The sequence below is a fragment of the Trichosurus vulpecula genome, chromosome 1 (assembly GCF_011100635.1).
Source record: "Trichosurus vulpecula isolate mTriVul1 chromosome 1, mTriVul1.pri, whole genome shotgun sequence".
NCBI lineage: Eukaryota > Metazoa > Chordata > Mammalia > Diprotodontia > Phalangeridae > Trichosurus > Trichosurus vulpecula.
The window spans coordinates 410,310,305-410,454,483 of NC_050573.1; the positions used below are offsets into that span (position 1 = coordinate 410,310,305).

A 144,179-nucleotide genomic window follows, 5' to 3' on the forward strand; every position below is an offset into this window, starting at 1 on the left:
GGTAGGAAGGAGGAGCAATTCTTTTATCTTTATGAGGCCCCCTCAGTTACCAACATTCACACAGACATATGCTTGTGTTGAAGCACTGTCACATCCCAGGTCCACGTTTTCCACATGGGCAGAGTTCCCCAAACTTCCAGGAAGTTGTTAACCTGAAGGGCTCAGGATTGATTAGACACCCCTTATCTTCAGTAGCAGTCCAGCCACAATGGGGACCAAGGTACTGTCTAACATAGAGTCACCATTTTTAAATCAGGAGATTTTTTTTCTTACTTCTCAGGAAATAGTTCCTGTCTTTATCTCTGTTCACTTGGTGTGGGGGTGGGGGAGGGAGAAGGAAGAAGGATATTTGGATATTTTCTATTCTTGGCCTCTGCAAGCACTGATACATTTTGCTAGAAGCTATTTTAGTGTTTTGAATCCTATAATTATGAATGTTTATGTGTAGGCTCTTTGGTAATCTAAACGATTACGTGAAATGAGAACCCAGTTTATGTCCTAGATGCTGTTGGAGTGGTCATCCAATACTGTATTTGTCTAACCAAATAGTGCATTGTTGTTGTGGGTGGTCCATGTTGAGTTGCCATACCCAATTATTATTTTAAAATATGTAACCAAGAATATCTGACCCTGATAGAGGTGAATTACATTTTTGCTTTCAGTTCTGTTACCAAGTTAACTTTTAACATCAGGATTCTAACCATAGGTATTTAAGAATAAGTATTTTTAAAAATCCCATTTTTTAACAAGCAAGTTGAAACCTAATTACCATGAAATGCAACTTTATCTATAAGTCAAAATGCTGTGTGCCTCCAATGCATTTCTTTTTTGAAATAGACAACTTTAAAGGAGAAAAGTCTGACCACTCAGTACTGTACGGGAAAGCTTCTTTATACAGCTAATATTTAAGTAACAGATTAACATTGGAAGTGCTGGTTAAGCATTGACTCAAATAAGTTATAAGAAGATCACAAAACACCAGCCTTTCTAGAGGTTAAACTTTAGTAAAAAGCCACATTTACTGAGTCTCTCCTTTGTACCAAAATACAGTTTCCAAACAATAAAAATAAACAGACTTTTTCACAACAAGAAATATGGAGATAAAACTGCAGCATCAATATAATCTCAGTTATCACTTAAAAGTATTTAAAACAAATAATATTATACTACATTTTTTTCACTACAGACACTGCAAAGAAGGCTTATGTATTTATTTAGTGGAATACAATGTGAAGACTGGTACACTCTGATGTACTGTTCTCTATTTACCTGCTCTAACAAAATGAATTTCCATATGGTTATATTAAGGAGCTTTCCAGAGCTCTTTAAATTTACAGAAAAGAAGATTAAAAAAAAGACTAGATCATACAGCTTGAACAGATTTCAGTATATGATTACACATATACCAGGATAGATTTACTCAGTCTAATTCATGGGAAGAGTTGTACTTTATAACAAATGCCTCAAAAGCTCCCTTAGGGGAGATTGATGCTGATAGAGTCACAAATGGGTCTTATACATCCAGACAGGCTTTTCATTGTTTGTTGCTGTGATACGTGTCAATGAGTCACTAGTAAGTATGTGGGCCAAGCAATTTTATGTGTTTTTTTAAATAATTAGATCTAACTTCTTTCTTTGAATGGGAACCCCCAAGCTGATGCAACAGGAGTCAGAAATGCCTTACCAATAACAGAATTTGGCCATTTGTGCTCATTTTATCATGGATATGATATACCGGGGTCAATGTATTCAGGGACTGGCAGATACCTCACACTGACCACATACCCCAGCCCTTCTCAGATACATTGTTTGTTAGCGCTTATTAAATAAGTGCAATGTCAGCCAAAGGAAGGCAGATTTGAGACAATATCTGCTCCCCCAGCTTGGTCTGACAGCCACATTCACTTCCCATTTTCCAAATGTTTGCCAAGTATTAAAACTATTACTTCATGAACATGATTGTGATATGCTGAAAGAAAAAAGAGACCAGAAGGCAGCTGCTGAGGAAAATATTTCAAACCCCAAAAGATATTTAACATCCTATTAAATAAATAACTTAGAAAGAAATAGAAAAGATGAAGGCAGAATGCACAAGCATACCATACTATTCGTTTTGTTAGAACAGTTTTGCACTAATGTGTTTATATTTCTTAATCCTATCCATTCTTCCACGTTGCCACACCAAAAAACTCTTTTGGTTGTGCATTATGACCCAAGTGCTTCCAGTAAATGCTTGCGTGTCTAACTGCTCATTGGATCATCAGGCTTGAATGAGCATTGAAAGTCTTTGATATGAGTTAGTATTCCATAAATAACTTTCCCCAAAGATCATTCATCTGATTGTCTCATGTCCTCCAAGTTCTATCACAGAAATAAAAAACAAAACAAAACAAAAAAACAGCCATGTTGTTCACTCTGGGAAGAGCACCCATCCCATTTGATCCAGTCTACATCTTCATTTTAAGATATGACACAGAACTAATTTAAATGATTTCTTTTGCCAGCAGTGAGTACAAAACCTTCAAAGGCTCCCTCTCTCAAACAAGCGGAGGTCTGCAACGTCTTTGCTTTTCAAGCCTACTCTTCTCGAGGATTACCAGATATTTTCGACAAGAGAGCTTTTGATTCCACTTGCATCAAGAAATGCTTCATCTATGAATGTACTACCATGGGAAGAAAGTGAGCAGAGGTGTTTTTCCTTCTTGTTTTCTGTCCTCTCCTTGGAGCTCCTTTTCCATTCAGTGCCACATACATCTGTCTCCCATTGTGCTGCCAGTTAAAAGATGCATAGGTGTTGTATCCATTTTCCTCTATCCTTTCCTTCAGCTTGCAATCATTGTTGAATTCTCTCTGCAAAAGAAAACCAAAATGCAATCTTTAAACAGAATTGGAATTTTTCTTTCATCATAAAATCAATACTGTCAAGAAAATTCTGTTTTGGAGGGTATTTTTTGTTATTGTCATTTGTATACCAGTTGTGCATAAGAAATGTTAACCAAAAATGTACAGTAAACCTCATTAAAAAGCAACTCTGAAGCTTGAAAGTATAAGATTTATTTTCATATAGCTATATAACCATAAAATGGGGCTTCTTTTTTTGGGGGGGGGTCAAAAAATAAAGAATGTCATTTTCATCTTTCTCTCACAGTAGGAGTCATGTGCCCCAGGAGAAGAGGGAGCTGGCAATGGGGCAAAATGTGGATTTGGAAAATAGTAAAACCTTATTTGCAAGGTCATACTAAATTTTGAAAATATCGATGAATAAAGAATAAACAGACAATGAATTCTGACAAGAAAGGAGAGCTAAAGAGTGTTATGCTACTTTATGTATTTAATTTCATCATTTAAATATACATCTTTCTACTCCTTCTAATCATTTCTGTATACCTCTCACCATAAGGGCTATTCCAACCCTTCTATGTTCAATCCTTCTATGGTACCCAATCCCCCCCCCCCACAGATGAGGATGTCACCTCATGTTCCATCCCCCAATTCTCTCTTTTTTCTCATCTCATATTCTCCTAACCATCCCCCACTATGTTCTTCACCTCAGTTTCTGATGAAGAGGTTACCCTTCTCCTTGTTAAAGTTAACTCAAACACATACTCTTCCCATTCCCTCCTTTCTTCTTTGGCAGATTGCCTCCATAAACATCCTCTCATCCCCCACTGCTAATCTTTAGTTTCCTCCCTATCTACTGGGTCCTTCCCTGGTGCCTACAAACATGCCTAATCCTCAAAAAACCCTCATTAGATCCTACTATCCCCTTAGCTATCAGTCCTATCTCTCTCTTCCCTTTCTCAGATAAACATTTTAAAAAAATCTCTCTACATTCCACCCTTTCACATTCTTTCCTCTCACTTTCTTCTAACCCTTTTGCAATCTAGCTTCTGACCTCATCATCCAACTGAATCACTCTCTCCAAAGTACTAATGATCTCTTAATTTAATGTCACTTAATCACTTCTCATCCTTTCCCCCTCTCTGTAGCATTCCAAATTCTTTGACCACCTTTTCTTGGATATCATTCTCTCTTCTCTCTGGGTTTTCATGACATTTTTCTCCGTTGGTTCTCCTCATAACTTTCTAAATGATCCATCTCAGTCTCCTTTGTTGGATCTTTATCTATGTCACATCCTCTTACTGTGGATATCACCCCAGGTTCTGCCTTAGGTCTTCTTTTTTTTCTTTCTCATTTGGTGATCTCAACAGCTCCTATAGATTTGATCATTTGTATGCAGATGACTTGTAGATCTATAAGTCTAGCTTCAATCTGTCCTTCAACTTTGCATCAACAACTGCCTCTTGAATATTTTAAACTGAATAGTACATAACCATCTTGAACTCAACATGTCTGAAACCAGAAATCATCATCTTTTCTGCCAAACCTATGCTTGTTCTGAATTTACCTTTTACTGTGGCACCTTCCTTTCAGTCACCCAAGTACACAACTTCATTGTCATACTTGATTCCCATTCTTACTCCAATCTCTTATTTCATTCCCTACAACATCTCTTGTATGTATCCCTTCTCTCCCTCTGTTGCTGCTTCCACCCCAGGGCATTCAATCTCAAACTATTACAGTACAGTAAACTATTACAGCCTTTTAGTCAATCTCAGTGCCTTAAGTCTCTCTAGTCCATTCTTCACTCAGTTGGCAAAATGGTTTTCTGAAAGAGCAGACCTGAATATTTCACTCCATTACTTAATAAATTCCAGTGATGCCTTATTACTGCTTGAGTCTAAAAGCTTCTGTTTGACAATAAAGTGCTTCCCAAATGGCCGTTTCCTATCTTTCCAGTTTTCTTACACATTATTTGCCTCTACATCTCTCTGACTTCGCCATACTGGCTCACTTGTGAAAGACAATATTTCATTGCCTGTCTCCATGTCTTTGTTCCAACTGTCTCTCTTATGCCTGTAATAGTATTCCTCTCTATTTCTGGCTCTTAGAATTGCTAGTGATTGGATAAGAGTAATCATAAGAAAAAACACTTTACAGCACTTTGTTTTGCAATGTGCTTTACATATGTTATCTCATTTGATCCTCATAACAATCTTGGGAAGTATTTATTGTTTTCATTTTACAGATTAGGATATAGAAGGTGATAAAGTTTAAGTGATTTTGCCAGGGGCACACAGTAAGTAAGTGCATTTGAACTTCTTGACTCAAAGTCCAGCATACTATCTACTACACTACTCTTCCATCTAGTTGCCTATACATATGCAGTTTATTTGAATATGGTGAGAGACCAGGAACTAAAAGGTAATAGACACCCTTGACAATCCAAAGCTTTTAGAACCATTCACAGCGTAATGTTTTTAAATGTATAAAATAAAATATATAGGATTACAAAGCAAACCAATTGTTTTGAAATATTTAAAAAATAACGATTTTCTGGACCCCCTGAAATCTATCCATGGATGAGTGGACTCCAGTTAAGAAGCCCTGATTTCACCCACAGAGAATATAAAAAGCTAGCAGGCTACCTAGGCTAGGTGAGAAACTAGCAAAACTTCTTACTCCCTGCTTTCCTCCTTTTCCATCCCGTACTTGTACTCACCAATCTGCATTTATGGTCAATTTGGAATGCTGTGATGTTGACTATGTTCTCTATCTAGTTACCATAAGTGGCCCAATGCTGATACAATTCTGGTCCCACAATTCAGACCTCTCACCATTTAAATATCTGTTTCTGTATGTTAGAGCATTTTTTGAGAATCATCAAAACAGAATCACAAAAAAAGATTTTGGAACTGGTTGAATTATTAGATCAAAAGAATGGTTATTATTCATTCATGGTCACTTGGAAGGTGGTCTCTAATAAGTGTATTAAGGATCAATCTGTACTTCTCTGCATATCATTTAACGTTTTCATCAAAAATATTGAAATAAATGATATGCTTATCAAATTTGTAGATGATACAAGACAAGGAGGAATAGATGTAATGTTAGATAGAAGCCAGGGTCAAGATATAAAATATCTCAGAAAGCAAAAAAAGGTTGGATCAAATCTAATAAGATGAAATTAAAAGAGATTGCAGTACTTCTTAAAGTATAGTCTGGGTGCCCTGGGAGTCCCAGAGATTCTTTCAGGCAATCAGTGAGGTCAAAACTATTTTCGTAAGAATAATAAAATATTTTAATTTCTAATACAGTAACAAGTTATTGGTGGGGGTTCCTCAATAATTTTTAACCTCATAAAGGGTTCCTGAGGCCAAAAAAGCTGAGAACTGTTGATGTACAATCTTATATTTTGGTTATCAAAATCAACTTCAAATGTAAGGAGATAGAGGAGACATCACTAGATAGCTCCATGTCTAAAAAAACACCTGAGGGTGTTAGTGAAATATAAACATAATGTGAATTAATAAATTGCTGTGGCAGTTACTAATGCTAATTTAACCTTGTGCTGCATTAAGAAAAGCAGTGTTAGGACCAGGGAGGGGTTATTTCACCATACTACACCCTAGAATATTTGGACACTATATTTTAGTAAGGTCACTAATAAGCTATAAAGGATATAGAGCTAGGCGTGGTAGCACATTTATATAATCCCTGATACTGAGGAGGCCAAGCCTGTGAATTACTTGAACTTAGGAATTCTGAGTTTCAATAGGACTAAGCCAATTGGGTGTCCTCACTGTTTGGCATGAATAGATGCTAAGTTCCTGAGAGCAGTGTGCCACCAGGCTATCTTAAGAAGGTTCAGAAAATGAGCAAGTCAAAGCTTCTGTGCTAATCAGATAGTGTTCATGAGTGGCCACTGTACTTCCAGCCTAGGAAAGATAATGGGCGATCCAGCCTCAAAACAAAACAAAGAACACTGCCACACTGCCCCGCCTCCCCCGCAAACAACAATAAATATATGATAGGACAACTAGGATAATAAAAGGCTTCATGCTGCATTTTTGGTATGGAGAAATGGAGACTTACACAGTCAGTAATGGCTTTCAAAACATTTTAAGAGTAGTAATACGGAAGAAGGGCTAAATTTATTTTGCTTGATCCAGAAGGCAAAACTGGGAATAGAAATTTCACAGAGGCAATTCTTTGTTTAATATAAGGATAAAGACTTGGGTTCCCATAGAGGACAGCAGGTTCTTACAACTAGAAACATTCAAGCCAAGTCTGGATGACCATGTATGTCATGTATGATGTTGAAAAGATTCTATTTGGGTAGCAATTAGACTAACTGGCTTCAGAATTTCCCTTTAAATTCAAATTTTGTTAAAATATGGCAAAAATATATAAACATAGATATAGATATGGAATCCAAGATAATTTCCCCAAATTACTGAATATATAACATATGTGTATGTGGGTATATATATTAGGAAAATTGGCATTAAAGAAAACTGGCATAAATACCAAGGACATTATTATAACTTTTGTTAAATTAAAAAGATTGCTAAAAAGTAGTACAGCAACTTGTCAACTGAGTTTTGAAAGTATATGCATTGTTCCACATGCATAGTCCTTTAACTTTACCAAAAAAAAAGGATTGTGAGGTACATTTCCACAACTTTTCCCTGGAGTTAAGATTAATCATAAAATTACATAACATCTAAAGGTTTATTTGTTTGATTTTTTCATTTGTGTTGTTGTTGGTATTGTATATATTTTCATTTAATTTGCTTAAAGTCCACTCAAAACCAAAAGAAAACAAACATCTATCCTTTGCGTGAGAAGATGATACTTTCATCCAATCCACGGCAGTGGAGGTAGGTAATTTGAGTTGGGGGATGGGGGTATTTTCACCTGTTTGGGGGATGTAAGTCGGCCACATTGTCTCATCTGTTCTCCTTGGTATTTAATAGTATATATTAATATAATGGCTATCTAAAATTCATAGAATCATCAATGTAGAGTTGAAGGAGACATTAGGAGTCATTTGGTCTGATCTTTTCATTTTATACATGAGGAAACTGAAGATGAGGAAACTTAGCTTTCTCACAGACATCAAGGTAGGAAGTGGAAGAGCTGAGATTTTAACCCAGGACCTCCAATTTCAAATCCAGCACTCCTTCCTATTGCACCATGACTGCCTGGATAAGGATAATTTTTATTTGGGGGGGGGGCATGAGGACAGTGGCAAGGGGTAGTGACCAGGCTTACTAATCTAAATGGGAATAGGACCAAGTTGAATATGTATAGGTAACATGAAACAATTAATAGAGATGAGAGTAAGAAAAAGAGACTAAAGAATATTAGATACAGACCTAATACCAAGTAGGATAATAATGAGGAGTGAGATATATTTCTATGCTACAGTGCTTTTAAGAATTCTCAGCTTCTTATTTAAACAAAATTATTTCATTTATTCGTTGTTATTACCCAGTAAAGACTAATGCTTTCTTACTCAATAGTGTAAGCTAGTATAACAATTTAACTTGAAATCACAAGTCACTATTAATGGATTAGCTGATCTAAATTTATTTGCAGAAGTGGGAGAAAAGCTGGGAAGAGGAAGAAAGAATTGTTCCAGGCAGTAAAATATTTCTTCCACCCAAATAGTATTTTCATTGATCATTATCACAAATCTAGAGAATGCCTGACTTTACATTACTTACTCCTATTTCTTGGGTATGTGAATCTACTAGATAACAGAGTTCTCCTATATTGAACCGGCTACAGGAATTCAGCCTCACCCTGAACAACAAATTGAATTAAAATTCTTCAAAAAAAAGAATTTCTATTGTCTTCTGCAAGATATGAAATTACACTCAATCTAAATCTGATATATATATATATATATACACACACATATACACACACACATATACACATCACATACACATGTATACATATATACACATACATTACATGTTTATACATATACATGTATATATACATACATACATGCATGCATGCATACATACACACACCAAGAAAACCCCAAATGCAGCCATGAAGAAGTGGACACAACTGAACAACATCAACAATAACTATACGTGTGTGTGCGTATTAAATATATTTGTATATCTATGTAAAATGTGTATGTGCGTATGCATACATATACATTTATGTGTATATTTATATTTTTTAAACGTTCAAATTTTATTCCACAGAGTCCCTACTTTTATTTCAAGTCATAGGCATCATTCTATAGCCAGGATATACTCAAGTTAATATAAGTCCAATTTAGATATGCCTTGTACCTATTCCTTATGTTTAGAACCTAGAGTCGCAATTAGATTGCCCTTTTCAATGTCCACAAATCCAACTAGTATTCCCTGGTTTAGCTTTGGGGCCAGTAAAATGGAATATACCCCCACCCAGTTCCCCTCTAATCTGAAACTCTGATTATCCATTATTCTACTGGCAACTATTAGCGTTTGACTCGTAATTTAACTTGTTTCTTGTCTTCAAAAATAATTGAACACTTGATTTTCTTTTATTTGCAGAATAAAGAGCAAATTATTCTCTCTAGTTTATTGTAATTGATAATAATAGTAATAATAATGATAATGACCTGTATAATAAAGCCTTATGATCTGCAAAGAATTTAATATGTATAACCTCAGTTGATCATCACCACAACCATGGGAGATAAGATATTACAGTTATTATCTCTATTTTACAGATGAGGAAACTGAGACTCAACCAAGTGATTTATCAGGTCTACCTCTCATTGCTTCTCTATATGAGCCTCTCCCTAAAGATTCTCGCCTGTACACTGTGTTCATTCCTTTCCTGGATACTTATGTTTTTTCCTTCCATTCCATTCTCTTTTTCTTACATATCCCCTTTCTAAAATTTATCCATCTTCTATTGCCTAGATTTAGTTCCAAGACTTTCTTGAAACCTTCTTAATTGTTACAATTTATAGTGAACTACAATTGTACCTACAGTTACAATTGAAACTTAATTATTTCATGTATAACAGTTTTGTCTCCTGACTCAGAACCTGAACTTCCTGTACATTTTAGGGGAAAAATGGTATTGTGGAAAAAACATTGAGTTGAAAGATATAGCTCCAAATTCCACACCTAACACTTACTAACTCTGTGACCACAAGAAATTCATTTAACCTGAGCCATAGTTCCCCCTTTTGTAAAATGAAAATTGTAATAAACGGTCTACTTCTCAAAGTTGTTGTCAAGATCAAATGAAATAATGCATGTAGAGTGCTTTGTAAATCTTAAGATGCTATATAAAGTCTTTAAAAATTGATATTATTATTATTTATCCTCTAAACTAACTGGCATGTAGTAGGTGGTCAATACATACTTGTTGGTATACGTAATATTACACACACACATATTACATGTACCCTATATGTATGAAAGCTATCATTGAACAAATTCACGTATTCACTATATCTATGTGTATACACATGCACTCACATATTCCAAATATATTATTAGAGAATAATCAAAAACTGCACAGTTTTTAATGCTGGGTCACACTTCACTTGTGATGATCTTCATCCAGCAATTTAAATAAGACTAATTTAGAGCCACTACTGCAAGGTAGAAAATGTATATATACAAGTGAAAATCCAACACATGATCATTCACAGAGAGGCACTAGTGATTGTTTCTGAGGGCCTAAAATGACAAATGGTACAACTGATTAGAAAAAAAAATGGTCTCATTAAATAATGATTATGCTAATCCTTTTCCTCACTAAAAGTAAAGAAGGATTTATAGGGGTATTCAGAGGACACAAGAAACCCATAGGCTAGATTATACTGTTAGCCATGATACTCGCATGCAATCTGTGTTTAAAATCGACCAAAACAAACTGGCTTGCTTTGGTAATGATTCCCTTCCAACTTGAGTATTGCTCTCAAGACAACCTGATTGGAAGTTCCTCTTAGAGGTCTCACCAGTTACCATGCCAGAATATTTACTGATGATCAGTAGCAGGCAAACAGATAAACAACATGGGGTTTGTCTGGTCAGAACCACTGGTTGGCCAGCACTTGAAGTTTGGGAGAATTATTGGGAGAACTATTTTTAAGTAATCTAATAATAACAGAACTATTTACAGAGGATGGATGAGATTAAATCCTGAAATGATGGTAATGACTTACTAAAGTCAATTTTGAAAACAAAAAGCATACTTACTGAACCATAGAGTTTTCCTTTCTTATTCATGGCTAAATAATAGTTGCTGTTAATGGCTTTGACTGCTACAACTCCTATTTCCACTGATGTTATCTCCAGGATACCTAAAATTTCAGAAAAAAAAGAAATGGGAAAGGGTCAATTTTCGAGCACCCCATCAAAAGAGAAGAAATTCTTAAGGGACCCAGCACCATATATTTTTATTTGCCAACGAGAGAGCATGTGTGTTTTCTGTTGCTGAGAACAAAGAATATGAAGGCCTTCAAAATGCAGAAAAAAAATCAAGTAAAAATACAAATGACCAGCAAGTTCTAGTAGCATTCCTTTCCATTCTCCTGTGAGTACTGATGGAGAAACATTGTTTTAATTAAAATGCTTCCTTTGCTAACTCTGCATTTTCAACTCCATAAATATTAAAACAACTCTACTCATCTTAGCCTAGATTTCACTCAAATTTATCAGAACACACATCTGAACTACAGCATTAAATTAAATCTATAACATATGTCAATAATATGTCAGTCAGACTTACCTCAATCTGCAAAAACAGTGGTAAACTATTTCTTCCTTGTAGGACATTTTAGATAAACTAAATCTCTCGGCTATATTTAGCTGATAAATTCATTTTTGGCAAGGGTGTTGACATTCTGGGATATAGAAGACTATTCCCTACATCTACATTAGCTTTGTCTTTCCAATGTCAAGAAGGCTATACCGTGTGAGGGAGGGGGAGAGTCAACATTTTCCTCCAAGAAAAGAAACTTTTTGGGAATGGAAAACTCATGGTATTAGTAGAGAGTACAATTTGTTATCTATATTTTACAGGGACAGAACTGACATAATCAGAAAGTGGGAAGCACTATGAGCTAGTTTTATAGCTGATTATTTGAAATCTGTGAAACAAATTAGAAATTTTTGTGCAACTCTCTTTGGAAATGGGTCCTTATCACCTCCATCCACTTACATTCTTGGGCTGATACACATCAAGGACACCAGTACTTAGTGTTATAACCATCTAGGGAGATAGCTAAAGTCTATCCTTGTCACTTGGAAATTTAAATGTGCAGATCTGGAGGCAGCACTTTTTCAAATAAGCTTTGGGATTCTTTCTCAGAATTGTGACTGAGTATTTGGGGTAGCAATCTTCTGAGCAAATACAAAATGCAATATATTATTAAAGTCTTACAACTATAGCCTAAAGGTGATTATAAAAGAAAGTGCTCCTTTTTTCCCCTTAATCATGAGGTGGGACTATGGCTCTTAAATGAAATGTGATGCCATATGTCTGCACCGCAGATTTTGTCCTTCCCGCCTAGAAGCGTAATAATCATTTGCCCTTGTGACATCTGGTAAAGAAGTTTCCTCCCATTTTTCAGCTGCCAACCTGTGGTCGTGGAGTGTTTGGATACATTGCTTCTAGGTTGACATAATTAAGCCGTGGCTACAAAAGTGTACAGAGGCCAACAGCCACAGATTTACTATAGCAAGCAACCAGATGCACTTCTGGTCACCCATCATGATACAAGCCAGTTTAATCTATTTATTCTGTTGGGAAAACAGAAAAGCATGGACTTGATTGACTGGTCTTGGAACCTGCAGAATCAATCATATCACAGGTATAATAATAATAATGATGATGATGATGATGATGACAACAATAACTAGCATTTACACAGCACATTTTTAAGATTTATAAAATATTTTATATCCGTTATCTCATTTGATTCACACAACAACTCTAGGAACCAAGTGCTATTATTATCCCCATTTTTATGATGAGGAAACTGAGGTAGACAGTGGTTAAGAGACTTGCTCAGGATCATAAAGCTAATAAGTGTATGAGGTAGGATTTGAACTTGGGTATTTTTGATTCACAAGTCCAGCAATCTATCCACTGTAACACAAGCTGACCATTAAATGGGAATGTAAATGAACTGATTTCATTTAAATTTCAAACTCTCAATATTCCACTGTCTCTCACTATATACCTACTGTGATGCCTCACTGTACTGTAAAGGTGATGCTGGATTCTTGAAAGCTATGCAAATAGAACACAAACTATGGCAGATCTTACCAGGCTGAAAAAGCTTTGGGCATGGGCCTAGCCAAATTTGGAGACATATCACCGGTTCAGTCAAGGGACCATGTATATTGTAGACCCAGATGCTAACAAGACCATCTACTAACATGCAGATGGGTTATAATCTGCATCAGTGGATGGAAAACCCTTACTAATAAAATCAGATTTCCTTTAAGTACTGAAATTACAAATCAGACCTTGTAATTACAGAATCACACCCATGGAATCTCAGCATAATGGGGATCACAGAGCAGAGGCAGTTTAGTTCCATATTTATGTTGACTGTCATTCTTGCCAGCTCTATTGGTGAAAGAGGTATGTGGATTTGGACATTTTGAGGGTTTGGTAAATCAGAGTACAGCTATGGCAGTTCAACAAGCGTTCTGTCTCACAAGATGAAAACCAAAAGGTAATGAGAGCACCAATCTGGAAATACTTTCTCTACTCCCAGACCCTGCGACTATATCCCAGATGGGCCTTTCCCCTTCTCTTCTGTCCCCTCCTATGTGGAAGCCTCATCCTGCCTTGTACTTTCTCCCTCCTGTGCCCATACTACCATCTTTGCTCCCAAATCACAGGGCCCCGGGATTTCAAAGACCAATGGTGTCCTGGGGACAACTCTTTCCTAGTCACTTGACACCAGGTACAACAATTACTAGTTATAGCTTTCCTATTTTTTCCTTCATTCAGTCAGACCCCAAAGTACAAAATGCAAGTGATGCCTACAGACACTAACTATACTGAGAGTTTGGCCCTGAATAGAAGAAAAGTCTGAAATTATTCACCAAGTTAACTAAGTTCGTTTACTATCATAAAAGTATAACTCATGGCAAGGCCTCTCAGTCTCTCAGAGAGCTCTGAGGTAATCTCATCCAAGTAGAGCTCCATAAATCTACAAAATTCAAAAACATTCTCAGTAAATCAGAAATGCACAAGGAATAGGTATGTGTTCAAGTATACTGTACTTCAATAGATATATTCCAGAAAGCTGTGCCTCAGGGCAATTTTTATTTATAGGATCTCCTTAAAGAATCCTTTTAGAAGGCAAATTGTCACCCCCTGACATTCTGTTTTTCAAATTTGGATTTTTAAACATGTCATGTGTGTGTGTTTTTAATAGGACAAATTTACAGGGTGGTTATTTTATTAACTGATCCCCCTTCTCTTTCTATGTTCTCTCTTAGTGATCTCATCATTTCTTCAGTTCTTATGGGTTCAACTATTACCCATGCAAATAATTCCCATATATACATACATTTATACATATATATACATCCATACACACACTTTATATTCATATGTGTAATTATGTATACATAGACATACACTATATTATAGATATAAGTACATACACACGCCCCCAACTCCATAGACATATATATGTGTGTGTGTGTGTGTGTGTGTGTGTGTATGTATCCTAAACTTCAGTTTCATCTCATCTACTACCTATTTGACATTTCAAACAGTTCCTCCAATAGTATGTTAACTTAACATGTCTAAAACAGATCCAAATTCTCGTCTCCTTAAATTCCCCTAACAGAAATATGTTGAAGGTGGTATTATTCCTCTAGTCCTCTGGGTTCGCAAGCTCAGATTCATCCTTGACTCTTCTTTTTTTGACACATCACATATCCAAACCGTTGCCAAGTCTTATTTATTCTATCTCTGCACATCCTCACATCTGTCCTCTTCTCTCTACTTACCCTACAATTACCTAGGTGAAGCCTTCACCTGGTCTATGGCAACAACTTTCTCATTGGTCCTCTGCCTCAAATCCCCCTCAAATCCACATCTGCTAAACTGATATTTTGAAAGCAATGGTGTGACCACATTACTCCCTCTGCTCTCTGCTCAAGAAGTTCTAGCGACTCTTCTCTATTTCTAAGATAAAATACAAACTTCTCTGTCTGACTTTTAAAGCATTCACAATCTGGCTCCAGATTACCTTTCTAGATTTACTGCATGCAACTTCTTCTCATGGACTCAATGTTGTGGTCAAGCTGGCCTGCTTGCTATTGTCTATATACAACATACACAATGCATAGAGTGCTGGGCCTGGAGTCAGGAAGACTCATCTTTGTGAGTTCAAATCTGGCCTCAGACAGCTGCTAGCTGTGTGATACTAGGAAAGTCGCTTAACTCTGTTTTTCTCAGTTCCACACCTATAAAATGAGCTGGAGAAGGAGATGGCAAACCACTCCAGCATTTTTGCAAAGAAAATCCCAAATAGAGTCACAAAGAGTTGGACATACCTGAAAATCACTGAACAACAACATGCACAACATACACAGCATTAACTTTCCTGCTTTGTGTCTTTCCACATTCCTGAAATATTCTCTTTTTATCTCTGACTCACAAAATTCTTAATTTCCTTCAAACCGCAACTCAAATATTACTTCCCATAGGAAGTCTGTCCTGACTAAATTTTGCATTTACTTTAATGTGTTTACATTATGAATGTTAGTTCCTTGAGAGCAGGGGCTGTTTGATTTTATCTTTTTATCACCAACTCCTAGCTTAATGTTCTGTACATAGCTGTTGTCCATCACTGGTTTTCTTGAATAGGATCAATGACATCACAGGTTATGTCTTGACTTGTAGGGGAATTGGACTTAAGTGAGGCAGAGTTACACAAAATCATCAGGCTCACTCTCTCTTCCTGCGTCATCTAAGTCCAGTGGTAGGACAAAAGGCAAGATGACTGGCAATGGCATGGGATTCAGTGGATGATCTTGGTGTTGTTGATGCCTGACCAAGGTCTAAATGCTCCACAGTGCCTTCTTCAGGCACCTTCATGGCCACTGGGACAAATTGTTCTCATTTGCCCATTCTGCTAGGAAAATATTTTCCCATGCTTGGAGCAGACATCCCCTGAATCATTGACAAGCTTAAGGTCGGCTCCCCTTAACCTTATTTAGCCCATCTGCCAAGATAGTTTTCCCAGGATGTGGCTTCTGTACATGCTACAGCTTCTTGGGGGTCACAGGTAAGAGTTGGGTGGCAGGTGGAGGCCAAAGATGGATGAGCAGCTCTGAGAAGGGTTCAACAAGCCTTCACACCAGAGGTGCTTGTCTGCCCTGAACACTCCATTACACTCCCTGTTGCACTGAACTGAATTTGTTATTCTATTACAGAATTTGGGGCAAATGTCTATTTCCTTTTACCCTGAATGAAAATCAGCAAACTTAAGTTTAGCCAGATCTTTAAAGAAAGTGACATTATATAATGTTCACATTAGCTTTCTGTCAAGTATTTCAGATGATAATTCACAGATATGTTCTTGTTAATTAGATTATAAACTCATTACACAGAAACAAGATGAGAAAGGGGGCCTCTAAGCACTTATAAAATTCACTCTACCCACTGTACCAACTAACTGCCCATTGACTAGGGAATTCCACCTAAACAAAATTGTGACACAGGAATGTAATGGAATACTATTATGATGTAAACATGATGAATACAACAAATACAAATAACCACAGGAAAAATTATTTGAATTTATGCAGAATAAAATTTTAAAAACTGTTAAAAATAATCTATACATTGGCAATTATATATACATGTATCTATCTATATACATATACATGACAGAGAGAGAGAGAGAACAAAATCAACACAAAACAATTTTGTATCATCATATTGACCAAGGTTAGCCCTAAAAAAAAGTGTTGAAAAATGCACATTCCTATTTGCAGAGGTAGAGGACTCTAGATATAGAATATTGTGTGTATTATCAGACATGATTGGTTTTCCTCAACTTTTTTCATGATCTTTTTTGTTTAGTCTTTGTGAGAAGGGATGTGTCATTGAAGTGGCGGGAAGTGTGATATATTCAAAACTAAAAGTGACATAAAGCCAAAAGATATAAATGAAAATCAAATTTAAAAACACTGAGAAATTTAAAATGACACCCCCCCCCACAACAAAAAAGTAGGTCAGACCAATTGGCGCAAATACTCTTTTCCTTCAGTCCTACTGTTCTTATGATTAGAACAGAAATGGAATACACGAATAGAATCGATTTCCTCATTTGCCGAGTTCCTAAGGGATACTCCCATATGCCATGATGTAATGTATAGGATTATTACAAACAAAGCATAGCCTTAGAGTAATTATATCAGGTTTTATTTAGTTAATTTCTGCTCAGATGCCTTTTCAGTCACTGATCCCTTGGCACTAAATATAGGGATCACATCTTTCTAAATCTGGTATTTGTAACCCCTTCCATGAAGGTCATCAAATCTTTTTTTACCCTGAACCTAGAGTATTAACACAAGGCTGGTCAGAACTTCTTGAGTGGCCATTTTTTGTCTGATGACACTACTACCTCTTTTCTTCCATTTCAAGGTGTATCACATAAAGATGCTAAACACAGGCTAGCTAGAATCCCCATCCTGTAGGAGATACTAAATGTAGCTCGAACCACCTTCCTGTGGGGGAGGTTGACTCCAAGATGGAAAGTAAAAAGGATTTGTGGCTTTCATTATGGACGTGTGTAAAATATTCTTTGAAAGCCTAAGGCTGCTTCATGTAATTTTTCTTGTTTAGGGTAAGTTAGAACAGGGGAAGAGACCTAGTGAAGAGAAGAAAAAAGTAAGTTTTTGATAAATATGAATACACCTGGTGGAGGGTAGAGGTTATGGTAAGGAAAAGTGATTTGCAAAAATTGAATACTATAGTCTCTTAAAAGACTAGAATTTGTACATAAAAAGTTCCGTTAAATAAATTAAGTCATGGTGTGTGGTGTTCATCAAGGCTAAAACTCAGGAATAATTCATTCATTAGCTGGTATTTTCCAAAAATGTTCATGTGAAATATGAAAGCAGATGTTCATAATGACAAAAACTAGAGAATTTAGAATTAATCACTTGTGTCCTTCCCATTCAGTATTCTGATAAAACACATTTTGGTGTCATATATCTTGATAGTTTTAGGAGGCATGGCAAAATATTTCACAGTCTGAATAATGCAACTCACAAATCCTATGCTTTTTGTTTTGGTGTGTATGAAAGCTGCCAGAATCCCAAACCAATCTATTATATCTCAAGTTTGTAAAACCAAGAGAACTCCTTAGGGTTGTTATCACATTTTCACTGTATACCACAGGAATTATGTGTGACCATTCCAAATAAGAGTATGGGGCTAACTGGCTCCAAATGTGGTTTGGAATTATCATCACTCTCATCTCCATTTGAGTGGTCATGCATACCATAAAAATGACAGCTTTTGACTATGTTAGGTAAATATTGAAGAGATATGAATGTCTTACAAAAGGCTGATCCAATCACCAGCCAAATTAAATGGAAAAATGAAACTTTTCTTCTTTAGAAATGTGAGTCATTTAGATTAATTTGGTACATCAACACTCACAGGGATGGAGAGGAAAAGGAAGTAATCCAGAAGGTACAAAAGAATTTAAAAAAGCATTTCCCTTTTTATGAAGAGGAGGATGATGGATAAACTCCATGGAAGGTCATATATATTTTGTACATACTTAGATTAATATTTTTCAATACTTTGAGCCCTGACATGAATACATAGTTCCATAACTATACACAAAACCGCTTTTTCATTGTGAGCTTGTACATGGGAATAAGAGAGCATTGAACACAGAGTGTTGGGGAGCCATGCATGGGACTAGGATATTAAACATGGCAGGAACCTGAAATAGAAAATTCAGTTGAACTTAGACCAAATTTAAAGCAATTAACCACCACAGAATAGATGAGGTAATTAAGTAAGAATGTCAGTGATAATGACTAACTCATTCCTAATTTTATACATTTGTTAACTATCTTTGGATAAATACAAACAACTGTTAAATTATAAAATGATGCTGCAGAAATCTCATTTTTCTGGAATTGGGAATGAGGTCTTTCAAGAAAGATAATTTATCCAGATAACTAAAACTTCCCTCTTGAAAGACTAAAACATTTTTGGTAGAAATACTTTCAAAATGTATTACCCATTTTTTCTAGTCCTTTTATATAAAATACATGATACAGAATTTAATTTATTTTTAATACCTCAGGGTGATTATTATAAATATAATTATGATGTTGAGCCTAGAGAATGACTATGGCTATTTGCCCCTAAGTTAAGTGGGCTGGAAAATCAGATCACCAAGCTTATTAGAAATAATATGTAAAAGAAAAACAAGTCCTGAGTGGTTTCCTATAAGAGTAAAGGATATGGTTTGTTTTTTTTCATTGCATGGACTTCTATTTTCTATTTTTTCTTCCTAACTTGATGATAGTATCCTTTGATGAAGATGCTAGGTCACACTCCAAATTTCTGACATATGTCATTCTGATTATATTGATTTGAAAATGATTTAGATAAAACTACTCTGAATGAGATAACTAGGGATGTTAATTAATTTAATACATTCTTATATTTTGCTTATACTAGATAGTGTCCATTTGGTAATTTAATATTTGATGACTTAAACTTTAGTATAATATTATATATTATTGGCATGGAAAATTAACACAGCAATTACAATTTCATCTGGTAGTTCATTTGTGTCTTTATAATCTGAATGAATACACAATCCTTTTATGGTTTTCAGCAGATGTTCTAATACTCTTTTCTAGTTACAACTCTATGGACAGCAATAACTGAATTTTAATAATGGCTGCACCCATTATATCACATCTAGGGGAAATGAATGGTAGTTTCAATTATCTAAATCATTTTTGATTAATTATGATCAGAATTATTAATATTAAGCCTTTGGGATGTATCATATAGATCTTACATTGGCTTTCTGATGTGCACAGTTGGTACATTTTCTCAATAGAATTTCCTCCTAAGGAAGTTCCACTATGTAATGTCTATAGCCATTCATTAGTAAAAGATAAACTATATTACAGCAGTATGGCTTGCCATCAAATGTCATATAGAAGTATAGTAAGAAATTCCATAGTGATCCATTTATTTAAACTACAGATGAAATGTGTGGCTTCTTAAAACCCCTGTAAGTGATAAGTAAAAGTATTTACATAAAAAATTAATTCTCAGGGAAGTTAGATGGCACAGTGGATAGACTGCCAGGCCTAGAGTCAAGAAGACCTGAGTTCAAATCCAACCTCAGACACTTACTAGTTACACGACCCCACACAAGTCACTTAACCCTGGTTGCTTCAGTTTCCTCATCACGTGGCATTCTATGCATCAAAGTAGAGAACTAAATGCAAAGGCAGTGTAATCTAACAAAAAAGAAATCACTGGGTTTAGAGTCTGGGGACCTTGGTTTATCCTGGCTTTATGACTTACTACAAGTTACTCAACTTGCTGGGCCTGAGATGTTGGAGTAGATCAGTGATGTCAATCTTAAACAGAAACCGGAACCACACATAAAGATCCCTGAACACCACATACTGACTTAGTTTTAAAATGTAATGTGATCTATGCCTTGTTGTATTTTTATTTATTTTATTAAATATTTCCCAATTAAATTTTAATCTGGTTCTAGTGTTCTTGGGAGTGTGGTGGGCCATAGCCATGTGTTGCCACCTCTGCACTAGATGACCTCTAATGTTTTTTCCAGCTCTAAATCAATGATCCTCTAATCCTCCCGAGCTCTTTATCTATGACCTTATGATCCTATGAATTAAGAAGGCCAATATGGGGTTTGAGATGATAACTGGGTATGATGCCAGGCTCCCTACTCCAATGAAGAAGAAAAGCAGAAGAGTGTTTAACTACCTACCACTCACTTAATAATATCAAAGGGCAAGATGCATGACAGAGTCACTAACAAGCTCTTAAATCCCACCTAATTTACTAAACCAAAATCTATCAATCAGCAAGTATTTATCAAGGATCTAAAATGAGACAGGCACTGTGCTCAACTCATAGGATACAAGTGCTAAGAATGAAACAATCCCTACATAGTATGCACAATGTTATCAGGATAAATTCTAATGTAATACTTTTGCTGACTAACCTTTCTGGGATAAACAAACAACAGAACTCCTGTCAGCAGATGAGCTAACTCTGTCTGTTCAGATGAAGTGGCACAACCACAAATAGGACAAACAAAAGAAATACATTAGACCAAATTTGAAATGATATCCGGCATACTTACAGTCAAGAGAAAAACTAGGACAGCAAGACTTCCTGTTATTTGTGGTTTTTTTAAAAAAAGCCTTTTTTTAAAAAGTATTGGGCAGAACAAGTATCAGGGAGGAGGGTCATACAAAACAGTAGAGCACAAGTAAAGGAAGCTGTCTCATACCAAATTATAGCCTTCTACGCATACACATTATGAAAAGAAATTTTGGGCTTTTAAATCACAACCATAGCATCTTGGTTGTGGGTCATCTTCCAATCAGAGAGACAGTGATATCAATCAAAAAACACTTATTAAGTGCCTGTACCAGACACCATGCTGTGTGCTTTTAACACAAAGACAAAAATTCAATGGTCCCTTCCCTCAAGGAGCTTGCTACCATCTTGGGAAATAATATATGCTCATATAAATACATTGCGTATTTTGGGGAGGATAGAGATATTTGTAGAAGCTGGGGAGATCAGTAAAGTCACATAGGAGATAGAGTTTGAATTAAGTTTTGAAGGAGACGAAGTATTCTAAGAGGCCGAGATGAGGACGAAGTGCATTACAGGGATGGAGACAGTTTAGAATACCATTTATGAGGAATAGAAAGAAGGGCATTTGGCTAGACCAGAGTGCATAAGGGAGAGTAATGTGTAATAAACCCAAAAAGGTAGTTGAAAAAAGTTGTGAAAGACTTTAAATGTCAAACAAAATAATTTTGAGCTGGTCCTAGAGGTAACGGGACTATTGAAGCTTATTGAGCAAGAGAGCATCATGGTCTGACACATTCCGTTGTAATATCGCTTTAACTGCTGTATAGAGGAACATTTAAAAAGTGGAGATGAGGAAGGAACAAAAAATAAGAGGCTACTAAAATAGTCTTGGCAGTAGGTGAACACAGGATTATAGACATAGAATACAAGGGACCTCAGAGACCATTTTGTCTAAGCTCCTTATTTTACAGATAAGGAAACTGAGGCCCAGGGAGGTTACATGACTCATACTAAACCACACAGCCAGTGAGTATAAGAAGTACAATTTGAGAGCCTAAATTAGTGTAGAGGTTGTGTAAGTGCAGAAAAGGGCACAGATTCAAAATATGTGGTGAAGGTAGAACCAACAAGACTGGACAGTTGATTGGATATGTCAAATGATGGAGAATGAGTTGAGGATGACTTAATCAGATTGTGGAACTGGGTAGTGAAGGATACTAGTATCCTCATCAGAAAGTATGCCTCAATTTCCTCAACTGTAGAGTAGGGATAATAATAAAGCCTGTCTTCAAGGGTTGTTTTGAGGGAAAAAATGAGATAATATTTGTAATGTGCTTATAACAGTGCCTGGCACATAGTAGATGGCTATATAAATGCCAGCTATTATTATTATCATGATTGCATTAGCCAGAGCATGAAGGGTATAGTCACAACTGCAGCACCAGATATACCTGATAATCCAAGAAAGGGGAGTAGGAGTAGTCAGACAAAGCAGAAGGAGGACCAAGAGAATAAATGTCACAATATCCCCAAGAGGAAAGTATATCCAAGAGGAGAGAGTGGTCAACACTTGTTGGTAATTAATATGCATTTTATGTATATTTTTAAATTAGGTATTTGTAGGAATGGGAAAACTTCAGTGGGCTCACAAACATCTTCTATCATTCACTTAAGAATCCCAAAAACATTCCCAAAGAACAAATCACCATACTACTCCTTCCAGAAGAGAAACATATAACCCCCCTTACAAAGTCATACTATCACACAAAAATACACACACACACACACACACACACACACGCGCACACACACACACACACACACACACACACACACACACACACACACAGAAATATGGTAAAATAACTGCCACAAAGTAATGTGAACCCATCTGGTATTGTTTTTTTTCCTGAGATAGGATTCTAACAGCCTACATAATAAGAATGAAGAGTGATCTGATGCTATCATTATATGCTATTTCAGTTTGTTTTTTTAAAGTAAGAGCGCTGTTCAGGTCACTTTAATTTAGTGCCTCTATTATTTCTCTTTATCAGTGATAATTGACTTCTGACCATTTTGCATAGTGGAATATAAGTCATGTGAAATATAATATAGGAAAATAATCAAAAAATTTGAGACGATAGGATTAAGTATGTGTATACATACACACACATATAATGTATACACACATACATATGTATATATGGAGAGAGACAGAGAGAAACAGAAACAGAGAGAGAACCTTAGAAGTCATCTATTCCAAACCTCTTTTTTTACAGATAAGTGACCAAATACTTTTAGGCAAAGCAATAAGCATCAACAACCAATATCTCTATTAGTCACTTTTCTAGGATATGATATGCAAAGATTTTTAGGTGGAATTTTCAATCAGAAGGACTTTTATTTTAAAACAAATATCTGTTGGGTTTGATTCTTCCCCCCTACCCACCTCCTTAAGTAACAGCTAAACATATTCCCTCTTGGTAATAGACAGTATAGAGTGTTGTACCTGAACTTAAGCTTAACTATGGTCTCAGACACTTATCTGGGCAAATCACAACATCTGCCTGCCTCAGTTTCCTTAATTGTAAAATGAGGGCAATAAGAGCACCTATCTCCCAGGATTGTTATGAGGATCAGATGACATAATTTTTGTAATGGATTTTGCAAACCTTAAAGCACTGTATTAATACTACTATTACGATTATTATTGACAGAATTCCTTCTTCTTCCACAGTGGTTAATATTACTTCCAAATACAACTTTTAAACCATGGTACCCTTCTTATATTTTAGGTCAAGAAAATGGTCTGTGACTCGTACTTTCATGATATCATCCAAAAGTCTTTTGCTAGACTGAGTTAAAACCTAAAAGCATCATGGAAAGAAGTGTTCCCCAGTTCCTTACCAGGCATCCAAGTCATGTCCCTTTTCCTAGCCATATGCTTTGAGTCACATTCAGATTAGTTGTCCTGCATTCACTTATAGGAAGGGAAATGTTCCATGCCCAGATGTCTAAGGGCATTCCCCTAGTGGCTAAATGACTTTTCATTTCCCGCCAGGAGGAAGGGAGAGTCCAACTTATTATCTATGTACAATTTCCAAATACCAGCAGCACAAAGCTATGGGAACATCAATGCAAGCTATGTTATTGTTGGAAAAATCTACAGAGAAGGCAAAACAACATTAGGAATGAGTTATGAACTAGTAAAACCAAGCAACATCCCAAATGAAAGCTGCTACAACTGGGTTTTGGACAAGCATGCTTGGCACGGTTTCTTTTCTGGCTGAGTCACTGTATTCTGCATAGTGCAGTGTGGCACCGGAGAAAGTCACCATTCAATCAAATCCTCAGTTTAGCTCACTCACTGAAGTGTCAGATACCATTATCATTAGGGCTTCAAAAACTAGTAAAGTTATTGAATAGAAAAGAAGATCTAGTCCCTATTTTATACTGAATACTCAAGACATAATGGTCTTTTTTCATGACTTGTCTAAGTTGTAGGACTCGAGAAGTTTAGAGCTAATAGGAACCATAGAGATCATCTAGTTTAATCCCCTTAGTTTACTAATGAGGTCCCAGGAGTGAAATGATTTGCCCATTCTCACACACTGAAGTGAGATTTTAGGCATTAATTTTGACATCTTCTGACTGTCAGGATAGTGCTCTTTTCCAAGAGCGGTTCCATGTAGGTTGGAGGATTGTGCTGACATCAAGGCAGAGTTTATAATCCATGGAACATCTCTGAAATGTATTTAACTTGTATGCACAGAGCAAGAGCTTACTCTGCTTAAGCTAGTACATTCCATCTTACTGATAAGCAACAGGGTCATCCTGAAGAAGTAGAATTAATTCAAGGCACTGTTCAAATAAGCCATTGCAGATGTTTCCCCTAAAGATAGAGCAATGAAATATCTACCAAATATTACCAAATAGTTCCAAGAATTTCCTTTTTATACTCTGTCCAAATGGGAAATGTCATCCCAGTGTGGAAACTCTGTCTACCAGTATGCATTAGCAACTCATCTGTAAGTTATACATTGAAAGCATAAGTGACTTGCCAACAGTCACTCAGTCTGTGTAACAGGTAGTCTTTCTGATTCAAATTTTGGCTCTCTACCCACTAAGCCCCATGGCTTCTCTTTCCAGTATATGGTTAAAGAAAATAAAGATTATCTCCTTCAAATATTGTCTCTGCCTTTCTTCAAGTTGCAGAGGAGGTTGAATTTCACACCTCCTCTGCAGGACACAGTTCCCAGTCCCCAAAGTTGTTAGTGCTTTCTCTTCTGAGATCACCTCCATGCCTCCTATGTGCTTATCTCCCTCATTCGAATGTGAGCTCCTTGAGAGGAGGAACAGTGTTTACTTTTCTTTGAATTCTAGCACTCAGCACAGTGCCTGACACAGCAGAATAAATGATTTCTGATAGTCTATTTCAGGTATTTGGCATGTTTGCACAGAGAGAGAAGGAAGGAGGGAGAGAGGAAGAAAAGGGGGGGGGGAAGAGAAAGGGAGAGAGAGAGAGAGAGAAAGAGAGAGAGAGAGAGAGAGAGAGAGAGAGAGAGAGAGAGAGAGAGAGAGAGAGAGAGAGAGAGAATGAGAACATCTTTGAGAATCTATCTTAAATGTTTATAGAATGAAGCATTCACTTGATCTCTTGGAATTGGGATTATGATGGATCAATTCAGTGCAAGATACTGAAGATAATTTTAAGTGTTTGGTGACGAGTGAGCTGGAAGCAAACAAGGAAACAACTAATATTCTATTCTTGTACAAAGGGTATCAACATTGAGTCTATCAATTTCCTGGCACAAGGATGCCAACAGTTACATGAATGTTTACAGTCTTAAAACTGATTCTACACACTAATATCATATCACAAGAATGAAGAATGACAGACAGTCAGGTAATACCCTGGTATCGATGAAATCTTAGAAAGCCCAAAGAAAGGCTCCTTTTCCCACCACCACGCGAACCCCCAACATACTGGGTAGATCTGCTTTAGAGTTCTGGGGTAAGAAATGCACACAGAATGAGAACACACAGAGGAGGTAACCTCTACAACAGTGAAAGAAGTCTTCAGGTCAAAGAGATCACAGTTCCACTGAAGTAAAATCCTAAAAAGAAGGAAAGTACCTATAGGGTTGGCATTTGCATATCTATATGCAAATCTACTTAGCTTTATAATGAAAGTAGAAAGTTGTCCTTTCTTTCTCCTTTAAAGTCCCTTCCCATGGTAAGTGATACTACACTATATTGGGAACCAGGAGGACTAGGTTCTTGATATTAGGCACATCACCAATTTCTGTGATGGTTTTCTTACCTATCTCACTAAATCTCTTTCCAAACTAATATGGCCAATGTATACATGAAATAAATTGACAGAACCCGTAAACAGAGCTTAGTAGTCTGGGCCATGATCCATTTTGTCAGGAGTTAAGGAAGGGGGAGGAAGGAAAGGTTTGTGAATTGGTTAGGGTTAGAGTCACAACATGGACAGAAGATAGGGGAAGAACCCTACTAGTTGTAAGGCAGTGCTGAGGGCTGCAGTATATGGCTTTCCATTTCTGTCTTATACATATAATGTTCATGAAACTGCAACTTTAATTTGTCTGTGTCTTTGGATAAGCATATTATTTATTATACTCAATATGTTTTGTTTCCATGGAAAGGGACATTGTCCATCTAAGAAAAAAAAAAAGGTTTGCAGCTAAACCAAGTTTTTAGTTCAATTCAATTAAAAAAAATTAAGTATCTTCTATGTTCCAGGCACTGTTCTAGAGCCACAAAGAAAAAAAATGTTTAAACAGTTTCTTCTTCAAAAGCTAACAAGTTTATGAATTATATAGCTGATGGGGCCACTGTAGGCAGCCTGTCATATTAGACTGAAAACAGGGTTTGGTCAGGGGACCTAGGGATCAGATTCTGCATTAGAAATTTGCTACTGGTGGGATCACTGGCAAGTTAATTAACAGCTCATAGCCTCAGTTACTTCATCAGTAAAATGGGGATGATGATACCTGCGCTAGCTACTTCACCGGATTCTTGTGAGGGAAGTACTTTGGAAAGCACAAGTCACTATAGAAATGTGAGTTATTGCTATCGTTGAAGGAGGACAACAAAAAAGTACTTGTTAAGTAGCAAACAGGCATGAGGATATCTAAAAGGAGAAGACAGAGAGATAATAACAATCTCTACAAAATTAATGATTGTTTCATTCTGGTATATACAGAGATGCTCTATATGACCACGATTTCTCTCTGTCTGTTTTTGCTCATGTATGGAGTGATAAGAAAGCTCAGAACAGAGGAGACAGAAAAAAGAGAAAGGCCATCCCTTTATTTTCAACTATGAACTTTGAAGGGATGTAGTTCTTTTTGGCCAAAGTAGAGAAAAACTGTAATAGTCAAAAAATTGAAGACACATTGCTGGAGTGGCTCTTGATATTAATCTGACGTGATGTTCCAGAACTATCTAGGGAGGGGCCTGAGTCAGGTGTCGGGGACTTCAGAGGATCCTTTAAACTCTAACATTGTATGACTATTAGATATGTATATGTCAGGAAGAAATATTCTACTAAGCTATTTGGGTGAAAAGAGGGAAAAGGGAGAGAATAGGACCAGGGTGGAATGAAAAAGTCTTAAATAAAAAAATCAGTACAAAATATTTTTTGAGTTTTGATGATTTGCCCTATAGAATTACCTTTTTTGACTATTTATTCTTTAATGCTTTAACCACCAGCAGCAGTCAAGCAGGAAAGATTATTGAGTAAAAAAGCATGCTAATTTCTATTAACCACAACTATAAGAAGCTTGGTTCTTCAGTGCAGGGTCAGAACCCAGTCATTGTCATTCACTTGGTAGTAGCTAATCCTAAAGGTCATCAAAATATTTGGAGGAAACAAACCCTTGGGTATTGGCTCTGAAATCTACAAGATGCAGAAATAGCAAACCATCCATATGTGTAAATTAAGAGGATAAGTATTCTAACTGAAAGTGCCCTGTTCAGTAGTAGCAATTCTCCATACCTAAATATGCATTAATGAGATTTGATATTTCAATCCATATCATGAGGATGTGGTCTAAAGCTGGCTAAAACATTATTTCTGCAACTTATTCTCTCTGTGATGTTGCACAAGGTCTCAGTGCCTCAGTGGGCCTCACTCTTCTCCGTGCAATAAAGAGGTTGGATAAGATGCTTTCTAGGATTCCTTCCAGCACTAAATAGTATATAGAAAAGCTGTATGGACAATGATTAGAGCAAAATGGTAATGAAACGAAGGTCAGAAATTTAATCTTATTGTGGGCCAGTAAGTTTCATTTTGTGTTATGACTACAGATTGCATTCCAAAACTGTGTTGTAGTTGTTTATTTGATTAGTTGCATCTGACTCTTCACGACTCTATTTGGAGTTTCCTTGCCAAAGATATTGGAGCAGTTTGCCATTTTCTTCTCCAGCTCATTTTATGGATGAGGAAACTGAGGCAAACAGCGTTAAATGACTTGCCCAGTGTCACACAGTATGAGGTCACATTTGAACTCAGGTCCACCTAACTCTAGGGCTGGCACTCCTGGCACTCTATTAACTGTACCTCCTAGCTGCCCAAAACCCTAACAAGTTTTTTTTTAAATGTGTGCCACCATTGATCACAAAATAAATGGATAAGCAGCATGGTAGAGTGGGGAAAAGCCCTCAATTTGGAATCAGAGAAAGTAGTTTCAAATTCCATGTCTACTATACTACTTAATAACTGTTTGACTTTGGTAAGCTTGAATGAGGAGTTGTACTAGATAATTTCTAAAATCTACATAAGACATGACCCCATAAATCCAAACCTATTCCCACCACCAGGAAGAGTAGCACCCAGGGCATGCTGTACTCATGGGAGATCAGCCTCATATGCTACAGGATATACATTTATGAGTGTGAGTTTTAACACATACTATGTCATGGCATGTCTTGATTCACCATTCTGCCAGAAACAAAAGTTAGAGTTTTTAACCTCCTTCAGAGTTCTGTTTTGTTTGGTTATATTTTCAGGACATTTCAGGGATTGGGATTTGAGGTAATAGTCTATGGAAGGTATTAGAAAGCCCATATTTGAAAGTTAAAACTGAAGAAAGCAAAAGAAAATTAAATAATCTGAACTGGCTTGGTTTTCTGTCTCAAATCTGGGGGGAAACCCAATGTATCTGAAATGGGTCAACAAATATCTCACATTCAAACACATTTATACAAGTTAGCATAACTTTTTTTTGATCTGGAAATTATATAATAGTCTTACGGAAACAGTCTTTCTTAAAAGGTTAACAGCATTTCCTAGGTTCAGTTGGACTGGAAAACATTGTGTTATATTTGTACAAATGACTCTATTTTCATTTTTATTCTTTGCTGAAATCTGTGTCTATAACTTTTTTTTGAATGAGGTGCTTAGGAGCATGATGTAGTATGAATGAGTTAATTTTAAGTACCTCTGAACGGATTTGACTCTCCTTAATGTGCACTGTCAACATTCAAAAATCTTCATGATGCTTAGAATGAAACATTCAGTTTATGATACCTAATGGAGAGACAGGGATTGGACCTGTGGTTTCATTGGTATGAAAAGCTCCTATTGAGGAATCCCTTCTGCTAATGCATGCCAGAACTTCTCTGTAACTTATAAGTCTTAGAGAGTTGCTGCCTGCAGCTCTGAGAAATAAAGCAGATTATCCAAAGGGAAGGACTTGAACCCAGATCTTCCTAGCTGTGTACCCTATGCCATGCTGCCTCTGCCAACTGATGCCAGCATAAAATTATAACCCGTTAAAGCTAGGAAGGTTATAGTGATTCATCCTAAGGGAAAACTGAATCACCTAGAAAATACCTCGTCAAATTATTCCCAGAAACTGTTATGTTAGCATAGTGCATTCAGTCAATTTGGTTACTTTCATAGTGAGCTAGATTAAGTAATTATTTTCCAGAATTAACCTGCTCAGTCTGTGAGGAGTCCATTTGTAGCAGCACCCAGATTAGTGAGCTGTGCCATGTTAATCCCATCTTTGTGCTAATGTTTCCTATTACTGCCACTCCCAGAAGGTCAGGGAAAAGAGCTGGATTACTTGTGATACAGGAAGCACTAACAGGTGACAACAAAGTTATTCCAGCCTTAATTTCAGTCACAAGCAACTGTTATATCAACATGGCTCATCGTTGGATCCCATTCAAAGAAAGCTGGATATATTTATTTCCAAGTTAAAGATTTTAGTTCTTACAAAAAACTTCCAAATAAACAAATCATGTATTTATAATCATAACCTGGTAGCCTTCATGCCTCAGGAATGATTGTTATATTATTGTTATTCAGTAATCAAATTAGAAATCCAGAAGCCACAAGATAGCATCAGTCTGTACACGTCACTGAAATAAAAATGTTTTTTCACTGCTAACTTCTTGGATGATCTAGACATGTTGAAGGCTTGTTCCTTTTTTCATAATTGTCTTTCAATTAGACATTTGTTAAGTGCCTGATCCGAGCAATGAACTGTGAGGAAAAAAAGGACTAGCAATATTTACAATTACTCCTTTTCTTCGGGGGATAATTTCATTATGAGTATAACCAAATTGCAATGACTTTAGATCTGAAGGGATTGCATAGTAGATTATTATTAAAGTGTAGCCCCTTAATAATCCAGCAACCTCAATTGCCCTAGAACACCATCTAGAATCAGGAAGTAAGCAAAAGCAGACCTCTAAGTATTCAAGATAGATGACACAAAATCTATTCAATCAATAGATCCTTATTAAAACTCTCTAAAGTGTTTATGCAATAGCTTGTCCCTGTCCTTTTTCTTGACCATAAAATCCCTGAGGAATGGAGCTGTCTCTTGTAAACTCTGTATCTCTCCCTATGTCTAACAGAGTGTTCTGTACAAGGCAGACATTTAAAGTGTGTGTATGTTTTGGTTATTGTTGTTGTTTTAAATAATTTGATTTGATTTTACACAATGCATTTTTATTTGGTGTGATGGTCAGACATCCTGTTCCATATATCTACTTTAGTAAAAACACAGAAATTTTCATCAAACCAAATAATGATCAAAAAATCCTGTGAGAAACTATAGTGACTTTTCTCAACTGAGAACTGTATAAAAAGTTAGCCCAAAGGCAAGATAAAAGGAACCTGAGACCCAATTCCAGTTCAGGCAAGGAACCCCAGCCTCCCAGTTCAACAAACTTGAGACACATGTAGCCTGAAAGCTCTGAGTCAAGAGACTGAGAGCAAAAGTGAAGGGCCCTCTGAGAAAGGCCAGGGGAGGTCAGAAAGCCCCAGGTCGTTCAGAAAGGCCCACACTTAGGCCACACTACCCCAGGAGCCTGGGACTCCAAAGTCCCTAGTACTCTGTTCTGAGATGCCATAGGTAGGCTCTGAAGATCCAGGACTAATGTCAAAGATCCAAAGGCCCTAATCCTAGGTGGCTGAGGTTAGAAACCAAGGAAACTCAGAGTGAGACAGGGTGGATCACCGCACCCAAAAGCAAAGCAAGGTGTAGAGGATGGAAAGCAAGGTGTAGAGGATGGCCCTGGCAATTATATTCTAATCCAGGAATTAAAGCAGGAGAGATTAATAAATCAAAGAAAACACCAACTAGCATTAAAAAATTGTAAATCCAGAAATCCTTCAAGAGGAGCAAATAACTCCATAACTTCAAGCAATGACTCCAAAATTTAAAAAAAAAATGAATTTTTGCACAAGGCATATGTATACCTAGAAGAAATGAATCAAGAAATAAAAATGAAATAAAAGTTCTAGAAGAAAGAATTGGAAAGAGAATGAATAAATTAGAAGAGAAATTAATAAACCTTAGCCAAGTAACAGACTTACTGAACACTAGATTAGACCAAACAAAAAAAATCAATCACTAAGGAATCGGCAATAAATATTAGAACAAAAATAAAAATACTGAAAAAATAAAACATAACATATATTATATATATGTATGTATACATATACACCTATGTGTGTATACACACACATACATACATACATATATACATATACATACATACATTATATATATGTGTGTGTATGTGTGTGTGTGTGTGTGTGTGTATATATGACTAACCTGGAAAATATGAGGAGAGGTAATTTAAGAATCCATGGACTCTCTGAAAACCATAATTATGAAAAAAATCCTGGAATTGGAATCCCTACTTAACAAATTATATGTGAATACTACTCAGATATTAAATATCATATGCACACAAATACAGAACTTGGTGTAGAACACACCAAATTCCAAGGTAAACAATTATCCATATGCATAGAAAATGGAGGAAAATTCAAGAGAAATGATACATAGACATAATTCTCCTTAGGAAACCATAGTATTCTAAAATACAGAATTTATGAAACTGATGTATGATATGACATTCATATTATAAATTTTATCATTTCATAAAAAGAGTAACACAGGGCTCTTTAGAACAGAAATCTCTCCAATAAAAATGATTGAATTTGTAAAATTCACATTATGCAAAACTTGTCAGATGAGTTACATCTGTGCAGACTAGATTAACCCCGCCCCCCAAATTTTCTGCATTTCCAACAGATGCTGAAGGGTAGAGAGACTTAAGAGACTATATGCTTCACAAGATAGGTACAAAGCAGGTAAATGAAAGAAATTATGGTAATTGGGGAATATACCATCTTCATCTAAATCAGGTCTTGTCTCTCTAGAAATAGGAAACATGGTAAAACAGAAGCTCTCCTGAGTGTGGAAAGATACAGAGTAGTAGGCTCACCATTCTTTCTAAAATGACTTATCTGTACCATCAAAGTTCTGATGTGCAGGCTGTAAAAAAGGCAATCAACTACCAATCCTAATTAGGTTCACATTCCTTGAGATTAAGGGAAGAGAAACACTGTCAGTGCTCCATTTTCTAAGGAGGACAACAATGTCGTAGAATAATTCCTTTCTCCTTCCCTCATAACATGGCCTCTGGGCTGGCAACATTTTTCTAAAACTTTTCAAAGTAGGAGATCAAAAGATCTAGGGTTAAAGACACTTTAGTGATCAACTGGCCCAACCCCTTTGCTTTACAGATGAGGAAATTGAAGCCCAGAGAGCTACAGCTACTTGCCTAGTATTGTATAAGTATAAAGACAAAGGGCTGGGATTTGAACTCAGATCATGGAATCATAGCCTCATAGATTTAATCCATTTAAAGGGATGAGGAAACTGAAGCCCAGAGATAAGCAAGTTTTCCAAGGTCGTATAGCTATAAGTGATAGAGCAGAACTTGAACTGAGGTATTCTGACTCCAAATCCAGTGTCCTTTCTGTTACATAGTGCTAATGCATGTGGTACTTAGCAGGGTTCTGGCACATAGTAGGTGTTTAACAAATGCTTTTTCCTCTCCCCCTTTCTTTCCCCTTCTATTTAAAAATATCATTTGTGAAATCACTCAAAGATTTATTTAGTACATACTATGTGAAGCCACTGCATACCACACATGGTGGTTACAGAAAGATTAAAAACTAGTTTCCATTCACTTTAACCCAGAATCCTATAGTTTTAGCCTATTAGCACACTGCTTAGGACATAGTAGGTACTTAGTAAATATTTATTAATTGATGGATTGAACTTCACTCGGTTAAAAAAGAACAAAAGCCAAGGTGGCTTGTCACCTTTCTTATTATACCAAAAACTTGTTCTAGGACTGGAGGGTCATAAGACATTCCCTGACTCCCAGAGATATGGCAATCCCTTAACCATAATCTTGTATCTCACCTCACACATCAAACAAACTTCCTGACCACACTGTTCAAGGATGTTAAGCAAGTAATAGGGCAGTTCCAAGAGTTCAGATGTAAATGATAGCTTTCTTCCTGCAGCACATTTTCAGCATTTTCATCTTTAGTACTTTACTGCTTCCTAACATGGCCAGAGGTGCTATCTTCCACCCCGTAGCACTAATATTTCCCCTTCACTCCCCTTCCTTCCCACCCTTCCATACTTCAACCCTCCCCCTTGCTCTGCCCTGCAACCCTACCCAAATCTGATGAACAGCAACAAACACAACTACTTCAGTCATTCAATGCCTCCATCCTCCAACAGGATGACAGACTCTTCTTTCTCAAACTTTAAAGATTACAGAAGCATACAATCAGTTCACACCCTTCTACCCTCATTATTTTCAACTCTTTTTTTTATTGTTTTTCCCCAACCTGCCTCCTGACAAAGACAGCAGCTCATAATTATACTTTGTGCACTGGACTGCATGATCCAATTATGGAGTCCAGGCCACATGTCCAATTCAGTTACACAGACTTTATTTCCACAGGGTAGCTGTGAGAGATATTTTCCACACTGCCTCCTGTACTCAAAATTAAAAGGATGCCCCACCACACACACATATTCAGAGAGTTATTTTCCCTCACACCTTCATTCACACCACCAACATTCTAGGTTTCACATACAGGATGGGGCAGGCTGTTGGTTGGAATTGGATCATTTTCCAGCTGTCATTTTTTAATTCACTGCTGTAAGTTAATCTTGTGGAGGAGTCAGAGGTTGTCATTACTTTAAATGTGATACAAAATACTAAGAGGCTGAGTTTGCAATGGGATATCTGGGACAAAGGAAAGATTCTTGGAAATGAGGACAACAGTCAAAATTTTAAATGTTTTATGGAGAATACACTGTACATGCAACTATTCTCTTTGAGACAGACATTCCCCCAAGCACATGAGCTCTACAACAGTCCTTTTCCCTTATCTGTAACCTGAAATTTTATCCAGTTTTGCCTGAAGGTCCACTAAATAGCCCAAGAAAGGAAAGTGACAATGTTGTAAGAAAATATGGAAACAAAAAATACTTGGCTGTACTCCAACCCTCAACCAAGAGCCCCTGGACCAGGATATGCTTGGCTTTATACTGAAATTCCAATTGGAAGAAATGATGTCATTCACTGAAGAGAATTACTTTTCCTGCAAGCAAATTCTATGCCTCCATTATTGATTATTTTCAATCTTCATCATGACTCTTATACAAATGAGAATGTGAAGAAAGTCTCTGGCACTCTGGGAAGATCCCCTATGGCAAAGTTATGGTCAAGAATCACACAGGATGGGCAGACATGGATGGGTTAAAAATTGCATCATTTCAGGGGATAACTCACATTGATGAAAATACAGATCCATTGAAGTATTGGGTAGTACAGAGAAAGCATGTGAACTTCAGAGACAGAGAATCTTGATCCAAGATTTATAATCTGGGGGTAAACTTGGGCAAATTACTTGACCTTCCTGTGCCTTAGTTTCCTCATCTACAGAAAGAGAGGTCAGACTAGTTTGTGTTTAACATTCCTTCTTGCCCTAGATGTGGTATCTTGTGAATGAAGTTCTGATTTACACAGATTCCCTCCATCTCCCTTCAGCTGACCTCTTTCCATTGAACATCACTCTATATGATCGCATCATTACCACCACCAACAGAAAATGCTTATTAACCACCTGAAGTAGGCCTAATCATTTACAGAAGGAAACATCCAGACAGTGAGCACAGGCATTGCATCATAAACAGTGACGAACATTGGCTTTAACTTTTGGGCTCACGTCATCTTCCCAAACAGTCCTGGCATTCTGCCCCACACTCTCTGACACAAACCAGCTGTTTGAGGGGACACAATTATGTCATGCTAGAACACCCAGCCCTTAATATAGGTTGGACAATTGTCAGAAAATTGTTCCAGTTCATCCTTAAACCTTGATGTCTTTGAACAAATAGTCTATGTTTGCTCCAAATCCCTGACAATGGCAGCAGAACTTCCTTCCCATTGGGATTTAAAATCTTCAGAGTGTTGGTGTGCCCAATTGCTTGCCAAAACCTAGCTGGAGTTGGATAAGCTATCTTAATTCATGCTTTTTTAAGCTTCCTATTACATCTCATGAAATCAGGCTTGGATTTCTAACCACATTGATTTACATGATTTGCATATATATTAGCATATTTATCAGACTTCATTATTTTAGTATTTAACCCTTGTCCAAAGCCTATAAATCTTTGGTACTTTAGTTCGGAAGCTTTTTAGTGTTTCCATGACAACTATTTTTTTTTTGACAAGAAAGTGGTTAACAGGGACATCATAAACCATGTGCAAGGTGACAATGGCAGCTGATCCTTCTTCCTTTCCCAACATGTGGATTATGTTACAATCACAAAAGCCCTCAGTTTTTATCTCTAGGAGCTGTGAAGGTAAAAACTTATGGGTTCTCATTGTCTAATTAAACTTGACTTAAAATTCTCCTAAGCTAGTCTTACACAGATAGGAAGTTGGTTTCTGTTAGCTGTTCCACCTTTCACCTTACTACACATCTGGGAAATATTCAGTTCAAGATCAGACCCAAGTATTTTGGCATTAACTACCTTAACACATTAAGATATCACCAACGATTTGCCTCTGACCAGGAAAATTAAAAGCATATTTGAGATGTAAACACTATTGCACCACTAACATTACTGGGGATGATTAAAGGCTGTTAGGTTTATTGTAATCAAAACAACAACAACAAAAAAGAAAGCAAAAATTGTTAGCTAAAACAAGTTTATGTTAGTCTCATTGGGCATATCACTTTCCTAAAAAAAGAAATAACTCATATACATTTTATGTGCATGCTAATAATAGATGATTCACCATTTACTACTGAGATCTATAATATTACTAAGGGTAGAAGAAATATTTCCTACAAATATATGAACAATATTTCCTTTACCACTAAAAGAGTATATCAAATCAGAATTTAGGAACTTTTAGTAATACTAGTGCTCATGGGACTTTAGCTTGGATGAATTGAGTACCGCACCATAAAGACCAACCTTGCTAAGCCAACTATCTCAAAATAAACAACAATTCTGTTTTCTGCCACAGAGACAAACCATAATCTTGGCTAACTGCCTTGCATACTCTTGGCCATTAACAGCAAGGTTGTGTCAATGGTTCAGCACAAACAATCATAACTACTTGAGATACATGGAAGTTCAGCAATGTCATCTCCTTGTATAAAGTGTACTACATTTCCACTGGGGAGGGCCCAGTTGTGTGGTAAGGGAAAATGACACATTTAGGGTGCATATTTTATAGGTTTCCATGCAAAATTTTAAATGGGGATTCAGAATTTAAACTTCTGTTACCACTTATGACATCTCCAAATATCTCCAATATTTCAGACCAGAAATAATTGTAGAACAGTTTGTTTGCTTCTAAATTCTTTCAGTTTGTTCAGTCACATCTTCAGGCAATGTTTTATTAGCAATAAAACCAACAATCCATGTCACCTTGCCTTTCTCCTGAAACATTTCCTCTCTGCTTGATAGTCTCCTAAAAAATGGCCAACCATTGATGCAAATAATTGGCTGGATGATTTTGGCTCTGGTCAACTAATTGTATCTCTAAGTGGGGGCAGTTGAAAAGGAAAAGGAAACTACAAAAGTCTGACTTGTTGTGCCTTTTAATTGGAGGGTCAGAAAAGTTTCTCTCATGAGGTTTCCATGTGTGAATCAGTGTCTCCTAAAAAAAATGACATTTAAAGCATTTTTAAGAGGTCACTTTGCAGACATGTGAGCAAGTTGTACTGAGAGTGTTTGGGTGCAATTAGTGTTCTTTCCACAAAAAAGTCTTGCCAGTTTCTTAGAAGGATTATGATCCAATGGTTTAGTTTTCATCACCCTGCTTAATATATCCTAGAGTATATCTTCCAGGTTTTTTGATTCCATTGTTGCATACAAGAAACATGTGGGCATGGGATCAAAGATGGAAATCACTCACTAGGCAAATTTAAGCAAAGCACAAAAACAACTAAGAAACCAGCAATCATATTAGCAGTGAGCAAAAAGGAATGTGGAACAGTGCTGTGAACCTTGTAGTCCCCCAATAATTATTAATAAAATTGGATGATTCACATTTAGGTTGACTTTGTTCTTGATATGGAGATACTTTGGCCCTGTCTGATCTGAAATTTGTGCTGTTGATTGCAAACAACTCAATAGAAATAGGATAGAGCCCTCTCTGGGAGGGGACTGCTGATCACTCCAACATTTCTTTCCCATTTTCAATCTTTTAAAGTAATTCCATCTTCAGTTTAAAAAAAAACCCTCATAGGATTTAGGAAAATGAGCTCCATCTTACCGTTAGAGAAATACCCAGGATTTTAGGTGGCTCTTTCATATATGGCTAGTATCAGAGCCAGGAAGTAAAATCTGGAGTTTGCCATCTGTTCCTGTGCTAAGCACTTGCCTTTAAACTACCTATTTCATTAATCTTATATATCTCTTCTTTCCACTTTTGTCTTTGAATTCCCAGAATCCAGCACAAAACCTCTCACACATTAAGTTCTTTGAAAATGCTGAATTGATTAGAATATGCTAATGGGTTTCAAAAGCCTTTGCCCAAATTTAGAGAGTATAATATTGTACCTAGTGGCATATGTGTACTGCTGCCCTCTAGTGGGTGTAACTAAATCTTCCCTAACATGGCCCAGATCATTTAGATATAAAACCTTTAATTTTAAAGAGTTTCCTTTAGTTTAAGAGGTTGAAATCTATGTGTGTAGAAATAGATCATATTTTTTTTAAAATACATAGATGTATGCTGGTAACCTCTGCCTTATAGGCTTTAGGATGGAGGAGATGAATTTAAAGCATCATGACTGAAAGGGTTATGGGAGCATAAATCAAGAGCTGGAAGGGACCTCAGAGACCATCTAGTCCAAGGACTCATTTTAAAGATGAGGAAATTATAGCCTAGGGAGATAAAGTGGATTGCCCAGTAACACAGGTCAAATCTCTCAACCTCGGTGAGCTAGTATTGCCCCTAGGACTGTTATCTCTCCTCCCAAATATGAAAGTGTAGCAAAAATAAAAATGTAACAAGCCGCTTGGACCACCATAACATTCCAAACATTTCTCATTTTCAAGACCAAAGCAAATACTGTCCCATCAGGATGGAGTCAATTTCCAGACTCAGTCACCCAAGCTGCAACAGGAAAAAAAAACATGAAATTCCATTGGTTAATACAACTTCTACATCCCTAGAAAATGCAGGAGCAGGGGAGTATGATCACCACACCAATTAATTCACTAAAAGTTTTGTACCTTGAATATTCACAAGCTGCCATGAGGCAGGATAGTATGTACTGTTTACCATAAGCTGCACTAGGCAAGGACTTTCTTATGGAAAGATAATTCCAGGTTTCACATGGAAGAATACATATAACAAAGTATGATGAAGGAAAATTATAAAAAAAACTTTAAATAACTTATCTTTTCTTATCATATTTTAAATAGATTCAAAATAACAAATTGGTATGCCTAAAACATACATTTTATATGCATGTTAATAAGAAAGATGATTCATCATTTACTATTAAGTTCTACTGTTACTAACAGCAGATGCAACATTTTACACAAACACAGAAATAATGTTTCTCTCATAACTAAAAGAGAAAGTATCAAATGAGGGTTGGGAAACTGTTGGTACTAGTAATGCTTATGAGACTTTAGCTTGGATGATTTGGGTACCATAGAAGGCAAGCTGGCTAGGCTAACTCTCCCACTATTTCTCTACAGCTATCAAAAAATGGTCAAGCCTTCCTTCTACTCTCTTTCACAGATTCTAACCTTGCCATAGTTTTCTTCCTCAACATGTAATATGCCAAATTTTATGTGGGTTGAACTCAACCATGGAGAATCTGATATGTCCCATTATGTTCTATTCAAAATAATTTGTCCAAATAGTTTCTAGGCTTCTCACTTTAGGTAAGTCTTATCTGTGATAGAAACCCCAAATGACCACCCCTTTTCCTTTAAAAAAATTGTTGTGATGATATTTCACAAAGAATGTGTGATGGAAAAAATAAAAGATGGGTTGATGATATGACTTGAGCAAGAGACAGTCAGTGGATAACCCATGTTATCCACTGACTGGGTTAACTGGGATTCTCTCAATGTCTGGACCATTTGAGGCAGGCCCTCCATCCACTGGGTGAACTCTGAGGTAAATTAATGGGAGGACCCAGGCAAGAGCCACATAGCATAGGCAGCTATGGATGGGTTGAGATCTACACAGCTGTTGGGAATATCCAGATTAATAGGATCACATATCTGTGGGAGTACAGGAGTCTTGGAATATTTTTCATAGCATCAGGGCTTCTAGGTTCTCTCACATCCTTGTGATAACTTGGTTCCTCTCCAAACCTCCTATATTGTACAACCATGAGCCTGTGGCCCTCTACTCTCATCTTCAAATCTACCAAAAATAGATAGCATCATAACACCAGCACTTTAAGGATGGCATTTGATCCTCATAACAATCCTGGGAGGTAGGTACTATTATTATCCGTGTTTTATAGATGAGAACACAGAGACAGACAGAAATCAAGTGACTTGCCAAGGGTCACACAGCTAGTATCTGAAACCATATTGGAACTCAGCTCTTTCTGACATACGACTTCTAGATCATAACCCATATCTGTTAGGGTTCTGTTCTGGGCCTTCTTACTTCTCTTCTCCCTCTATATTATATCACCTTTTCATGGTGAGCTCATTAGTTCCCATGGATACAATTATTATTAAGCTGATGATTCTGAAATCTATCCTGCCTTAACCTCTCTGACGACATCTTATCTCCAACTGCCTTTCAGGCATCTCACACTGGATGTCCAATAGACATTTTGCTGAGTTTTTTATTTTTAATTTATGGAATAAAACAAGAATCTCCACATCATAGTACAATAAAAAAGATGATCATGCACAAAACTGCGAATCTACTATCACGACTTGCTATTCCTTTGAAACGTACAACAAAACTAGCATGTAAATTTCTTTTTTTCTTCCCTCCTCTCCCCCACCCTAGAGATGGCTACCATTAGATATAAGTAGGTAGTTACATACAGGTGTGTGTATGTATAATTATTCCATACATAACTCTATTTGTCAGTTCTTTCTCTGGATGCAGATAGCATCTTCCTTCATATGTCCTTTATAGTTAATTTGGGTTTTTACAATAGATAAATAACTTGTTCACTCAAAGGCATTCTTAAAACAATATTGTTGTTACAGTATACAATGTTCTTTTGGTTCTTCTCATTTTGCTCTTCATTATTTCATACAAGTCTTTCCATGTTTTTTCTAAAACTGTTGAACTCATCATTTACCATAGCAGACATTTTAATCTCAATATGTCCAAAACTGAAGTAATTATCTTTCCCCCTAAACCCTGACTCCCTTTTAGCTTCCCTATTACTATAGAGGGCAACACTGTCCCCAGGCTTGCAACCCAGAAGTTATCCTGAACTCCTCACTATCATCCAACCTCCCATATCCAATCTGTTGCCAAGGCCTGTCGATTTCACCTCTGCAATACTTCTCAAATATGTGCTCTTCTCTCCTCTGGTAATGCGTGCTAGTGTAGGCTTTCATCACTTCATGCCTAAACTATTACAATAGCCAACTGGTGGGTCTGCCTGCCTCAAATTCCTCCCTGCTCCAATTCAGTCTCTAATCAGCTTCCAAAGTGATGTTTTTCCCCAAAGCTCAGGTCTGCCTACATCCCTGCTGCCCTACTTAATGAACACCAGTGGCTCCTTATCATCTCCAGGATCAAATACAAAATCCTCTGTTTTCTGGTCAAAGACTTTCAAAACCTAACCCCCTCCTGCCTTTCCAGTCTTCTTATTAATCCCCATCATGTACTTTTCAATCCAGTGATATGGCCTCCTGACTATTCCAGTTCTCAGCTCCTGGTATTTTTCTCTGGCTATCCTTCATGCCTGGAATGCTCTCTCTCTTCCACTCTCTCTCTTGACTTCCCTGGCTTCCTTTCGGATCCAGCTAAAATGCCATATTTGGCAGGAAGTCTTTCCCAATCTCTTAATTATGGTTTCTTCCCTCTGTTAATTACTTCTATTGATCCTATATATAGCTTCCTTTGTATATATTTGCATGTTGTCTCCCTCAGAATATGGTAAGCTCCTTGAGGGAAGAGTCTGTTCTTTGCCTTTTTTGTATGCCCAGTGCTTAGGAGAGTGCCTAGCACACAGTAGGTACTTCAAAATGTTGATTGGTTGACTCCAGGTCCAGTGCTCTTATCCACTATGCCACCTTTCTGCAATTATAGTCATATCCTTTCTTCAACGATCTTCTGAAATCCTGTCAACAATGCAAGGCCTTCCCAGATTCAGGCAAAGCTCTGAAAAGTTCTTCAAATTCAGAGATGGTCACACTTATTTCATACCTCAAGATACCAACAACTAAGTATGGATTATGATTTTCTCTTCCTTGCGTGTAAACCTAGTGCCTGAATTTTATGTAATCTGCTTTAGCTCACATAAAATGTTTAGAGGGAGGAGGATGTGAGATTTAATGGACAAAATGAATTTCATTAGATGTTGACAACGATTATATATCATGGCTTTAATGCAATGTTCTTATTATGGTAAGTTATTTCACAATATTTTAAGACACCTCCTCAAAAAGAGAGTAGACATGATGTCATACAATTGTTATGCTATGTTGTCATCATTACTTAAGTGTTGAAATAATAATTTTATGAACTCATTCTTTTGACCTTCTTCTTTCCTGATTAAGCGGAAGAGTAAAGTGTTACATTTGATATGATTTCAAGCAATCACAAACAATTCAAATAATGTGGGGAAGAAAGAGGGGGAATTAAAAAATTTGACCTAATATTCACAATGAGCCATTAAAATAATTCATAAGGAGCCATTCAATCTTCATTAAAATGTAGGATTCTCAAGTAGAGGATTGGCATAATCTTTACACTGTCAAGTACACATTGCTGCATCTTACATGGTAGGATGAGACATATTTGCAATTTTATTTCTATCATAGAATGGTCCATCTAGAAGAGACCTTAAAGATTACCTAGTCTAATCCCTTTAATTTATAGATAAGAAAACTAAGGTCCAGAGACATAAAAGGAATAGTTCAGAGATACATAGCCAGTTAGTAACAGGACTAGAACTATAACCCAGATCTCCTAGCTCACAGACTATCTACTGTGACAAGTATAATGATGGAAAATAGTCATCACCTGAGATTGTGGTGAGCTGAAAAGACAATACTGCCCTTCCAATCCTGGTCAACTACTTGAAAATGCACGAGTCACAAGGAGAATTAGGGTGACTTAGTCCTAAGCCAACATTGATATTCTTGGAAGGACAGGAATGAAAAAAATGTCAAAGATATAAAGCAAAAATTTCTTGAAGTCTGAATTTCCTCAGACCACACAATCTAACATCAATTTATCCATTTTACAACTGTCTCCTTTTAGTGCTACACTTAATTTTGTTGTTTTGTTTATATCTGTTCATTTTTATTTCAATATTGTCATTGATAAGACCTGTGAAGTAGTCTGGATTCAGTCTTAGAATTTTTCCCCATGTTAAAGAGAGGTTATTGCATTATAATTAACACAGAGAAAAAGTAATATTCCTAACTGACATGTTTCATTTTCACAGTCAGTGCAATAAATAAGTACGTATTAAGCTCCTATTAGGTGCAGGGCACTGAGCTAGATGATGGGGATACAAAGAAAATGATAAGCTAGTGCCTGTCTTAAGAGAGATTGTGTTCTACTGGAGTATTCTACTATTCTCTGTCTCTCTCTCTCTGTCTCTCTCTCTCTCTCTTCCCATACACACATATATGTATATGTATTAATAAGATATCTAATAAGTTAAGATATGTCAAATATATCTACTTATATATAAAATCATATCTCTAAGCTGTATAATCTAATCTATATAAAGATATATCTAATAATGTCTAATGAGATAATGTCTGTAAAACATTCTATAGTCTTTAATATTTTATAAAGATGGCAGTTGCTCTTAGTATCTTGAATACTAGTTTAAAAAGTTTTAAAATAGTAACATGAACAGAAATGAGGAAATATTAATATAAAACCAACCACAATGTCTATAAAAATAAATCTTCTTAATATATAGCCATAACAACTCCTGCTTTTTGAAGATAGTTATATTTCTTTCATCTTTGTAGAGGCCTGAAAGATTGAGGATGACTACAAGGCAGAATGTTGTATATGCCACCAGATATAGCTGTTTTGTTGATCATTTTTGCTTAATTTTTCTTTGTTATGAGGGAGGGTACAAGGAGGGCTGGAGGTGGAGAGTGGCAAATGGCTAAAACATAAACAGCAAGAACCATCAATAAAACTTTTTTTAAGGGGGTTATCTCATTGTCTGATTAGGAAACACTGCTTAGGTATGACATCAGTCCAGATCTAAAAACAACCAAGGAGCAACCTAATAGTTCTGACCCCTTACCATATTTGACATCAATAGTTATTAACGTGAAAAATTAACAGCACGAGGAGTCACAAGGGAAGTAAAATGAACCCTTCTGTGATAATGTAAAGAGTAACAAACTTTTACAAACTTATAAAAACTGGAAGCTTTATCTGTGCATCATTAATGGAATCATGGATGCCTGCTTCCCATCACTGCTGATCACCAAGGCAGTTATGTGTAAACAAAAGTTCCCTCTTATTTATAACTTTTGGCCCCATTTGTAACCAGCAACAAACTCATTTCTGTGCAGATGAACTAAATGTTTTAAAAACTAGATTAAGTCATCCCTGTCGGGCTCAGACCAAGAGCACAGAGAAAGTGAACACCTTTCATAGAGACACATAGATCATTGGTAGGAGATAGAAAAGAAATGCCCTAACCTATACAACCTTAGAGAAAATGTTTGGTTCTAATGTGGGAGTAGAACTCTTCTCCTTAAGAAGTTAGCTATTCCTTTTCTAAGTTGCATCATTAATGATTTTTAATATTTCTAAATTATACTTAATACATTTAATAAGTCCAAAAGCATGTGGATTCTTTTAAATTAATTTTTAAAATTAAATTTACTTTTACTGAAAAAGAGAGGGCGAGAGAATAATGCCTAGGTGATTAAAAACTGCTCATAGGAAAACATTATCCCACTCCTTATATAACCTTATTTTACTTTTATCTTTGTGCCTTTCTTTCTTCTTCCTATTAGAGCATTAATGAAAGATAACTAGTCTCAACCACATAGACAATATCTCATGTTCTGAATCAGTGGTCCTTAAACTTTTAAAGCCTTTCCTTTCCTATTTTCACCATCAGTCTTCCTCCAAGAGGAGGGAAATATGACAGGACAGAATTCTCATCTTTATAAATGATCAAGTTTTGGGGCAGCGAGGTGGCACAGTGAGTAGAGCACCGGCCCTGGAGTTAGGAGGACCTGAGTTCAAATGTGGCCTGACACTTGACACATGTACTAGCTGTGTGACCTTGGGCAAGTCACTTAACCCTAATTGCCCTGTCAAAAAACAAAAACAAAAACAAAACAAAAACAGAAATGATCAAGTTTTAAACCAATCCATGGCTTACCTAGGCCAAGGACTCAATGTTAATGAAGAAGATGGTAAGAAGATGGTGGGGAAAAAAGATAATGATAGAGGAAAAGAATAATATTGGCTAAAACAAGATGACAGTACTAACTGATATTAGAGACCTTGCTGTAAGCACAAGACCGGATGAATGAATATACTTCAGCTCTTTCAGAACCTTTCTTCTTGATCACCACCCTGGGAGATCTACTCTTCCTTATTCCCTGTACCCCACACAGAGATAGGGCCCACAGTTGGCACAATAGTCATATCGCCCTCTTCTTCTTAAGAATGTTTCCTCCACTTTGATTTCAGGAGCCCAGGCCTTTTTTCCTGCAACCGAAACCTGTCCTTCTGAATAGGTCTGATATTAAATTCATACTGAAGAATAAAGGACTAATCATCGGTTACTACCCTAAAGGTCTTTGTGTTTTAGACTTTCTAGTTATGTAATAAAATAACTTAATCCATTCTTTAGAAAAATTAGAAACCTGTGTGCAGGGGGCAGGGTGGTATTTGGGAAAGCAAAGGCATAGAAATATGCTTCTGGAATCTCTTTTTAAGTATATCTCAATCTAGATATGGAGCTCACTACAAAAGAAAAAATTTATAAGAAATGACACATTATTGGAAGAACGAAAATGGGGGAAAAGAGAAAATTCCATCCAGTGAAAAACATCAGCAACTGGTCTCTAACTTAGAGGGATCCTTAACATTTTACTCTTTCTCACCATCTGACTTAACAAATTAGTTGCCAGGTCTTGTCAATTCACTCTTCTCGACGTTTGTCACATCTCTTTTCTTTCCTTCTTTTCTCAGGACCTTGCCATCTTTCCCCTGGACCACTGAAATTTGCTTCCCTTCATCCAGACTTTTTCTTCTCCAGTCCACCCCCATAAAGCTGTTAAAATGATATTCTTACAATTGCCACTCCTCTGATCAAGAAGGATCATTGACTCCCCATTGTCCTGAAGACAAAATGCAAACTCTTTTGGCTCCAGCCTACCTTTATAGTCTAATTATATTTTACTTTTTCTTACTCTATGCTACTGCAAAACTGGCCTAATTCTTTTTTTTTTGGAGGGGGAAAGGCAGGGCAGTTGAGGTTAAGTGACTTGCCCAAGGTCAGACAGCTAGTGTGCCAAGTGTCTGAGACCGGATTTGAACTCAGGTCTTCACTGCACCACCTAGTTGCCCCCAAACTGACCTAGTTCTTGTTTCCTTTACATAATATCCGCTCTCCTAATTCCGTGCCTTGGCGCAAGCTGTTGCCTATAGCTGGAATTCTTTTCTTTTTCACGTTGAACTTTTAGTATACTTAATTCTGTGATGTCCTCTACTGAAGTATCTCCTCCTTCAAGAAGCCCTTCCTGATTCTCCCAATGGTCAGGGCCTCAACCCCCCAAATGCTTTCTGTGTTTCTTGTATATATTCTCCACTTAACTGTGAGTGCATTGTTTTCCCTAGACAGGATATAACCTCCACGAGGGGAGAGATTGTTACCCTTTTGGATTTATATCAATACCTCCTGTATTTCCTGCCACAAAACAGACACTTGTCGATCAAATGAGGAAGAGAGAAGGGAGAAACCATATGACCAAAGAGTTTGTTTCTGTTGTTTTAAAGAAACTTAAAAGGATCAGATTCAGAGTGGAAGGATTTGGGTTTGGATCCTAATTCTAACACTTTCTATCTGTGTAAACTTGAGGAAGTTACTTAGTTTATCCTGTATCTCAGTTTCCTCATCTGTAAAATGAGGGAGGTGAATTGTATGACCTCTGAGATTACTTTCAGCTCTATATTTACGGTCCTACAATCATTTACCAAAGATGAGGCAATGGAAGGAAATTTCATAAAAATCTAGGAAGACTTGGTAGAATTCCTGTGGCACATGAACCTCTCCCCGCCTTTTAGCAAAACTTCTCTATCTTCTGCTAAAGATGGGGAAGCAGATACCATTCAGGTTGACAAAAGCATCTGTCCAGCATGTTTAGTTTCTTAAGGCTTTGATGTGCTTAAAAGATCAGCAAGGCTTTCCCCTCGCCTTTCCTCACAGCAACACAAGTTCAAAGAGACATTTATTATGAAGGAGCTAAATTGTAACAAAAGCCTCCTCCAAAGCTTTGAACTACACCGTTAAGCTTCACTATAACGTTGTTTAACAGAAATACTTAAACGGCTGAGTAAAAGTACCCTATTAATTGTAATTAGTGGTTTTGTAATTAGTAAGCTCTGTTTCATGTGCCATGGACAAAAGAAAGTGGATATTTTATTGTTATGGCTGAGAAGGAAAGGAGGGGAAAAGATAACACAGGTTTAAGGTATAAACCAGAGATATATGTAGGCTGAGACTATCTAGCCACCTAATTAAAAATAAAGTAAAAGGCATTAGGATGATTGGGGTGTAAGATGTAAATGGTAGCCCCTGGAAAAGGGAATTGATGAATTTAGCTTATAGATGATTTCCCCCTCTTACTTTTCCCCTTAATCTCACATCTGCAAGTTGTCAAAGCTTTTTTTTTCCTTTTTAGGTAAGAAAGGCCACTTTAAGAAAACTTCAAAAACACCTGAAAATTTCTACAACAAAAAAGTACATATTTCAGAATAAATGGACTATTTTATTAAATAAAATAAATATCATTATTTTTATTTGAAATTTCTGGAAAACTGTGCACCATGATTTGTAAATATTTGAAAGGAGAAAATAAAGCCTCTTTAAAAAGTCATCCTAAAACCTAGTAGGTATGGGCTTGCATATACATAGTGGGAAAAACAAAAACAAAATAAAACATTTGTTTGAAGCATAAAACCCTTAATTCTAAAGCTTAGGAAAGATGTTTTCATTTATTTTAAATGTTTCTACATTGTATATATAAAGGGAGTGCAGGTGTAATCAAAAATATTTTCTAGTTCATGGCATATTTCAAGCTATCCTTTAATGTTAAATAATTCTTACTGAATTTAGGAAAAACATGAATTTTCAGGCTGTCATTATCTAAATTATACTCGCTTAACTTCCTGCCAATACTCAGCATAAGAAAATATGGACCCAAAGAAATTTAGACTTGATGACTTGTTTCCTCCCCCCGCCCTTCCGAATTCATTACAAACAAATGCCTTATCACAAAGGTTTCCTTCGTGCATTTGGTCACTTTTTTTTTTTCTTAGCCTCCTGCCTTTAGGATGCTCCTCACTTTCTTCTTCAGGCTGCAAAGGACTTCTGACCCTCTAACTAGTTCCCTTATCACTTGAAATAAACTACTAGCACTTCAGAGATATCTTGATTCTTTTTATGTTCCTATCAACACCCCTCTCTTGTCTCTAAAGACTTAAGTCATGAACCTCACACATATCTTCTAAGGCACACTTAAGTCTTGTTAAGTTTCCTTATGTTTAATTTCTCCTTTTACCGTATAGTTAATAAAGTAGGAAAAAATAATATGAGACTTTAGGGCTTGAAGCTTAGAAAGTAGGAGGGACAAAAGTCAAAAGACTTAACAAATACTGTTCAGTAACATCCTTCTCTTTAGCCCCCAATCCTAGCCAAACTTTTTTTTTCCAGCACCCAAAAAGCCACTGACCTCTTGAGGTTGTGGAAGGAAGAGGTGAGAAATAAGGAAATAGATACAGGTATAAGAGGAATGTGAGAAGATGAAGGGGACCTGCATTTCCTCAGATTTGGAGAAGTTAAATAAAACTGTTTAAAGAATTAGAACTATACTCCTTCTGTGCTCCCTTCTTTCCCCCTTTCTTAAATGTCACTTGATAGGAAGATCTGGATTATGAGTCATAATTTCTTGATTCTTATGTCTATGTATGTCCCTAAACTATGACTTTCACTCTCTATATCTCAGATTCTTCATCTATGAAAGAAATGCATTACAGGAGTAACATCAAAAGAATGTATTATGATATAGTCATAAAAACAGCTCATCGAATGAAAACATAGGATTTTAAAAGTTGGAAAGGCTTTTAAAAGATCTAGTCCAACTTCTTTGTTTTAGAGATGAGGAAAGCGCTTCTCAAAAAGGTTAAGTGTATGGTCCAAGGTCATATAGTTTGTAAAGTGGTAAAACTGAAACTTGAACCTATATCTCCTGACTCCAAATCCAGTGCTGTCTTCACTGCATCATGGAGCATGTTAAGCAGTTAAGACAACAGATGCTCACACCTGGCACACAGTAGAAATGTCTCCTAATGTTCTGAAATTTTTTGTTGTATGCTTCCCAAAAGTTGCTCCTGACCATTCTGCTAGTGTGCATTCTCAATTCAATTCTTGCGAACTTGCAGTTTCTGCCTTAGTGTTAAAAACTCAGAAACCGTAAAGGAGTTGGAAAGGAAGACTAAATTGCATTCAAGTTGTTTAGATACCCTCTCTTTCTACCAACCCTAGTTTCTACAGGCACCAACAACACTACATTCCTAGAAACAGAAGGGAAAATATAACAAGGAATTTCCCTCTGAAGAAAGGAGAAATGGGCATCAAAATAGCCATCAATCTTAGAAAAAAGGGAGAAGGGGAGAAAAACAACTCTTTCAAGTCAGAGAACTACCCCCAAGTCTACCATAAAATCAAAAAGGGAAGAATATTGCCTATGGGGAGGGTGAAAAGATGATACATAGATATGCATATGTACACATGTATATGTACACACACACATATTTATATATATGAAGGTTATAATTTGTGCATTGTCTATTTCTTTTGGAAGCAGCCATTGTGGGTTCAAGTAATTAATGAGGGTCACAAACAAAATGCCCACTAATTCTACCTGGAAAAATAGTCACAATATAAGTATTCTGTCTGACAAGCAGAAGAACCACAAATGAGCTAACTTACTTTTCAGTTTCTAATCCTTAAAAGACCAGTGATGAGAGAATAGTTCGGTGCATGGAACACACTGCCAAAGAGTGAATAATAGCAGACTCCTAGGGGAGGAATATGCACAAGAAAGAAAGGAAACTTGGTTTCCAACCCCAGTGTTTGCTACTATGTGACCCTGGGCAAATTGCTTATGTTTTCTAGGCTTCAGTTTCCTCCTCTGGAAAATGAGGGTGATTGGATATGAAGACCTCTAAGGGCCTTCTAGGTCTAAATGTCTGGCCTTATGCTTCTACCATTAACCAATCTCTGAGATCCCTTCTAGCTCTAAAATTTCATTATTCTAATTCTTGTTTCACTATACAGAACAAATAATAACATTTCATTTCTGATAACTACCCATGTGACCTACCTAAATTTCCTCATTTCTAAAATGAGGTAGTTACATTTTCAATGTAATTGAATTGTTAACAAGGAAAATACTTTGTAAGACTTCAAACACTTTGTAAATATAAATTGTCATCATATAATTTTAACAAATCAGTATGGTGCAGTGGTTAGAGTGCCCTGGGATAAGATTCAGGTTCTTCCTTTGACATATACCAGATATCTCAGACTAAGTTAAAGAAGCAATGGTAATTGACTTTGGTGCAAGGAGTTTCCACACTTATGAGGAAGGAGAGAGTCACACTAATGAAGGCAGAGATCCCAAACAAAAAGGGGGAGGGCAATGTCGCTTTAAAATGATGAATCTACAGTATTACACAGAACATTGCCACCAACTAACTGATCAGAAGCCTGCTTGAAAAATGAGTTTTAACAATAAGAGAAAAAATAAGAATTCTCAATCACTCACTCATTTGACAAACATCCTCTGAGCACTAATTGCACAAAACAGTGACTAGTATACAATCAAGTATAAATTACATATGATCCCTCTTTTCAAGAAGCACACTGTTCACGAGGGAAGAAGAACTAAAGCAAAAGAATAAACATTACTACTAATAATGATTCATGCAAGACTATAAGGTTTACATAGCACTGGGCACATTTCATTTGATCCTTATAAAAACTGTGAGGTGGGTGCTATTATCATATTCATTTTACAGATGAGAAAACTTCTAAGGCTGAGATAAGTGAAGGGACTTGCTCAGTGTTTAACCCAAGGTAGGATCTGAACCCAGGTTATCCTGATTGCAAGAACAGTAATCTGTCCACTGCAAATGGCAACAATGGGAGGCAATATGCAACTACTAGCAAAATTCTAGAGCAAGAGTTTTTAACCCTTTTGTGACAGTCTAGTGAAGCATATGGACCCCTTCTCAGAATATTGTTCTTACATGCATAAATTCAAAAGTATAGGGCTACAAAGGAAACTAACAATATTGAAATACAGTTATCAAAATATTAAAAATATAAGCTCCTAGACCCCGGGTTAAGAACCTTTGTTTTAGAGTTTACTTTTATATCTAACAATAGGATCACAATATTCCAAGTAATTCTCCTCTCACATTTTTCTTTCTGGTATGTCTTTGTATTTATTTCCAAATACCAGAATAAATGTTGTTTCAAAAAACAAGTGAATAAACAAAAAAACTTCCAAACCATAGATATGATTATGGGATAGAAGAATCTAAAAATTGAAAAATGCTTTAGAGATCATCTAAATGATGATGCCTAAATCTCCAATTGAAACTGACTCTTATTTCAAGCCTTTATAAATTTAAAATAAGAGACAAAATATGATTTAAAAAAACCAGATAGCTTCCTTTTAGAAGCCTAGGTCAACATAAATGCTCTATATGAGGATAAGCAGTGGGCCAAACATTGAGGCAGATGCATATCAACACTGGAAATAAAAAAGCAAGATAATGTGGATGATAAAATCTCGGAAAGCAGCTATGACCTCCATAGGAAATGAAGATATTGGTTAGGTAAAGCTCAAGATAACACACCCAAGGTACCAGCACCAAGGAGACCTTGATGTCAATTCAAAATCCTACTCTGGCTAGAAGCTTTTAATTTGCTAAGCCAGATTGGGATCAAAAGAAGGAGGCAATATATATGGCCACACCTGGACAGAGAAAACATGTAGGTAAAAAATAAGATCAAAATTTTGTTTCTAAAGAAATCTAGGAAAATGACATTTGTAATGCTTATGCTCCTGTGTATGGTATGATAGAACCATATCTGAATGTAGAAAACAAGAGAAAAATAAATTAACTCAATTTCTTAATTGTCAACTTATAAAAGAACTGAGAGGCAGATTGAGTTATAAGTTTGGGACAATGCCCAAGCTTTATGGGTTACAAAATCTAAAGAATTCATCATTAAATGGTGAGACTACTATACATAAACTTCTCCATATTTACCTAAGTTAATCCTGGGAAACACACACACATATGTGTGCATGGACACATTTATCACTTTTATGTATATATATTTTCATACACACATATATGTATATATATACATGTATATGTACACACAATTGATAGGTAAAGATATACAGAAAGATAAATATAGTATATATTATAAATATAGTATATATATAGTAAATATAGTATATATTATAAATATAGTATATATATGTTAGGAACTGTACTAAGTGCTAGAAATACAAATATAAGCAAAAAAGATAGTTCCTACATTCCATTCCTTCTAATGAGGGAAGACATATATAAAGGGAAGCTAGAAAAAGAGTAAATGATTGATGGCAAGAAAGAGAATGTGGAATGGAGTCAGAAGTGAAGTAAATACAGCCTGGGTGCCTCATGAAATGATGACTTGGGATAGAGACTCACCAATTAGGTAAGAAGACTGCAGGAGGGTGACATCTCCAGCATGAGAAGGCTGCTGCTGCCAAGGAAATTAAGAAATCCATAGTAAGGAAGGAACCAGGAGGGGAGTGAACATAGCCTGGGTACTTCATTAAACAGTGGCCCATGCCAGAGATTCACCCATCAGTAAAGACAGGATAAGGGGGTGGAGGAATCTCAAGAGTAAAGGAAAACAGACATACTCCGGTGCCACGACCATAGTCAAAGGCTTTCCACAATGGCAGAAGCTTCCATGGCTTACACTCCACAAAGCCTATGACTACAGCTTTTGAAAACCCAGGGTCAACTTCACACCACAAAGAAGCAGCAGAGTAGCACATAAAGAAAAGGAGAGATACATGGCTGGTGTGATCAAACTGCAACACATGACAAATGAAGGGAAATAGCACAAAAGACATTGGAGAAATTATAAGTGGGAAAAGAAAAGCAGCCCATGTAGCAAGAGTGAGATATAACTGATGGATAGCCTGCATGCTCCACTGGCATTTATATAATGTCAAGAGACCCCAAGAAAGGCTCCCAACCCATTGGTGGACAGTCTATGGTGAATTAAAAGGCGGATATGGGTGAGGGTCACACAAAATGGACAGGGATGGATTTAGCATGATCTACATCACTTCAGGGCTACCCACATTGATGAGATCAAAAATTCATCAAAGTAACACCCAATTCCTTTTTGTTGTTGTTGTTTTAATTTGAGCAAACACATTTCTTCATCTCTAATTTTAATGCTCTTTTTCTCCTGATATCATCCTCTGGCGACTAGTAGCCCTTACTTCTAGTGGTCACTAATGGCACATAACATGTTCTCTTTTAAAATGAATCCCTTGGAAGGAAGGAAAGACATATAAACTGGTATAGAATAAAGGAAACAGAAACAGGAAAACAACATATACAATGAGTACAATATAAATGGAAATAACAGCCAGAACTGAATGCTATATTATTGTAATGTCCATTCTAAGTCTTAGAGAAGCTGAGGAAGTGCACTTCCCTCCCTTCTTTGTAGAGGTGGGGGACTATGGGTGTAGAACATTGTACATACTGTAAGGATAAGTTGATATGTTGGCTAGTTTTGTTCAACTGCTTTCCTACCACCTACCTTTTTAAAAAAATCAATTATAAGGGATAGCATGCTAGGTCAGGAAAGGGAGATGAATATATTCAGAGGTAAAAGTTACATTAAAAGAAAAATTACACAAAAAATGGGAAAAAGCATCAATCATTTCTTTTTAAAGATGATCCTCTTGGTGATGTCTGATAATCATCAAATTCCATTTTTCCTTCAATTATAATAGAATGGTTTGTGCTTTGGTTAAAATATTTTCAAGGTTATTAAAGGAAATGAAGATTGTTTAGTCTTAAATGCTTTGTATGAAAAAATAAAGTTGGATGAAAGGCTTAGTAATATCCTTGATATAGATTTCATATTTACATTGAAAATACACTTCTTTCTGATTCATCAAAATTAATTTTCTTTTACTTGGGAAATTTTTATATTTATGGAATAAAACAACCAATGCTACAAAAGGAAATTGACAGCATCAGTCCAGTACACTATATTAAAAGGGACATTCTATTCTTATTCTAAAAAAAGGAGTTAAGCAAAACTTTTTAACACGAAAGTTCTCAAATGGATTTTCAATGTGGTCAGTGTGGACATTCCCTTTAACAATAAAGATCAAACCCCATCCATGCCTGCCCATCGTGGGTGACTTTTGGCTCAGTTCTCCCACAGGTATACCACAGGGGGTCCAATCTGTATGATGCAGCCCTTCTTCAATTTCTCCTAGTATTAAAAACATAGCAGTGGATCTCATGGACAATCTGTAGTTTATTCCTCACTTTTGCGTTATTGTCCTGTCCACCATCTTTTCCAATTATACAATTCTTTAATGACATATTTTACTCAAATTTTCCTTTATAATTCCTATTTTAGCTTTTAAAATAAAAATGTATTTTTATTTCTAAAATTTTCCCTCACTCCACCCCTCCTCCACCCATTGAGAAGGCAAGAAAATGATACCCATATCATTCCTTGTTCCTAACGCATTAGTCTGCTCACATTCATCATGTGCCTCTCTACTGTCTTCCAATATCACTTTAAAGGCTATCCTCCAGCAAGTATCTTCTACTTCTGTGTCAAAATTATATATAAGATTCAATCAGAGATAATTTTGTTTGATAACTTCTTGACCAATAATATCAGTTGAGGCATAAAATAAAGGTGCATGCTTGCTAAAGATATCTGTGACTATGATGAAAGAAATCTGATACAGAGCTCAAGTCAAAGAAAAATTCCCTGTAGATGGAGACCTCTTCCAGTTCTCCTTGGTTGTCAATCACATTAAGCTAGTTGCATTAAACATGAGAACCTTACAGTCTACTGAATGAAATATGGAACCACTCTCAAGAGTTTTACAAGAACATCCTACACATCCTGAAATGTACTGGTTATCTCACTGATTCATAAACTCTCTGAAATAATGCAGACTGCAATCCATCCATGCCTACTGTCCATATTCTTTCATAAGTTCGTAGAAGTTGTCCATCCAATTTGCAAAGTTTCTTCTTATGTCAAGAGTACTAGAGACCAGGAGCCAGATGGAACAGGCCAAAGGGCCCTGAATCATTGAGCTGTGGCAGTTACCAGACTTCTCAACCCACAAATGCCAAAGACAACAGAGAAGGTTAGTGGGAAAAGCTGCTGGGACAGAGTGAAAGAAGTTCTCAGTCAGCTACCACCCTGGGGTGGAGGTGGTGCAGCTCTGAGGCTGCTTCAAAGCTACAGCTGCAGTTGCTTCTGGCCCCAGGCCCAGGGAGGAATTAAGCAGCTGATTAGGGTGGGAGTGTAAAGCCTGCTTTTCCCTGCCTAGATCTGGGCCGCAATCCTGGTTGGTAGTTCTTGGGGGAGAAGGAGCGCTGGTGAGGCAGATCTTGCTGTGTAGATGTACCTCTGAAAACAGCAGTGCAGCCCCTCAAACTTGGGACAAAGTACTCTCTACTCCACAAGCAGTCATACCCTGACAAACAGCTCAAGGGTCAAGTAGTTGTCTGGGAACATGAACAGGCAGCAGAAATGGTCTCAGATTCATACTCAGACTTTGGAATCTTTTGGAATCAATATGAATTGGTCTCAGGCCATGGAAGAGCTCAAAAAGGATTTGGAAAAGCAAGTAACAGAAGTAAAGGAAAAATTGGGAAGAGAAATGAGAGTGATGCGAGAAAACCATGAAAAACAAGTCAATGACTTACTAAAGGAGACCCTGTTTCAACAATCCAGCTAGCAGCTGCTGTGGGGTGTGTAAAACCAACAACAACCAGCTCACAGAATGCTGCAAACCCAGCTTCTTTGGATCTGCTTTAGTAAGGAAAGCAAGGATAAGAGGTTAACAAGCTTACTTTAATCCAGCATACAAATATCATTCACTTAGTTCAGGGGAAAAAGCCAGCACCCTGAACTTCAGAGCAAATACAAACAAATTACAAACATCAACAGACAGACCTTGTCTGATTCAAATCCCAATTCATAGTTACCAGAGTTTAACCAAGTCTGAACATCTGGGCAAGCTGGAGGGCTCTTAACTACAGCTGCCCTGAGTCTCCACATCAGCATGCCACCAAGAGTGAGAGCCCTAAGCAAATAGCTCGGTCTTTTCTTTTTATACAGTTTCAGATGTCATCAAATGTCATGTGAGCCACCAGAACTTAGGCTCCTTCCATTGGCTCTGGTGTTAGCACCTCCCTTCATTGGCCCCACCTGGAGCCCCACCTTAGGTACCAATTCACACCCACACAGGCTTAGCATCTAATAGGTAAGGGTTTGGGCCTGGGGCTTAGCACCTAGTAAGACTCAATCAAAGACACTGAATTAGTCAAAGGAAACAAAGGCCAAACTCTTCCAAGGATCCCCAATACAGACCCCCCAAAATACTGAAGAAAATAACACCTTAAAAAATAGACTAACTTAAATGGCAAAAGAGCTCCAAAAAGCCAATGAGGAGAAGAATGCCTTGAAAGGCAGAATTAGCCAAATGGAAAAAGAGATCCAAAAGATCACTGAAGAAAATACTACCTTAAAATTAGATTGGAGCAAGTAGAAGCTAGTGACTTTATGAGAAATCAACATATTATAAGGCAGAATCAAAGGAATGAAAAAATGAAAGACAATGTGAAATATCTCCTTGGAAAAATCACTTACCTGGAAAATAGATCCAGGAGAGACAATTTAAAAATTATTGGACTACCTGAAAGCCATGATCAAAAAAAGAGCCTAGATATCATCTTTCAAGAAATATCAACGAGAACTGCCCTGATATTCTAGAGCCAGAGGGTAAAATAGAAATTGAAAGAATCCACTGATCGCCTCCTAAAAAAGATCCCAAAAAGAAAATTCCTAGGAATATTGTCACCAAATTCCAGAGCTCCCAGATCAAGGAGAAAATACCACAAGGAGCAAGAAAGAAACAATTTGAGTATTGTGGAAACACAATCAGGATAATACAAGATCTAGCAGCTTCTACATTAAGGGATCAAAGGGCTTGGAATATGATATTCCGGAGGTCAATGGAGCTAGCATTAAAACCAAGAATCACCTACCCAGTAAAACTGAGTATAATGCTCCAAGGCAAAATATGGATTTTCAATAAAATAGAGGCCTTTCAAGTTTTCTCAGTGAAAAGAACAGAGTTGAAGAGAAAATTTGACTTCCAAACACAAGAATGAAGAGAAGTATGAAAAGGTAAACAAGAAGAGAAATCATAAGGGACTTACTAAAGTTGAACTGTTTTGTTTACATTCCTACATGGAAAGATGATGTGTGTAATTCATGAGACCTCACTATTAGAGTAACTGAAGGGAATATACATACATACATACATATATATGTACATATATACATATATGTACATATATATACATATATAGACAGAGGGCACAGGGTAAGTTGAATATAAAGGGAAGATACCTAAAAAAATAAAATCAACTTAAGGGATGAGAGAGGAATATATTGAGAGAGGGAAAAAGGGAGAGATAGAATGGGGTAAATCATTTCACATAAAAGTGGCAAGAAAAAGCAGTTCATTGGAAGCGAAGAGGGGGCACATGAGGGAGAATGAGTGATTTGAGCTGAGGAGGAAATAACTCAATCAGGTATCTTACCCCACATAAAAGTAGGGGGCAGGGGATAAGAAAGAGGGGACAACAGAAGGGAGGGCAGATACAGGGAAGAAGTAATCAAAAGCAAACACTTTTGAAAAGGGACGGGGTCAAGGGAGAAAACTGAATAAAGGGGGACAGGATGGGATGGAGGGAAATATAGTTAGTCTTTTGCAACATGACTATTTATGGGAGTGTTTTGCATAATGACACATGTGTGGCCTATGTTGAATTCCTAGCCTTCTTAGGGAGAGCAAGTGGGGAGGGAAGAGGGGAGAGATTTGGAATTCAAAATTTTAAAAGAAGATGTTCAAAATAAGGTTGTTTTTGCATGCGACTGGGAAATAAGATATACAAGCAATGGGGCATAGAAATCAATCTTGCCCTAAAAGAAAGTAAGGGAAAAGGAGATGGGGGGGGGAGTGGGGTGACAGAAGGGAGGGCTGACTGGGGAATGGGGCAATCAGAATATATGTCATCTTGGAGTGGGGGGAGGGTAGAAATGGGGAGAAAATTTGTAATTCAAAATCTTGTGGAAATCAATGCTGAAAACTAAAAATATTAAATAAATAATAAAATATTAAAAAAATAAGAGTACTAGTAAAGCATCTAGCTGTCCACCTGTCATCTCTCACCATATCACCAGCCTCTCTTCCCTTCCTATTATATAATCATGGATAGTGTCTTTTACTCTTATAATAAAACTCTGTTTGACTTCTAAAACCCTTTATGATCTGCCCCCTTCCTACCTCTCCAGTCTTCTTAGCATAGTGCCTAGCACACAGTAGACACTTATTAAGCACCGAGGTACTTAATAATTACTTCCTGACCTTCTTCTATTCCTTTTTCTGGGTCCTCCTTGGTTATCATATGTTGCAGACTGCTCATATCCACCATGTGTCTCTGTTATCTTTTGGGTGATGTTAATAGTTTTAATATTTCAGGGATAGTTACATTCTATATCTTGCTTTTATTTTCCAATACTAGTGTAATTTTGGTATTTAAAAATGAGAATCTTGGGGTCAGTAAAGCAGCTTTCCAATTTCCCAGATCATTCTCCTCTTTCTGTTTAACTTTGGGCCTAATTCATCATCTATACGTACCCTGTCCCAGAGAGACGTACTGTTTTTTTAAAGCTTTATGGAGCTTTACAAAAGCGTGTTGCAATTAGGGCAATAGGGATTTTTCATCCACTTGTTTTTTCCTTGTGCATGGTCAGGTCAAACTCCTCTGCACTATTACATAACTCTTCCAGGAGATTCTGCAATATTTTGGGATTTGATGTAGTTAGCACATCACCTGCAAACAAGAGAATCTGGAGGATCTCACCATCCATGAGGAACCCCTCTTTAACCTGGACTCTGAGCTGGAGTTCCTCCATAACTGTGGCAAAAACATTTGTTTAGCATAACTCTCTCTGGTTTATGCTTCAGCTGTTAATTAGCAAAGGGTCATGAGCAGAATTATTTCTATTGTTATATATTCCAAGGAATCTTGAATGACTTTGATGTATGGATCAGAGATGCCTTGCTGTAAGACAGCTGGCATAATACGTAGTATTTTATTGTACCAAAATAAACACTTTTTTGGTAATAAACACAGAAGAAGCACAATGGGGTTTTGTATATTCTCTGTATCTTTTAGTTAATTATGAAATGCCATAGATACAGTCTAGTGTTGAATATAGGTTGCAAAAATCTACTTGTTCCCTTTTAAAACCCTCACAAGGATACCCTTGATGCATAGTGATGACTCTCACATTTTAATATAAATTGGGAGAGTACTTAGCTCAGTAGTTACTGATATTCTCTCAGTTACCAGCATATACATTCCATACAGCTTCTGATTTTTCTCTCCCAGCTTATAATCTGTGGTAAGGGAAACAAGCACCCTGCTACTAGTTAGAATCCCTGAATTCAAATATTTTAATTCATTTAGGAGATAAGCATTTGAACCTTCCACATAGTCATTTAAGCAATATATTATTTACCTTAAGACTATCTAAAATAAATATATCTATTGGAATATAGTCTAACACAGTTAAAGATGATAAACTTCTCCAGAGATTCCACTTGCCATGTAGGTGCATTATGACCTCGTGATAGTGGATGTGTCTTAGATATAAGGCTTCTGGGTAAGACAAAAGCAGCTTGTTGCTGACTCTGCTTAGAGAAATTTTAAACTTGCAGGAACTGTTATGATTTAAGAAGTGGATAAGTAGTGAGATATTAGAATTATCCTTAACGTAATGGCTCAGGGAATTTTGTTCCATATTCTTAGCAGAGTTAACACTAATAAAGTATGATAATGGGAAATCATGAGGTTTGATATTATTTGAAATGATAACAAAATCAGTACTGGTAGAAAACATAATTTACTGGGGTTCAAGAGATCTTGAATCTGGTCTTGACTCTGATACAAGTTCAGTGAACCCAGACTAGCTATTCATTTAAAATTTCTGGGCCTCATTTTCTTGTTGGGGGAGACCAAGATAAAATTAAGAAGTTGAATTAAACGATCTCTAAGGTCTCCTTGTACCACCAATGTTCTACCAGTCTTTGAGCTATGTTCTGACATATTAGGCTAGGTTCCTATCAATTCAACAAACATTTATTAGCTGCTTACTACATACAACTAACCAATAAGCATTTATAAAAAAACCAGCCAGGGTGCTAGGTATTGGGACATAAGACATAATAGTCCTGCTTTCAAGGAGATAAAATTTGATTGGAGGCATACAACAGCAGTACAGAAAAATAAATATGAGCTTATTTCAGGAGGAAGTGAGCAGTAAACTGAGTCAACACAGAGCACCTTGCAGATGAAGAAGCCCAAGATTAAGATTGAGAGGGGAAGGTGAGATAGCAGTATATTCCAGGAACAGCCTATGTGAAGGCACAGAAGTGAAAAATCCCGAGTTTGGGCAACATTTAATTGTGTGATTTGGCTAGAAATGATGGCCTAGTTTAGGCAATAGTTCAATGGTCCAGTTTTGTTTTTGTTCAGTAATCTTAGAAAACATATAAAAAAAGACTTAGGTTGGATTAATATTTTTTAAGTGATTAAATGAGTTCAACATTTGACTGAAGTCCATTCTAGTTTTTTTATTCTTGATTCAGTTCAACACCCCTAAACTTTGGGGGTGTGAAGAGCAATATCCTAACCCTTTACCCCATGCCAGGTTAGGCTAGTCTTTCCTTAAAAGATCAAGGCCATCAAGACTTTGTGCACTCAGTGGATCACAGACTCAGACTACAAAATATCACTTCCTGGTTGCCTGTACAAAGCAAGCATGAGGAGCTCCAGGTACCTAGCCAAGCATTCAAACTTTGCTTTAGAGAGCTCAGCTCTGATGGGCTGGCCACGTTTTTTGAATGCAAAATGTACACTTGCCAAAAAGACTATTTTATGGAGAACTCACACAGGGCAAGTGTTCACATGGTGGTGAGAAGAAGCGATACAAGGACACTCTTAAAGTCTCTCTCAAGAACTTTGGAACTGATTGCGTGACATGGGAGACAGTGGCATAGGATCACTCAGCATGGAGTGCCCACATCAGAGAAGGTGGTGTGCTCTATGAGCAAAGCAGAATTCAAACAACTCAAAGGAAATGCAGGATGTGAAAGTTTGGAGTATCCACCCCAAATGTTGACACAACTATCTGTGCCTGACCTGTGGTAGAGCATTCTGAGCTTGCATTGGTCTGATCAGCCACAGTCTGACACACCGAACCTTGACTCAAGTATTGTGATGTCATTTTGGTCCTCTCTGAGGACGAATGACAACAACCAACCAGCTGATATTTAGCTCACAGAAAAAGATTGGGCAGCTCAGGCAAGAGACTTGACCTCAACTACATCAACAGGAGGTATCATCAAAGCCTGCCCTGGTTGAATATGCTTTTCCTATGATGGCTAAGTAAATTTCTCTTGTTTAACTTATGAAGGATTTATAAATGCTTCATTGTGTACCAATACAAAACGTAAACTAGCAAAAGACTTGTCCAAGTAAAGCCCAGCTTAGAACAAGCAGGTTATAAATGCTTACCAGTTGGTTCTGGGAACATGAATGGACAAAAAAAGTCCATGGGAAGAATTTGGGTTTTAAAACCCCTGTACAAGAATGAACGATAGGGGTGTTGTGCTCCTGATCCCCGGATGGGGCCATGAGAAGTTCACTACACCCCTTAAATTAGTCTAACTAAAAAGCTAGGTCCAAATTTTGTAATTTAATCAAGTCTATACAGGTGACTCACGAATCTATTTATCTATCCCTAGTCTCTCTCCTGAACTTCAGTTCAATGGCACTAACTGCCTACTGGACATCTAGAACTGGCTGTTCCGGAGGTATTTTAAATTCAACATAACCAAAATAGAATTCATTATCCTTCCCTCCCCACCCCACTGCCTCAAAAAACAAACGAAAAACCAAAAAACTCTTCACTTCTTCCTAGTTTTCCTATTAGGAGGAGAAAGTGAGGCTGGTGACCTTGCACAGCCCTCCCTCACTCAAATCAAAGTCAATTGCAAGTCATGTCATCATTTCCCTGATGTCATGGTCCTCTTCCAGAACAAAGGACAAACACAACCTGTGATTAGCCTCTCTTTTCCTCTCCTCTCCTCTCCTTTCCTCCCCTCTTCTCCACTCCCCTCCCCTCCCTTCTCCTCTCCTTTCCTCTCCTCTCTTCACCTCATCTGAGGGTGCTCTGCCCAAAGGAAGGTACATTTCAATGGCTGAAGGCTGCCTCCTTAATTTTGTGTTTACTGGCTAGATTACTTTCTTAAAAACCAAATGTTAAACCCAACTCACTCTAGAGCTCATAGATTGGACAATAGATCTCTGCCCTCCTAGCACAGGGTGAATGTAAATACTAAATAGTAACTGTTTTTCTTTTGGGCAGGAATCCTGAGGGTCTTACCCTCCCAGTTCGATTTTTTTTGAGTTTTTAATTAAAGGGGCCGTTTCTTGATTAAGCTGTTAAAGAGGCCTATTCACTGAATGGCCATTACCTCACTCAAAATGAGAACCTGAAAAGACCTTAGCATGGAAGGGCCAGGGTCTCCCAAAGCATCCTGAGCCATCTCTGGCTGTCCTGGTGAGTATCAGGCCACTGGTCTCAGATAGCTCTAGAGAAGAAAGTGAGGCTGGTGACCTTGCACAGTACCCCCTCACTCAAATCAGTCAACTGCAAGTCATCATTTCCTCGATGTCATGGTCCTCCTCAAGAATGAGGGACAAATACAAGTTTTCCTATTATCCTCAAAGACAAAACTGTCCTTCCAGTTACTCAGGCTCACAACCTAGATGTCACCCTTGGCTCTTGCCTTGCACTCATCCCACATATTCACCCCTTTACCAAATCTTGTTCTTCTTTATCTTTACAACATCTTTCACATAAATCCCTCTCCACTCACATAGCCACTACCCTAGTTGAAGTCCTTATCACTTGCCACTTAGACTATTGTAATAGCTTCCTAATTCCACCTCAAATGTTCACATAGACTATTTGTGCCCTACCTGTGGCAGAGCCTTCGAGCTCATGTTGGTCTGATCAGCCACAGTCAGACACACTGTAACTTGACTCTAACATAGTGATATCATTTGGGGTTTCTTTGAGAACTAAGGACAGCAATGAACCACTTCCTAGTTGGTCTTCCTGTCTCAAGTCTCTTCCTACAGCAATACACTCATTCTCCACTCAGCTTCCCAAGTGATCTTATCTCACAGGTCTGACCATGACCACTCAATAAATCCCAGTGGATCATTAACACTTTCATGATCCAATATAAATCCTCCTTAATATAAATGAAATACAAAATCCTTTTTAAAGCCCTTCATAAGCTAACACCTTCCTTCCTTTCTTCTTATATGTTACTCTCGTCTATACACTATATATCGTTCTCCCTCATTAGAATGTAAACTAATGGACAGTGTTTTTGCCTTTCCTTGTATCCCCAGTGACTAGAGCAGTGTAAACACAGATGTTTAGTAAATACTTAATAAGTGTGTTTTGACAGACTGATGCCTATATGACCTTAGGTTATTTAACCTCACTAGGCCACATTTTCCTCATTGCAAGAAAGGGGATTGGAATAGTAGATCTTTAACATCCCCCCCGCCCACTTCTAAAGTCTATGATGCTATAACTTTGATTAATTTCCCAAGCAGCAAATCTTATTTGTCTACCTCTATAGATCATTTAGCACAATATTCAGGTTATAATATTTATATGTGACTTTCATAAGATTGGGGACAAGGGAGTTCTCATGGTAGGCAGATAAATACCAATTTTCTCAAACTTCTCTAGCTTGATAACTTAATATATCATTGTAACATTCTGGAATGAATTCAAAATAGGGGAAGTAGCAGAACTTTGCCTTCCTCCACATCCCCAAACAAATAAGCTAATCAAGAGCAGCTTTCCTAAGAGCAAAGATCCATATGGACCATGAACGTCTTTGTACTTTAGAAAGCAGACACTTGTGCGGTAATGCAATGCAATCTATAACATAAACTGCTTCTCTTCTCTTAAAATACTCTAATTAGAAATGGCAAAATATGCCTTGAGGACATGATGTTTTCTGTCAATTTCTCCTATAAGGTATTAACTTGATCTCCTAGCCAATAAAGAAGAAAAAAGTCAGAAATTTGCTCTCCTTTTCTTCTGGTCGATAAAGACCTAGGCTAAGATGTCACCCTCTTGATAAAATGCAGGTCACTTTCTCTGTCTTATGCTTTTTGATTCCACTTCACTTATTTTTATATGCAAGTAATTTTTTAAAGATTAAAAAGATCTTAGAGGATTCAAGAACTACTCAAAGTAAAATTCAGGTCAGCTGAAGACAAATGTTCTCCTTTTTGAAATAAACTGAGAAATGCTTCAACATTACCCTCTCCAGGGGACTGAAGGCAAGAAAGCTCTCAGTCTCTGGACTTCTTTTCTTTCTCTAGAAAGAGAGAATTCCTTTTCAGATCATGGTATAAAGCCAATCTGTGTAAACTGGTCTTTATAGACACATTTTTTTCTTTTGTGGCTGTCGCTGTTGCCTGTTTTATTTATATTAAATGTTTTGATCTACTTTACCTGGGTCCTAATATATGCATACCTTTTTGTTATTATTGTTTTTAAGAAGTTTTAAAGGCAGTCTAGTTTAGCAGGCAGAGGCTAGACTTGTAATCATAAAGACTTGGGTTTAAATCCCACCTCTAACAATTACTGTCTGACCTTAGGCAAATCCCTTAACTTCTCTATGTCTCAGGCAACTCTCTGGCTGATCTATTAAATCACAGATGCTTTGTGAGTTTATTATTTGCATAAATGGAAGGAGTCAGGGAATGCTGGCTTTGGAGTTATTACCTGAAGAATCTGGAATAAGTTATTTAACTTCTCTGGGAATTAGTTTGTACATAGGACATCCCTTTCAGTTCTAAGCCTATAGATGACCCCTATGTTCCCTTCAAGCACTAAAATCTATGCACCTATGAATTCCCATACTGGTAATTCCCAACCCTAATGAAATCATAGATTCTTCAGCTAGCTGTGATTTTTTAAAAATCTTTAGAGACTATCTCTTGAAAGAAAAAGAATATAATTCTATGTTCAGGTAACAGTTGAAATTTCAGATCGAATGATAATTCAGCATATTTATTTCAGGGTTCATCAGAATGTAATTCACAATGTTTTGTAGATAGGGTGAATTAATTCCTGCCTTATCGAATAGTAATAATAAACCCAAACCTTATGTACAGTTGGACTATACTTTGCTGATTAGATCTAATGTCATGGCTGGTGCTCACTGATAGAAAGCAGTAAAAGATGTGAACACATCCACAAACATTTTAAATATGTTAACAAACATGATGCTAATAACCCATGTGGCATTTTCAGTTGTTCGCTCCCCAAACATCTTCTGGGTACCTTAAGAGAAAGACTTTTGAATATGTTATCCTCTTGTATTATGGAAGTTAGGTTCTTGTTGATCTTCTAACTCAGAACTCCTTTTGAGAGAACAGATAGAATACCAGACTGAGAAAGAATGGCCTGTTTAAGTCTTGTCACAATAATTCACAAGGAACTGAAACCATCTGAGCTTCACTTTCTCCCTCTATGAGTCAGTCAACCAATAAACACTTATCAAGTGCTTACTCTCTGCCAGGTACTGTGCTAAGTTCTTGGGTACACGTATAAAAAAAGAAAGACAGTCCCTGCCTTCAAGGAACTTAAGGTCTAGTGGAAGAAACTGTTGTTCAGTGGTGTCCAACTCTTCATGACCCCATTTGGGGTTTTCTTGGCAGAGATACTGGAGTGCTTTGCCATTTCCTTCTCCAGCTCATTTTACACATGAGGAGACTGAGATACAGCCTGTAAGTATCTGAAGCCACATTTGAACTCAGGAAGATGAATCTTCCTTACTTCAGTTCTGGCACTCTATCCACTGTACCTTCTAGCCCAATGGTGGAAAACAACACACAAAAGAAAGATGAAAAGTTGGAGCTGGGGAGGGAAGTAAAGGTACTGAACAAAGCCAGAGAAGTCCCAGACAGGTGCAAACAGGTAAGAATTAGGAGCGGTTCTGAGTTGAGCTCCCTCCTTAAAAGGAGGTTTTGGAGTTCATGGCTCCACCCTTCAATCAGAGGGGCAGAGAATAGGAAAGAGACAGAGGTTGCTAGGATCTTGTAGGATTGAAGAGGTTTTCCCAACAATGAGCTTCCTAGGGCATAGTGGAGAATTCTGAGAAGTCCCACAGTAATACAAAAGGTATATAAAACAGGGACAATAACACTATACTACCTACCTCATAGTATTAGTTTTGAGGAAAGTTCCCTATAGCTACAGTGGCTCCCTATTACCTCTAGGATAAAATACAAACTTATGTAGTTGACATGTAAAGGCCTTCACAATTTGGCTCCATCCTACCTTTTCAGACTATGTTAGTTACTCACCTTCATGTGCTCTATGATCCAAACAAGTTGGCTTTCTTGCTGTTCCTTTTATAAGACAATCCATCTCCCACCTCTCTTACCTTTCCACAGATTGTCTGCCATGAATGGAATGCACTACTTCCATACCTCTTCTTTGAATCCCTACCAGGAGAGCTAATGAACTCTCAGCCTAAGTGCCACCTGCTTCCGTCCCCCTCCTCTGGCCCTTCCCCCATTACTTTGTACTTATTTTGCATATTTTTATCTACTTATATGTATACCTATCGTTCCTTCCTTTCCCATAAAATGTAAGCTCTTGGAGGGCAGAAACTATGTCATTTTTTGTCACTGCACCCCCAATATCTAGCACATGTTTAGCAAATGCTTGCTGATTTCTTGACTGGAAAACCACAAGGTATTAATAAATGTGAGCTATTATTATTTTAGTGAAAATGTAGGAAGTATTTAGAAAGGGGGTAGAGTACAAGGCATTTTAAAAATTTTATCATTAACATGTGTCAGTGGAACTGTCTTGTATCACCATTAAAGACCTGATTTTTTATGAACTTTCTGCTGAGGTCAACAAGGAAGAATACCATTGTTTATGCTTTTTCATACATAGATATCATGTTAAGAAAACATTTGAACACTGAAGAACAAAAGCTAAAGGCATTTAAGACCATTTTAGGCAATTTTATGCATGCATACATCTTCACTTGTTATGCTATGACCTGAGCCTTTATGACCTGAGACTTCACTGGCATTAGTAACTCCCAGTACGGAAATTCCTCTTCTGAAACAAAAGGGCAACGACTCTTCTGTAATATACTGTTTTAGAGAGTTTCTTTGCAGTCTTGAGAAATGACTTACCCAGGGTAACATGTCATAAGATCATAGCCTAGCACTTGGAAGGAATCTCAGAGCCCATCTGTTTCAACCCCTTCATTTTACAGATAAAGAAACTGAGGCCTAGGGAAATTAAGTGACTTGCCCGAGTTTATACAGATAGAATTAGCGGCATAATTTGAATCGAAGTCCTCTGAATCCAGAACCAGTGTTCTTTTCATTGTACCATATGGTCTCCCATAGACACACAGAATTCCTAGAACTTTTTACATGAATACATTTACAACGCTATGACTTCATGATTCAGAACTTATTTTGAGAATTGTCACAGTAGAGCCAAGAGAATACTGACCATGAACTTAGAAAACTTGGGTTTTGGGCTGGGCTTTGACACTAACCATGTAAACCAAAACTCTCTGAGCCTCAGTATCTCCCCCCTATAAATGAAGCAATTTTGAGTCAAGACTTATTACCTTGTCCTTGCCATTACGTCCCATTTTTTGTAATGTCTTTTTCATTTCATTGGAACATCTACATTTACTATAAAATTAATAGTTTGATGAAATTCACATCCCCCTCTCCTGTATTTATTTTTCAGACCATCAACCACAAGATTAAAAAAAGCAAAAAAAAATTATGAAGAGCAAAGATGGAGCTGTGTGGTATCTTCATTTAAGGAGATTGGCAAAGAGTACCCACCCTCTTGTCTTAAGCATCCAATTTTTTCCATTTATGTACAATACAAATTTATACAAGATTGTGAGGTTTATAGCTTGATGAACATTTGAAATAAATGCTTATTTAGCAATTGAAACAAAGAAGTCATAGCTGGACTTCATGTTAATCCTGCAGAGCTGTTTTCTGCACTTGTCTGAATATTGCTCAGTATCACTGTGTTGACATGGTCATGTGATTTAATACACTACCTGAATACTGAATAAGTTATTTTTCATCACAAGCTTTTCTTCTTCAACTACTACATGTTTTTGCTTTTGCTTTTTTTACTCCTGTCTAAAATCCCCAAAGATCCTACTGTGTAGAACCAAACCACCGAAAATTGATCATCTATCATGGGCCAGCCCACTTTCAGGAAGACAGTTCTTGTTTTAAGGTAAGCTAATAACTTTTTTTCAATCTAATCACATCTAATGAACTTTAATACTCTTAAATTCTGTACTCTTCACAACCACAACACTAAAGAATTAAGGGGAATCTATCTAAGCTTTCCATCCTGCTCATTAGGGATCCAAATGGTCCTAGGCCTTATATATAAATAGGAAGACATCTGTAAGTGGTGTCGCATTTGGTTGAAGTAATAAGCTTTGCAAGGGATTTTTTTTTGCATTAGAAACATTATAAAGCAGCTGGGGTTTTAATACCAAATCTGTGATGGATAAAACCCAGGGCTACTGGCTCAGCTACTGCCTGCCCTTAGTCACACCATCCCCTCTCCACAACACATGTAACATATTAACAATCCAATAATTAGTACACATTCCTGTCTACTACTTAAAAACTTCACTCCCAGATGCTGCTTTGGTCTGATCTTGCTTTTATTACCTTTGATGATTCACTGAACTTGGTAATACTGGTCTCCATTGCTATTCATTAGATGCAACACTGGCCACACCAGCACTTGAATGAAGCCAGTCTTCAGCAGGCAATCCTCTGCCCTTATTTCATGTGACCAGCCTCTCTGTAAATTATCAGAAACCTCTGTGGCAATATATGTGGCCATGGTAAAAACATCAGCTCTAGTAAAATGGAACTTACAAGGAGCTAGTTTGTTTCGTTCAAATCTAGGTAAGGAAAAATGATGAGAAGCAAATTCAAAGAGATTTAAAAAATAAGTCAGTAAATTTAGGGGCACTCAGGATACTTTATTCTGACTCATCTATTCTACAAATCTGGAATCAATCATTCTCAAAGATAACTCTGTGAGGTCATATGAGTGGTAGAGCTAGAATTGAAATCCTTGTTATTTGACTACTAAACTCTTTTTCTGTATAAAATGGCTCCTGGGAAATGCCATGGTTGCTGTTTTTTTTTCTCTACTGAATCAAATACTTTTATATAGTCAACAATAAATACAGTGGGATCTTGTTAAAATTAAATTCTGTATTCAACTTATTTGCCTAAATGGAGAAAAGTCATAAGCCATCCTTTCTGAGCATTTATTAAATAATAAATAATTTATTTATATAGGACCTTAAGATTTGTGAAGGGCTTTAACTATAATGTCATTTCATCCTCCCTTGTGAGGTAGCTGCTATTATCATCTTTGTTTTACAGATGTGAAATTGAAACTCAGAAGGGTTAAGCAACTTGCCTGAAGTCATACAGCTCAAAGTATCTGAGGTAGGATTTCAGGAATGTCCAGAAAGAATCTGGCTTGAGGCAACTAGAGATGGAAAATAAGTAGAGAGCTGAAGCCTTTAAAAATGGTTATGTTTTATTTTGCTTCTTCAATCCACAGGAAATAGCTTCATTCACTAAGAAAGCAGAGAGAAGAGCAAGCTCTGTCAAATGAGCAAGCTCAAACAATGGTATTCATGTCCAGGAAAGTGTCATAGAACAAGAAGTAAAACCTCTTACCTAGTTTTTTTAACAGTTTCATTGTTATTTAGTCATTTTGGTTGTGTACGACTCTTTATGACCCCATTTTTGGAGTTTTCTTGGCAAAGATACTGGAATGGTTTGCCATTTCCTTCTCTATCTCATTTTACAGATGATGAAACTGAGGCAAACAGAGCTAAGTGACTTGCCCAGGGTCACACAGCTAGTAAGTGTCTGAGGCCAGATTTGAACTCAGATCTTCCTGACCTGAGGCCCAACATTCTATCCACTGAACTGTCTACCTGCCCTTCTTCAAGAATACCTACTTTTTGAACACTCATGTGATAACCAAATATCATAAAAGAGGAGATTTCACAGATTTTACTCCACAAAAAATATCTTGCAAAGAAGGCTACATAAATTCCAGACATGAAGGTAATATAAGGTAGCTACCTCATTCTTCATGCTAGAATGACTGGGCCTATCACCCTAATTAAAAATACACTAATGACCCTAAGGCATTCTAATCCACCTATATTCTAAACTGGAAAATTAACTCTATGCCTTTTGTTGTTAGGGGATCTTTCACGAGAACTGCCCATTTAGTAGTATGTACCTATAGGCAGTATTGTGTAGTAAGTAACTCCTTGTAACCTTGCACAAATTACTTTAGTTCTCAGGGACTCAATTTCCTCATCTTTAACATGAAGGGAGTTGGAATAGATACTACAAGACACTTCCAGTTCTAACAGTCTATGATTCCAAACCTTGTGCCAATGAACTATTGAATAAAATCTAAAACTATATTGCCTCCCCCAACTTTTATCAGCTCCCACCATTTGCAGCCAATAAGTCATCCAGTAAGGACAAAAGGCATATTTGCTGCCAATTGTATTTTTATGAATGAACCACCTAAATCACTTAAGAATATAGGAGATGTAACAGTTCAATTCTAAATTGGTTAATTTTTATTAAAGGGGTAGAGGTCCCATGAGGAAATATTCAAAATAGGGATAAGGTTTCCTGATATTAACAAAGCCTGGATCAGTTTCAGTTCATCAAAAAAAACCTCATTTTTTTAGGGAATAGAATTAAACATGCATTTGACTTCCACCTAAGTCCAAAATAAGTAATTTCATTAACTGAACTACCTAACACATGGTTACACAACACACTAAATGTTATAAACATGATTTCTGGCAAATCCTGACTTTAATTCAGGAACTGAGTTGGACAACACTGGGCAACATTTGGATAATGACAATCTCATCTTGTCTCTTTTGGACAGTAATAACTTGTAAATAAAACGAGCCATTTACTGGCACTGACAAGCTATGCAACTGGTGGCTTCTCTTTTCTTAACATCCCACTCATATGTTTATAAAGGATATTTTTATAGGTAGAAGAAATGCCCGATCTCTTACTTTAGCATAAAGATGATCTCATAAACTGTACTTTAAATTTACTTTTTAGTCAGTCTATTTCACTCTCAAATAAAATATTTCTCCCAGAAAATTTTCAATTCCTTTATCAGATAAATTGTGTGTGTGTGTATATACACCCAAACAGATATATGTATGTGCGTGCATATATATACACACACATACATATACATATATATATATATATAAACCCACAGACATATACACATACATACACACATATATACACACACATATACCCATACATAAATATACACACACATTCACACATATACATATATTTAATTTTGTAAAGGAAATTGAAATGTCTGTGACACTTTTCATTTTGATCTTGTGTAAGAAGGGGTGAGTAAGAAGGGAGTCACCATGAAAAGGTGTCTAAGATGGTTTTAATGTTTACAAAGGGCATGTGAACCTTCTCAAACAGATTTTGAATTACTGTGCTCATACTCTGAAGAAGCAAGAATGAGGTGAGAAGGAAGAGAATTGCCACACTTAAAGACTAACTGAGTGACCTTACAACCCCTTGCCTCCAGCTCACTCTGCTCTTAAAATAGAAGACTTCACTTCTTCCTTCCATCCCCCCAAACCATGGAAAACTGTGATATGAACAGGAGAGAAATACATTTGTTTGGATAGACATTATAAAGAATATATCAAAGTTTTATTTTCATGTTACTGCCACTATTAATGATAACAGCTGATATTTATATAGTACTTGAATGTTTTTCATATATTAATTTATTCAAACCACCAATAAAATAAATGCTAACTATGTTTTGAGAATTGTGCTGAGGGATGTAAAGATAAAAATGAAAAAGTGCCTGCCCTAAGGGAGCTTACATTCTATGAGGAAACAATGCGTGTATAAAATAAATATATACAAAATGTAACACAAATAAATACAAAGTAAATTTAGGGTAGGGATGGTATTAACAACTGGGGAGATCAAGAAAGGATTGTATAAGCTTCTCAATGGACTTATGAGAGAAGTACCATAGATATTATTGCCTTCATTTGAATGAGATGAGAAAGATGACAAAATAAAGCCAAGAGAAAATTTTTCAATTTTGAAGATTATCCTTTAACTACAAAATTTTAGAATAATTTCTTTACCACATTGCAAGCATTATATATGCACATGTGTTAATTCTTCATATGGTTTCCTATTCCTCTTACCTCATCCTCCAATCACAAATCCATGTTTAGAAAGCTGGGTTTGTCTACCATAGTGAATTACATTAGAGTAGGGGCTCTTAACTTGGGTTCTTGAATTTGAAAGGGAAAAAAAATACATCTATTTTCACTAACCCTTGGTTTTCCTTATGATCCTATGCATTTTATTTTATGTACCTAAAAATATTCAGAGAGGGGTCCATAGGTTTCACCAGAGCTCCCAAAGGATTCATGACATGTAGAAAAGGTTAAGAATTCCTCCTTAGAGAAAGGACCAAATTATTGGTGACTTACTGGATGAATGGGGCATTTCAAGATGGGATTGAATTTTTAAGGCTAAAACATTTTTTCTATCCTTATTGTTTATATTCCAAAAGTGTCAGTGATAATGTAAGGTGAGGCCAGCTGAGAACCTCCTTGGGGACTTCAGTCCAATAAACTTCCTTCAGGATGGCAGGAGCCATGTTCCTGTGAAAGCAGAATTTTGAAACCTGTACTCTTATTATAATATAATTATAAATTATAATATAATATGATTTATAAATTTGTTGTTCTATAGACATAACATATGCAGGTTACATTTGGATCTCTAGGGTACTAATGATCATTTAAAAATTCTTACTGTGTTATAAACTATGCCTTCCATAGAGCTCACTGGATTTTCAGGAACTTTGAGACTTAAATATAGACTAAAATTTAAAAAAAAAAAAAACCAACTCTAACCATTGGAAAGGATTTGATGGGTGTCTACTGTGTGATCAGCACTTTGCTAGGTGCTGGACAGAAAAAGACAATGAAACATTATCTTCAAGAAGCCATTATACAGAGAAGTAGCTTGGGATAGTATAAAACATAGTGGAATTAGAGAGAGAAAACCTGCTACCAGTGTGACCCTGAGGAAACAGCCCCGAGGGCCCTTGTTTTCTCCTCTGTACAATAAGGGGCTTGCATTAGAAAATTTCTCAGGCCCCTTCCATCTTTAAGTCCTATGATTTCTTCTCCTCTAAACTGAATCTGGGGATTGAAATATTTTGAACCATTTTGCTTATGAACATATTAGCACACATTTGATTCATAAGAGACTAAATACAATAGAAGGCAGGATGGTACACAAAACAGTGGAAGGGCTTTGGAATGAAAGAGATCTGGGTTCAAGTATTTCCTTTGTCATACACACTCAGACTGTGTAATCATAAGCAAATCACTTAACTTCTTGGTGCCTTTAAAGAACTATCTAAGACTAGTTGTCTATCTTCACTAATACAAGTTTCTAAAGCAAGAATCAGGTCTGGATGAAATAATAAGAAATAAAAAACACAATAGAGTCATGAGAAAGGAGCTTTGACTTCCAGGCCCTAGATAGCTAGTGGCTTTCTTGCTCTCTTAATTAGGGCTTCCCTTCAGACTGTTTATATTGTATTCAGAAAGTGTCAACCGACAGCGGATTGTGCTGGAAACTTTCAGGCATAATTAACCTCAGTAGCCTCTTAGTGCAATTTCACCTATAATCCACAGTCCATACCACAGAACAATCTAACAGCACTCTCAGAAAGGGATTGCAACATCTCATGAAGAAGTTAGTGATTAAAGCCAGACATATAGACAGTAAGAGACCATGTGGTGTGCATTATCTGCACACATCCATTTAATGGCAAATGCTCTGCCCTCTGACAACTTGAAAAGCCAATACAATGCAAAATATCTCAAATTGTTATCTCTCTCTTCAAAGCCAAGAATAAAACAAGTTATGTAATTAATAATACTGGGCTCCAAAAAGAGAACATTAGAACACATTATTGCTATAGCAAAGAATCCACATTTTTGGCATCTTCACACCTTTTTTTTTTTTTTACAGTTCAATGCATGGTGTATATAGATGTGGATACTCAAGATTATATGACATTAGCATTGCCTATTCACAGAACATTGCCTTCTTCCTGATGATTTACCATGTGTTAAATTTAGTTTTCCAACAAGACTATAAACCCATCGAGGGCAGAGTCTTTGTGCTATTCTTGTTGAAAGCTCCACAAGGCCTACATTAGTGATGAGCATTTGGTAGATACTCACTAAAATTGTGTTGATAGATTTTTTAATAAAAACAATTTTTATTTAGAGTACGGGCTATTTGAGAAAAGTTAACGTTTCTGTTCCCACATGTGTATGCTTCTTGCTTTTATCTGTATCTTTGTGTAAGGTAGATTTGAAGCAAAAATGCTTAACACTCAAGAAAACAAAAGGTCTGGGCATGGACATACGGGAGATGTAAAATGCAACTTAGAAACTGCTATTACATGCAGAAAAAGATATTTGCTCTGTGATACAGAACTTATAATATTCTAAGACTGGAAGGAAACCAAGACCCTCTGCCTTTTGGGAGGATGATCTTTGTATTTTAAATACAATGTTGCATTCTGCAAAGAATGATGACATCATGTCAAGTCAACAAGCATTTACTAAATACCTGTTATGTGTCAGGCACAGTAATGAGTGCTAGGGTTATCACTCTAAAACATCAGTTAAAACAGGTTCTATTCAATTGTTTTAAATGACTCAAATATAAGTTGAAGTATAACATCTCCCACAACCTATAAACTGAAACTTGTCATCCAAGATCCTACATGGCTACTTTCTACTTCCCCCTAAGGGGGAAAAAAGTTAAAAAAACCCCAAAATAGTTATTCTATGCAGGCCAACCTACTCATTGAATACTTACTGAATTTAATTGATCCCTAAACATCACTTCTGCCTCTTCTTTTGCTCACACAATGTTCCTTACTTCATTTAAGTCCTTCAAGTAAGAAGTTTGGCATCATGGTATAGTGGTAATAGCCTTGCATTTTAAGTCAGGTCATCTGGGCCCAAACCTGGCCCTGCCACTTGCTGCCCATTTGCTTTTGGGCAAATCAATTTAGCTTTTTGGGCTTCAGTTTCCCCATCTGTAAAATGAGAAGGTTTGAATAGATAGCCTCTGAGGTCCCTTACACTTTGAAATCTATCATCCTCTAATGCCCCATATCTCTAGCCCCTTACTGAGACCCACTGGTCTGAGTTTCTATATCATTTGCTCTCTTCATCAAAAGGCATTGGAGTCAACTTGCATATTCATCATAGATTTATATCACTAATCTGATTCATCACCTCTTTGTTAGACACTTGGTAATTACAGCACATATTGGTCTGAACAAGGCAGTACAGGGCTGCAACTAAAACTAAGGGCTAGAGTTTGAGATCTCTGGCCTACACCCCATAATCTATACGTAGCACTTTATCACTGCTATTGTTATTTATGTTCTGTCTGGACAAGGTTGCAAACTCTTTAGACAGAGAGCATGACTTATACCTTTTTGTGTCCTCAGTGCAAAGCGCCACATCCTGTGGAAAGTAGGCACTCTTATCAACAAATATCTTATCTTCTTCTTCCTTATGGATGGTAGTAAGCATTTTCTATCATCTCAGTGTGGAGAACATGATAGCCATCAAATTGAATAAGATTCCAAAAATAAGCAAGAGAAATTGGTAAAGGAACTTCTGTAATGAATTAACAAACTTAAAGGGTAACAGTTTGTTTGGAATCACGGATGCAACTCATATAGAGAAAAAAGACATGTCCTTGTCAACAGGACAAAGATAATTTCTAATTGGTTTCCAATCACTGGAGCTGACTCCAAGATGATCTAGTTGGCTCGGACTCAGGAGGATGGATTTTCATTGGAGGAGCCACCCCTTCGTAATGGCCTGTAAAAGTAAACTGACAGACCTACTCTGTCATCTTCACCTTTTCCCTTACAACTTCTTAAATATAGCAAAAAAGATGGGGAAGGAGAAAGGGATACTTCCCCTCACCAACTAAAATTAAGGTAACTTAAGGCAATAGTAGGATAGTATGCTCTATGTGTTTGCTCATGTCTTGAGCAGGTTTGGGTCCTGTAAACTAATCAAACTGATCAGGGACCTCTCCTAAATACTGTTTTTTTTAAAAAAACATAGTTAATGACATAAATATCTAACAAATGACTTGGTTTAATAGCCTAAAACTAAGAATTACGTTTCCTACCTAGTTCATCTTCCTACTCCTATTGTCCAAAGTTCTGTCCTCAGCTCTAGTCCTTCCTCTTTCTATATAGTCTTCTTTATCAATCTTATCTGCTCCCATATTTTCAACTGCCTCTACCTATATGACTTCAACTATGATATAACCAGACCCAATCTCTCCCCCAAGATCTAGTCTTACATTTCTGGACACATTCATCTGCATGTCCCAAAAACATCTTATGGCCAAAATTAAACTCACCCTACTGGCTAAACCTGTTCCTCCTCCTCCTCCCAACTTTCTATTTCAGTTGAAGGTATCAACTGCTATTCACACTTAAAATTCTGGAGCGATATTTGACTATTTCTTTTTCCTTCCAAATCCATTTCAATGCCATATCCTTTGGATTTCATCTCTTCCTCTCCACCCATACAACCATCATCCTAATTACCTCTCTCCAAACTCAAAACTGGTTTCTGTTGGTCCAGATCTCCAGTTAATATTTCATATAACTACCAAAATAACCTTCCTAATGCAAAGATCTGACAATGTCACTCCCCTACTTCTTGTGGCTCCCTATTGCTTATATTATATAAAGATTTGTGAGACTCCATGGTTTGGCTCTAACCTATCGACTTCAGCACTATTTCATACTATCCCCATTTATACCTGCTACATCTCCAGTAAACAGGATTTATAGCAGTTTCTCTATCTTGTATTACTACGTAATTATTCTCAAAGAATGCCAGGAACACACTTCCTTCTCATCTCCACCTGTTTGGATCCTCAGGGACTACTTCTTTTCCCTGATCTCCTCAGCTAAAAGGGTTCTCCCCCTCCACAAATTTTCTTTTATTTTGTAAGGACCCCTTTCTATGTTCTCCTTCTATCATTCTTATTTGTGTAATCATCACCAGGCTGTATCCTCCTCTACCAGTACCCCCAGGAGTCTATTAGCTTCTTGAGGATAGATCTTATGTCATTTTAAAAATCTTTGTATAACCAGTACCTAGGTGCCTAATAAATATTTGTTGATATAAGTTCAAATAGTTATATTGCCTACTGCATAACTTTGGACAAATTCCCTGAAACCCCTAAGCCCAGCAAGCACATCCATACAACTTACCACACTAACACAGAGAATTTTAATAAGGTATATCAACGTTAAGAGTAATGTTAACAATAATCAGAATTTTCAAATTTCACTCTTTTACTACTACTTTTTAGATGTGACTCAGTAACATGATTAATGTCCTAGTGTTGAAATTATGTTCCTTGGAGGGATAACAATCAGGAAGTTTGTTAGTTCAGCTTAAAGCAGTTCTGCTGACCCACAGAAGCAATCCTGGGTCCTTGTAGTTTGTAATTTATTGCTTTCAGAGTTCAAAATTTTTAAAAGAGCTGGAATATGAACAGCTAATGGCTTTCATTCACTCACAAGAAACATCCTATCACAAGAGACATATAACATTCAGGCAGTTGAAGGCCACACAAGGGCCCAACCGCTCACTCCTCTCCTTACCAAGGGCAATGCCATAGATTTCAGAGTCTGACACCCTCTCATAGCTACTTGGTACTTAGGATGGACCAACTGTAGTCATTAGGAGAGTAATATTCAAGGCATTCCCATGACCAACCAATGAGAAATAAGGGTTCTTCTCCACATGACTGATCATCAAAAAGTGATTTGGAACAGATCATTTCGTCTTGAAATATGTCCCCAGCTAACAGTTTTGTTTGGAAGTTTAGCCAGGGATGAAAGAGAAGATGTCTTTTATGGCACAGCAAGGCATTGAGACTTTGGGCTTCTATCGATCCTTCTGTGCTTTACAAGCTTTTTTTTGCATTGTATTGAATAAATCTAAATCTTAGCTTTTTAAAAAAAAACCTAATTAGGTATTTTCATTGTGACATATTTGGGAGGAAGTTCCTCTTAATGTCATGAAGTCATTGCTTACTTACTTCTACTAGCTGATTCATTCAACTCAACAAATATTTATTAGGTGGATACTTATTAGCTGTGTGACCCTGGGCAAGTCACTTAACCCTGTTTGCTTCGGTTTCCTCATCTGCAAAATGAACTGGAGAAGTAAGGGGCAAACTGCTTCAGTACCTTTGCCAAGAAAACCCTAAATGGGGTCACAAAGAATGAACACAACTGAAACAACTGAACAACAACTATGAGCAATGGGTTGTACTAGGTACTGGGGATCCACAGAGGGAGTCAAATACAGACCCTGCTCCCAGCATACTCTGAGTGTTAGCCTTAGAGTCAGGAAACCTGTTCAAAATTCTGCTTTGGACACTTAGTAGCTTCAGCTTCAGTATCCTCATTTGTAAAGTGGGGACAATTAATACTTACCATACTTTCCTCGTAGGGAGCTTGTGAGGAAAGTGCTTTGCAAACCAAAAAAATCCATACAACTTTAAACATAATTATTATTATCTATAGTCAAACAATAAATTGAATAATAAAAGTTAGTCATATAATAATAAAAATTAGAATATTAACATAGGTCAGGCAAAAGACTGCACACCTGTTGTCTCAGCGTTAGCTAAGCTAAGCTTGCAGGAGGCTCATGATAAAAAGTCTGGCCACAAGGTGGTGATTTTCTTCAGGTACAAGTGAATTATTAGCAAATTGTAATCATTATACTTAACATTTACAAAGCATTTTAAGAGTAGCAAAGTACTTTATTTGTATTATTTCTTTTGTTAGTCAGTGAGAAAGTAAATAAGCCTTTATTAAGCCCCTATCAAGTGCCAGGAACAGTGCTAATTGCTGGGGGTAAAAAGAAAGATTAAAAACAGTTCCTGCCTTCCAGGAGCTTCCATTCTAATGGGGACAATATACAAACAACTAAGTATGTGCAAGTGTGATCTGCCTTTCAAAGCACAGGAATTTGGAAAACACAGCAACTGATGTTAATTAAAAATCAACAACAAAAACTCCACAGACTGTGTAAGACTGGACGTGATTAGGTTTTGTTCAGATTGAATTAGAGGGGATGGTTTGGAAGTAAAAGAGAGAGTTAACTACTATAGAGGAAGGGAAATGGTCTCCATACAGAAGTTCCCAAAATGGGCAACAGCACCAGAATGATGGGGGGTTGGGGGTGGTAGTAGCCTCGGGTGCAATTGGGGGGCATTGAATAAAAATAAGGGGGTGGTGGAAGCATAAGGAAATTAGACAAGAAAATTTTGAAAAACTGTTCTTACATGTTTCATCTGTTGTGTAACAGAGTTAAAGTCATAATGTTTATATTATTTTCCAGATAAACACACAAAACGCAAGTTATAACCAATCAGTGGTCAAGTCCACTGACAGTTCTTAACAAGCAAGTGTTGGCAAGCAAGCCTGTCATTCATTGTCGGGAAGTCCAGCATGCATTGTCAGGAATATGTGTGTGTAATGACTTGTTTACAATATGATACCATATGGTTACATGATGCAAATATTGCATCATCAACATTTCAATGCATGAAACTCCCCCCACAAATTTACAATAAATTATTAAATAAGATGTGTCTTTAAAATATATATATGTATATACGTATATATATACATATACACACACACATATATGTTAAAATGACACAAATTTAAAAAAAACATTAAAGGGTTAAAGAGAGTCAATTTCCAGGGAGGGTGTTGAGTAACTTTTTTTAAAAATGGGGTAGTAGGTCAAGTAAGTTTGAGAACCTCTGATCTAGAGGAAAATGAACATGTAGGGCAACTTGTAGCCTCCTGAGCACTTGCATCAAGAGGGAATGGGAGAACTGGTGACCAGACCAGTGCTGCTGACAGTTTAAAAACAGTATCATACATTGTATCCAGTTGGGAGAAAATCCCACACAAAATCTAATCCTTTCCTCCCAACTAGATTGGTCCTATTAATGAATGGTTCCTCTTCAGTATCTCAAATAGGAAGCTCTTCCTGTTGCCTGTACTCCAATGTATCTCTGGCTGCCTCACTTTCACTTTACTAATAAGCTTCTACTCCCTTCTCCCCAACCTTATACATTCCAATACATCCTCTTTGGTGCATAAAATTATTTTTGGCCACTAGCCTGAGCTATGTGATCATTTAGGGAGCACTAGAAGTGTGTGTATGTGTGTATGGCAGGGTGAGTGGGTGGAGATAGAGTTAGTCTAGAATGAAAATTATAGATTCATCCAATGCTGGGTCCAGCGGATGATTCCTGAGGCTACTGTGACAGTACTACATTTTAAGCCAGAACAAAGTAATAAGCTGGAGAGGGAAATAAAAACCAGAATGTATTACACTTGTACCTGCATTAACCATTAACAGAGGAACCCAGTTTTTTTTCACTCGGTACTAAGAACAGAGAGGCTTGTAGAGGGATTCAGTGGCCTAGCCTTTCCTTGGGTTCCTATACCCTTTTCACCAGACCTTTTCTTGATTTATACTATTTCATTCAGCGATCTCGCCAGCTCTGATGAATTCAATTGTTGCCTCTACACTGAGGATTCTCTAATCTACTTATCCAAAATTAATCTCTCTGCTGTTCTCCAGTATCACATCTATAATTTTCTAGTGGACATGTCAAACTGGACGTTCCTTAGACATTTTAAACACATGTCCAAACCAAATTCATTATCTTCTCCCCGTTCCAAATTCTCCCCTCTTCCTAGCTTCCCTATTGCTGTTGAGGGTACCACCAACTTTCTAGTCATTCAGGATTGCAACCTAGGGATCATCCTCTTGATTTTACCTACTCTTGTAGGTAACATCTCTTACCCATTCCTCCTTCTTTTCTCTGACACTCTACCCCTTTGGAGTAGGACTTCCTCACTTCACCCTTGGCACCCCTGGACTACTGCAGTAGCCTACTCATTGGTCTCCTTGCTACAAGTCTCCTCCTATTCCAGTCTATTCTCCATTCATCTGTGAAAGTGGTGTTCTAAGATACTGGTCTGACCATATCATCTCCTACTCACTAAACTCCAGTGGCTCTCTATCTCACCTAATTCTAGTGCCTTCCTTCTGTTCATCATTTCAAATTTATCTTGTATATAGTTTGTGCATAATTGCTTGTATTTTGTCCTACCCATTAGACTGTAAGGTCCTTTAGAGCAAGGACTGTCTTTTGCATTTCTTTATATCCCCAGTACTTAGCAAAGTGCTTGGCACGTAGTAGGTTCTTAAATAAACATTTATTGACTAACTAATGACTAAGCCACTTAAGTCTCATGCACAGGAAGTACACCTTATTTCCATATACCTAACACATACGCATGTATGTGTTCATACATTTTAGATCAGCCCTACATTTTAGAAAAGTCACTTTGACAGCTGAGTAGAGGGTGGATAGGGGTCGAACTAGAGGCTAGCAGACCAATTAAAGGGTAAATGAAATAGTCCAGAAGAGAGGGGATGAGGGCTTGTATTGGGAGAGGTGTTTGTGTGAGTAGATAAAAGGGAATGTATACAAGAAATGTGAAGGTAGAAATGACAAGATTTGACAATAGATTGAATATATAAGATAAGTGCCAGTGAGGAGTCAAACGTTGGTTGTAAAACTCAGTGCCTGGAATAATGGTGTGCCTTCAACAGAAATAAAGGAGTTGAGGAAGAGCAGACAGTTTGGGAGTAAAGATGATGAATTCTGTTTTACATATGTTAATTTTGGGGTGCCTCTGGGACATTTAGCTCAAAATATTCAACAGGCAGTCGGTGATACGGGGTTAAATTCCAGGAAAGAGACTACAGCTGGATGCCATACATACATCTGAGCATCATATGCAGAGAGCTGATAATTCATAAGAGTTGAGATCAGTAAGTGAGCGAGTTAGTATACAGGGAGAAGAAAAGTGGGCCTAGGATAGACACATGGGGGGACACCCATGGATTGTTGATATAAGCTGGATAAAAATTGAGCAAAGTAGACTGAGGAAGAGCAAACAGGGAGAAGGTGAATCAAGAAAAAATGTCACCCCATAAAACCACCCCATTATAATAGAAAGAGTATGCAGGAGGAGAGAGTGATCAACAACATTAGAAGCTGAGAGACTAAGAAGGATGAGAATTGAGAAAGATCTTTAGATTTAGCAATGAAGAGATCACTGATTACTCTGGAGACTATTGATTGATGAGATTGGAAGCCCTATTAGGAAGGGTTCAGAGTCTAGTGAGAGGAGAGAAAGTCGATACCTAATGGAAGTGCCTTTCTCAAGGAGGTTAACTGAGATTAAAAGGAGAGATAGAGGTCTCTTAAGTAATAGGGATGACTAGATCGAGCAAGATTTTTGTTGTTATTTGTTGTCTTTGCTGTTGTTGTTTGGAAGGTCAACTTCTTAAATATGGACAAGTTGCAGCTTTCCTTAGTGAAAGAAGTACCTATAGTGATGCTTTGATCTGTGAAGTATTACATTTGAAGTAGGTAAGTATGATATCTTAATGTAATAGAATATTATTGAGTCTTAAGAAATAACAAAAGGTACAATTTCAGAGAAACCTGGGAAGATGTGTATGAACTGATGCAACAACAGTATAAAGACAAATGAGGCAGGGCAGGGTTAAGATGGCAGAATGAGAAAACATTTCTGCCTAGCTCACCCAACATACTTCCTTCATAGCAACCTAGAAAACATACCAGACTGAATTCTGACTAGAAGAACCAGGAAAAGGTCATAGTGAATGATTTTCTCCATACTAGGGCAGCTTAGGAAAACAGAGAGGACTACAGACACTGGAGTAGAGGCCAGCCAGGAGTATAAGATGGCAGCAGCTGCTGCTGGAGATCAAGAATGGAACAGCAGCTGAGACAGAGCAACAAGGCAGGAAGCACAGGGCAGAAAGAGATCCCAGGGAATCTCTAAACTAGCACAGTGAGCAGGAACATGTCTCATCTGGCATCTCTATTGCCCATTACCCAGCTCCAGGTCACAGATCAAGGATGGAGAAGTGTTCACTAGCAAGAGAGGAATGGCTAAGTACTAAGCAAAGAGCAAGTTCTAGAAATCTATTTGTCTCTGAGCCCAAGAACAGAGTAGTGAATCAGTTCTAGCCTTTAGCCCAGCCCATAAGTGTACAATAGAATAACCAGGGCAAGAGACTAACACCCAAAGGGAGCCATCGATTCAATTGCTCTGACCTGGCAAACATAAGCCAACAAATTGAAAACTGGGTCAGGAACTTGTAGCACTCAGGCCAGCCAGAAGGGCAGTGAAAAGACTTCTCTCCCGATCATCACTTTTGGAACACTATAAAAATGTAGACCCCCAGACCAAACTGTGAAAATAGCAGAAAGGCATAAAAGGTCAGAAACTCAGGCCAGATATCCCCTCCCCAAAAGTTGTCAGAGCCCAACACAAACATAGAGTCCAAAGTCAAGAAATAGGCTGTAAGAATGAGCAAAGAAGAAAAGAGTGACCATAAAGAGCTACTATGGTCACAGGGAAGCTCAAGACACAAACATATAAGAAGGCAATGACTTGAGAATATCTACAAGACAAACAACTTTGATGTGAAAGCTCTGCTCAGTGCAATGATAAAGCAGGATTCCAGGGGACTGATGATACTACCCATCTCCTGAAAGAGCAGATGGACTCAAAGTCCAGAATGAGTCACACATTTTTGGACATGGTCAATATGGGAATTTATTTTGCTTGACTATATTACAAGAGTTTTGTTTTTCCTTTTTTTTTTCTTTAACTGGTGGAAGAGGGGAGAGAGATAGGAAACAAATTCTTGTTCAATTTAATAAAAATAAAATACAAGTTACGTTTTAAAAATGAAGTACATAGAAGAGGTTAGAACAAGGTAAGATAATAGATGACAACATAGTGCTTATTAGAATGCTCAAGGAAGGCATATTTTAGTAATAAAAAATAGTCTCAAAGGTTGCATTCCAGGTGAATATCTAGGAGCAGTGACAATGTTCAGCAAAACAGTTTCAAAAAGGTTGTGGCGGGAATTTTCTCAAGATTGACTTATTTTTCTCCTTAAAAGGACTTATCTTCACCCAACTTACATCAAGCTTCATTTTTAAATTATAGATTCAGAGCTGTAAGAGACCTTCTAGGTCAGCCCCAACCATTTTACTTAATAGATTAGGAAACTCAAATTCCAATCTTCTTTCTGGGTGGGCATTTGGTTCTAACTCATGATGGTGTATGAGTTAATCTGATGTTATTTAAGTTAAATTTCTCATACAGATTGCACATGTTTAGCTAATTTACCATTATCAGTTATCAATGCTTTACATATTTTATATTTTGAGTGAAATTTTAGCTTGAAAACAATGTATATTTTAATGGTGTATGTTTGGTAGACTTCTTTTAGTTGATTTCATTGGTGTAGAAACTGCATTTATCAATGCAGATCAGAGACTGACCTGCAACCTACAGTTTTAGAGTTCTCTGGGACATGGAGAAGTTAAATAATTTGCCCAGAGTCACATAGGTAGTATATGTGAAAAGTTGGACTTGGATGCAAGTATTTTTCCCTTAAGCTGAGTCTATTCTCTGCTCCATGCTGATCTCTTAGTCAGTTTATATTCTGGTCTTCAGGGAGTATGAATCTCTGGCTACACTTTCATTTCTTGGTACCTTCATATAGACTACTCCCAATTCCTAAAACATTTTTTCTCCTCATTTCTGCCTCTTAAAACCCTACCTTCCTACAAAGCTCAAATCTTAGTAGGAGGACAGGTTCTGCTTTCCTCAGTGCCTTGCAAGTCTTTGGAGCTCAGTAGTACTTAATAAATGCTTGGTGGTTGGTCTACTAAGAGACAATATCATGCTGTACCACACTGTGTACTGACTCTCCAAACAGCTATGTTAGTCAACTCTAATATCGCATTCTTACAACGCCTCTCCAAGATTTTATGCCAACTTTTTAAAAATTGAATTTCATTTCAATTCTATTAGCATAGAAAATCCTAAACCTTCTAAAAGTTTTTTCTTGAGCATAACTATTTTCCAAATTCTTGTAGTCCAATACAGAATGATCATCTGTTTTCTCTGTCCTTTTCAAAAGCAGGGGTAAACACATTTGAGCTTACATTTATAATAGAAAACAAATAAATGCCATTTTTTCCATGTATAAATCCAAAATGACCAATCAGCTAAAAAGAATACATAGTTTATATCAGGTTGGAAATATCATCAGGGAAATTCACTCTATTTCCTGTGGTCAGGTCAAGTAATTAGCAACCCAGGAGATGAGATCTGACCTTTCCTAATAAAGTTAAACCACACTTACAATGAACCCGTGAGGCATCCACATCTTACCAGACAAACAAAATAATGAGCAAATGTAACAAATGGATTTGTAGGTTTGAAAACAGTTTCAACAAAGCCTGGATGCTTTGAATATTCTGTGAGAACTTGGGGGCAAAGAGGTTTCACAGAGTTTGGGGTTTCACAATAAATACTTTACACACACACACACACACACACACACACACACACACACACACGCCTGGTAGTATAGAAAAGATGTTTGGTGAAAACTGAAAATGCAGCATGAAGGATTTGGCCACTTTAAACTTGGCTAGTCCACTGAAAATTAAAAAGGGACATGAGAAATGAACAGCCCGGTGAACCTGATATTAGTCTGGTCACTAATATCAGGTTCACCAGCATAATAGAGCTCTCTTTCCAATATAAAGAAAATGTATATTCTAAACTGCCCAGTCATTTGACCTAAGCTACTAAGAAATTCATCTCTAAGTGATTCAATACATACTGTTTTTATATCCACAACTCTGAGGAGGCAAACACAAGCCCTAAATCCCCATTTCCATTGCATTTTGGCTATTTTCAGATGGAAAGAATACAATAAAAAGGCATATATGATTTCATATTGTGACTCTATAAGTCTTTCGAATAAGGCATACCTATTGGGTTTTTACCCCTGAAAGAAAAGTGTTTCAAAGTATTTGAAGTTTAACAAGAAATCAAGGGGCTTTATAAATTTGTAGATAAATAGTAGGGCTTCAAGAAGAAAGAAAAGAAAGGGAAAGGAAATGAAAGAAAAAAAGAAAAAAGAGACAAGGAAAGGGAAGAGAAAAAAAGGAAAGGAAGACCTTTATTTATTATTTGTATTTATTTATTAAATAGAAACTTATGGTTCTTGAGCATGTAAGTTCAGTATTAATTCAGCCCTAAGTATAGAAATAAAAAGGAATTTAAGCTACAGGAGTGATTGAAGGTAGATATAAGAATGGGGATCCTGATAGGCTAGCTAAACTCCCAAAGAGGTTATTATAGAAGTATATGATATCAGTATTTTTTTCTTCTAGAAATTACACAACATCTTAAGATTTACAAAATGTTTTTATAAAAATCTCATTTTTATTCTGGGAGATAGGCATTATCTTTTTTCCCCACTTTTTACAGATAAGGAAAATGAGATAGGTAGAGGTTAAGTGACTTGCTGAAGTTCATACAGTGAATAAGTATCTGAGGGTGGATTTGAACTCATGTCTTCCTGGCTTCAAGGCTAACATTCCACCTACTTTGCCAACAGAACGGATATTTCTTTATTGAAGACATCTAAAATGGTTTAATCATAATCTTGGTTGATAATAAATGAAATTACTTCTCAAGGTCCTTTTTAGAAACCTCCCTCTGATTCTACAAATTTAGGTAGCAGGTTTTTGGTAGGTTGTCCCAAATGGCTCTATTTGGGGTTGTATTTGGGACACCCCCTTTACTAAATCAAGTCTCATTTTGGCCTCTTTATGATCTAGTCCTAAAGGTCATCTCCTAAATGTAGTTGTCAAGATGTTTTTTCCCACTTTTTTTGTCACCTTTTTTCCTCTTGTCCTAAATCCTGATTTTCTTCACTATTCCAGAAATATTGAAATACAAACACAAAAGGAGCCTCAAAACTTTTCTTCTTGTATCCTCAGTCCTCTTGCTCTATCAAATTGCTTCTCTCCTCTGAATCATGATGAACATGTAAGTTTGTAGAGAAGACTGCTTTCCCTTTCTCTGTCCTAACTCCAGTGTTTACCCTCCTGATTCTGAGTTATAATTAATACATATGTTTAAAATAAAATCCTACTTGTTCTATGGCAGATTTTCACCTCATTCCCAGTTTTACTCCAGTTTTATTCATAAGATGGATGTTGCCAAGGCCCACATTATAAACTGCTTTGTAATCTTGAAGCCATATGTAAAGGTGAACTGTCATTAGAATAACATAGATTCCGAAAGCTTCAGAGCACAATACCAGTCAAGATCATGTGGGTCTAATAATAGGCACAGAATTAAAACCACCAGAAAAAGTCAGCAGGAGAGACAATCAAGCTCCAACTGAGCCAGCTTCATTCATTAGAGGAGCTGATTAAAATGTGAATGTTCAGTATTAATATTACACAGTTTACGTAGTGAAGGATTTCATGAACATACATTTGGATACATAGGGTAGGACAAAGAGATTTTCTCTTTTCAATATTGGGTCATATTCTTGATCTGGAATAGCCAGATACATAAACAGGAGCGCCTCAAGGTGAAATGGTCAAGGTCAAAATGAGATAATAATTGTAAACTGCTTAGCACAATGCCTGAAATATAATAAGTGGTATGTAAATGTTAGCTATTCTTGATGTTGCTAAAAGAAGAGAAAAAGTGGAACTAGCACTTGATCCAGTTGAGAAGATTATTCACGAGCTGTTTTGAGGACAGTCTGGTACTTTGGTAGAACTGGGTAATCCAGTTGAAAAATTCATTATTTTACTTTAATATCAGTTATTTTTGTTTAGTACTGAACTTACCTTAGCTGGGAAATGGGAAGATCTGGATTTAAGTCCCACTGTCTCTGACTCATACTAGCTATGTGACCCTAGGTAAATCACTTGACCTTTTAGGGCTCTAGGAAACTCTTTAAGACTATAATTTGAAGAGAAGACCTCAAATTGGTAGAGGGAGTTTTCCCACCTGGGAGTTTCCTATAGGAATGAAATCATAGGTTAAGAACTATCTCTTTTCTTACTATTTTTAACTCACTACCCCCAACACCAATCCCTTAATGGAAACCAATTAGAATAATGAGGGCAAAGGGTTATACATACATCTTGTCTACCCAAGTAATAACCGGGTTTATTTTTTATACTTTGTTGGGAATGCTTGGGGGAGGAGGACAGGGTTGTTTTGTATATTTTTCCAATGCAAAAACTCTTTAGTCTACATTTTTCACATATGTGACATCTGAAAAAGCTCAGATGTGGAAGTATTAAGGAAATCATTGCTTCTTAGTTTCATGTTTAATTGTCAGAGCCAGAAAAGAAGGAAGTGAAGAAGGCAGGACTTGCATGAGCTGACACTCTTTGAGGGACAAGGCAGTGGCAGGCATGGCTTTCATTATATTTAAGTGAATTAGCCTGTTTCCTTTAAACAGGAGAGATTAACAAGCCACCAAGGACCTGCTGTGGGATTCTGACACTTTTAGTGTCTTGTGACGCATGATTTGTGAAAATCAAGTCTCCTTCAAAAGCAGCAAACACACCTACTATTAGAATGAGGGATGCCAAAATCTGATATACGATGAGAAGGGTTAAAATTTATTGGCAAAGGCAATTACTAAAAATGCAAAATGGGTCATTTTCTAAAATAGTTCTTACATGGTCATCCTACAATCTTTGATGGCTTTGGTGAGTGGGAAGTATAATCAATCTATACCTAGAGTAACTAGTCTTTAATAATTTGATTTCTGATATGATAGATACACTACTGGACTTAGAGGCAGAAAAAATTAGGTTTAAATCCTACCTCTGAAAGTTGTTAGCTGTGGGACCCTGGACAAGTGACTTAACCTCAATTTCCTCTTTCTTAAAGGGGGATAATAACAGCTACTTCCACAAAGTTATTGTAAAGATCAAATGAGACAGTATTGGTAAAGTGCTTTGCAATCTTTAAAGGGAGAATATAAATGAGCTAAATTAAACCTTAAAGAACTCAAAAGATTAAATCCTTGAATCAAATCATAGGAAAAATCAACACATCTACAAAATGAACTGTTTAAAAGTGATCTTTAAGGGAAAGGCTGTGATGTCTCTGAATAACTTAGCATTAGGTAAACATTTCTAAAATTGTGTGCTCTTTTTATATACCGTGGTAGTAAAAAACAAAACAAAACCTGGAAACAAACTGGTTAACTATTGGCTGAACAACTTGGTGTTATCTGAATATAATGGAATATTATTATGCCTTAAGAAACAGTGAGGGATTCAGAGAAATACGAGAAAACTTTAAAGAACTGATGTAGAGTGAAGTAAGTAGAACTAGAAAATAAACAATGATTCCAATAACGTAAATGGGAAGAACACTAAGTCAAAGCTTTTAGTGACTAATAGTGGCCCTGGGAGAGGGATGATGAAGTATCTCTCCTTTTCAGTAAAGACAGGTGTGCGTATGGGAGGATGTGCTGAGGGAACAGAATGGGGTCTATACTGAACCCAGACATTTAACTGTTTTTCTTTGTTACAATGGATGGATCAATTAATGGTGGAGGGAAAGTGGTAGGGGTGTCATAGCTGGAAGTGATGGCATGAAAACAAAAAGTAGCCATAAAACTTGATTTTTGTGCTTGGACCACTCTCCTTCCATACCTACCCTGCTTTCCAGTTCAAATCCCACTTTCTGCAGCAAACCCTTCCCAGGCACTTGGGGCTCTTAGTTCCTTCCCTTCTGAGATTATCTCCCCTCTAATCTGCATATATGACAGGTATCTAGTTTTTATTTTGTTTTATTTTTCCTGTTGTCTCTCTTATTAGAATGTGAACTCCTCAAAGGAACTATGTAGTTTTATCTTTCATTGTATCCCCAATGTTTAACAGAGTACTTGACATATAGTAAACACTTAATAAATGATTTTTCATTAATTGATTGATTTTTTTGCTGATAAAGTTTCCTGTGGAAGAAATAAAGAAATATATTACACCCTAGCTAGCAGAAACACCCAAACACGAGAAAGAAGAGACTGAAGCTTGGAAGTTACACATGTACAAAGATCCCCTGAGGTGGAAAAAATTCCTGTGGCCAGTCATAGTTGGGCAACTACAAAGCCCAAGTTTTAAAAAAAAGAAGAAAAAAGTACTTAGAAAAGAACATCACAGGCATAAGGACTACTACTCCCAGAAGGAAAAATCCATTAAAATAGTACAATGCCCATTATGATGTAAGGGTAGTAACTATTATTAATTCCTTCCTTACCAAGCTTTTAAATTTGTCTCTGGAAGTTTTTCCATAGAAACTCATGCACTAACTTAAATGGAAAAATAAGATTCTTTTGACAGAAAATCATTTTATAAACTAATTTGCTGACATGTATTTATTCCATAAAGTGAGAAATGCCCATATGCTGTGCTAGTAGGAATGTAAACAACTTACATCTGTGTCTTTTAGATATGCAGAGACTCATAAAATTTTAGAAAATATGTTGCCCAATTCCCTCACTTTACAAATGAGAAAACTAAAACACAGAGAAGTTAAATGATTTACTCATGGTCACAAAGTGAATAGCAGAGTCAAGATTTGGCTCTAGAACACCTGACTGCTCCACCCTGCCTCTTATGAAAAAAAGGTGTTTGAACAGAAGCACAACTGCAATCAAAGATCAATGTTTGGAATATTAGTGTGCTATAAGAAATGATGAGCTGGTTGATTTTAGGAAAAAATATTGAAAGACTTGAACAAAATAATGAACAGTGAAATGAGCAGAAGCAAGAGAACGTTTGAATGCAATAATAGCAATATTGTTTTAAGAACGATTTTGAACGTCTAAGCCATTTTGAGTATTACAAATACTCAAATCAACTGCAAAGGACCTATAAAAGAAGTTGTTATCCACATCCAGAGAAAGAACTGATAAATAGAACTATGTATAGTATGGTTTATACGTACACACACACACATATATGTATGTACACATATATTCATACACACACACACATATGTACAATGGTAGCCTTCTCTAGGGCAGGGTGGGGAGGGAGGGAGAGAAAAATAAAAAGTACACAGCAGAGAACAACAGAAAACTTGGAAGGAAGCACAGAAAAGCAGAGTAGCTTTGAAAATAATATGTAGTATTTATTGCATATTTTTTCAAAAAAAAACAAACTATGAAATGTAAATTCACAGTTTTATATTGAATCTTTTTATGCTGTGTACATGGGAAAATATTTTGGTATTTAAGTTCAAACTGAATAAAAATTTTTAAAAATCAGTTCTGATATCCTTTGAGAAAGATGGATTGACCTCTTCTAGTGCCAAAAACAGAACACACAGAACTCTCTGACTTGGAAAATTAGAATCAATTGCCCCCCATCTTTTTTTTGCCATTTCCTATGATGTCTGCCCCCTGCCTAACAAGATATATTTTAGTATTTGAAGGACAGTTGTGGAAGAGGGATTCAACTTATTTTGTTTGTAGCAATGGATGGACATTTTTCAAGGGGCAGATTTTGGCTTGTAATAAGGAAAAATTTTCTGAAAATAAAAAATAGAGTGAATTGCTAAGGTAGTTAGTGGGTTTCCATTCATGAAAGACCTTCAAGTGGTCTCTGGATGACTGTGTTGGGGATTCTTATTCAGCTATGGGCTGACATAAATGGTCTCTGATTTCTCTTCTGGCCTAGCTCTAGTCTACAAGGCTGCAAAGAAGAACATTTAGATTCATGTAAAGAAAATCTAACCTTCTGCACTGACTCAAAGCAGAACAGGCTGTCTAAAGGGGCTACAACCTCTTCCTCAATAGATACCTTCATGCAAAAACCGGACTACCATTTGGTAGAGAGTGGATTCTTGAGAGGAAATGTCACATAGTGTATAAGAACAAGGGATAAGAATTCAGGAGACCTAGATTAGAATTCTACCCTTGAAACATTACATAAATGTGAGTTATCAATATTAGAGGAGTGGGTTACACTAGATCTAAGATACTAAAGTCTTTTCTAACTCTCAGCCAGATGTCTTAACATGCTCAGCAATTTCCTCCAGGGCCCAAATGGATAAAGCCAAATACTTACATATACTTAAGGTTTTATTACATAACTATTCAGATTTGGGACAGGATTTCCTAACCTTGTTTTAGTTATCAAAACTATATTTCAATATAATTACTTTCCTTTGTAATTTTATGCATTTAAAACATCATTCTGATAAGGCGTCAATAGGTGTACCCAGATGGCTAAAAGGGTTCATAACACAGAAAAAAGATATAAAACCCTTAGCCTAAAGATATCTAGAAATACTTATATAAGTCTTAGGAACACACAGGATGATATTGATGCATGTTTCATTCACTTTTAATAAAGATGGCGTGCAAAATTGATCAACAGTTCATTTACTCCCAGCACTAATTTTTCATCCTGATCTCAGGTTGAGGTAATTCCTCTATCATGAGGCCACCCTTTGAAATCTTCTTAATAGTCAATTGGAGTGAAAGATACTAAATAATAAAAACCTTTAAAATAAGTAGGGCACTACATTCTATAATGGGCTGAGATATAATTAGGATGGCATACCTTTACTTTATGACAATCCCAACAAAGGAAACCATCCACAATGAATTTCGCTAGTAAATAATTTAAAGATGGGAAAATTTTTCTAGCACTTTAACAGTTAAAATCAGGGAATGCTCAGTATAAAATGGAAGGGTAAAAAGGCATTTTGCCAACTGCCTCAGGAGATATAACCCAGCCGGATATAACAAATTATTTCAAACCCCATAAAGTCATTTCAGATTTTGAAAAACCCAACCCTATTGCTTTATGTTGATCAGCACAACGGCAGTCACAGACTAATAAGCTGCAGATTGTGGTTAATGTCAATTGTTATATTCTGCCAAATTCAGCTGTGCATATTCTCTTAATCTTGTTAAATGACTATGAGGTCTTAAGTACAAAGAAAAATATCATAAAAGTAAAAAATGTGTAGGGCCTCACAGAAGTTGCTAGAGGATGCGCTACATGTTGCTAATTCTCCATTAACAATACCAGACCCTTATTTTGCAGAAGATTTCTCAGAGCTTTAGGGGATGCAGGGTTTAGCCTATTCCATCATATGGCTGTGGAAAAAGGCAACAGTATCACCAGAAGAGACACCCTCATTTGCATACACATGAACACCCAAGATGGATCCCAGCTCCTTCTGTCATACTGATGGCAGCCCCAACCTGAAGGGAAGGGAAAAGCTTATCTCAGTATTACACACACACACACACACACACACACACACACACGCACGCACAGAAAAAAAATCACTTTCCACAAAGTATCAATGAGTGTCTATCTATTGTGGACAAATATGTCTAAGAAGTTACTTTCAAAGGAAGGGCATAGGACCTTGCCAATACTTCTCCTTGTTCCCAGCCTGAAGCCTTACTATGAACTCAAGTGACCACTTGGAGGGATGAGTTCTTGCCAATGCTCACGGGAGGCAGGGAGCTGATGTACAAATTCCTGTGGTTTAAAGAGAAAAAGAGAAAAAAAAGAAAGGAAGGAGGAGCCCTGACTCACTAAAAGTTTGTTTATGCAGTGGTAACTGGGTGAAGAATCCAGTGCTTTTCCTGGTAAACATGGGGGTGAAAGATAAAGATAATATAGGGGAGAAGGAAAGCTCAAGCAGGTATCAGTTATTTTTGTAAAACTCATCCACTATCTAGTTAAAAATTGAATTGATTTCAGATTCATCTGTAAACCTCTCCCACCAACCAGGGGGTAAACATTAGCATATGTTTTAACTTACTCTTAGAATACGCTTCCTCTCAGTAAAAAGTGTGGATACTTTTAGGGTTTGCCCAAGTGCAGTACTACAGCCTTCTAAATCATTCAGACTGAGTCAGTCTCCAATCACCTTCTACTTTTGCCTCTTAGCTTTCTGAATCACTTCCTTCAGAGGTTTGCTCAGGTTCACCTCCTCTCAGGCTCAGGAATCTCTACTCTCTCCATTTGCTTTATTCCATCTTGTTTTCCATGGGGATTCTGCTTTATCAGTAGGGCCTTCTTCTCATTTTCAGATACAGCAAGGGAATGATATTCATCCAAAGTAGAGCTAATATTATCTCTACCTAGATTCATCAATAATGCAGTCCATTCTCAAAACAATAACCCTGGCTAGGACGACTCTAGCTTGCTCCATTTCAGCAAGCATAAACAGGAATCTCTAAATCCATTCCAGGGCTGGCGGGACACAACGTCCATTTTGACAGAGGGAATCCTCAGCAGATGGTGCCCATACTAATACTGTGCCATCTACCCTTCTGATTCCCTACTCCCCTCCGCATTTCCAGTTCACTGACTGCATCTCCCAATATGAGCCCTACATGCCTTTAGATCAAGGGCTCCTACCTTGGAAGCCTTGATCCTTTTTTAATTTTCAGTCTATTCCAATGTAGTTGATTTCCTTTGCAATCCAAAGTGTTTTATTTTAACACTTTTTCTGACAAAAGTTTCACCAGCCTGCCAAAGGAGACCATGACAAAAAAGGGGAAAAAAGTTAAAACCACTGCTATCATCCTCCTTGCCCTTTTACCATCAAGTTGGCAAGAGCAGTGTGAAGGAGGTGATGTTCTCTAGAATACTTTTAGTAATGACCTACTGCTTTCATTGTCAGGCTGGTCTATGGTCCCAGGTAGTTCAACATCAGTCTGATATGGGAATCAAACAAGGGCAAAAGGCCATTTCCTCTGCTTTCTGTACCACATGGACACTATCCAGTTTATTAAACATCTCTGATACCACAGACTAATCTAATAGTTACTTTTGAAATCAGCTAATAGTTTAGATACTAGTATTTAAAATTGCCTGCATTCCCAGAAAACAGGTGAGAAAATGTGCCGTCTCCCTGTTTTTTTTCCCAAGATTGTATGGGTATAGAAAAACCATAGTCTGACTCCACTGATGTGCTGATTAGCTTTGCTGAAGTTTTCTTTTCTTTTTCTTTCTTTTTCTTTCTAAAATACTTTGTTGCGAGGGATGATTTGTGGGGTAAAATGAGGTGCGTACGCACGGAAATTAAGGTTATACAAAAGCAAAATATGTTAAAAATTTAAAATTGCAAGTGATATACAAAGGAGGCATAAACACGTTTCTGTTGACTAGTTTGTTAAAACTCACTATGAACCTGACTGACATATATGTGCAGTAATAGCTTCATGAATTACAAGATCATGTAGGTTTTGGTTATTCATGAACAAATAATAAAAACTCAATAAACCAAAGCATTTTAAAAACAAAAGCAATAATAGTACCTGGATTTATTTTATTTCATTCATTTTTTGAGGCATTATGAAAAATAAAATCCACCATGACAATATAAAGTCGTCTTATTGGTTACTCTTGTACAGATAGAGCAAGTTGGGCTAGATTTTGCTATTATGGGCTAGTGGAGTAAGCTATCTGGATTCAAAATAAGGCATTAATAATTCAAATTCACTTATTTGGAATTTGTTACATGTGACCCGATCAAACCCTCTCTTAGCTACCTCTCTGTAAACAAACTCTTTCTTGATACAAATCAATATTTCATCAAGATCAAATGTCAAGAACTCAACAAGCATTTATGAAGTGCTTACTTTGTGCCAGTCATGGTGCCAAGTGATGGGAATACAAACACAAAGAGAAAGCAGCAGTTCCTGACTTAAAGCATTGTACATTCTAGTAGGTGGAGACAACACATAAAGGGAAGCTGAAAAGAGGGGGTGCACGGATGGGAGAGAGAGATGAGGACAGAATGGGGGAATGTTAAAAATGTTCCAAACCAAATGTTTTTGACCACTTTTAAAGCTTCTAGAGAAATATTCATTTACATAAAAGCAATCAATATAGAGTAGAATGTAAGCTCCTTGAGGGCTGGGATTTTTTTTTTCTTCTTAGCATCAGCAACAAGCATAAGCACTTAAATGTTTTGTGGACTTAATTCCTAGATTCATATGATTTAGGGCTAGGTTGAGAAGACCATATGAATTTGGTCCACTCCTTATTTTTTAGACAAGAAAATTGAGGGGGTTGAGTAACTTGCTATCACCAAGGTTGTGGCAGAACTAGGATTCAAAAAGCTAAAAAAAGTAGGATTCAAATTCTTCTCCTTAGGATCACAGAGGGAAAGTTCTGTAAAATACTTAGTTCAAATCTGTCATTTTACAGATGTGGAAGCTGAGGTCCAGAGAGGTTCAGGGATCCACTAGAGGTCACACAGGAAGTGGCAGAGTCAGGGTTAAAATCCAAGTCCTTTCATCCTAATCTGAGGGTTCTTTTTGCCATACCATGCTGCTTTGCTTAGACTGGTTTTCATTACTGGGTATATTTTAAATGAATAAAATTGTATGTCTCTAAAATTAGACTAAATTCAAGCTTTTAACTAATTCAAACTATCTTCCTCCCAATTAGTCCTATTTAGAATGTTTGACACCATATTTGTAGGGCTTCCATGGGCTATTCTTTTTAAATAAATATCCTCCTAGAAAGTTTAAAATTTTAGAGTTGGGCAGGATCTTAGAAGTCACCCAAACCCTTCACTTTACAGAGGAGAAAACTGAGGGGTAAGATCACTTTGCTAGTTAGCTATATAAATAGGCCAAAGGCCTGGATCTCTCATTTGATCCAGGTTCTCCAATACAACATTGATGGATTCTCAGGGATTGTTGTTGTTGTTGTTTGGTTATGTCCAACTCTTTGTGACCCCATTTGGGGTTTCTTGGCAAAGATACTTGCCATTTCCTTCTCTAACTCATTTTACAGATGAAGAAACTGAGGCAAACAGGATTACGTGACTTCCTCAGGGTCACACAGTATGCAAGTGTCTGAAGCCAGATTTGCATGAAGGAAGATGAGTCTTCCTGATTCCAAGTTCAGTGCTTTTTCCCACTGCACCGCCTAGCTGTCCTATTCTCAGGGGTAATCACTGCTAAATATATTTAGAAACAAAAATATAGTTCTTTGACAAGTCATATTTACCTAAAAATCCAGCAGGAATTTGAAAAAGGAATTAATCATTCTTGACCTCCATTTTAAGTATTTAAATCAAAGGTTCTTAACCTTTTTTGGGGGTGGGTGTCATGAATCACTTTAGCTATCAGATGAATCCTTCACAGAATATTTTAAATACATAAGATGACAAAGGACACCAATTAGAGAGAAATATTATAAAAGTATTTGTTTTAAAAATTCACAGGCCTTTGGTTAAGAACCCCTGATTTAAAAAAATAGAAGTAATCTAATCTAGAATGATGAATTGGAGAAAAATAGAAAGCAGTGAATTTCAGAGGGCAGAAGGCAACAAAGGCTATGAAAATATCATTCAGAAGTGAGTATGCATACTAATAACCTATGGACAGTAGTAACGCAAACCTATAAATACAGGGTGTCCCAAAACTCTTTGTGCAAATTTAAGCTTCAGTAATAACTCCCTTATACATATTTATTCCTATTGAGTTAAAATGAAGCTCTTCAGGCCTCTGTCTCTTCAACTTTAAAATAGGGGGATTGACCTAAATGATTTCTGAAAGTTCTAACACCTCTAAATCTATGATCCCATGATACTTTGATCATAAAATGAGTGTCTAAGGTAGGATTTGTACTTATGCCTCCTAACTCCAAATTTAGCACTCTACAATCAAGGTTATTGCCTACATCTATATAGTACTTAACATTTACAAAGCACTACATATATGTGTGTATGTGTATACATACAGACATATACATGCATATGTATATATATACATATATATGTATATGTGTATGTGTGCACATTAGGTCATTTAAGCCTCACAACATTCCTGTGAGGGAGATACAAGTATTATCATTACCAGATGAGGACACTGAAGTGCAGAGAAGTTCAGAGATTTGCCCAGCATCACAAACTGAGCCATTATTAGAGGAAGGTTTTAAATATAGTTTTTCCAGGCACCAAATCCAGCACTTTGTCTACCATGTCATAATACCCAAGATGGTGAAATGACTCTCTATGTATTTTATTATATTTACTTTACAGATAATTTCTTCTTCCCCCTCACCACCATCACCACCACTACCAAAGACTACAAATCTGATTTTAGGCGATAATATTTTTTTTTGGTTAAAGCAACTCATGGAAACTAAATCAGGGAGGGATTATAAACTGTTAGGGTAGGGAACACCCACACTGAAGGAATCATATGTCCTTAAAAGTATTGAAGAAGGTGTTCTTAAAAGTTTAAATAATTAACAATACTTTATCAGAAACCTTTTTTTAAGAATAAATTTATTTCAATTGTCCTCCAATATGACTGATGTGATTATATATCTAGATCTAGATATATCAATATATAGGTATACATGATATATACAGTTCCATATATATATATATATATATATACACACACACACAAAATCATCTATACTAGATAGAAGGAATTTTTTTCCTATAGTAAATATGACATAATAATGTCAACACAATAATTCTTCTTTGGAGAAGTAGTTAAATTTTCTCAGAAATGAAAATTCCTGTCCCCGGCATGGAGAAACAGAAAAAAATGGACAGAAAGGTTCCCAAGACTGTAGCTGGCATTGCCCAGATCAGCTTTCTAAAGTTAAGGTTCTATTCTGTTTCCTTAGTACAGAGAGATAGCAAATCCCATTAAAGTGAATGCCAAGGAATAGCCCAAAGCCTAGGTTTACTGGAACTATTGTATTAATTATTGTATTAGCTAAGTGAACAGCTGGCTAAGGCTAAGAAATCCTTGTTCAAAACTTTAATCCAAATGAAACTTTACAGTTGTTGGGGGGACAGAGCCAAGATGGCGGCTGGAAACCACTGAAGAAACTTTACAGTTGTCATAAAGGGGTGTTGACAGACCATTAAGATTTACTTATTCCTTGAGGTTCCAGCTTCTTATGTTCACTCCTTTTCAGCTATTTCTTTTTATATTGATTCTACAATGCAGTTATCATCCTCGATCCAAGTGAGCCCTCACCACAACCAGGACAGTAGTTGACTACCGGCCAAAGATCCACGTATTGTCCTCTGCCATTGAGCAGGAAGGGAGAAGAAATTGGGGATTCACTCACTGTGCCCTAGCTTCTCTTTTCAATTCAGTTTCACTTAACAAACTAACATTTGTATGAGGCACTAAGATTCCATGTTCTCCAATCAACAAACTGACATACTTTAAAGGAAGAACACAAACCTAACCAAAAGTTCTCAGCTCAATCAATGGCTTCTTTAGGCTCCACACCCTCTCCAGAGGTAGTATTTCCTCACTGGAGATTTTCAAGTGGAGGCTTAGTCCACTTTTCAGCAAAGGAGAAATTCTCAGATGGACATCAGTGGACTGTATGTTCTCCAAGGTACCTTCCAAATTTGAAATGCTGTGATTCTGAAAGTCATCAGAAAGTAGCTTCATTGGATGACAAACATTGTGCCCTACAACATTTCTAGAGGAAGACTTAATCCTTCCACCATCCTTTCTTCAGTTTGATTTCTTTTTCCAGATATGACAGGTGAGGTAACCTTTAATATAAATTTCTTTTTTTCTTTCCTTTAGAGGTAAAAGAATGAAGAAAAATGAAGAAAAATAAGTTTTAAAAAGTCTCTGAATAATATCCAGTTTTTCATAGGTAGATCTGGATATTACATTTCAAACCTCCTCCTACTAAGATTTCTTTTAAATTATCTCAATCATTTCTCTTCAGCATCAAACTTTATATGAAATGCTCTTTCTCCAGAGAAAAGGTTTTTTTTTTCCTTTTTGATGAAACGAGTCTTCATCTCAATGTGGGGGATTAATGGCTGCTACCTGACACTAAAATGGACCCCTCACCTCCCCTAAAGTAGGAGACATACAATATGAGAGCTGCCCCAGCAACAGGGTTTGACCTGAGAGAGATGCTCTGACAAAAACTATCCTCAGAATAAAGTACTTGATATTTCAGCTGTAATAGGATCCCCATCATTCTACTTTCACAGGCAATGAGAGGATGGTTTCCCTATTTCTCTCCAGCCATGAAATCCTGTCCTTACTGTTCAGACTTTTTTATGCATAGATTCCTAAGGGAATTTATTTATTTGTTTGCTTGTTTATTCATTCATTTATTTATTTACTTATTTTGCAGGGGGGAAGGCAGGGCAATTGGGGTTAAGTGACTTGCCCAAGGTCACATAGGTAGTAAGTGTGTCAAGTGCCTGAGGTCAGATTTGAACTCAGGTCCTCCTGACTCCAGGGTTGGTGCTCTACTCACTGTGCCACCTAGCTGCCCCCCTAAGGGAATTTCTTAGCTGTGATTGATTTTATTTGGAGGTCCATTTACTTAGCAAGTAAAGATCAGTGCAAATTCCTATACAAAATAAAATTGACCATAAAAGTATAAGATCATGGAGGCATGCCTAAACAATTCCAAAATGGTGATAATATCTGCCTTACAGAGTTTTTGAAGGAAAGCACTTAAAAAACTTTAAATTTCTTTATAAGTGTAATTTTCTATTACCAAGGTGAAAATTATCTAGAGATTTCAGTGCACTTCAGGTTCAATATGAATCATCAGTGCAACATGGTAGCAACAGTGCTCAGATGACTTTAGGCTACACTGGGAAGCATATACAAGATTTTCCAAAAGTCTCAGGGAAGTTTTATGCTTAGAGTTAGAGTTTAAAGTTACTAAGCTTTATTAAGCTGTTAAGAGTTTAAACTATTGGAGCTTAAAGCTGCCATGAGACTTTTGGGACACTTTGTACAATGTTCAAGTAATAGTTCTATGGCACATTTTCCAGATCATACTTGGAATTTCATATTCAGCACTTGATGGTATATTTTAGGATTGGCAAAGATGGATCAGAGTAGGCCCTGACCAGGACACTGAAAGGAAAGAAGGAAGCAATCATTTCTATAATGTGCCATGCATTGTGCTGATTTAAAGATATCATCTCATCTAAATTTCACAACAACCCTAGAAGATAAATGCTATTATAGTTCCCATTTTACAGTTGAAGAAACTGAGTCAGATCCTGTGCCCAGGGTCATACAGAGAAAATAACTGAGGCAGGATCTGAACTCCAGTCTTCCTGACTCCAGGCCCAGTGCTCTGTCCACTATACCATCTAGCTATTTCTAGAGAGGTCTGACATCCATCTCATATGAGGATGCTTGGAAGAACTGGCTATGTCTGGTCTGGAAAAGTGAGAATCTATTAGGTGTACCACTGCTGTCTTCAAAGGGATTAAAGAAGAATTCAAATAATCCTATTAGTTGGTAGAAGTAAAAAGGTGGCATATTTAGGCTTAAAGAAAAATTTCCTATCAAGTAGAGCTATCTCTGAGTGTAATAATTAAGAGCTGGGGGGGGGGGTCCCCCTCAGCAAAGGCTCGGTTACCTTCCGATGAGGAGTATGACAGAAGAGACTCCACCACTGGCTGTACTAGATGGTATCACAGATCCCTTCCAATATTGAGCTTCTATAATTCTATCCTTACTTTCATAACTTGATTAATAACATTCATTACCTTCATGAATTTGAATATTGATGTATACCCCCCACTTCAATCCAACAAATGCAATGGCTTTCAGTAAGGGAGAAGCTTTCAGTAATGGGTCATGAGACTGGAATAAAGAGAGGCAGGTTTCTGTTAATCAACCTTCTTGGTTCCAAACTAGCAACCCCCAATGACACTCCAATCTGACATATAGGGTTTATGTTAACCAATCTTCTCAGTTTTGCACTGACTAGTTCCTTAAAGAGAAACAGCCCCAGGGGCATTCATATCTGACATATAAGGTTTGAAATATAAAAGATAGGGTTTTGACCACCAACCCCCAAGGGAGCCTAGAAAAATCCTGACAAGAAGGAAGGTTATTATACATAACCTAACTAGGCAAGGAGGACAGGGAAGGCCCTAAGGATGTATAGGACTGTCACGCAAGAAGTCCTTCAGCTATTCATTTCATTTGATGAGCTGAAACAAATTTACTATCTCCTTAAGCTCTCTGCTTTGTTTTTTTACTAACAAGAAGAAAAACAGGCAGATAAACAGGCAGAATCACCTCTTAGCTCTGAGAGAATATGGATCTTCTCCATTTCTCAGGCAGGTAAAACAGTACTGAAACTTAGTGTGCTCTCTCTCTCTCTCTCTCTCTCTCTCTCTCATAAGTTGGGTAGGTGGGTTGTTGAGTAAGTGAGTAGTTGGGTAGGTCTACCTTACAAGGTAGACTGGGAAGTGTATCTACTTATTTCTCTCTTTATTTCTCTGTTTTTGTCTTTGCAGGAATAGCAATATGTCTACATCTGCTGCTAAGAAATCTGATGGAGAAAAGGTTTGTTTTTTCTTTTAAATTACATTTTTTTAAATTATCAAACATTTATTTTTCTTCTTCCAACAAACTCTTCCCACAAATAAAATAATGAAAAAGAGAAAAACAAAGAAAACCCTCATAATAAATACGCATAGTCTTGCAAAACAAATTCTCAAATTTTCCATGTCCAGGAATTCATGGCTCATTCTGTGGTATACTATGTCATCCAACATTCCACCAGCTTTAATGTTTATCAGTTCCATTGATGACATATCTTTTGAGAACCACTTCAGGATAGGATACTAACTAAGTTGGATTTCTGGGGATATCTTGATTGAAAAATATTCCAATTTCCCAACTGGCAAATGGTCAAAGGACATGAACAGGCAGTTTTCAGATAAAGAAATCAAAGCCACCTATCGGCATATGAAGAAGTGCTCCAACTTTCTTTTTATTAGAGAAATGCAAATTAAAACAACTTTGAGGTACCACCTCATACATATCAGATTATATAATATGACAAAAAAGGAAAATGATAAATGTTGGAGAAGATGTGAGAAAATTGGGACACTGATGCACTGTTGGTGGAGTTGTGAACTGATTCAACCATTCTGGAGAGAATTTGGAACTATGCCCGAAGGGCAACCAAACTGTCATACCCTTTGATCCAGCAATACTACTGCTAGGTCTTGTGACCAGAATGGCCTTTGTTTTCTTTGGGTGGCTCAGTTTATCTCATTGGGCCTTGCTGGGTGCTGGGCTTGTGGCTTCTCTTCTGGGGCAGGAAGCCCAGAGACTATGCCTGGGAGCAGAGAACTTCCTGTGTGATGAGTCATGGGGCTGGCTGAGGGGAGGTGTTGACTCCAGAGCCACACCCTATTGGGTGTTAACCTAGAGGAAGGGGCCAACTCAAGAACCAAGAGGGGAGAAGACGGCTTGAAGATCTCTTTTTTTTTTCCTTTCCGTTGGAGCCAGAGATGCCTACAGCCGAAGCTGACACAGGAGCTGCCAGTAGCAGAGATGACCCACGTGTGGAGCGAGGTGTGCTGAGCAAGGACTTGAGGCCAGTGGGTAATCTTCTTACTGTAGAGGGGAAGCATGTATACGATTTTGCTTTATACCATCATGCTTCTCTGTGGCCTCCTGGTTACTCTTGTGAGGCGGACTTATTGGGCCTGGAAGCTTTTGATCAAAATATCAAAATGGGGACGCTGATTTGTGGATCTGTTACTGTGGAGTTTAAATACATGCTTTTAGTTCTTCTGCCTTCTACCTAGAGAATTCCTTATATCCTGTGGTTCCGAACCTTTCAGGCATATATATGATTCTCTTTGAAATCACAAATTCTGCCTTCGTAATACAAAAAAAGGGAAAAGTACCTACATGGGCAAAAATATTTGTGGCAGCCATTTTTGTGGTAGCAAAAAATTGGAGATTGAGGAGATGCCCATCAATTGAAGAATGACTGAACAAACTTTTATATGAATATAATGGAGTACTATTGTGCCATAAGAAACCATGAACAGGCAGATTTCAGAAAAACCTAAAAGACTTATACAAATTGATACAAAGTGAAATGAGCAGAAGCAGCAAGACACTATATACAGTATCAGCAACATTGTGTAATGATTAACTATGAATGACTCAGCTCTTCTTACCAACACAATGATCCAAGATATGTACAAAGGACTCAGGAAGGAAAACAATATCCACATCTAGATAAAGAACTGATGGACTCTGAATGCAAATCAAAGCATACTTTTTTCACTTGCTTTATTCTTTTTTATGTTTTTTTTCTTGATCTGTTTCTTCTTTAACAATTGCGACTAATTTACAAATATGTTTTACATGATAGCACATGTATAATCTATATCAAATTACCTACCATTTTAGGAAGATAAGAGGGGAGGAAAGGAAGGAGAAAAATTTGTAACTCAAAATCTTGTAAAAATGCATGCTAAAAAATTGTCTTGATATGTAATTGAGGATAATTACTATAAAAAGCTTGGGGGGGAGGGAAGAAAAAAAATCTATTTTTCTGATGAAGTGTTCCTTTCCACACTTCCCCACTGCTTCCCCTAATCCATGCTGCTCTAGTCTGAGCCAGGAAAGCAAGGAGTACATTCATGAATAAAGCAGCCTCTGGGTTCTGCTTAGGAAAGGAATGTAATATGCTACTTGAAGTGCCCTGGGCTGAGGTAGTCTGTTTTTCTTCTTCTGTCCTCTCCCCACTTTGCAGTTTTAATTTATGAACCACGTCTGCCATTCGATGATACTTTGTTTCTCCTATGGTAAAGCCCTTGTGGAGAGTTTGTCAACATCTTTCAACCTTGCCTCTTGTTTAAAATGCTGAATACTCTCTGGTGTCTGTATAATAATTAGAGAATTCATGATGACATTGCTTTATGAAATACTTTCCTTACAATAACCCTAGGCAAATATTATTATCCCATTTTATAGATGAGGAAACCAAAAGCCAGGGAGATCAAGGGATTGACCCAAAGTCACACAGTTAGTAAGCACCAGAGCCAGGACTGAAGCTTTTTTCTAACATCAAGATAACCAGATGTGTCTATTGTTGAGCACAGCCTTGGACTTCACTACAGGGACCTTTGTTCATACCAGCCCTAGCAGTTGAGGGGTTTACAATAAGAAAATAAATACTTGTTTCTTTTTCCTTCACCAAAGAAAGCTGCTGGCCTTGGGATAAGGAGCCATTGCTACAAAACATCACAGATATACTTGATGAAGGAGTCATTTGTAGGTGATCCTGTAAACAAGGATTCTTAACTTGGAATCAGTAAAGAAATTATGAAAATCATTGCATACGTATACGCATTTGTATTTTAATAAATTTTGTGTCCTATATATTTTATTTTGTGTACTTAAAACCATTCTGAAAAGGATTGATAGGCCTCACTAGACTGCCAAAGAAGTCCATGACAAAAATGAAACTAAGGAGCTCTGATCTGGGGTATCATTGTCAATAAATGCCACATTCCATGTGGCAGAGACAAGAAGCCCAAATAGTCCATTCTCAATAGCCAACACATCTGACCCTATTCGTGCCATGAAAGTCTATGATCACAGCTCTGACACTGACTATATATATGACTGTGACCAAATTCTTTCATCGCAGCATTTCAATTTCCTCATCTGTATAATGGGGATGGTTGTATGAATTTTAAAGTGCTGGATAAATGAAGAGTTTTTATTATCCAGGTATTCCTCTATGCAGAATCCCAGAGTTGTTAGCATGACAGTACTAAATTAATATTCCTGGAAGTGATGATGATACACAAGAACAGTCTGAAGCCAATGCCCAATAAGCAGAGTTGCTCATCACTTGAGAAAACAGATCCCTCAAACATATTCTGACTTTCTCTGTCTCCAACTTGACTGATACTAGCAAGGTTTCTAGACTTCTCAGCTCCCTGAACACTGAGGCATAGGGCCAAAGGAGACCATAGCATAGATAACACATCAGACAGAACTGGATATTATTGAGAAGAGGACAGAAGATGATCACAACACATTTTAGAAGGCCTTAGAAACATAAAACCTAGAAGGGACCTCAGGAAATCATCTTGCCTTTAAACACCTACGATATGAAACCCATCTCTACAAATATGAGGGCCATTTTTACAAATTAGGCATCTGAGTCAAGCTAAGATTAGCTAAGTTGTTTACGGTCACATAGGTATAAAATGGTAGAAATTGGACTAAACATCAAATGGGGATCTCTCGATTCTTACTTCAATACTATTTCTATTGTGCTGCCCTACCTTCCCAGGATGTAGGCAAATACTAAATCTTTTCCTTCAATGGCATAATGATAATGTGGAAAGAACACCAAGCTGAGAGTCAGAAATTCTTTTCCCAATTCCCAACCCCATTACTTCTGGGCTGCCAGTGAATCCCAGCATGTTACTTACCCTTTCTAGGCTTCATAAGCTTCATTACAAACTGGGAATAACTCCTACCCTGTCAACCTCACAGTGTTGTTGTAACAATCAAAAGAGATTATATGTGAAAGTACTTCGTAAACCCACCAAGTAAAATGCAAACATAGGGCAATTTCTTTTTTCTTTTCTGGCCTTTTTCAAATTTTTTTGTCTGGACTTGTGTTTTCAGTATGACAAAAGTTTGGTGGAAGGTTCCTCTAGTGATACTGACAAACAATTTGCCTGTAACTTAGAGTCTTAGAGGGTTATACCACGGTATAGCTAAGGTATGAGATGGTTCAGTGGATAGAATGCAGGGCCTGGAGTCAGGAAGACCTGAGTTAAAATCTGGACTCAGACACTCATTAGCCGTGTGATCCTGGACAAGTCATTAACCTTGTCTGCTTCAATTCACTGAAAAAGGAAGGGCAAATCATTCCAGTATCTTTGCCAAGAAAACCCCATGGACAGTATTGTTGCGCTATGGTCCAAGCGTCCGTGAAGAATCAGACATAACTGAATGATTAAAGAACAACAGCAGTAACTAAGGTACTTGCCCAGGGTCACACAGATAGTTAGGTGTCAGACTTTATGGCCAGTCCTGTAACCACTGCTTCTATCCTGCCTCCCAGCACAGAGAAGGAAATGTAGTAATCACTAGTAGATCCTAAGGGACTTAAAAGGATTTCCTTCATGATCAAGGTAATTATTATAAGGAATAGCTCCAGTTGTATAAATATTCCCTCTTTATCACAACAACAGGCTATTTCAGAAAACATTTCAGACTTTCACCTTTACATGAAAAACATCTGTAGGCTACTACCTTAGGATAATCCTTTTAGATTACCAAAACTAAGTAAAGCAAAGACTGGTCTACAGAGAAAGCTGAGCTGCTAAACTGAAGGCAGTTGGATTGATGATACAGTAGGTGGTATGGTTCCTCTTGATTCAATGACGAACTGACACCCAAGAGCTCTTGGACATAATGTCTTTGGAATGAAGATTGTAGCCAATTTTCCAATTGCTTCTTTTCATGAATGTTTTCTCTTCCCCTTCTGCACTCCCCTCCCCTCCCCAAGTACAAGTACTTGAATTGACCAAATCTGAACTCTTACAAAGTTCATATACTTTGGATATTTCAATCCCTCCAAAGCTAACAGCTTTATTTCCAAAAATGCTGCCAGTCTCTTTTTCTTTCTTCCTCCCCCCCCACCAGAAATAAAGGAGACTTGGATGCAGACACTGCTTTGATGCCACACTCCAACTGAGATCTTAAAGTCTGAAATATCAGGAAATTCCAAAATTAAAGCTGTCACCATCATAATAATTCAACTGTGTTTGACATGTAGTTTGTAGTACATTTTTTTCTGCTTTCTTTGTAAGGTAGCACACCTTGCTACATGTTACACATTAGTACGGAAAACTTGTAATCAGGCCAACAGTGTATTCATACTACCTCACCATCAAGTACATGATTACTTATATACCTTGTACAAATTAGTCCAACCACCTGGCATACCCCAGACCTCCATTCATCTATTGCATCCTCACCCTTAGATGCAAAATCATATCACATATATTTGGTGGAACTGTCTCCCTCATTCCAGAAAATCCTAGCTCTTAGTGATCAAACCTCCCTCTGAATTCCTGGTATATTTCTCAAACTTTATTAGTACTACTACTATTTCTTCTACCACTACCACTACTACCACCACCGCCACTAGTACTACTACTACCACTACTACTACTACTATTACTATTACTATTATTACTACTGCTGCTACTACTGCTAAACATTTGGCACTTTAATCTTCATAAAACACTCCATAGGTTATCTCAGTTAATTTTCACAACAACCCTGGGAAGTAAGTATTTTTATCCCCATTTTTAGATGAGGAAACTAAAGTTAAAGAAGGTTAAGTGACTTACCCATGGACATACAGCTAGTAACTGTCTGAGACAAGATTCAAGATTCAAACAAGATTCAAACTTCTTTAACTACACGTCTAGCATGCTAGCTGTAGTTATTAAAATATTAAAAATTCTGAGTCCCCTCAACCTGGATTCTATTCATAAAGTCCAGGTTAAGAACTCCTGAATTAAACTAAACCTTTTGGGTACTTAATTTCTTCATATTTAATTTAAAGGCATTGGACTAAGTGGTTTGCGAGGTTTCTTCTACATACCATAGATTTCTACGATCCTCTGAACATTTGATCACATAGCAGGTAAGTCTGAGGTGGATTCATACTTAGATCATACTCCACGTTTAGCTCTCTATAATAATAATAATTGACATATTACTTAGTGTTGCAAAATTTGCCAAACTTCATTTAAGCTTCCTAATAATCCCAACAGGTAGGTACTATAAGTATTAACCCAATGTTATTAAAGAGGAAACCGAGGCTTGGAATGTTTACATAGCTGACTAGTAAAGTATCAGAGATAGCATTTATATCCAGGAGTCTCTCTTGACTCTAAACCCAGCACTATTCTACTATGGATTAGTTCACAGTGGGAAAATAGATTTCACTTCCCATCTCTCCCACCAAACATACACATGCACAGGACTCAAACAAATTGATGACATCCAGAGAAAGTTGATATAAAATACCAAACAAAAGCAAATCTGTAATTTATAATTTATAAGAGCTAAAAATCAGTTTTGAGGATACCATTTACTGTCTGAGATATGCTACTTGCCTATATTTAAAATGGTAAAAAGAATTTATTTGAACCCTTAAATTCTATTTACATTCTGTTACCAGAAATGCCATCGGCAAAATGGCAGTATCAGAGTATGATAGGAAATGTAGTGGGTAACAAAAATTCTTAAAAGATTGAAAATGGAGCTGTGGAGGGAATTTACAAGGAGCAAGGCCCAGCACAAGGCTTTGCACATAGCCATCACTTAAATAGTTGTTAGATAGAAAAGAACTGAATCTATCTTAGAAAAGAGGATTCTAACATTGACAGGGATTATATATGGAAGATACTTTCCTGTACTTTGTTCTCTTCCCTTTCTGAACCTGCTATTCCCCCTCATCTATAAAATCAAGGCAATAAAAGTTATACCACAATCCAATAGGGTCATTTTGGAGAATGTAAAGCACCAGCAAAACATGAGCTACAGAAGGACTGTAATGGATAAAGAGCTGGCCTCAAAGCCAGGAAGACCTAGATTCAAGTCTCGACATCCACACTTATTGCTTGTGTGACCCTGGCCAATTTACTTAACTGCCTAGTGCCTCGGGAAACTCTCTAAGACTATAAATAACTAAGAACTCACCTGCTTGTAATGGTAGAGTTTCCTCATATGAGAGTTTACTAGACCAGAGAATTCACAAGTCTAATTTCTATCTCTAGAAAAATTGGGCTAAAATTCTGTGTAAAATGAGATAAACAGAAGCAGGCCACTGATGGAAGCTACTGAATTTCTAGTTAGAGATTTTTAATTAGAATAGAAAGTCACTCAATTCACTTAAACAAGTAATTCAAGCACCAGTTACAAAATTCCTGTTACACATAGTTAGAATCAGTGTGGCAAATTCAACAGAGTGCTGGGCTTATAATCAGGGAGATGAGTTTAAATACTGTTTCTGAAATTTATGTTTTGGGTGACCCCAGGGAAAGTCACTTAACCTCTGTCAGATAACTATCTAGGATATATCTACTAAGTCCTAGAAAGTTTGTTATCTGATTTGCTGCAGGGAGTTATACTAGAAGTGAAAAATTACAGCTCAGTCTCATATTTAGGTATGTACTAGGTCCTAGGGAAACAAAGATGAAATAAGACAGCTCCTGCCTTCAAGGAACTTACTGTCAAGTCCTAGGTCAGGAATGGGGAACCTGTGGCCTCAAGGCCACATGTGGCCCTCTAGGTCCTCAAGTGCAAGCCTTCGACTGAATCCAAACTTCACAAAACAAATCCCCTTAACAAAAGGAATTGTTCTTTCAAACTTGGACTCAGTCAAAAAGTCACACCCAAGGACCTGCTCAAGGCTGCAGGATCCCCACTCCAGTTCTACGTAATCCAAATTAAGGGTCTAAAATATGAGTTTTTGTTGTTTAGTCGTTTTCAGTTTTGACCAATTCTTATTGATGCCATTTGGGGTTTTCTTGATAGAGATACTGGAGTGGTTTGTCACTTCCTTCTGTAGTTCATTTTACAGATGAGGAAACTGAGGCAAACAGAGGTAATTGAATTGTCCGGGATCACAAAGCTAGTAAGTATCTGAGGTCAGATTTGAATTCAGAAAGATATCTTCCTGACTTCAGGCCTGTAGCTCTATCCACTGTCCCACCTAATTGTCTATACTATCTGATTAAATTTCTACAATCTGCTAAGAACTCAGAGCAAGCATAAGGGTTAATTGAGACCAATAGTTCAATTCACAGGTTCAGAATATGAAGAGGAGAGAAGGGAAAAATTTGAAGGCTAGGAAAACAGGACAGAAGAGAGATATAATTTCACGTTTCCTCATCCATAAAATGAGGGGGTTGGCCTAGATGACCTCTAAGGTCATTTCCAGCTCCAAATCAATGTTCTCACGGTGGGAGGGAGATAGGAGAGGTGGAGGGAGAGTTATTACAATTAACATTTGCCTCCGTTACTCAGAGATACTAGTGCCATGGGTGCTGATTCTTGATTTTAATGTTAAGGCCCTTGAAGATAGAACTATTAGAAAGTGAGTTAATGAGTCTTTAATTTTAAAGCCTCTATAAAAGTGTCAAGTCTCCTTAGATCATAGAGCCAACCTCTTTTAGAGCTGGAAGGGGAACCTTGGAGATCATCCACTCTGACCTTCCACCCAACGGGAACACATCAGAGTGAGTTTTAAGGATAAACTAATATGATTTCTGTGTTAAATTAATCAAGCATGTAACCTTAGGTCCTTGGAGGAAAGTAATATTAGCAAAAGTAACTACATGGCATTTTGAAGTCTTGCAGTAAAGTTCCAATCATCAGAATTTGGTTATATGTGGGGACATTGATGGCAACTATTTGAAGCTCAGATTTGGGAGCCGTTTTCCTTCTTGCATTATAGACAGTTAGAAGATTAGCCCACATCATCATTCATTTGGGGGAAGCATGTCAGATGTTTGAAAATTCCTCATTAATGATCACATACACACACATACATACACACTGACAGATTAGCTATAGGTAAACGTGGACAGATTTTGGCTAAAAAATTATTAGGTGAACTATAAAATAAGGCAATGCTTTACAGCCAGTGCTATGAATCTATCAAACAGTAATTGGATGCACGTGTTAGCAGCAGTATAAAAGCACTGTCCAGTTGTCCACCTTACATGGGAATCTACTTGGCGTGTCTTCTTTGATTTATTGTTCCAATTAGAACACAGTGTTCAAAGAAAGAACACAAGGGACCTGATTTAAAAGCAAGGGAGACTTTAGAGCCATTATTTAGTATGTGACCTGGGTCCTATTGAGATGTCTTGAAATTTTCTATTTGTGTAAAATCTGTACAAATTAAAGACTATTTTGAACTATTTTTTCTTCCCTAAGGCACCAGCATTTTTTCTTCACAATTAAATCAATGGTCTATTGTCAATGATGGCTTCCCATGATCCAGACTGATTTCTTTTCAATCATTTTTCTATCTTATTTTGTTCTTAATGTTGTTGTCATATATTATAAGGCACCTCCATACATTGTGCTGGCTAGCAATAATAGGACAGGTAGGCAGCCCTGGTAAAAGGAAATAGTCCTAAGAAATAAGAATGTCCAAATGGAAAATGTAAAGCATTTATAAAATAAGGCAATGTAAATAGTCTCATAGGTTCCATCTATCTCTAAATCTGATATGATTTCTGAGCCTGAACATAAATAGTGTAATACATAAGATTAATGTCAATTGGGATAGAGCATGGATTTGCCACAAAAATAAACACAAATCCATTTACTACTTGCTATACTATAATAAGTAAATATTGAATGGTTGCTCAAATATGAAAATATAGAGCACACAAGAATCCCCTTGGAAAATTCACCGCCCGAAGTGAAAGTGTTACCTTTTCCTTATCTGGAATGAAGGATATCAGTTGTTTTTTTTTCCCCATGCAAGCCTATTGTGCTCATGTTAGCTAATAACATCGAAAAAAATGTCATTTTAGGATTATGGATTTAGAGCTAAAAGGAAACTTAGAGGTCAAGTCCAACCACTTCATTTTACAAGTGAAGAAACTGAGGCCCAGGGAGGACGTGTCATATAGCTATTGATTATTCTCCACACACTTCCTCCTCTTCAAAAAAGCTCATAGGATTGATTTTACATGAGCTCAAATCACTTTAAACTAATATAAATTTATACGTCTTCTAGTAAAAAAAAAATAAGAGGCTATCATTGGCATGATTTTTGCATGAGTGTGTTGATATTTAAGGCTCATAGGAGTTGGATTGTATTCGACAGAAGTTTATAGATTTGAGGAACATTAGATTTATTTAAAATAAACTAGCATATCTTTTCCAACAGTTTTAAAATTCATAAATAGGCATTTCTAACTTTTCCTCTGAACTAAAATAACCTTAATATAATTCGCAGGAAGTTTAACAGTATTTCATAGGAAATGTGGCTTGGCTTTTTTTTTTAATCTAAACTTGGTGACAGTTCAGCTTTCAAAGAGAAATACACCTGACGTCTAATATACTTTATCAATTTCATTGTTCTGTGACACATCCCTTTAAAAACACCTGCTTTCAAACTACAGACACTTTCCCTAGGAAAGCATCTGAGAGCCTTTTTAGTCCTGAAATACCTGGTATCTCAAAATGGGGGTTTCAAAATTCTCTCAAGCTCTTTTTGTACTCTTTTTATATCAGCACTGTGATCCCTACCAAATGTCTTCTCAGGCTTCTTTTAGCAGGTGGTGATAAATCATGTTTATGAATAGGAGACTCTTTCCAATTGTACATTTTTAATAGATTTATGATAATGCTATCAATGTGGAGGGTCTATATGGTGGGAATGCAGTAAAGGTAACAGGACAGTGTCATGGAAACATTAAATAATACAGTGCCTTCCACATTCATAAATCCTCCATGCTCATGATTGAACGCTGCTGGTTATAAATTATGTAACTGAACTCTAGAAACCACTAGGACTTAAATGAGACACCAAATGAAGGCATAAAGATGTGTAAAGTTTTCTTTTTTTCCAGACTTTTACCCAAAAGTCCTTATTAGGAAGCATTAATAGTTTCCTATTTTCTTTAGGAATGATTGCCATCCCACCTCTCTCTTTCTCTCTTTTAAATAAATTTCTGAAAGCAAGTGCCCGTCCTAATTTAAAAACCATGGGAGCATGGAAAACGTTCATCTTGGAAAACTGTCTTTGCTTTATAGCTGAGAAAATAGATGTTCTTGTGGCAAAATAATTTTGAAGGAATTAAAATCCACCTATTAATCTCAGCTCAGCTGTCTTTGCGGCAGGGAACAACATACAGCAAGGGACAGCAGACATTTTTATAACAGCCTGATTTCCCAATGGCATTCAGAATTGAATTATTTTATTACACCTGGGAACAATTAAACATTTGGCTGTCAGCTGTAAACAATTACTATAGACAATGAAATTAGTGGTTTTTCCTTAAGTATCCATGTATTCCTAATGACCTCAGTTAACATAAGTGAGATTGATCTGTCTATATATTGTTTGTGTATCCAGGACCAATTATATCCCCCAACTATTCTATCATAGAAATGAAAAAATATTACCAGAAGATAAGAGTAGCACTGCCCAACTCTAGATTGCTATGCCTTGAATATTATGCTTTGAGCGGGTAAGGAGAAAGCATGTATAGAGCAATAAGACACCATTTCTGCTACAGTGACATTCTGAGACAGACATTGAAAGAGAGAGACAGAGAGACGGAACAGAGAGAGACAGACAGAGACAGAGAGAAATTGAGAGATGGGGGGGGACAGGCAAAGCTAAGACTGTTCTGTCATTCATGTTGAGAATTTCTCCACTAATACAGATCAGCAACTCCTCCGCAATCTTTTTAGAGAATACCCTGGCCAAAAGGCACTGCGAAGTTAGATGATTAGCCCATATTAACACAGCTAGTATGTGTCTCAGTCAGTCTCTCTGTACATGCTACCAGGTTGCTTCTCATTTGTATTCAAAGTACAAAGATATTCTATTCTTGAATTGAGTCAGTTCTTTTGAGAAAGGGGAGGGAAACCAACAATACTTTTAAGCTGACTATGGACAATCAATGACTTTCAGTTGTTAAGATACGTTGATAGAAAGTTCCAAGAGGCCAGGAGGTTTATCAAGACTCATTTGAGAACTCCATTCACTTTTCCCCAGGACTCTCCCCTTTCTCTAACTGATTGTCTCAGGAGAAGCCCTCAGCTGTTTTACTCCCTCCTGGAAATAAGCCTCTCAGACCAGCACTGGGGCAAGAGGGGTGAGCAGCTGTATCCAGGCTCTGAGGTAAGAGCTAGTGCTGAGTGGTTGTGTTTCAAGGGCAAAGCTCTAGATGTAAAGAATGATAAACCAAACCCCTAAACTAGCCTGCACATATCTAATGACAGACACAGTACAGCTACTCTAAATTATTCAAGCTTTCCCAGACTTCTGACAGAAGAGACATAATTCATCTCCATTCTTGTTATTCTATAAGCATTAAGAGACACAAGTTACAAAAGCTAAACATCTCCAATCACCAAGATGCTACATGTTAGCCTGAGAAAGCCTTTATTTAGCCCATGTAGTATTTTTAGCATGATTCAGGCCCCGGGAACCATCTTTTAAGGTAGAAACTTAAATATGCTTTTACAATACTTGAGGTTCATTTCCTATTTGTCTTTTGTTTGCTACTATTTTGCTGGCAAAGAGCCATTCAAACAGTTGTTTAATTACCCAGGATATCACAGGCATGTAACCTCTAAGATAAGCTGTGACTGTATTTTAGCAGTCATATCACTAGGGTCAAAAGTAACAAAGAAAATTAAGCTTCAAATAAACAAATCTTAAAAGATCAGCTTTGTGTATGGAGAGTAATTAATAACTTGTTTAGGAAAATGTTACTGAAATGTGGTTTTGGACAAGGAACTGACACACTACTTCAGAGGTTAGATACCCTAATATTTAACAGGCTACCATTTGGTGGGCTGACTGACTTGCCTGTAGGCATGGCACAAGTTAGTTCTTCACATGTAATTACACAACATTTAGACAATATCTTAATGACACCATGCACTTCAGCTGAATCAGGCCAGCTGGAAATTGTGGCAACATTCTGATTACCCAGGCACATGTGAAATTGAGACTTGTACAACCTCTGCTTTTCACTTGTAATGTTTTGATACAGATGTTCTTGGAAAGACTAAACTGTATGTACTTTGGCATAATTTAACAAAATAATCTCCTTCCAACTTTTTTCTCTCCCTTCATTTGTAACCACCAAGAATAAAACAGTATTATCAAAAATACTTAAGTTGATGACATACATCCTGTACTTGTTAAGTTTTATCAATCACAGGTAGAATACATGGCTATACTTTGGCTTGTTTCGATGACTTCATTTATACATACCACCACCTTTTTTTCTAAAAGCCAATCATATTTTATTTTTTTCCTTACATGGAACTGGTTCACCACAAAATAGAGTTGTTTAGAGCTGAATGAGTCATCCCAGTAAATGGTTAATAGTACAAATCATTCTCTTAGAAAAGACTGATTTTAGGACATCCTCTGAATTTTAAGCTTAAAGCAGGTCTGCTAGGATCGCCTTATATCTCATCATAAAGACACTCAAAGTTGGCATGACTGGAGTTGGTGATAAAGAAAGTGTGCCTTAATATAATGAGTTCACTCAAGATAAACACTCACCCTTTAACTTTCTTTGTGAGCTAAAAAGCCAGAAAAATACTACGTAAGACAGGAGGGTAGACAGGGGAGGAGTCCATGCTCAGTTGTCAATAAATGTTTGAACAGCTTTTCCCCCAGAGTCTTAAGTAAACAAAACCACAACTATTTTATCTTTCAAGCACACACTGGTGTTAAGTCAAAATTTTGGTCAAAAACAGACAAGACTATAAACATCATCTCAAGAATTATGGTTACAAATGACTTTCTAGTGCAAGCAGCCTTGCTATGACATGACATCACCTAAAACCACTTTCTATGAATCAGAAGGGTGAAAAAATATAAAAATGAAGTATCTGGCACTTCCGATATTGTAGCCATTAATCTCAAACTTCATAATTATATATAATTTGCACAACATGAAAACAAACTTAGGTTTGGAAAAAGGTGAAAGAGAAGTTAAAGAAGAAAATGTGCAACTGGGATAGAACATTAGAAAATAATTTATTCATCTTTTCATATTTGTGTGTGTATACATACACATACACACTCACACATATGTGGGAAAAAAACTTAGAAAAGCATTGTCCATCCACATTTCTAATATAAGTTTCTACTTGGTGTGGTAAGCTGTCACTCCCACCCCACCCTCAACCATCACTACTGCTATCTACTTAGATTTTTAACCTGGAGAAACATAACACTTGGAGTTATCAAAAGACAAGAACAAAAGCATGACCTGCAATTCATTGACCTCCTCTCCCCGCCAAAAGTGTGACTATTATAATGACTTGGATCTCATAATTTATTGATTGTTTTTAATGTGCCATAGCATACACTTGGGAACCATTTGAATAACAATTAGTAATTTCCAAGTGCCACCATTTGAAAGTGGCTGGGAAAGGAAGTGAACTCAGTAATAATGGCATTTCTCGTGTGACTGAAGAAAGCACACATATTAATTCCTCCCCTCTCCAGTAAGAAGAATAAAAACACCTCACCAAAATCCCATTCGATAATTTGTTCTGAGTAGGAAATTTCACTCTATGGGGTAAACTAAACTCATGGAAACAGACTTTTATGCCTTTGACTTTGAAAATAAGGAATGACAATGAAATGTGTGTGAGGTCTCTGAGAAGACAGTCCCAGATGTTTACAATGCTGCTGTAGTATAGCTGTGCAATATGAGAGGTTTCTGAAGAAAAGAGTACGACAGGACACCACAAAGCGGCCCATATGCTATTGACAATGCAGACAAGAGCATCATGTTACCATGAGAGAAGGCAGGCAGAAGACAAATAGCGGCAGTGGTGCCTTAAAAGTTAACTTCACGGACTGCGATCACTCAAACTAAGACGAGGGACGCACAAAAATCAAAACCAGAAAAAAATGTTTTTCTCTCCTATGGGGGGGGGGGAGCGGCGGCGGGCGGTGTAGGGCTGGGGTGGGAAGAAACGACAAGAGTGGAATCAAACTTCTCTCTCTGTAATAAAATTTCCCATAAAACCACTATAATTGACATTGGGTAATTATTTTCAGATTGAAGTAGCTCGTCCCAAAACTCTTAGCAAGGCTGCCAGCTAACAGAAACAAAATTTGTTTTCTAGAGCATTTACACTGGAGAGAGAAGAGGTCTGTCTGCAAACAGTTGGGTGGTGGAGACTGGATGCACGCAGGGAGAGCACACACAGATAACTGCAGGCACAACAAGAGCCCCCTCCTTCTGGTGGTGGAGGTTTCCCAAGTGAGCCAGCTGAGGATGCTGGGGTGGGGAGACTGGGGAAAAAGAAAGGAGCGGGTGTCCTCAGTCCGATGTAATATATGCGGGGGGTCTCCAGCGTAAAACTATTTTACTTAATCATTTTACAGGAGGTTGGGGACATCGATATTTAGCGGGTCACATCTGGAACAGATTTTTTCCCCCTGTGGAGGTTGGAGGGGTGAATACTTTTAAAGTGGGGAGAGGGGGGAGAGGACAAGATTGTATTCGTTACTTACTGTATGGGCAGTTCTCATTCTTGGTCCCGCTGACCTTTCCATTCTTCTCAATCTTGAGAAAGTACTTGGTGAAAGAGAACAGCTTCCTCCAGCGAACATCTCCTTGGAGGTGATTGTAGCTCCGCACATGTCTCCCCGCACTGGAAGGAGAGGAGAAGGAGGAGGAGGAGGAAGAGGAGGAGGAAGAGGAAGAAGAAGAGTTGGTGGCCTCCGGTGACAGCATGTCCTGGCCCATGTCGTGGCAGGTGACAGACACAGAAGACACCAAGAAGAGCAGCAAGAAGCAGCAGCAGCAGCAGGGCAGGTGGGGAAAGGCTGAGGCACCATGTGTCAGTATCCATTTCCACATTGTACTGAAACTCTCGGCGTTAGAAAATGTCTCATCAGAAGAAACATACTGGAAGGGTAAAACCCGGTAAAAGGCGAGTAGAAAGCTGCTGTTGGCTGCTGCTGGCTATCTTCCTCAGAGCTCTGATCTGGCCTGAAGTGAACGCACCAACATCCATAACTCAGGGGCACAAATCACCTCTGAACGGCTGACTGCCTTCTCTCTCTCTCTCTCTCTCTCTCTCTCTCTCTCTCTCTCTCTCTCTCTCTCTCAAATCCTCTGTGGTCTGCCTATGTAGTTTCCCAGGAAGCGGTGTCACTTGGGTGGCAGTGGTAGCTGCTGCTGCTGGTGGCCCTCAATCTTCCTTCTTTCACCCAAGATTTTCCAGTAGCTACTTTGTTCTCTTCTTCACTCCTTTCTTCACCATGTTAGATGGGGGGGAAAAAGTCTGGAAAGAAAAAAAAAACAGATGACAGCACAGTGAACAAAAACCAAAGAGAATGGGGGTGGGGACCGGGAAGGGGGATGCCTGAGCCCCTCTGGAGATTAGCACCTTCTGTTCGTTCTCTCTATCCTGAGCTCCACAACCAGTTAGCCAGCTGTAGACAGAAAGAAGCTCGTTGCTTCCAAGTTGTGGGCTCTGGAGGCTGCAGTTTGATGCCGGTGGTTGCTTTCCTCTCTCTCCTTTTCTCTCTCTTTCTCTTTTTAGTGGTGGAGGTAGTTGTTGATTTGAAAGCCTCCAGAAACTAACTTGTTTGGAGTGGTGGTGATTGGTGTTTTGGATTGGGTTTTTTCCCCTCCCCAGACCGCTTGTAAACAGGTTGAAGGTTGTAGCCCAAATGTCAATGATTACAAGCCAGAGGTGGGATATGCCTCTGGTGGTCAAACCTTATTTGCCAAGATGGGGAGATGGAGGGAAGGGGGGCAGGCAGCGGTGGGACATCTGAAACCCTTTGCAGCAGGGAACGCGAGGACGGGAGAACGCCAGGGGGAGAGAGGGAGGAGAGACAGAGGGAAGGGAAAGAAGAGGTGGGGGGTGGGGATAGAGACTCGAAGAGCTAGGGAGATTCAGAGCACCCGGGAGGGAACAGTGCTTTTGCCGCAGAACTAGAGGCAGGAGCTGCGTACCTCCTATCCTTCCTCGCCTCTGAAGAGGCAGCAGCCACAGCCTCCTTTGACTCTTCCTAATTGCTCCTAAAACGTTCTTCTGCGCATTGGCCACCAGCGTGCGTTGTATACTCATGCTTTCCTAATTTTGCTGTCTTCCAGCCTGAACCAATCCCCTCTAGGGAGCCCCTTTCTGACTTGTTTTCTAGCGTAAGACTTTTTTTTTTTTTGGCAGTGAAGTGCTTGAGAGCCACCTGGAGTTTGTTGCTTTGCTGACTTTTTCTCGTTCTCCCATTGAGAAAGGGGTGAGGGGGAGAGGGGAAAAATACGTTTCCGACAAACCCTCAAAAGCAGATTTTACCTTGGTCAGGGAAAGCAAGGAAAAGAAGGTGGGGGGGGGGGAGGAGAGGACACAGAGGACATAATTAGTTTCCTTTCCTCCTCTTCTGCCAGCTTCCAAGGAGGTCTTTGCTTTAATGAACCACTGATTTCTCGCTTCCGTTGCTGAAATAAAAAGTTCACACTTTAGCCTCGCTCTGCCTTTTAAGCCCAGAGAGATTTATCGGTCCCCTTAAAGTCGCCCCTCTCTTGCCTCAAATGAAATCAGGGACCCAAATGACCAATTTCTAATTGCTAACATGAGTCATTTACTGAATCACGCGTGCACTTCAAAGCAAATGGCACTTTACTGGGATTGCAAAGATTTTACCATAAAATCTGTCTGAATGCCTTGCTGTCTGTTTTCTATGCAATTTCCTTTGCACTTTGCCATAAAGGGGCGGTTTTTTTTTCCATCTTCAAATTTAATGTTTAAGGAACTCTGTTTTACAATAAACAAACTAAAACAAACTCTGTCATTAAAAGGAGTTGCCCCTTCCTTCCCCGCCCCCCTTTTCCTTTTCTCCCAGTCCTATTCCTTCCCCAGTCCTTTCAAGGTTTGTACTCACTGCCATACATACATGTCAGGTAAAGAAGAATGCAGTCCCGAACTGGGAAAAAGTTTTGCCAGAAATTGATCCGTTCATAAAATGATGTAGTGGTCTTTGTTATTCGTAATAAGGAATCCAGGTTTACCTAGTAGTACCGGGATGTCTACTGGATATCTACCATTCAGATAGCCTACTTAATTAACCATGAGCGATTCGTTAATTAAAAGTCAATTTTGTGTCAAAAAAAAACCTGTTGTTTGGGGACAGCTGAAGTTTAGGCAGGAAAAATCTTTATGGTTTATCCAATTAAAAAAAAAAAGCTAGCTTGTACCTCTCTACTATGCCTTTACAATAGCATTTTCATTACAAACAGCACAAAATACCTAAAGAAATGTTAAATCTGGTTCTGAAAATGGACTTTAAATGATATTAACATCACAAAAGGAAATGTGAAATGATTTTCAATTATATTGTTTACTGACTTGAAAAAATAGCTTTAAGTTCAGTTTATATGTTTATGTTCCAGGGTGGCATTTAAGAGGGCTGGAGTGGAAACAGTTTAATGCTAGAATTGGTATTTTTAATTGCATTGTTTATGGTTCTCCAAATACTTATTCATAAGATTTCAATAGTGTGGTAAACACCAGAGAAGATTGTTGGGTTTAATTTAATTAGACTTGATTTTTGTAGTTTAATAATTGGAAAGTGAAGGAAATAAAAAACATGCGTCAACCAAATATTGCTCTTTAATTAAAGCATGGTGACTTTAAAATGACCCAGAATGCTAATTTCAGTCTCCTAGTTCACTGTTTTATACCTAGATTGACAAATGCCTGAAACTGAGTGTAGAGTTTCTAAGGGACTTGAGTTTCAGCCCAGGAGCACAGTTGAATCCAAATGTTTGAATCAACAGCTAATCAAAACTACGTGTTTTAAAAATGTTCTGTTTGATGAAACCATAAAATAATGCTCCTTGCTGTCAAAAGTTGCAAAACATTGGAAATTATTGTTTAAGAGTTTCTTTGCACTGGGAACCAAGAATATTGTTGAAGTTTTGTGGTCATTTGCTTGAAAACTTAAATTCCTCCCTGCCCCCCTTTAAGGCCAGATAACCTCATCTCCCATCCATTCCTCCCATGGGGAACTCTTTCACCTCTAATATACATGTACAGGAGTTCTATATTCCCAAAGTACAACTTGAGGTATCCAATTGGTTAGATGTTAGCGTTTGTATCCAAATAGCATCTTCGGAAAGTAAATAATAAAAACAGGCTATTCCAGGCACAGTGTTTAATAGGATGGCAACTTGGAATAAAAGAAAAAAAAAAACAACAAAGCAAAACAAACAAAAAAAAAACCTCAAGATTTTTTTTTAAGTTCAACCGTCAGCTCTGCCACTGATTATTTGTGTGATCTTGATCAAATCACCTCCCTGGGCCTCAGTTTCCTCACCTGTAAAAGGACTGTATGAGATGAGAGAGGATTGTAAGAGATGATCTCCAAGGTCCCTTCCAGTGCTAGCATTCTGTGAAATGCCCTTAGAGTCTTTTCTCTACTATGTGATGACAGGAAGGGCATTTACAAAACAGCCCAAATGAAAAGCTGACATAGCTTTTTAGATTATATCTCATTCTTTTTTTCTCTTTTCTGTATAGCCTTTCTTTTATAGCACAGTCGAATCCCTAAATACCCCACTACTTTGTATTGTTGGGTCACCTCTTAGGTTAGCCTGAGAAAGCCTGAGAAAAGTTCCACAGGAAAGATGCACTATTTAACGGAATTCAATCTCTCCCAATAGATTTGAATCACTAACATAAATGTATGAATGTAGATTCTATCTCTGTAATGAGGCCTGAATCATTCTCAGTTACTTCAAAGGACTGAAATTCAACCTCCCTTTTTAGCAGCAATAATCAGGCCTTAATGGGTTCCTTTATTAATTGTTTCTCTGCTAAGTCTGAAAAAGGCAGTACAAGCTCTCAATTAGAATGGTACCTACTAGTTTGCTCTAAAATACTTGGTTTTTTCTCCCTCTCCCTCCTCCAAACCTTGGAAGGTTTACACATGCATCATCCTTGGACCCTGCACTATTTAATCATCTTGGATCCAACCATCATCCAAAAGAATAAATATATCTTTTTGCAAAGCTGTATTTTGAGAAGTTATAATGTTTTCAAGGAAGATTTTTGCAGCCAATAAATATTCCTTAATGTGTAAATAATGAAGAGCTGAAAAGCAATCTGGTTTTACACTACTAGGTGCTTCTGTAGCTTTTCTGCTTGTTAAGTACACATTTCAGGACTGTCATTACTGGATGATTTTAGCTGCACACAACTATCAGTGGGTCAATTACAAAATATGTGTGTGTTCTATTAACTCTAATGATATTGGCAGTGTCAGTAAGCTGCTACAAATAATAATAACTCAGGTTGAAAGTTAGACAAACTCTTCTATGTAGACATCTGCAGTCCTTATTTTTAAATCAATGCTACAACCCTAGAGAGTACAAGTCCCAAAATACAGAAATTGCTGATTTTGAAGCTGAATCCTCTTCAAATGCCTGAAGACCCACTGTCTACTCAGGTTGCAATCTAGGGTAAGAGGTGTTCCTTTTTATTAATGTTAACATTTTATGGGAATGATATGGTAGTTGTTTGTTGCTCAAGACTTGAGGTGGAAGATCATAGGACTCTAGATTTAAGATTGGAAGAGACCGAAGTTATTGAGGTACTAAATCTTGCTCTTGTTAATACCACCTCAGATTTTAGAAAGGAAACTGAAGTTACTTTCCCAGGGTTATGCAATTAGTAAATGTCTGATTCACAGTTTGAAGCTAGGCCCTCCTGATTCCAAGTCCAATATTCTATCTGCTATAATCTGCAGCAATGTATGCACATGAGATTTTACTCCTTTTATGAATTTAGTGCCCCCCCAGCACCTTAGGATACAACTTTTAGAAGTATAGTACTTTGGAGTAGGAAGGAACGTTAGAAGTCATCTTAATTCAAACCTATCACTTTACAACTGAGGAAACTGAGGCTCTGAGAAGTTAAATGAATTATCTGAAGTCAAGAGTTCAGTAGCAGAACTGGGATCTGAAAGAATCCAGGTTTCCTGGTTAATTTGGTTTATTCTAGTAAATCTCTCTATTGCTTTTCTTTCCTTTTCCCATCACTAATCCCCTTTCTAAGGTGTCAAGATAATAATCATGATGAAGCAGAATAAGAAAACTATGTTCCTTCCAATTCTCCCCTATATTCTATATCCTCCCTTTTTCTTTCCCAATCCCCATACATACTTTTACATTTAAAGATTAGGTCCTTGAATTTCTTCAAAGCCAATCACCTTGCCTTCAATTACAAGTTTATGCATCTCTACTACAATACATTAACCGAAGAGAGTTAACAAAATAGTTTGGTGTTTAATTATTGAACAATGAATAATTAGTACTCAGAGTTACTACTATATTCTATGTAGAGAGGAATTTTCTACAAAGTTCCATACCATGAATAGGGACAGAGACAGTATACAAGATATGTTTAGGGTTTTCATAGACTCTTGTCTTAGTGTTATAGGATTCTCCTCTAGTAGAGGTCTGCCACCTTAGAAAGTCAGATTACAAATTAACAAATTTTCTGAACATCTGATGATACATTTGCGTAAAGCCTCAGACTTAATCAAAGAACAACTATTGTGTCAAATAGGTAAACAGAGATTTTTGCGAAGTCTAAAGTTAAGCTTAGCTTTGTAGCATCATGACCACCTTTCATCTGGAGCTAACAGTTTTCTGAGCATGAAAATGTGGCTAGGAAAATAAAAATATCCCTCTTTGCACAAAAATTCTCATTATCCTTTTACCTTGACAATTTTTTTTTTCCCAACAGTGTATTCCAAGTTTTCAACTTGGGGTCTGTGAAATTAAAATTTATAACTATCTTGATATAATTGGTTTTCTTTGTAATCTTATATTCAATATATTTAAAAACATTATTCTGCAAAGGGTTCCATAATTTTCATCAGATTTTCAAAGGGATCCATGACATACAAAAAAGGTAAAAAAAAAAAAAAAAGAAAAAGAAAAAAACCTCCTTTATAGTTAAAACAACAAAGAAAGAAAAATCTTCAGAAATGATGAAATACAAGTATATGCTGTCAAATATATATATATATATATATACATATATATATGCATAAATCTCTACGTGTTCATCTATCTGTCCATCTATCTGTCTGTCTGTCTATCTATCTCTCTCTTACCTCACAGGGCTTCTACTTGTCCCTCTCCATTTTAAATAAGGTCAGCCATTGGTAAAGTTAAGTCCATGGTGAAGTGGCATATCATGGTGGAAAGGGCAATGGTTTTGAGTCAGAATTCTAATTCTATCTCTACTACCTGACACAACCTCTCTGGACCTCAGTTTATTTATCTGTAAAGCAAATATAGTCTTTTAGGTAATCTCTGAAATCCCTTTCTCTGATTTTTGTGCCTTTTGTTTTTGGTCATTGGTAGAAACCCTTTTCCTCACTCTAGGTTCCCAATGCTTCTCACTTCTCATTACCCCTCCCCCATTGCCAAACCAAAAGGATTTGATAGCAGGGGTTTACACTTATCTGATTGTACAATCAGACTGATTGTACTTGAGTATGAATGAGTTTAATGTGTTATCTGAACCAACATTTGCATTTTAAGCCTTTTATCTCTAATTGTGTAATGAAAGACTTTATCTCCTATTAAAGGAATGTCAGGCATTGGCCAGCAGGTGGGGAGATATTCTGGGGGATGTGGACCTGGAAATCACATCTGGGTGGGATTTTACCTCCAAGCTGAATTGCAGAAGCAGATCTTTTCCCACAGCTGCTGAGAAGTCTATGCCAAGGGGATGTTTCAGAATCTAGAGCCTAATTTGCCCTGGCAGAGGTTCCCTGAAGGTGTCATCTCATACCTTTGCCCTCCTTACCTCTAAGAGCCTCCCCTGACTGTTCTAAATTGAACCTAATCCCTTGGCTAGCCTCTTTGCCTCAAACTCCCAAAGTATTGGATGTATTCTGGAAAATTACTTGAGTTCATATTTTAAAATATTTCCCTGTTATAGCTGGAAAAGGGACAGTAGAAGCAACCTAGTTCATCCTCCCTGATTTACAGGAGAGACACTGAAGCTGAGTAAGTCGTGGTCACAGAGCTGAGGACAATTTCTAAACCAGGTCTTCCTGAATCCCAGCACACAGAACTATCCAATGGACCACCTAGCTTGCCCAAAGACATGACTGCAGCTGCTTGGCAGGTCACTTTCCTCTGAAATATTAAAAAAATCACTGGTTATGAAGATTTTTTTCTAGAATTTTCTAGCATTAAGAAGATTGTAAAAAAAAATCTATTAATGAAATTTTCCTATTATAGCCTTCCTTACATAAGTTACCAGGGAGTATCCCTATGACTTTTTATTATGTTGCTGGAACACATTATTTTTTTAACAAAGATATAATTGTGTTATTGAGAGTCTTAGATTATTTGCCTTTTACAACATGTAGCTAGTACCTAACAGAGATAATACAGCACTGTGGAAAGGGGGCTATTACCTGGGGGTAGGAAACTCTGGACTGTGATTACTATTAGCCATGTGACCCTGACTGAATAAAATGGTTAACCTTTGAGCCTTGGCTTCCTCATTTGTAAAATGGGAATAATAATATCAGAAATATCTATCTCATGAGGCTTTTTTAAGCATCAAATGAAATAATTTGTGTAAACCTTAAAACATGCTGTAAATATAGTTCTTTCATTTGAACTTTTGGGTTTTGCATGTATTCCAGCAAACCCAGAGGTCCATATGGAAATTAGCATCTGGGGAAACACAGTGAGTTCCATAACTACCACCTTGCTGTAGCTTTCAGAAGAGAGATTGTTTATGGTGTTTGATGTCAGGGAAAAAGTTCTTAACAATTAGAGCTGTCCAAAAGTGGAATGGACTGCCTCCAGAGAAGTGTGTTCTGGTGCCTGAGATTTCTTTTATGGATGGGTTGGACTGGATGTCCAATAATAATGTTCCTTCATTCAGATTCTGCAATTCCACAAAAATCTCTGTATTTAAAGCCAGAACACTGAGGTTTAAATTCCTCAGCTCTGCTGTTTACTACCTATGTGATATTGGACAAATTTCTTAAACCTCTTAAACTGTGTTTCAGTTTCCTCATTTGTTAAGCAACATGGTTAGACTACAATATTATTTCTTGCAGCTCTAAGCCCATGACCCTATAAAATTAATCTGAAATCTTTGACACCCCAAAATTAACCTTATCCTATTCCATAAATATACTAAGAATATTAAATAACTACTCCATGATGCTTTTGAAAAAGCTAGGATAGGGGTAGGAATTGGGAAAAGAACTTTTATTTCATTGGCATAGGGATCTCCCTCTACCAGTGCAGTTCAACACCTTCTTTTCAATTTATGGTATTATCAGGCTGCCTAGAACACTGATAGGTTGTGGCTTTCCCAGAATCACAAAGCTGGTATGTTTCAATATATTGAACCCAGGCTGCCTTGGCTCTGAGGCTAGCTCTCTGTACACCACACCACACTCTAAGAAAGAAGACAATAAAGTAGAAATAGTAGTTTTCATAATGCATGGTTCTCAGCTACATACAATAAAACCTCTTCATAGCAATATTAATTTTAATATTTTTAGATTACTAAATGGCATGGTGCATGTACACCTACCATACTCAAATGTTGTATTTTAGCTAATGTAGTTAAATGCCTCTATTCCAATGGGGAATGAATTCTTTATAAATAAGAGCAATCAAATTGGTAGGGCTACCCTGGCCTATTACTATGTAGAAATGCATGGTTTTTAATAGTTTTATTATTCATATGTCATTCCACATATTATCTACCTACCTGTGAACAATTAGTTTTTGTAAATATAGAACATATGCATGTACACATTGATTATGTGACATTGGAAAAATTACTTCACCTCTCTGAGACTCAATTTCCTCATTTGTAAAATAAAGTGGTGCCAAAGGCCACATGCTACCCAACTTCATATATGTATATATACATATATATGTATATATAATATACATCTCTCTCTCTCTCTCTCTCTCTCTCTCTCTCTGTGTGTGTGTGTGTGTGTGTGTGTTATCTTAGTCCAATGCTTTCATTTTAAAATGCATGTTCCATATGTGGTCTAATGGGCTGTTACAAACCAAGTTTAGATGAACTTAGAAGTGTGTGTGTGTGTGTGTGTGTGTGTGCATGTGTGTGTACTAAGATATGGGTTCAAGTCTTGCCTCTGACATGATGTGTGACCATGTAGACTTTAATCACCCAGAGAATTGCTAATTGCATATTAAGAACAGACTATAATTATCTTAATGTAATTGTACCTTTGATAGTTTTATATCTATATATGCATATGTTTCATGTTAATTCATACAAAATTCTAACCTGTATTTCTGGAAAGAGTTTCTTATCTGAGAGTTCTCTATATAAATGAAAACAAGGTTTCTATCTATCTAAACACAAACACATACATATATGTATGTATATATGTATATTGCATATATACATACATGTGTGAACACTAACGTGTATTTGTGTGTATATATATTTTTAAATACTGATACATTTTGTTTAAGTTGTCAACATTAATAGCATGCAGTTGGGCAAAATAATTTTTAATAACTCCCTTTATTCCTTCAATTGTTGTGAATTATCCTTTTCCTTTTTGATACTAGCAATTCTCTATTAGAGAATCAAATTAACTGTTTATTTTATTTTTCCATGTGTTTAAAATTATTCCTAATTTTATTTGTTAGTTCAAGTTTTTTCTCTTTTCATTAATCTCTTCTTTGACTCTCAAAATTTATATTTTAGTGTTTAATGATTTTTAAAAGGTTTTGGTTTTCTAGTTTTTGTAGTTACATGCCTAAATTGTCAGTCAGTTCTTTCTCTCTTTCACTGATGAAAATTTTTAAAAATATAAATTTCCCCTCAAGAACTACTTTGGCTATATCTCAAGTATTTTGCTATGTTGCCTCATTGTCATCATTTTCTTTGATGGAATTATCTACTGTTTCTATGATTTGTTCTAATCCACCAATTATTTAGGATTGTAATTTAGTCTCCCATTGTTATTTTAATCTTTTCTTCAATGGCTCTTTGTTGAATATCATTTTTTATTGTGATCAGGATAGGATGTGTTTAATATTCCCACTTTTCTGCAGTTGCTTGTAATGTTTGTACATTTTATGTCCTAATCTATGGTCAATTTTTGTAAGGGTGCCATGTATACTCCTTTCTGTTCCTATTGAGTAAATGTCAGAGATCTATTATATCTAACTTTGTAAAATTTTATTTAGGACTTTAACTTCCTTCTTATTTAATTAGATTTCTCTAGGTCTAAAAGGGGTAAATTGTTTTCTGCAACTATTACCGTTTGTTATCCATTTCTCACTGTGGTTCACTTAACTTTCCTGTAAGTATGCAGCTGCTCTGCCATTTGGTGCATTTGTGTTAGGTATTGACATTAATTCATGGTCAGTCATATCTTTAAGCCCAATGTAATTTCCCTGTATATCTTTTTTAATTGTCTATTTTTGCTATTGCTTTGTCTGAAATCATGCTTGCTATGCCCTGTAGAATGGAGGAATTTCATATAGATATGTGATGTCAGAACCACCAAATTGACTTTTGAGAAACTTGCAACGATGTTAATCCTGATTCAAAGGTCTTCAAGGAATTTATTAATTTAAAGGTAGGTCCCTTGAGAGCCTCCAACATTTTTCTGCGTTTCTCTGCATCAGTTCCCTGACAATCCTGCATCACCTTGGTAGCATGCCTTGACTCTGGCTTAAAGAATTCTTTTCCTGTAGAACCATAGACTTAGAACTGGAAAATGCCTTAGAATTCATACAGTCCAGCCCCCTCATTTAATAGATGTAGGCACTAAATCCAACAGAAATCAAAGAGCTTGTCCAAGGTCACAGAAGTAGAAAGTAGTTGTGCCAGCTTTTAAACACAGGTTCTCTGACTTGAAATCCATTTCTTTTTCCTTTCCTTTTTCTCTTTGAAAATGCCATAGTTTTCCATATTGAGTTTCTTCTAACTGTACCCAACAACTGGCTGCTCAGTATTAGTGCCTGACACTGTTTTCATTGTACTGCTGAGAATGTTATCATTGGTTCATTGGTTACAGAGGAGAGAATAGCTCCCCTGAGCAGTATCTGAAGTCCATTCTGCTCTCACCATGTGGTCTCAAAGTTGCATCAATTCCGTTTCAATGGTAGAGGGCTTAGTAACTAGTTTCCAAGTTCACCATTTGTAAATTATTTCTTTGGGTCCCTGGAAAGACTCCATGCTACAATAAATGTGTCATCATCCTTCCCCTATGCTTCCCCTAGGACTTTATGTCTCCCCAAAGAGTCCACAGAATAGTGTAAAGTCATTGTACTAGGCTAAGATTTAGAAGTATTGCATTTCCTAATATGAGAAGAAAAAAAGGAAACAATTATTTGGATTTCAATTAACCACTAAAATTCCATAAATACTAGCAGGTCTGTTCATTTGTATGTGTACGTGTGTGTGAAGTTCACACTAAGTCTGGAAATAAGCACTGTCCTCTGGATTTTTACTGTGGTTGTCCATGGAAATCTAAACACAGCATATAACAGTATACATTTACATAAGATTTAAGATTTACAAAGCAATTTCCTTACCATGACCCTGTAAAGCAAGTAATTCCAGTTTTACAGTTCATATTTTGTAGATAAAGAACTAAAGTCTAGGGAGATTAAGTAATTTGCCTAAGTTTGGGGGTTCTTAACTTTTTTTCTGCCATGGACCCATTTGGTAGTCTAGTGAAGCCTGTGGGTCTTTTCTCAAAATAATGTTTTTAAACACATAAAATAAAATAAAATACATAGGATTACAGAAGAAAATAAAAGTTAGTGAAAATACTTTTTTTAATTCAAGTTCATGGACCCTTTGTAATTTATCCCTGAATCCTGAGTCTAGGCTCCCAGGTTAAGAACCCTTGACCTCTGGGCATTTGTATAATATTTGAGTCAGAACTCTTACATTCTTCTGACCCCAAGTCTAATGCTTTCTCTGTTGCACTATCCTGCTTCCAAAAATTTTTACATTTTAAATGACAGCCATAAAAATGTAACTTTCCACATCCAACTTCATCTTGCATTTTATTTTGTAGGACTTCAGATAGACTAAAAATAGGGTGAACAACTACACAAGTCATTACTGTTAAACACACACTAATACGTTTATTAGTAGCTATAATTAAACAAGATGACATGGAATTTTATTTTGAATCTCTTGACAGCGAACTCTGCCAGGCTTTTTTGAAGAGATATTGAAAAGCCAAAGGTTATTTCCTCCAGACACCTCCATGTCACACAACTCTTTACATACTTGAAGATAGCTATCATGTCCCCAGTGTCTTCTTGTCTTCAGGCTTAATATTCTCATTTTCTTCAGCTGTGCCTTATATGACATGCTCTTGTAATCTTTTAAAATCCTGGTATACCTCTTCCGGATTTTTTTACCTATCAATGCTATTCCTAAAAAGTATCACTCAGAACTGAAATATTCTGGACAGGTTTTGATTATGGCAGAATACAGTAGAACCACTGCCTCCTGAGTCCTTGATGTTTTTTGCCTTCTCCACATTTGATGTAGCCCAAAATTACATTGGTCTTTTGTTTTCTTTTACTACACTTTTGACTCTCATTAAGCTTTTCATCCCCCATAACCCTCAGATCTTTTTTGGATAAACTGCCATTCTAGACACACCTCCCTCATCTTGTATTTTTTTAATTTGAGCCTTTGAATCCAAGAACAAAACTTTATGTTTATTCTTATTAAATTTTACCTCATTAGAGACATCCCAACATTCTAGCCCACCAAGAACTTTTGAGATCCTGACTTTCACCCATATGTAAACTCACTTTCCTAGCTTTGTTCCCTATGCAAACTTGATAAATATGCCATCTAAATATATCTGTATCTAAGTCTGTATGTCTGTATCTAAGTCACTGATAAAAGATAATAGGCTGAAACATAGATCCCTGGAGCACTCTACTGGAAATCTCCTTCCAAGATAACATTAGACCATTAACACCTGCTCTTCTGGGAATAGTTATTTAAACAATTCAACATCCAACCAACTGTGTAATCACCTTGCTTGCTTTTCTCCACATTTCCCCAAAACAATAGCATCAGAAACTTTTAAATGTGTGGCAATGAAACAATTTTGAAATTCTTCATGAAAGTTTTGTCTAAGGCCAGAAAGCTGCACATAGTATGCAGTGGAACCATAGATTCTATTCTTTAGTTCATTGGTTGTGCCTCCTTCAAGCATTTATAGTGGCATCCTGCAAAGATACTTAACATAAGATTAATACTAATTCCTTCAGGATCAATGCAGGCCTCAGGGAATGCATTTTTTTGTTGGCTCTGAAGAATTCTTATCATTAATACAAACATAGTGTTTGGAGTTGGGGTCTAGGTATCCATTTTTACAAATATAATAGAGTGAAGTAGAAGGAGTAGCTTGGTGGCACCATGCATGGATAAAGTGCTGTACCTAGAGTTAAGAAGACCTGAGTTCAAATCCTGTCTCACACGCTTACTGTGTGACCTTGGGCAAAATCACTTAACCTCTGTTTGCCTCAGTTTCCTCAACTATAAAATGGTGATAATAATAGCATTCACCTCACAGCTGTTGGGAAACTCAAATGTGATAATATTTGTGAAGTACTTAGCACAGTGCCTAGAACACAGCAGCGTATAGATGCTAGCTGCTGCTGCTGCTACTGTTGTTGTTATAATTCTGAAGTCAGGAGGTCTGGGTTCAAGTCACCTTGGGTCAAATTATAGAATCAGGAAAATTTTAGGGCTTGAAGTACTTTGAAAATGGATCTATCAAAGAGAATATGGAGAATAGGCCAATTTAAGTTACTGAGGTCATTTAAAAGGATCACAGAATTTAGAAAAGGAAGAACTTTGAGGGTAACTAGTCTAATCCCTTCATTTTATAGATGCAACAACTCAGAGAGATACATCATACATCGTGTACATACATACATAAAAGAGCTGGGATTTGAACCTAGTTCATACTCTTTATTTCAGCACACAGTACACAGATTTACCCAAGATCCTGTGGCGGGTAAGGTGTGTCACCTTTAATGTAAACTGATGATGCCACATGGCATGGCATGGATGTTTAGTTCTTAGGAGCTACCAAGATCGAAGTGCTTTGAGGATGTTTCTAGTGACAGATTGCTGACTAAGGACCTATCTAGCTACATATGGAGAGCCATATTACCAGAAAATTGACCATTAGCTATAGCTAATGAATGCTTTGGCTGGTCATCCATGAAACACTTATTTTTTAAATCCAGTCTCACATGATTATAGAAAGAATTAAGTAAGATAAATATTTTATAACTTTGGAGTATTATATAAATCTCAGTTGTACTTATTTCTCTAACAGTCTAGATATTCTTGGTCTTTGCTAGTGGATTTCTGTACTTAAAAAAAGATCTAATGAAATGATTTACATTTTTAAAAAGTGATTTCATAAATCTTCAAAGAAACAAAAAAATCTACACCTGATTTCTAAAAATGTAAACTAAACAAAAATTACTATCTCTTCAAAAGTGTAATTTAAAAAGTCAATAATTAGTCTATTTTTCAGTCAAATGAAGTGAAGTGCAAAAAAATGCAAGTGACATAAATGATAAATGGAAAATCTCAGATAAAAACTACTTTTCATTAAAAAAGTTTCAATTGTTATTGCTTATAGTTGTTAGGAACATTTTTATTGGTAGAGATGGGTTTTACATGGTCCTTTTTTAGCTTATTTATCCTAATGCTGGATCTACATGATAACATACACAGGTTCAAGGAAGAATTTAACTGGTGTATACATTTGGGAATGACATCTTAGAGAAGACCTCTTTCTCCCTTTATGAAATATTCAAGTTTGTTAAGTTGAAGGTATCCTCCAGTCTTAAAGGCTTTTCACAGACCCCTGAAATGGCTGTGGTTTATAGTAGCAAGGGCACTGTATTTAGAGACAGAGAACCTGGGGTATGAACCTGCTACTTATAACCTTAGTGAGATTGAACAAGTCACTTAATATCTCTGGGTCTCAACCTCTTCATCTGTTTTAAAAGGAGGGAATTAGACAAAATGATCTCTAAATCCTATTTTTCATTAAGAAGTCATTCTTAGTCAGGTTCACAGTTAAATATTTCTAACTGATAACCAAATGTTCCTACCTGTCCTCATCTTTAAAATCCTATGAAGCATACCTCTAAGGGTTATAAGGGAGCAGAGGAATGTTTGGGGTTGAATAAAACAATACAGTTTGAAAATGCATCAATGGAGTCACTACTTGTAATTAAATCTATTGTTCTGATGAAATATTAAATTATTTCATTATGCTGAAAAACTGGAAGATAAAAATGAACCAGCATCTTCTCTTTCCACAGCAAAAGAGCAAAGTCTTTGATCTCTAAAGGAATGACACAAACCTCCCATTCTCTGAATCTTAGTGGCATTTTGTTTTGGTGGGTGGTTTGGAAATTTAAATAAGCTTTCTTTAAATGATTAGAATATTTAAGGTGATTGAAGCAGTAGGTAGTGAGGGCAAGAAATTGAAGAGTAATTTCTGCTTGGAAGTCAGAACAAAAATTAATTTTTGGCCCACCTACAATGTAAACAACTTACAATCAAATTATTTAATTATGGAAGACATGAGAAAGCATTGGTCCCATAGTTATTCCTTGTTTCAGATGAATACAAAACAACCAAGGAGTTTCCAGGTGATCACTCTAAGATAGCTTATTGTATAGAGCCCTACCATGGACTCATAACTTCTTTTCCAAGCAGTCACTAAGTTCTACTGTTTCTTCTTTCAAGATGTCTCTTGGCTCCATTCATCCCTTCTCACTGCCATCACCCTACTACATGACCTCATCAATTTATTCTTGGATAACTAAAATAGTAATTCATTCTAATCTATCCTTTATACCACCATCAGAATAATTTCCCTAAAACAACACTTTCATCACTTCATTATCCTACTTAAGTGGCTTCCTACTATCTTCCAGTACAATCCCCAGATGCCTTGTATTGATATTCAAACTATTCTGTAACTTGGACCCACTTCATCTGTCTGAACTTGTCTCCTACCACCTGCCAAAATATACCCTCCACTCTACTTTGTCAGTTTCTTCATTGTTGCTCGAACACAGTTTCCTCTTGCCATCATCTTCAGCAATGTCAACATTTACATCGATGAGCCTTTTAACACCTTCATCATATTCCCCTAGAGAACACAAATATGAGGTATCCTCTGAATATCCAATCAAACTTACTCAACTGCAGTCAAGTCTTTATCTAGAATAGTAGTTCTTAAACTCCATTTCCAGTCAAGAACCTTTAAAAATAAGTCTAATATCACTGAGATCTATAAGTTTTGCATCTAAATGTTGAATGGAATGCAAATCAAGCAGGCAAGAAAACAATAAAAGTTGAAAGTGTTAGTTCAGTGGAAAGCTGAGCTTCTGAACTTTGTGTCTCATTAAAAGAACTCATTAAGTATTTTCTAGTACATTATTCAAAGATATTCAAAGACAAATATTCTTTCTGTCTATTTACTTGAACTAGGTGAGAGAATAGAACTGATGAGACAAGAGAATAGAGTTCCTTCTTTTCTAGCAAGGTTACTACTCTACCACCACCACCACCACCACCACCACCACCACCACCACCACTACTACTACTACTACTACTACTGCTACTGCTGCTACTCCTCCTTCTCCTCCTCCTCCTACTACTACTACTAGTGCTGCTGCTAGCAGTAATAGTAGTGTTAGCAGCAGCAGCAGTAGTGTTACTGTTAGTTGACAATCACCAGTCTTCCATTCTTCATTCCCCAGCCTTCTATTACACTTCTATTGAGCTCAAGAAGTCTTTCTATAGCAATACAGTAATATACTAGTAGAAGTTGAATGACAAAGCCGGTGGCTGGGAGGATCTGTGTAGTATATTTTTAAGTTTAACTGGCATTATTGACATTAAATCTAGACAATTAACAAAACAAAAAAATCAAGCTTTGATTTGTAGCAGTTGACAATTTGTGAAGTGTAAATTCTCAAGCTAGAAATCAAAAAAGGCTGACTTATTTTATAAATATGTGACATTAAACAGAAGGAAAACTGAGTAAGAGATAAGGATGTCTCAATATAAACTCATATTATTGCTAGGAAAAAAAAACTATTGAAAGAACATTTTTTTTACTACAAACCAGCAACATCAACTTTATTAAAGGACAGCACTTTGTGTGCAAAAAAGGATTAGATAGAGACAATCCCCTGAACTATAAGACATTAATTTCTAAGAAAGTACTGATTCAGATGGACAAAGTATGGATATGATAAAATCAATTACTAATATGACAACATAAATATTAGTATACAATATGTGTTCAGATGATTATCAGGCAAGGAGGTTCATCATAAAGGGCATAAAGGGAAATTTGTGAAAGAACAAATTAGAACTTGAAAATCTAGGAACACTGGACTACAGGGCGAAAATGATCAGGAATCTGTGCTTGTATTTATGCTATTTAATGTTTGTGTTAATCACTTGGATGAAGGCATTAAGAATACAATCATCAAATTTGTAGATGACAAAAAGCTCAGAGGGACATCTTAACACTCTGGGTAACAGCTTAATAGTCAGAAATGCCTTGACATTGGTAATCTGGAAAATGCCCAGAGGAGGACAATCAACATGATGGAAGCCCTTGAGTTTAGTGCATGTGAAAATCAACTGAAGGAGCTAGATGTCTCTTGTTTAGCCTAGGGAAGAAAATACTTGAAGACATGATGGCCCTTTTTCAAATATTAGAAAAGTTCAAACATGGAAGAGGGATTAGATTTGTTCTACTTGGTTCCAGAGAGCATAATGAAGAGTGATGGGTTATAGTTGAAAAGAAGGAAATTTAGGCTTGATGTAAAGATAAACTTTTTGACAGTTAGAGCCATAAGTGTATTGGTAAATGTTTAATATCTCACTCTCTGGGAAAATAATGTACATGTGACATACTTCTAAGTTTAATGTGTATTACTAACATTTTCTCTATTACTTTCTAAAGTCTAACCAATCAACAAAACTTTTGAGGTGGAAATGTTCATATTGAAAATTTAACAACTGGCTCTCCCATTCCATTTGATCTGGCTTCAGTAGACCCCTAAATTTAGAGCTACCCACAAGTCTGCTTCAGGAGCTAAATGTTTCTTCCTTACTAGAGAGCTTCAAGCAAAGACTGGCCAGTATGTAAGGCATTCTCGTATGGATATAGGTTGAACTAGATAGCCAGTGCTATTGCTTCCAACTCTGAAATTCTATGGTGGCTTCCTAGAATCGATTATATCTTAGGAAACAGTTTGAATAAAATAAGGGAGAGTACTTGTCTAGCAGAATGGGGAAAGCAAGGAGAAAGAGACAGTAATGATTAATTGTTGTTAGTACATATTAGCAACAACTTAGTACTTAAGATCCTAGATTTAGAGTTGGAAGGGATATTAGCATTCATTCAGTCCAGGCTTCATTTTACAGATGAGTAAAATGACCCCCAGTAATATTAAGTGAATCACCCAAGGTCACACAAGGAGTAAGTATCAGACTGTGATTCACAACCACCTATTCTGATTCCTGATACATTTATTTCTCCGTTGTAACACTCTGAAGGATGCTTTTCTTCTTAAGACTCAAAAAATTACTGCTTATTTTCTCAGTTTCTTTTTTGAACTACCTTTCCTTTTCTTTTCTATTTTCTTCCTTCCTTCTCACCTTCTCACCTTCTGACCTAGAATGTCCCAAACCTATTTGGCCAGAGGTCATTATTTGCGAGGGCTTACTTTGGCAGATACACATTGTTTCTTTTCTGGCATACGGTGGTATCCTTGTCCAGAGTCCTTCAGATAAGAGTTTGTTAGCCTTGGGTACTCCTCAGATTGCCATGTGAACGACAACATTATGTTTTCAATAAAATTTCATACAGGCCTTTCAGCATTTAGGGTGAAATGCTGCTTTTGTTGGGAAAACCTGAATGTGAAGGGGCATAGCCTACTCCTGATTTCAGTCCACTAACTTCAAAGCAAGAACTGCCTGAGTGAGGATTACAAAATCAAGTCCTTTGTGAGTGGCTCATGTTACATTGCATAACTGTTGGACTCATTTGTTTGGCCTGAATGTGGCCCAGCTGCAGGTGGGATTTCCACATCTGTGCTTGTGAGAATAGTCAATATGGATCATAATAGTTAGTAAATGGGCTACTTTTATTTGTTTGTCATTTACTCTTCTCTTATCACTCAAATACACGGGAGGAGTTCCTCTCCCAACTCCCCCCCCCTTTTTTTTAACAAAGTAGAATATGTATTTCTCATAAGGTTAATAATGATTAGCTAGAATATAAGGTCTTGGAGAGCAGGGATCATTGCCTTTCCTGATTCCCCAGTTGCTAGTGCTCTTTCCCTCTCAAATAATCATATAATACAGGTTTTTTTTACAGGTTTTTCCCTCAGTAGAATGTAAGTTTCTTGCAGGCAGGGATTTATTATCATTCTGTTTCTGCATACATATGGCCTTGCATATAAAAGGTCCTTAATAAATGTATATTAGATTTGACCACAGGGACATGTGGTCAAATTCATTCTCTATAAATATTATTTGAAGATGATGAAGCGTAGCAAGAGTGATACTATACAGCTTATACTGATTAAGTTCCAAGTATGGGCACAATGCTATTAATGATAGAAAAGTGACAGACTCTTAATAGTGTCTTCAACATGCATATGGATTAGAACTACACAACAGTGCTTTGGTATTTGCCATAATCCATTTATTTCACACATGGCCATCCCATGGAGCTATGTTGCAACAAGGACCACATTAATGCTGTCAAACTGAATCCCTTCCAGTTGCTATGACCTTGGCTGTAGGGCTTTGGTTATCTTGCCATTTTGACAAAACACTCCAAGAAGGCAGCTGTTGAGTGAGTGGGGTAGGTCTAGATTTTTCTGCTCAATAGGAAGTTAAAAAGCATTGCTTCTTGATAGATCTTCACTTTGTCTTTAAACTTAATGTCATATGGACACCAAACTCTGTTTGCAACCTTCCCAAAGAGTGAGATGGCCTTCTGGATCTCATCATCTAAGCTGCCAATCAATACACATCAATAGACAATGTAATGCCTAAGAAAGAGAAGTTAATGACAGTTTCCAGCTCATGAAGATATTTTGTTACATGTAAAGATTTCTTAGCTTTATCTGGTAGCTGATCTCTGGGATAATCAATCCCAAACATTGGGGAAACCCTCCAAATTGAATCATGAATAATTGCATTTGAGATTCAAACACATTTGTTAGCAGGTTATTTTCTAGGTGATAGCTCCTATGACTTTAATGATAATTAAGAGTTCCTGAAGTATTAAAAAACATTTCTGGACACCAGCTTCTGGGCCTTTTTATTAGGTTGAATGATACTAGCTTCCTCTTTAATCTGTTAGTATGGGAAATAGGTGAGAGGAAACACTATTTCCTTTAGGAACATCAACCATACCAGGATTTATCTTAGGATATTGGTGAATTCAGAGCAGCCAAACTTGCTTAGAAACCACTGGAGCTTTTGTTTATAAGTGGTAGTAAGTGCAAAATTCTTAAAATTTTTCCTTGTAGTTTTTCTTTATTAGATTGCAGTAAAAATCACATCCATCAAGCCACTATCATTTTGTAGTGCCAGTCAGTCAATAAAAAATAGTTAATCAGTCAAAAAACATTTATTTAGCACCTCTCCTATGTGCCAGATGCTGTGATAATCCACCAGCCCCCCCTTACACACACACATGATACCACTGTCAAGCAGTTCCTCTAGAGTAGGAGCCCTTTGAACTTCTGCTCCAGAAAACCAACATCAAAGCATCATGGCCCCTGAGCAGATTAAAGATTGACATTAGGTCCAGGCTATTTTTAAAATTCTTTTTATTGATTGTATGTTGTAGTGGCATTTTCAAAACAAAAGCCAAAAATAATTCACAACCAGGAATATTGCCCTGTGGACAACTGCGGAGTATTTTTTTCTTAAATTTGAAGCCATGAAGAAGAAAACTGATCTTTCATTTTGAAGATTTCACTGTATAATTTAATGTTAGGATAAATTATATACCTCAGAGACTAAGCCAAATTTGTTTTTTTGCTTATTAATATAACTGTGCATACGAGGGGTGTTTTTTGGTAGTTGTTCATTTGTTTTTGTTTTTACTTTCCTCCTGAGATTTTGTTGAACTGCTTCTGGAAAGCCAACTCCAAATGCACTAAAGAAAAAAGTTCTCTTTAATCATGATGCATGTTTATTAAGAAATCCTCTGAATTTTTGCTAAGATCAAAATGGATACTTGTAGAATTATTATATGATATCTTTTTATAATATTATTTTTAATGCATACACTATGTTGAAGATTTAGAAATAGTCTCTGAAGTGTGTATATCCATTCTATTATCCTTTAAGTCACAATATTTTTCTTTAAAAAGTACATAGAAAAAACCCACACATCCAAATGAATCTATCTCTTTTTGCCAGGATACAAATAATTTCTAGTAGTTAAATATAAGAGCGTAGTTCCTATAATATGATGTTATACTTGATATCTCTTTCCATCAGACTTAGAGAAGGTTTTTTTAAATATCAGCAATTTCTTGAGACCAAATTGACCTTAATGTCATTTTGGAAGTATTTGTTAAATATTAAAAATGTCATGGACAATTTTCCAACCACCCTATTCCTCTTTTGGAACTGGGACCGCTTATGGAAGAAGTACTCCCAATTGTACAAAGAATTTGAGGCTTATACACAGAAAAAGATGAAATATAACAAAAGAAATTCCAGAAAATATGCTAAACTCCATCTCAAATCTAGTGTTCTCTCCATGGTCATCACTGGCTTTCAGGATACTTTTAAAGAAGTAATTTCAGTATGTAGCAAAGTAAGAGTGATAACAATGACATGATTAATAATATATTGAGGTGTATCTCAATTAGGATTAGGATGGTGGACATGTATATTCCCTACCAATAATGCTAGTCAGTTCTCCTGGAAACTTTATGGCTCTAATTTATATCAATGTGAATTAATTCTTCTTTCTCTTTTTTCTTCCTTATACACATCAATGAATCAGGTACAAATGTGAAGTATGTGCATTAAAGATATAAATATAACCCATGGCCAAAGCTCTGGACCTCTAGACCCAGGTTCCACCTCAAATCCAGAAAGCCTCCTCTCTGGGAACCTGTGAATCAGGTTCATTTATCGTTCTCATCTAAGTGTCCTCAATTCCAACATGGAACATAAAGCAAGCTTATTATATACAACAAAGAAAATGCAGAAAAGACACTTACTTGAGCTTAATAATACTCTCAAATGCTCCAGGGATCTATAGAGTTCCAGACTTGTAACACTATCACAGATAGGGGAATCTTGCAATGATTGGGAAATAACTTGGGCTGCTGAGGAATCAAGTAATTCCCCTTAACTCCCCACTCCAATGGTGAGTACCAACTTCTGCAAAGGCCAATAGAGGTATTCCAGACTTATAGAATCATCCTAAGGTTAAAGCCTCAAGAAAGGAAAGAGTTCAAATCCTCTGTCTAGAGAATCAACTCCCTTCCCTTAGAGTTTACAATCCATATGATTCACAGTGCCAGTGAATTACAAGGTATGAATTTGTTCTTTGACCTCTTTGCTTTAAGCCTAACCTATCCTACCTCCTGTAGTATTCGGCTTAAACCAGGAGCTCCTCATGCCATAAGGGCAAGAGCAGCTTGAGATGGTGGCTATTACTGGCAACCATGCAAATTTTTCTGTCTTCATTTCACTCTATCGAAAAATCTATATGGATATATGAGTGGGGAATGGAACAGGAGGTTATTGGCATATGGACCATGCAGGTGAGAAATCTCTCTCTACTAAAGCAGGATGTAGTCTTGCCCCTTCTCTGCAAATTATACTTAGAGAGTCACCTAGAATATGAAGAAGTTAAATGGCTCAGGATTATACAACCATTATATGTCAGAAGCTGGTCTTGAACCTAGGTCTTCCTGACTTTGAGGTTGGCTCTCTTTCTGCTACACAATTCCACTTATGTGAATATTCTCCCTGTATATTTTTCTTGGGCCTGCTTACTTCATTCTATATAAGTTTCTATATAAGTTCTATATAAGTTTCCCCTGATTTTCTGAATTCCTTTATTTGTGGTTTCTTGTGACTCAATAATATTCCATGATATTCATATACTATAACGTATTTAGCCATTTCCCAGTTGAGGAGCATGGATTTTTGGTCTAGTTCTTTGCTACCACAAAAGTGCTTTTATGAACTTCTTTATATATATGAAACTTTAATTTCTGTCTTTGACCTCACTGTAGTATAAGACCAGCAGCAAGATCTCTGGGATGGAAGATAGAGTTATAATACATTTTCTCACATGATTACAAATTGTTTCCCAGAATGGTTGGAACATTTATTCCAGTACGCAACTCCCCCAACAATGTATTGTTTCATTTATGTTCTTGCAACTTTTTTTTAACATGAACAGTTTCTATGATTTGTCATCTTTTCTGATTTGCTGGGTATAAAGTGAACCTTAATACTATTTTAATTTGCATTTCTATCATTAGTAATTTAAAGCAATCTTTTATAGGGTTCAATAATTTTCAATTCTTAGTTTTAAATTTTTTTCATATCCTTTGACTATATATTTATTAAAGAATGGCTCATAATATTACGTGTTTATGTTCATTATTCATATTTTGAATATTAACTTCTTATCAGAGATATATGATGCAAAACCAATGAAGCGTAAAATTAACCATATCCAAGTCTGGCAACTTCATAGAGTGACACTTTCCCTTACAAACTTTCCCTCCTTTTGGCTTAAAACAAAACAAAGCAACCCACCTATATTATATGATCCCTGTGAAGATATTAATATATTTGACTTGTATAGAATAGCTCTTGAGGAGCAGTGTTGCACAATGGTTAGTTGGTTATCCCTCATGTGAGGAAGACCTAGTTTTAAGTCCTGCTCTAGCACAGTATCTGATTACCTAGGGTAGACCATTTAACCTCTTTGTGTCCCAGGAAACTAATTTTATGGAGAAAATGCTTATTTTCATTGGTAGAGAATGTCACCACAGCAAGAGTTCTATATGCTACTCAATTACACATCTAGTCCCAAAAAAGAAAGAAAAAGGA

The 144,179-nt window shown here is 37.0% G+C and overlaps 1 protein-coding gene across 1 annotated transcript; it reads right to left on the minus strand.

Moving 5' to 3' along the window:
* Window positions 1–2,652: 2,652 nt before the first annotated feature.
* On the minus strand, window positions 2,653–119,821 carry FGF10 (fibroblast growth factor 10). The gene is made up of 3 exons (XM_036741843.1): window positions 119,473–119,821; window positions 11,076–11,179; window positions 2,653–2,850 (listed from the first exon to the last, which is right to left on the minus strand). The coding sequence occupies exons 1-3, from the start codon at window positions 119,819–119,821 to the stop codon at window positions 2,653–2,655; spliced, it is 651 nt and encodes a 216-aa protein (XP_036597738.1).
* Window positions 119,822–144,179: the final 24,358 nt, after the last annotated feature.

What these genes read in the sequence shown, in the direction of transcription:
- FGF10 (XM_036741843.1), bottom strand. Translation starts at nt 119,821, where the DNA reads ATGTGGAAATGGATACTGACACATGGTGCCTCAGCCTTTCCCCACCTG. An exon ending in GAATGAGAACTGCCCATACA is followed by an intron (nt 11,180 to 119,472) that starts GTAAGTAACGAA and finishes CTGAAATTTTAG; the next exon opens with GTATCCTGGAGATAACATCA. An exon ending in AAGGAAAACTCTATGGTTCA is followed by an intron (nt 2,851 to 11,075) that starts GTAAGTATGCTT and finishes TTTCTTTTGCAG; the next exon opens with AGAGAATTCAACAATGATTG.